Below are 140,894 nucleotides of genomic sequence, written 5' to 3'. Positions count from 1 at the left end.
TCGGGCCTACTCGAATATTAAAAGATTTTTTTTTACTTGGCGCTAAATTTTTCAGGCAGTTTCGAGCTGGCCCGTCAAACTTAGTCTAAATTATCGACTCTAGCTAAAGCTTAGTTGTCATAGTTGAGGAGTCAACAACAACCCATACCCCACGCGCTGTTTCCAAGCACTCCATCTCACTTGATTATGCCAATACACTTTTAAAGAACCTTATAGCACCTACGTCACTCTCACAAGTCTGTTTTGTCAAGTTGGATGGGATTAATTTCAACATCTGGCATACCCATGTGCTTTCTATTATCAAGGGACACAAACTTGAGGGTTTCATCAATGGAACTAAGCCATGCCCTTCACAGTTTACCATTGTTGATAATGAAACCAAGTTGAACCCTAATTTTGATAATTGGGTACCAGCAAATCGGTTGGTTTTTGGCTGGCTTCTTAACACTATGACACGAGAGGTTTCTTCTCAGATGATTCATGTTTTAATAGTAGTTGGTTTATGGGTTGCAACACGTGAAATAGTTGGAGCTCAAAACAAATCTCATGTTCTACTGTTAAGACGTGGAACTACAACACACCAGAAAGGGTGGTCACAGCATGGAGGATTATCTAGCTAAGATGAAACAGATTTTTGAGAGTCTAGCTATTGTAGGAGTCCAATCCCTCATTAAGATTTGTTGTTACAAGTTCTTGCTAGTTTAGATGCAGAATACAACTTGATTGTGGTTCATCCAATTGTAGCTAAGGAAGATATGTCCTAGATAGAGTTTCAATCCTCTCTGCTCACCTTTGAGAGTCAGTTGGAGCAACTGAACCAAGTCAGCTAACTTAGTCTTAACTCTCATATGGCTCACTACTTTAAAGCTGAGTTTTCTCTTAGAGGTTTTGGTCATGGAAACCATAGTGGTCAAAACCAGAGAGGACGTGGCTGATCTACTTACCCTCCTTGTCAGCTTTGTGATAAGCTAGGGCATTCTATGAAGAATTGCTTTCATAGGTTTGATAAAAAAAATTCAAAGCTCCTACTACAAAGAAAGGTGCATATTATGGAAACTCTAACTATAATGAGGCATTTTATGCTACTTCAGACACAGTGAATGATGAATTATGGTTTTTGGACAGTGGAACTACTTGTCATGTAACTAATGATCCTAACTGTCTAGACAATCCTGTGAATAATTATGGCAAGGTTAATTTGTTTATTGCTAATGGTTAGAAACTTAATGTTGAATAAGTGGGCTCATCTAGAATACAAAATGTGCCTAAAAAATTTGTTATTCTCAATAACATTCTCTATACACTAGGGCTAAGAAAAATATGTTCAATATTTTAAAAATTTTAGATGATAATAATGCGTCGATACTAATGAACTCTCATGGTGCTATTGTTAAGGATCAAAGGGTAGGAACCACACTACTTTAAGGGGAGAGAAATAGAGGTGGTCTCTACAAGGTGACAGCTAAGAAGGTAGTAAAGGAAGATGAACAAGATTCAAAGTTAGTATTTGCTATTAACGAACAAGAAGTCATTTCTAACAAGACTAGTGATAATATTAATGCTAGTGATACTAAGAGACTTTGGCATTATTGGCTTGGCCATCCTAGTCTTAGAATTTTAAGCAAAGTTATTAGAGATTGTAATCTGAAAGTTAATGCAAAAGATGAACTTATGTTTTGTGAACCTTGCAAGTTTGCAAGTCTTATTCTCTTCCTTTCAAAGCATCTAAGCCATTTGTTTCTTGTCCTTTAAAACTAATACACACAAATTTATAGGGTCCATCTCCTCTACCATCCTTGAATGGTTTCATAAGTTATGTGTTATTCCTAGATGATTTTAGTAGATATTATTGGATCTTTCCTTTAAAAACTAAAGATGAAGCTCTTTCCATGTTTTATTCAATTCAAATAGTTTGTGGAAAAACAATTTGAAAAGAAAATGAAAAATATCCAAAGTGATTAGGGTGGTGAATACAGAAGTTTTTCTAAAGTGCTAAGTGATTTAGGCATATTGTTTAGACCACATACTTCACAACAGAATGGTAAGGCAAAAAGAATACATGTAGTTGAAGTTAGTCTTACCTTGCTAGCTCAAGCTAAAATGTCCCTTCACTATTAGTGGGAGGCATTTCATACAACTACATAATTGATTAACAGATTACTTATTCCTATGTTGTGTGGTGTTTCTCCATTTTTAAGGTTGTTTCAAAAACATCCTAATATTGAAGGACTCAAAGTATTTGGTTTAACTTTTTATCCTTGTCTTAGGGCTTATAATCAACATAAACTTCAATTCAGAACAACAAAGTGTGTTTTTCTTGGTTACAACAATGCAAACAAAGGATATAAATGCTTAAGTTCTACTAATCACATTTATATATCTAGACATGTTGAGTTTCATCAAAGAGTTTTCCTTTTGCATCAGGTTTTATCAACAAGAAGAAATTACTTGAAGAGGAAATTCGTCCAGCAATATTTTTCAAGCCATTTTTATCCTTATTTTCTAGCCAATATCCTTTTACTATTACTGCTAATTATAACTCTTATCCAAGTATTGTCTTTGGTAATTTAAGTCCAGAAACAATGCCATCTTCTTCACCAAAATTATTGTTAGTGCGTTATCAATCAAATGTTGATTTTCATGAAAAAGCTATAGCTGAAGAAGAAGAAGCATTAATTGAGTCAGATAATTCACAGAATCTAATTAATGATTCTATTTCTACGCTAAAACCAATTAGCTCTTCAAAAGACACTCTCAATTTAAATTCACAAGTCAAGTCACCAACAAACAAACACCCAATGTTCATAAGGAGTAGAGCAAGTATTTATAAACCTAAGCTTCCATTTATTAGACTCATTGAATCTAAACCTATTATGAGAGAGCCTCAAAGTGTTCAAGAGGCCTTGAATTATAGTATGTGGAGAAAAGCTATGATGGATGAATTTAATGCCTTGATTAAAAATCAAACATGAGTTTTAGTTCCTTACACTGGCAATGAGGCACCTGTTGATTGTAAGTGGGTGTACAAATCTAAGTTAATCATGATGGTTCTTTTCTTAAGGCTAAGGTTAGGTTGGTAGCCAAGGAGTTTCAACAAAACTTAGGCATTGATTATGAAGAGACATTTAGTCCTATTCTTAAGCCAGCCACATTATGTTTTATACTCATTCTTGCTGTTTGTTTTAAATGGCATATTAGACAGATTGACATTAATAATTCCTTTTTAAATGGGCATCTGCAAGAAAAAATATTTATGAGACAACCACAAGGCTTTATGGACAATCACATTTGTCTCTTGAAAAAGGAAATCTATAGCTTGAAACAAGCTTCTAGAGCTTGGTTTAACAAACTTAAATCCACATTGACTGGCTAGAATTTTAAGCACTCCTAATGTGATAACTCTCTGTTTTTCTTGGCTGGGAACTAATATGATGTTTGTATTAGTCTACATTGATGATATCATAATTACATGAAGTAATTCTTAGATTCTAGCTCACTCCATCAAGCAACTAAATATCTTGTTTCCTCTAAAGGATCTTGGTGCTCTTTATCATTTTTTAGGAATTCAAGCCTACAGAGATGCTTTTGGACTTTATCTTAAGCAAGAAAGTTATATTTTTTACTTGCTTAAAAGATTTGGTATGGATCGATGTTATCTAGTACTAACTTTAATGGTTATAAATAAAAATCTTTCGATACACAATGGTACCCCACTCAAGAATCCCACCATATTCAAAAGAGCTATTAGAGCATTACAATATTTGGTTAACACAAGACCATATATCATGTTTGCTATTTATCAAATGAGTTAATTTCTATAATTACCAACAAATCTACATTGGCAAGCTATTAAAAAAGTATTTCGTTGCCTGAAAGGTACCTTTAATTAGGCACTTCATATTAGTCTGAGCAGTCATTTTTCCCTTCAAGGGATTTCAGACGCCAATTGGGCTTGCTATGTTGACGATCGCCATTCAATCAGTAGATATTGCATCTTCTTGGAAGATTCTTTAATAGCTTGGTCTGGTAAGAAGTAAAAGGTGGTGGCTCGTTCAAGTATCGAGTTTGAATATAAATCTCTTGTAGATTTGGCCACTGAGATTGCATGGCTACAATCGCTCATCTCTAAATTAGGATTGCAACTTCATCGATTCTTATAGCTTGGTGCGACAATTTAAGTGCCTTTACCTGGGCTTCTAATTTAGTTTTTCACTCACATATGAAGCACTTTGAGCATGACCTTCACTTTGTGCATGAATGAGTGCTGTCTGGTTAAATGATAGTCTAGTATATTCCATCTTCTGATCAGGTTGCGAATACTAAAGCCCTATCACACACAAAGTTTTTGGGCCTACAAAGCAAACTCGGGCTAGTTGAACACTCTGCCCCTCATTTGAGGGAGGACATCAGAACATCTTAGTCCATTAGGCCCAATAATAAAAAGCCCACTATGAAGAGTCATTTAAAGTTACAGAGCCCTAAGCCCAAATAGCTTTATTGTTTTCATCTGTTTATTATTTTTTATTTTATTAATTCTTTTGTACAACTGTTACACATTGGAGAGATTAGGGTTTTCTATTTTCTCTATAGAAGGAATAATATTTCTAGGGCTTTGTGCGCCTCTTTTATGATATTACCTTTTTTGTTTAAACTTATCTGATCATGACCCACTAAGTCCTAATATTTTTGAAAGAAGTGTGCGTGATATCCTTTTGGTCCATGTGTACTATATTTAGACAAACTAAAAACAGCATGCTTAACCTCTTTAAGAGATGGCTCAATAGATAAGCATGCATGCAGAGATTGAGAGATTTGAGGTAATTGTAAGAGAGCCATCTTATCCAACAATTCCTGAGCGGAATGAGAACCTGGAGTGCAGAAAAGATTGGCATAATAGGACCAAATAAGATTTTGTAAATCTATAGGTGAGTTAATCCATGAGCCATCCTCTAATAGTATGAAAATATTTTATATTTCTCTCACCTGCAACTTTCCATTTAAGTTTAGCTCTTTGTTCCCAAAAACTATTCTGGAAGTCATATAAAAATTCAAGTTCATGCCTACATGATGCAACACAACTGTGAAGTGATAAATTGAATCTATTATCATGAGAGAGCTTCAATGACAAAGAACTAAGTTGCTTCTCCAAAAATTGGATCTAAGCCTAAAAATTTCCAATAAAGTTGAAATTCCACTGGTACAGAGATTGTAGTGTTGAGCAGAGCTTTTGAGATAATCGATAAGGTAGAGAGCCCTGAAATGAGCGACTCCAACATTGAGTAATGATTGTTCTACATTCCTCAAAAAGAAACCAAAAATTCTTAAATCTTTCGAATCGGTGCTTTTTCATGTCAGGAGATTTAGTGAATAAGGCAATGGGACTATGATCAGATGCTGCAATACCATATTTCACTACAAAGGCTTTAGGGAATGAAGAGAGCTAGTTAGAGTTGCAAAAAGCCTTATCTAGCTTTTCCATAACCAAAGAAGCCCCATCTCTATCATTAGTCCGAGTAAAAGGTGGTCCATGTTGAGCTAAATCAAGAAGATTGGCATTATTTAGGCATTGAAGAAAGGCCTCATTACCAGTACAGCATGAATTCAAACTCAGTTTTTCCTCCAATGAGCTAATTTGATTAAAATCGCCCAGAAGAATCCATGGAGAGGAAATGGAGCAAGCAGTATTAGTTATCCATGACCATAAAATATGTCTATCTGATTGTAATGGAGGACCATAAATAAAACTCAAGTAACAAAAACATGCTTTGTCATTCAACCAAACTGAGATAGGTTACAAAAAAAGTCAAGTCAACAAGTTCAACATTCCACAGAGATTTCCATGCAACTAAATTTCCCCCCACCCCTATTAACGGCATTAGTTGCCCACAAAAGATTCAAAACCTAAGGAAAGTAAAGATTGACTAGAAACTGAAACAAGAAGCTTAGTTTCAGCAACATAAAATCAGGATCCACCAAACGCACAAGTTGCTTGTCAGAGACTTGTATGATCCCACATAAGTTAATAATTTTCTTACTCTAAATCACATAAATGTTTTTATTTAATTATTATTATTATTATTATTATTATTATTATTATTATTGTTACTACTACAATTTCATTTCATTTCTTATAAAAATGAACATGAAAAAGTATTTCTATTCGTGTATTTCCTTTGTTTTTAAATATTAAAGAAAAATAATGAATTCATACTGTTTAAAAAAGTGGATTAAATATAATAGTTACTCCCTTCATTTAAAAATATAAGGTATTTTTTGAAAAGTTAGATGTTTAAAAATATAAGGCATTTTTAGTCTTTCAATATATAATTATTGCCTTTTTTTTAAAAATGCTCCTATTGATAGTGACTTTATATTTATTATAGGGTATTTAATATGAGTAAATATGAAAAGATAGGGTTAGTTTGAAAGTAGGTAACTATTTTATTGAGGTGAGATTTAGTTAAAAATGCTTTATATTTTTGAATGGAGAGAATATATCTAAAATTAAAAAAATTTGAACTAAATTATTCCTTTCATTAATGAAATAAATTTTTCTTGTGAATATAAACTTTAATTTTATAAGTAATAATTTAGAAAAAAATGTAATTAATATTTCTGAAATTTTGCTTATGAGAAAATAAGGAGAGAGAATCACTTTTTGTAGTTTAGGGCCCCTTTATTTAAGCTTGTTTTATGAAAAACACTTGTTTATTTAAAAATAATCTATTTTTTGGTTTGTATAATATTTGTTTAAATTTTTAAAAATAATAAAAATTAAAAAACAAAATTTTGGTTATTTCACTTTAAGTAACTTTTAAAAATAATCTAATATAGTATATAAGAGAAAGTATTTTAAAGATAGTAGAATACACGAGGACGTCACAAAATTTTAGAATATTAAAATAATAAATTATTTTTATAAAACAAAAATTAAGAAAAAATATCATAAAATTTAAAAATAACTAACTAATAATTATTTTATTATTATTGTAACCCAACATATAATAATATTTTTAAGAAATATAAAATAATATTTTCATTTTATGAAATCTTTACAAAATAAATATCTTTTTGTAAAATCTCTAAACTATTTATAAAATACTTATGTTTTAATATTAAACAAATGGGTCCTTAGCTTATTTTATGAAAAAATTACTTATTTATTTTAAAAATATATTTTGTGAGTTTTTATGACATTTTTTTAAATTTTTGAAAATAATTGAAATTCCAAAAAGCTAAATTTTTGGCTATTTTGAGAAATTACTTTGAGTAGCTTGTAAAAATAATTTAATATAGTTGATGAGAAAATGTTTTAAAGACACGAGGTGTGTGAAAATATCATAAAATTTAATAAATTATTTTTATAAAATAAAAATTAAGATATCATAAAATTTAAAAAATAACTAACTAGTAATTATTTTTTATTATTATAACCAAACATAAAATAATATCTACCTTCTATACAATTTATACAAAATAATTGTTTTTATAAAATCTCTAAACTATTTAAAAATTATTACGAATAAAATATAAAGACTATAAATGAGAAGAAGGAAGAGAAGATGAAGAAAGAATATAAGCAATAGAAATGAAGATAACTTCTCTTGTATTATTTTTCATTATTTACAATACAAATAGCATGTCTTATTTATAAGTATAATCTTAAATTAAGGGTTACATAGATGATAATGAAAGATAAAGGATAATCAATACTCATCAAATAGTGGGAGTTTTATGAGAGAAAATGAAAGGGTAAGGAAGATGAACATCTACATGACTTTTAGTGTTCATAACACTCCCCCTTCGATGTCCATTATATGAGAATGTATTTCATTAAAAACTTTGACTAGGAAAAACCTTGTAGATAAAAACCTAACAGAAAAAAAAGAATACATCATTCATTTTTATATTATCCAATGCTGCCTCCTTAAAAACCTAACCAGAAAGATCCAATGGCATAAAACCTTAATTAAGGAAAAAAGAGTATGGCACGCATTTAGTCTTTCTTATAGCAACATCATTTTCAAATTATTATACTTTGAGATAGTATGCTAATTACTCAAATGTGACTATTGTCAATATTTTTCTAAGAAAATCTTACTTTTGACTGAACCATGCTAGATGCATTGTTATTGTATGTATAACTTTTTGAAAATATAGTTCTATAACATATTTTCATCATATAACATTTTTCTCAGTATTAAATGCTAAATCAACAAGGTGAATATAAAGTTGATATCAAAATTTTATTATCTTTTCATCAAAACCTATCATTTTTCCAAAACATATTTGCTAAGATACACACATAAACTTGAACTATTTAAATTCATACAAGCTTAATAGCATAAACATGTATTTATGTTCAATATTTTTCTTGAGAATTTTTCATGCTTCTGACATTTTAACTCTTTCAAAGATTATCATGTAAATTTCATTATGTATTGAGTAATATGCATAGGCTATAATAGATGCACATCATATTTTAATTTTATATACTGCCAAACTAATAATATATGTAAAAATTCAGCACAAAAATAAGGTACTTGATCATCATTAGACCTTTGTGAAAATCTTTATTTTTACATAAGTGTTCATTTATTTCTTAATAACTTTACACTTCATGTGTTTGGATTGCATGCTCATGATTTTCACATATAGAAAATGAATATAATTCTACTTACATTGCTTTTTTTCTTTTGTCTTTTTTTTTTTGTTTGGCCAATCATTGTTTGTCTACTTTACATGACAAATTTGTATACAAGATTAGCAATTAATTATGTGATGTTATCATCAAAATTATTGTTCACAACTTTATCTTTTCAATTCCATTATTCTTCCAATTGTAACATAACTTATGGAGATCTCTCTTTATTACTTTCAAGTACCTAAACCTCTTTTAGACCTTTTAGAATTAGTTATGTCTTAATCATCTTCTAGATTGTATACTTGCTCAATATGATTATCTTAATTATATGCTCCTCTTTTAACAAGATTTTGTACTAGGAACCAATTAATCTCTCATCCTTTAGGCATATCTCATTTTTATCTACTCTAATTGAAGCATTTTTAGCTGGAACATGAAATTTAATAATTTTCATACAAGTCAGTGATTGTATTTGGTAGATTCTTTTATGATATTTTAGGAATGTAACATTTGATGAACTCTTGATTTATATTTTTACATTTAAAGATTTAAATAAAATAATGTGATAATGCATTTCGTATATTTTTTTTCTAGTTACTCATTTTCTCCCCCTTATGTTAGGAAAATTGTCAAATGATAACAATTAGCTAATCATGCAATATAAGTCTTCTAAATTCATTTGTTTCCTTTATAAACATTTCTTTATTTCATTTAGAAACAAACATGAAGGAGGAGGTTCTTATCCAACATTATCCCAAATTTTCATGATAGCCATCTATATCCAGTGTGGTGGAACAATGATAATAAGCATTGCACAATCAAAGATTATAAGATGGCATATACTTGGCTTCTGATCAAAAACCAATTTTCAAAAAAAGAAATTTATAATACCTCATTAGTTTAATGTGTATTGTACTATAGTTTGTAAAATCAAATATTCTAAATTAACAATGAAAATTTTGTTCTCATAAACATTGATCTAGCTATTTGTAGAGGGGACTTTAACGAATGATTTTGCTAGATCACTTTTTAAATAGGCTTTTTCAAAGTTTGAAATATAAATTACTAGCATTCCTAACTAAAATTGTCTTTATCATGTAGTTTGGAAATTGTATGCTTTTATATAATGATTTATGTATATAACCTTGCAAATTTCAAGTTGCAAAAACATAATATAGATTTGCACTATTCACATGCTATCTAATGGCCTATATATTTGAATTTTTTATAATTTCAAAAATGAATAGATCCATTATCAATCATAACTAGTGAACACCTTATATTTTCTTTGAGAATAAGCAGCATATAATGTCCTCAATTTCAAATCTTAAAATTTCAAGTATTTAAGAGGATAAATTGGTAAATTTAAGTGAATTTTAAACTAACTATGCTTTTGAAAGCCTAATAATAATTTTTAAATCATTGGATAGTCTTATAAAAAGGCTAAGTTGAAGTTTAAGTGGGTCGGTCCACATAAGGGTCTAAAAATCACATTGAACCAGTTTGTGCCATGTACCGCAGTAGACATGCAAAAATTTGCACTTACCAAACTTGCAAAACTGGACTAAAAAATAGAAGAGAGAAAGAGAAAAACACAAGGGGGTGATGGTGAGTAACTTGTGGGTGTTAGGGCTGGATTTTGGGAGCAACTTGGGAGCATTTAGAGCAAGATTCATAATTGGATAAACTTTCCACATCTCTCCCTCTCCCTTTATGTGAATTTCTAAGGGTTTGGGGTAATGTAAGACTTGAATTTGGCTTTTCTTGAGTTGTGACCGAACCCATTACCTTAGTTAAGATCTTAAAAAGTTAAATCAAGCTTCTAATCCTAGATTTATGGATTGTGAAGTGATTTAAAGTTTTTAGGTAAGATTTGGACAAACCCTAAATAAAAATTGAAAGAAAAGAGCAATGTGGGTAAAGATTTGAGGCTATTAGTGTATTTGGGTGTTAAATGAGATTAATGGAGCGTATGGAGACTTGATGTTGTAAAATTAAAGTTTTAGATATAATGGGTCTCAAAATAGTGTTAAAAAGGGGGTTAATTAGAGTGAGAATTGATGAATTAATGTTTAATCTTGTAGATTAAAAATTGGTCGGGCATTTTTACGCTAGTGGATACATTTGGAGTTAAGTCTTAACCACAATAACCCTTTTAATGATGAAAGAGTTAAGGTAATTGGATTGTCTAAATTCTCTATTTGTGTGTTTGGATGGTTGTGTGGTTATATTTAAAGCTAATACTTTTATTTTGTATTAGTATAGTATTAATATGAAATGATTATGATTTAGAAAATGGAAATTGTGTTTAAACATTGTGGATTTGAAAAACTACACCCTATATTCAAGTATAATTAATTGCAAAATTTTATAGTTAAGTGAAAATGATCATTTTAGAGGACATTACATCTTATAATTATGTGTGAAAATTATTGAGTATATATTTAGCATGATCATTGCAAGAGGGTGGAAGTTTGCCCTAGTGTAGTATTGGGGACATTGTTTAAAAATTTATATGGTACACTGGCACCGTGGAGACCTTAGTGCACAGTTTTATATTTGTTTGAAAGTCCTAATACTATGTGAGATAGATTAGGCATTGCTATCCCATGTATTCATGAATAGGGAGAATTTATGGTTTATAGTGGATGAAGACGCTTTTGGCCAAGGCTACCTCTTATGATTGGCGAGTTTGAGCCAATCCAGTCACATGGATTTAATCAGTTCACAGATTCAGTCAGAAAAACTAAGGAGAGTATAAGAAGGAATGTTGGTTATGCATATCATTGTATAGTCAAATGGTTAAGTAAAAATATCATTATCTTAACTATGGCAATCCACCTTTTCCAATTCCAATATATATAATTAATCATTATTGACTAATACATATATTGATATATATTGATTTTTACAAAACATATATGGTTATTACCTTGCTCATAAACAAGCTAAATTTGCCGATCTTTTATATTGGTTAATATTATATAAGTTTCATCAAATACTAGTTGTCAGGATTACAATAAAAATAATTTTCAAATCCATCAAATCTTCTCATGGTATAAAATATTTAAACCATTAGCCTTTAGGATTATATTATTTATAGCCATCAAATAGCTAAATTGCCAATAAACCCTATAATTAAGGGTGTTCATAGGTTTGGTTTGGTTTGGTTTTGGGCAAAAACCAAACCGAACCGAACCATTCGGTTTACTGATAATTGAGACCTGATCGGTTTTTATGAAGTTCGGTTTGGTTCGGTTTTATTTTCGGTTTGATTCGGTTTGGTTAAGGTCTTGATCAAGTTTTAATGCACTTATTTAATTTTTTTCCTTTTCTCCATCTTCATAATGGTGCTATGTACTAAAATTAAATTTAATTCTTTTTGACTCCTTTTTTTTTCATAAATAGAGGTATAAAAATGTAATAAAATTTCAATGTGATAACAATAATTAATCATAAAAATTGATATAAGTTTTTAAGATTAAAATTATTTAATATTATGTATTTTATTAAAATCCTTTGAAAATGTTTATCTATGTGTCTATATTTTAATAAATAATGAAAAATTTATTATACAAAATTCAAAATAAAATATTTCCTGTAGATAAATTGAATGCTGAGACTTTTAGGTTGTAAATAATTAAATGATGATCATAGCATGATTATTATAATTACTTAATATTATACATTTTCATTCAAGTATTTTAAAAATATTTATTTATTACTATAAAAAATTCAAAACAAAATTCTTCTTGTAGATAAATGGTTATATATTTTACAAATAAATAAATAAAATTTTTTTAATCAAGTTTGGTTCGGTTTCTAGTACTCAAAACCGAACTTAAACCGAACCAATCGGTTTTTATATCATAAAAACCGAAGCAGACCTGATTGTTGTTCGGTTTTGATCAGTTTTTGTCGGTTTGGATTGGTTTGGATCGGTTCTTTCGGTCTGGATCGGTTTTGAACACCCTTACCTATAATGATCTTCAAAATCAGAATCTATATGACTTCTGGCCATTCAATCCCAAGATGAATATACTATGGTTTTATCAATCATCTATTAACACATATTCAATACTTTTTCATTGGAGTAATAAATAATTATCAAATTAATAATCACAATCATATGATAAATAAGAACTTTTAATAATTAGTGAGGAACTCTTGAAGTCTATGCCTCATGCAAATTAATTAGAGACTTGTGCTGATAATGTGTTATGAATAAAATATATAAACTACAAATGAGAAAAAAGAAGAGAAGATGAAGAAAGAATATAAGAAATAGAAATGAGATAAATTCTCTTGTATTCTCTTTCATTCTTTGTAATACAAATAACATATCCTATTTATAAACATCATCTTACATCAATGATTATACAAATGATAATGAAAAATAAAAAGTAATCTATGCTCATCAAATGGTGGGAGGTTCACAGGAGATGAAAGGGTGAAGGTGATGGACATCTATATGATTTTTAATATTCATAATAAAAATCACTTATTTTTTAATTTTAAAAACAAACAAGCCATTGACAATGATTACTATGTTTAAAAAAAAAGAAAATAAAAAGGTTAAAAAAAGTATGTTTCCAACATCTCAGCCCAGTTTTGACCCAAAAAAATGCCCGAGCCCAAAAGAAAATAGTGAAATGAGTATATTCGTCATTTAACAAACTAGGGTTTCATTCTTTCTGCATAACGTATAGAGGCTCTCTCTTCCGGCTTCCTACTCTCTAAGAAGAAAGTTCCACGGTGGTCCTATTCGGAGCCATGTCTACCACCACAACCGCTGCCGCTCCTCCGCGCCAGCTCTCCCAGAAAGAGGCTGACATACAGATGATGTTGGCCGCCGAGGTCCACCTCGGAACCAAAAATTGCAACTTCCAAATGGAGCGATATGTGTTCAAGCGCCGCAATGATGGTTTGTGTTGAATTTTCAGATGTCTGAATACATCAGTTGATGAAATGGAGCATTTTAATTACCAATATTTTTTTTACTGAGTTTTCATTACTGACAATCAAAGTGTACCTCTTTGAGGCTGCGTTGATAAAATTGCCCTGTTTCTATGAATCACCGATAATTTAAAACGGGACTCGAAATACGTTCTGTTGTGCATTGACTCTTCTGACACACTTACGTTGCATTTGAAGTTTACATATTTGATGTCTCAGTGTAGGTGTAAATATCGGAGCTTTGGTAGGGTTGAAATATTTTCACGTTGCAGTACGCCGAAAATGTTTAGCTTGGTCACTTCATTGTATTCTTTTTGAGGATTACATATATATTCTCATTGATGCAGAAATAAACAATCATTGTAGGGATAATATTTCAGCCGAGAATCTTTACGTAGGCCATAAGCCTCTATAAATTTAGTGCAAGGCTAAGGATCTTTACTTCTAGATAACCAGATCATATATCCGTTGTTGTTAACATTCATTTAATCACAAGAATTCTTTTATAGGTACTTATGGGTAGATACTTATATTTGTCTGGAAATATGAAGGAAATGTACTGGGCATGACCTGGGGACTGCTCATAACGTACTTGTGTGATAGTGTACTTGAATTTTGATGTGTCATACCTTTGAAGTTTTTAATTTATTTAGTCTTAAAAAATAAATTCATTTTTAAATGTGGAATTTTGACTGTTACTGGTTGATTTTGGTTATTCTGGTAATCAGCTATCTACATCATCAATCTTGGAAAGACATGGGACAAGCTTATGCTTGCTGCCAGGGTTATTGTTGCCATTGAGAACCCTCAAGATATTATTGTTCAATCTGCTAGGCCTTATGGCCAAAGAGCTGTTCTCAAGTTTGCTCAATACACTGGTGCCCATGCACTTGCTGGGAGACACACTCCAGGAACCTTCACTAATCAGCTCCAGACCTCGTATAGTGAGCCTCGCCTTCTAATTCTAACCGATCCAAGGACTGACCATCAGGTCATTATTTCTTTATGAGTATTTATAAGATGTCGTATTTGGATGAATAAGTTTAACTTCTGATTGTAGTCAAGCTTTTTATTGTCATTTGCTTCTCATACTCACATTTATGTGCAGCCCATCAAGGAAGCTGCTCTTGGAAATATACCAACTATTGCTTTTTGTGACACTGATTCACCTATGCGATATGTTGATATTGGGATTCCTGCCAACAACAAGGGGAAACATAGCATTGGTTGTCTGTTTTGGCTTTTAGCAAGGATGGTACTGCAGATGCGTGGTACTATCCGTCCAGGGCACAAGTGGGATGTGATGGTAAAGTATTTGCTGCTTTTATTATGGATTATTTAGAAAGGAAGGTCGTTTAACATTTATAGTTAATGACATCTGTTGCGAGAGGCCTGTATCATAAATGCATCCCTGGTTTTTCGGTAGAAGTATAGGTCATTGTCATGGTGCTTGTTTTGCTCAACTATCTCAAAATTTGCCTTTTCATTTGAAGAAAGTAGCTTTATTTGCTGGTTTCCTTCAAATTCTCGCATGTCTCTGATCTTCTGTCATGCAGGTGGATTTATTCTTCTATAGAGAACCTGAAGAGACCAAGCAACTAGAGGAAGAGGAGGCACCTCCTGTCCAAGATTATGCTGCTGCAGATTTCGGTGCTGGTATTGGTGCCATTGCTGATGGCCAGTGGCCTGTTGCAGCTGAACAATCATGGACTGACACAGTTCCACAACCTATTCCAGCAGCTCCTGCTGCCAGCTGGACCCCAGAAGCTGGTAAGTTTTTGTACTTGATTAAATTTGGTTGACTGGTTCCTTAGTCATGCTAGGTTAAATCTTATGTGTGTTTCCTATGATTATTTGAGATTAAATCCGGCTTTGATACCTTTCCCTATGGTTGGCGTTGAAAATTGTTTACTTCAGTTTCCTTCTTTACTCCCCCCCTTCCCCAAATTATAAAACAATTTGAGACAAGATTACATATTCCAATAAAACACAATAGGGACACTTTACAAACTTACTTTTTCAGAGCAAAACTATATCCTACACACTTAATCATTACTCCCTTCAGTCCTATTTGTAGGACACCTTCTAAAAGTAATTTTTGGTCTAAAATATAGGACGTCTTGTAATAATTAAACCACTTTTTTCAATTTTACCTTTTTTGATTTACATGAATGTATTTAATGTAGTGATATCATGATTTAAAGCCAAGGGTACAAATGAACATTTCATTTTTTTTTATGATATTAAATTTCAAAATTAACTTTTCTTATGATATGTGAAACGGTTAAAAGTGTCCTATAATAGGGACTAGAGAGAGTGCGCTGCAAATTATTTCAATTCTCTACTAAAAAGGTAATATTGGAAAAGTATTATTAATAAAACTTCATTTTTATCAAATTGTCTTATGTTTTGAGATAGTGAAATTCCTTCAACGTTGTCTTATAATTTGGGACGGAGGGAAAACTATGCAACAAATCCCATGTGGTGAACAAAAAAAGAGAATATCTGTTATTTATAAATTAAATTATGAAGCAAATGTGCCTGTTTCTATTATTCAAGGTTTTTGTATTTGGCGTTTGCTGAACTAAGTTATTATTGCAGGGGATTGGGGTGAAGCTGCTCCTGCTCCACCAGTTCCTGTTCCTGCAGGGGATTGGGGTGAAGCTGTTCCTGCTCCACAAGTTCCTCTTCCTGGAACTGAACACGTTACTGCTACTGGTTGGGAGTAAACTTCATACAAGAGTTTTGATTGCCCTTTTTTTTCCTTTTTTTGTTTCCTTGTGTGGAAGGAAACATTTTATGCTGCGCCACTTGTTTGAGTCCGGATGATACATGTGACGTTGTCTATTTACGAAATATATTTTTCTAGGCTAATATAAATGTTGGATGATGTCTTCAGTGCTCGTAAAATGACATGCTGAGTATTTTTATTTATGATTTTCACGAAAATAATATTGGAGGGAAATTGGTTTCGCCTTTCCTGATCATGCACACTAAAATCAACCTTTCAAGTCATGTTTTTGCCCCTGTTCTCAACTTTGCACCGGGTCCATGAAACATCAAAAAAGAGCATACGTAAGTTAACAAAAAAATTAAGTATACTTTAATTTAATTATATTTTAAATAGCATTTTGTTTTCGAAGGGATCACTCGTGCTCATCTACATATTCTGTGGCCGAAAAACAAAATCTATATATTTGTTCTTTCCCTACGGGAAAAGGTGACCATTCTCTTGGTAAAGAGTGATATCCTCACTCAATAAACTCACATTCCTCTCTATGGAATCCATCATCTCTTTTTAGGAGGGTGTGTGGTGCTATTGAGCTAAAAATTCTTGACGATAAATATTCCAGAAACGTTATGGTACTGGAGAAGTACAACAGACTATTTAGCACAGGATTTGTGATTTGAAGGATTTTGATGTCAACAAGACCCTGAAAAACAATCAGGAAAAGAAGAAAAACGTGAGAAGTAGAGAAGACTTCTCATTTGATTCTTGTCAATACTGCTTAGCATTCAAGTAGAAAAGAGTATATCCACAAGTAACAACCCGTGAACATGGCACACAGTGACACAGACAAACAAGACAATAGAATCATTCCTTTGGTTTAACATGCTGATTAGTATATGACTATTAGCTGGCTTAAACTGCTATCCAGAGGGGGGGGGGCTTTGGATTCAGGGGCAGAGCCATATTTTACTGAGGTGGCTGGAATTAAAAGTAATATGGTATAATGTTGGCTAAATGTTAATACCCATATAATGCTAAGAAAAAATTGAAAAATTAAGGGGGTCAAATCCCTTGCCAGTCTCTTCTCTTTCCGCCGTTGATTGGACTCTCCAATACAGAACTTGCATTCTTTTAGATCACCTTCCATGGAATGTGATAGCTTCAGCTCAGAGCTTCTTCAATGCTGCTTTTAAGTGTGGTTGAAGACCTACTGTATTGGTAGCCATCTGAACTTCATAACAAAGATTCCCATCAACCAGCTGGAACAGTCGTCTTATCTCCCTAACCTGTACAGAATGACTAATGAATACGTTATAATTTGCATCGCATTTTGCACTACTATAACCAGACAGGGTTGATAGCAAGCTAATGGTTGATCTAACCTAAGAGGACTTGTATATGTGTGTGTGTGTGTGTCAATCTATGAATGGATGTATACTGCATAGTATCTCTCAGGTAAAGTTCAACACAGCAAAGGAAAAAACATGGAAGAAGCTTCCGTGCAGTTTTTAGATGTTTATAATCAAGTTCTTTCAAAGTATCATGACATTTGGAGAAATATTTTTCACGGAGTCAATAATGAAATGTTGAATCTTTTTAAAAAAAAAAAAAAACAGAAAAGAATTGTTAGAATTTTTTTTCTTTACAAATATTCATTATGCTAAACCACTTCACTAACTGGTTCATCTTCAAAATAAAACCTAAACTGTAAACCCTGGCACCGTTTTTCTCCCTAGGGGAAAAAAAACTCTCAACCTAAGTGTATGATTTGCAAACTGTACATAAATGAACAGAACCACTTGCATTGTCGTATTGTTGAAAGACCAATTTCATTACCTTAGAAGCATTCCCCACCGTTTCACTCTGAAGTTCTATCACCTTCTCCTTTGCACTATATGTCCCTTTCTGGATGACATGATATGCTAGGGGCCATCAGAAGAAGTAAAAAGAGATAAAAAAGAACTGAATGAAAAAGAAAAAGAAACTAAGATCTTATTTCTGAACCTAGTGGTAACAATAGTTAAGGTTTTATGTGCAAATGCAACAATAGTGATAGAAAACTAGCCAGCAGTGCACAAAAGCAATTTATCAAAATGACTACTGCAAATGATCACAAACAACCAGGAGCATGCTGGAGCTGAGTAATGGAATTTCCTAAGTGTAGGAATATGTGCCTATTATACCTAGGTTTTTTATAGTTGGACAAGGTAGGAATTAATTCAAACATTGAGACTACTTTTGATAAATTGAAAGAGATTCCCCCCCCCCCCAAAAAAATACATGGAAAGAGATTTAGGCAAAGAAAAAAAAAAAGTAAGAAAGTAATTTTACTTTGTTTGATAATTGCTTAAATTAACTTTCTGAAGAAGAAAACTTCCCATGTTTATGAGATAGAGCCTTTTTGATTCTCATTCTCTTTTTATTTTGTACCAAACAAACTCTTCTATACTGGAAATGTTTGTCAAATGTTTCCCCCATCTCTTAATATAGGTCCCAATTTTCATCTTTCTTTTGTCTCAAACACAAGTCCTAATGCAGATTTTTAGGTGTAATCAATGCATGTTTTTTAAAAATACCCCTCACAAAAAAATCAAAATTACCTATCCCACCTTTGATATTTAAAAATGTACTATTTCTCGTGGTATTTAATTGAGGATAAGAATGAAAATCAAAAACATATTTTTACATATCACATATTTTTTAATATTTTATCAATTTGTGTGTTTTTAAAATTAGGACTTATGTTAAGGGACGGAAGAAGTATTTAACTCGACAATTCTTCAAGTGTATAGTAACTTCTTAAGGCGTATTTACTAATTCAGGTTGTGCATAGACATTATAGAAACAGCAGAGGGATATTTTCATCAAGCTATTCTTGTGCTGGTTCGGCTAACACAGACCCACCAATCAATATTTGCCAAATATGACTCGAAGCATTCAAGTTCAAACTTATTAAAGTTACTAATTAATTTTATTGCTGTTTCACTCGTTTGTGAATGCATTATTCGCGGATTACGTGGCAGCCTAATCCTACAAAATAAATCCATTCTCACCCACCAGTTAACTAGCATCTAAAACAAAGACAAGTACGAAATAAAGCAGGCCATTTGTCGAACAGTTTATCTGCGACTGACAAATTTACAAAACTAAGTATAGATGTTAAAGCATTCTCACTAATAATAAGACACAGTACCTGAACTTCAACAAGACCAGTGCTCTGAGCAATTACAACTTCAAGGGTACCATCGGGCTTTGGACGCCAATATCCACTCTCGGCGTGCATGGGCTCGCCAGAATTGAGTTTCCAAGTCTTCTGATTATACCCAATGACGGGCTTGTCTCATGTCGTACACAACAAAGAAAAACACAAGTCAATTCTTCAATTAAAAAACAAAATTCTAGTCTTCATCCCTGAGCTCTCACAGATTCACAACCCAACCCATGAAAAAAAATACATATGAGCAGTTAAATCAGATACCTTGTTCCCAGAATGGGAAAACTGAAGCTCTTCGCCATAAGAGAATGAATTTATGGTGGGGAAGCCGCCTTCTCCCTGGCCTCTCCATGATCCCAGAAGGAAGGAAACTGGTTCCACTGCTGGATGCGACAGCGGCGGTTCCGGCGAGCCCTTGTTTCCGTCCATTTGCTCTCTGACTCTTGTTCTATCTTCCTGAGTTTACGAAGCTGGGAAATCTAATTTTCGTCGGCAAAAGGCGCTATGGGCTCATTGCAGGGATAATTAAAATTAGTGTCGTGGAAATTTATGGGTTCAATATTTTTTTGAACTAAAATTTAATTTTATTTTTATACTTATTTTTTAAAAATATTAGATATTTTATATTTTTAAATGAGATAATTTTTTTACAGTATTTTTTTGAAGTTCAAGAATGCCATTCTATTAAGAAGTTGTTAAGCGTTTTATTTTTTTTATTTTTTGCTAACATTAATGTGTGTGAAGCTTATGCATAATAAACAATTTTGACTATATTTTTTATATTAATTTGCTCTTAAAAGCATCGAACATTTTAAAATTTTTTTTTTGAAGCATTAAGAACCTTAAAATCTTATTAAAATAAAAATTTATAAATATCATCAAAATATTAAATATTTTTATATTAAATAATTTAAATATTATTATTTATAAATATTCATTCAAAATTTATAAATTATTTTTTAAATATTAAAAATTTAAACTAATATTTTATAAATATATAGATAATTTTTTATTTTTTATATATCAATGTTCAATCTTCTTAAGATAGTGTATAAATTATTACACCTTTTGTGCGTGTCAAAACTTATTTATATTTTTAATATTAGTTAAGTTTTTAAAATTTTTAAATCATTTTTCTACAATTATTTTGATCAATTAACGATCTTCCTCTAACATATTGCAACATTCAAATTTAATATTTTTTGTACATTATAGTGTTAGAAATAAAATCATAAATATAATAAATCAGGATCAATAATATATGAATAAAAATATTAATTTAAAAAATATCGCTCATTAATGTACTATAAAAAGAGTTACTTGACAAAATAAAAATAATAAGAAAAATTCCATTCTTAATTCAGAAGTTTATTCCCTTCATTTTTAATGTAAAATTACAAAATGTAAAAAATATTAAAATATTAAATTAGGTGATATAATATTTTGAATAAAGTACTTAATATTTTAATAATATTTATTTTATTTTAATAAAATTTTAAGGTGTTTATCGCTCTTAAAAATATTTTAAGGTGTTTAATACTTTTAAAAAAGAATTCAAGAGCAAATTAGTATCACATAATATGATCAAAGTCTTACATTTCACTGTATGTGGACCCGCATGTGCCATGTCAGTAAAAACCAAAAAATTTAATTGTTGATTAATAGAAGGGTTTTTTGTTCCTCAAAAAAATAATTTAAGAATAAAATTACTTCACTTAAAAATATGGGTCCTCAAGGTTATGAAAATATAAGTACAGGAATAAAATTGAATTTCAACTCCCAGTTTTTTTGTAATAAGAAAATAAATTTTTTTAATATAGTTATATGATATGTGAATAATATTTGGCCAAATGTTTTTTTTTTTTGCCAATATATTTGGCCAAATTCAAACATTATTAACCTTTAACGTTTAATTAATTTAACTCTACCAAAAACGTTTTACACTTGGTTTTTTATATCAAGGTATTTTAATTTTTTTACAAGACTAAACTTAAAAAAAATAATATTTTTATGAAATATATCAAACTATATCCAAATTATGACTTATAAATAACATTGATAATCTTAGTTTTCTCCTTCATTTTTATTTCGTAGGATGGCTAGTCGTATTGCATTAATATTCTAATAATTTGATCAAAAAATACTCTAATAATTTTTTAAAAATTTCTTTTTGATTTGGAAGCTTTATCAATTTGATTACTTGTTTTTCTCGAAATTTTACTTTGGACTTTTCTTTTATTCGATGCTAATTTTATCACCAGCTCTTTTTTAATAAAATATTATTATGTATATATATATAGAAGGGACTAAATCCAAAGTTATTGTGCACTCATGTATACTACTTTCAATTTTTACCATAAAACACTTTTAATTATTTTATATATTTAAAAAAAATTAATTTTTTTATATCATAAAAAATTTATATATACTTTTATCATTATACTTAATTATAAATAACGACATAACTATATTAGATATTTTTATATTAATAAATAATTTAAAAAACTAATATAATTATTATAAAATTTCTTATATTTTAAATTAAAAATTTTTTAAAAAATATTTTATATATAAAATCGGAAGTAATAAGAGTTATTTTGCGCTCTCTCTCTCTCTCTCTTTTGTTATAAGAAAAACTACTAGTCGCTTGTTTTTGTTTCCGTCTATTTTACTTTATTTTAATTATTTTATTTTATTGACTATAATATAGGGGCGTTCTCAATTGATTTCTTCCCCTTCCCAAAGTCCCACTGGTTCAATTCCGAAGAGGCCTCCGGAGTCCAGAAACTAGACGACCGCGACCAGCCACGGCCACGGCCAGGACCACGACGAGATCAGTGCACCTAACTCCGGCACAGCTACCGCACTTTTCCATTCAGGTTTGTCGTTCACTCTCTTCTCCTCCCCACCCAACCTGGGAATCGAATTACTTGGTTCCTTACTTTAGATTTCTTCGCCATTTTCATGTATTAGTTTGAAATCTCGATTCACTAATATCAGATATTTGGATTGAGAAACAATAGGTCATTGTGAAACCTGCAGAATTCATTTGTTGTGGATGAATTGAATCTACAGTTCGGTTAGGTTTCATGGTTGTGGGGCTCTATGAGCTTGCTTCTTATAATTTCCAAAAATGTGTTCTTTTTTTTTTTTTGGGTGTGGGACTTTATTGGCTACTAATCTGAAATTATAAAAGGGAAAAGTTCTCACTTTTTACTTCATGCATAAATCTCTGCAGCTGACACACCATTTTCCCCTGGTACGTGGATAAGGGCGAACAAGGAGAATGAACAAAGGTGGACCAGCGGGTGGAGGAGTATTGGGGAGTGGAATTGGAGGTGTTGCTGGAAGCGGGCCCACGGCCGCAGCGGCGGCAGCTGCTGCTCAGAAGCAAAAGACTTTGTTACAAAAAGTAGAAGGCGACATTGCCAATATTGTGGATAATTTCAGCCACCTTGTTAATGTTGCTAGGGTATGTTTGATTACATTCGTTTATCCTACAACTCACCCTTGAATTGTATTCTTGTGATAAGTGACGGTCTGGGTATGAGAAATATTTCTCTGATTGGCATTTTTTTTCTACATGCTGGGAATTTAGGCGTGGAAGTGGAATATATAATCCCTGACATCAAAATTTAAAATACTTGAGATTAGAAAACTTTCTACCAATCTTGGAGTCACCATGAACGCCACCTTTGTTACTCTTGTGCTTAAAAGGATAGATCTATAAAGATGAAGGATTGTATCCCCATTAATTTGCTTGGTTATCAGTGTGTATCAGCTCATCTCATCGCCAAGGTTCTCTCTAATAGATTGAATGAAGGTTTATCTTATACCATTTGTGAGAGCTGAAATGCATTTATGTCCATGAAAGATAGCTGGATTTTGGGGGGCATCACTTGTTGTGAATGAGGTGGCCGCTGATATGAGAAGGAGAATTTGGGGGTTGATATTCAAGCAGTATTTTGAAAAATTTATGATTGTGAATATTTTTCTTTCTCAAGGTTCTCTGTTGAAAAGGCTTTGGATTCAATGATACAGTTTGATAATGTACAGTCTTGTTCCTTTTGGTTTACCAATCTTCACCTCCTAAAAATAGTTTTTCTAACTATTGGGAGTGTGACTCTATTCTTGTGTGATTGACTAATTGATCATTTGCCAATGACATGAGTTGCAGTCTTGGCTTCTTCCTTTTTTTCCCCCCTTTTGCCCCAACTTGCTAGTAACCTGTGCGCTAATAAAATGCATCTGTGTGATCGTACTCATTTCAAGTGATATTTCATTCCTGCAGGTAAATGAGCCGCCAGTTAGAAATTCACAGGAAGCTTTCATGATGGAAATGCGTGCTGCTAGAATGGTAGGATTGAAGTTCTGACTATTCTATTCTTCTATGCAAACATCGAATGCTTTTTCTTCCAAGTAATTGCGTCATAATTCTAAGGATTATTGGGGGGAAAATCCATCTACCAGTTTCTTCCTTACTTTTGTACTAGAAGTGCCAAGGAATTTATGCGCCTTGAAACTACGTGCATATATCTCACATATTACAATCTAGTGCAGTCTTGTTGCATGTTGTAAAATTATAATCAAACTATGGATATTATTCCATTGTGCATGTTATGTCTTATTTATAACCAGTGCTTTATGAAAAAGAAAGTCATAACGGTAGCCCTTTGATCATATGCTATGAGTTTGTTTGGCCTTGTGACAGCATCAGTGCCATAGCTTTACCTAAGTTGTAAGGTCCTGATTTTTGTCTTGCGTTGGTCAACAACACAGGTCCAAGCAGCTGATTCACTACTTAAATTAGTGTCAGAGTTGAAGCAGACAGCAATTTTTTCAGGATTTGCTTCTCTTAATGACCATGTTGAGCAAAGAGTGGTTGAATTTAACCAGTTAACAGAGAAAACAGACAGAATATTATCTAGGATTGGAGAAGAAGCTGCTGCTAGCCTTAAAGAGCTTGAGTCTCATTATTCTTCTTCTACACAGAAGAATATTGACGGCCTAGAACCATGACTGATACTCTCTCTGTTCATCCACCTTGCACCTCTAACTCGCAGAAGAATATTTTCAAGCGCCTAAATAGATGAGTTTTTCTGTTTTCAGAGGAAGTTTTCTTCGTTTAAATTACTGGAATTTAGGACTAGGTATAATCAACCGGTATATCATTTATTATGTGTACAATGTACGGTCGATTGTGGCACATGGAATGAGGAACAAAATTTAGCTTTGTACCCCATGTGTACTCAAGAAACATAATAACTTTGTAGTCAATTCAAGCGGCTTTGTATCCCATAACGTTTTTTAATAAATTGTTTAGGTGTATCAAATTTCAATGTTTTCTGGAAACTCCGGTATCCCAGGTCTTTACATTTAATGCTGAGAAAACATTGAACTATGTTCATAATTGATACGGGTGTTGATCAAGAGTTGTTTCTCAATTTTAACTCCATGTTACATTGATTGTCTGCAATGCAGCCAGAGACAAAAGACGATGAGGTAAGGAAAAGTAATTTTTTTTTTTTTTTATAAACCAACGAAATCCCACTCTGTGACTCTTTCTTCAAATATATAATTGCATGAATGTTGAAAAGGAAAATAATGAAAATAAAGACACTAAAAGAGAGTAAGTATTTGTAAGCATAGATCTGGGTCCATTCTTAATAATGGGAGTAAAACAGAGGTGCATAGCAGACTCATCAAAATTTAAATGTATCGCCATAACTTAAATCCGAGATAAGTGCAATGACATCTTTATGGATTTCTCATCATGAAAAAAATCCATTAATCATACCCACATATCAATCTATACGGCCCATGAATGATCTAAATGAAAATGAATCCCTCAGTGGTCTCTAAAGATTTCTTTCAAATGATGCTTCTCGTATTCTTATATGTTGTCTTCAGGGAAAAGATTCAATATCCAAGAAAGATCATAACTTAATATCACACATTTCATAGATCAATACCAAGATAGAAGGAGACTGAAATGGAAAAAAAAAAAAAAAAAAACAAAAAAACAAAACAAAACAAAACAAAAAAAAAAAAACAAACAAGCAAACAAACAAAACAAAAAAGAAAAAAGAAAAAGAAGGATTTGGCTACGTGGAAGTTGGAGCATTGTTGGTGGTTACAATGGCAATTAAGCCATTGTTTCAGAGACTAAGACGCCTATCCATTCGTCTTCCCAGGTATGACCATTTCTTCTCTCTCTGTTTTCCTCTCCTGTTAAACCCCGTGCTCTGATTCCAAAACAAAAATTGACTGGACAAAAAAAAAAATTCGATATTTCTGTAATAAATTATGGATTTTTCCTAATTGTGGTTCTGTTTCTATCTCCTTCTCTTTTGCTTCCAAAAGTCTTTCTTATGTTGCAATCAAGAAACCAACTCATCTTCCATATCCTCATCTGTCATTTCCTGCCAAACCATTAACAACCACCTTCACATTTCACATTTTAGCTTTGGCTTCAATCAATTTACGTCTCTTTCTTTGACTTCCATTTCTTTCTCCAATTCAAAAGAAGAAGAAGAAGAAGAAGAAGTAGAAGCTCTTGTGGCTCTGTTTCAGGATTATTGCTGTCATTTTGAGTTCAGGTTTGTCCTGATTTCTCTAAATTCTGTTAACAACATTTTTTTTCGGCCTGCTGTTAACAACTTTTGGTTTATGTCCAATTGTCTTTATGTCATTAATAAAATATTTTAAATGATTTGGCTTCTCATTATCAGATATATACTTCATAAGCATGCTTGGTCATTGACCAGAGGAAGCCTGTTTGTTTGCGTCTGATTTTATTACATGCTCGCCATGAATTGAATTGTAGCTCTTCCCGTCCTTGACATTTAGATTTGTGCTGTACATGATCAACGCTAAGCCCATTTAAACACTACTAAAGAAATATGTATAAAACATAAAATTATAATAAAATAAAAATTATATCTATTATAGTCCTGTTTTTATTTTCTTTCAATTAATAAAACTTACTTAATTCTTTCGAAACTTTTGTGATGAATTTTCAATTTAAACAATCAAAGAAAATTGTGTTCTAAATTATTGTTTCCTTCTTTCTAAAACTTTATTTTTTGTTTAAGGTTATTGCTCATAAATAAGATTTTGGTCAAATAATTTTTTCACAGAATAAGTGAATTTTCTTATGGAGCCACATGAATTTTCTTCTTAATTTATGAAGGCAATTGCCTCCATTACCTTACACGAAGGTCCGTCCTAGGACCCAACCCCTTTCTTTCTCTTTATATTTCAACAAGAGTGAATTATTTCAAAGAATTTGGATTGAATATCTGGTTTTAAGTTTGTGGAACGGCTTACATCTATTTGATATGATTTCTAGTCAAGATTTTTTCAACATTTTTATGCACTTGTGTTTGTTGGCAGAAAATTTCTCGAGGGCTGATTTATTTGAGGTAAGGGCTCCCATGTCTCTTTATCTCAAAACACCAACACCTTCTCAAGAACAAAAAATGTCACTAATGGATGCTTGCTTGCTTGATTTGGACCAAATAACTGTTTAATCAATAACCTTCATAGCCTATTTTTGGCTATAGACTGAAAGAAAATAGTGAGTTAGTAGAAAGAGAGTCAATTCTAACATACTTCACTCTTTTGTGTCATACTTTTTCATAAATATATGGTACATGTTATTACATAGAATCACAATCTATATATGGCTTCCCTGTGATACCTAACACATGTTTCACTAAGAAGATTATTTTACAAGATATTGAAAGAGACTGGACAATTATTTTAAACTAACAAGCTAGGGATTTTGATATGGGGTTCTGTTTTGAGATTTTCCCTGTATTCTCTAGAACTAGTTGTAAACTCTCCTCTTTCTGATAAAATTTCTACCTTGCATTAAGATGAAAGACGATTTTCCATTGGGTGGTATTGATACAGCATGTGGTTCCCCAAGGCATCTCAAAAAGCCAAACCAAGCTGCCAAAAAGCCAACTGAATCCCAGAAAACAGAACTACACAGCAAGAAGATGACGTCTGCAAATCCTGATCCTCAAGCTACCTCATCTACAGTAACCACGGGAATCACAAGGGGTTTACCTTCACCTTCAAGAACCAACAATCATGGCTATAGCAGTGGCAATAGCTCACGTAGTGACAGTTTAGAAAGCACAAGTGGTGCACCCATTAAGCCACATACTGGTGGTGATGTAAGGTGGGATGCCATTAACATGGTTTCCAGAGGAGCCCCTCTTGATCTTAGCCATTTTCGGCTTCTCAAGCGAATTGGGTATGGGGATATTGGGAGTGTGTATCTTGTAGAACTCAGAAAAACTAAGACTTATTTTGCCATGAAAGTGATGAACAAGGCAGCTCTTATAAGTAGGAATAAACTTCTAAGAGCACAGACAGAGAGGGAGATTCTTCAACTTCTTGATCACCCTTTCTTACCCACTCTGTATTCTTACTTTGAAACTGATAAGTTCTATTGTTTGGTCATGGAGTTCTGCAGTGGAGGTAACCTTCACTCTCTTAGACAGAAGCAGCCAAACCAGCATTTCACAGAAGAAGCAGCACGGTTAGTGATTGATTTGACTTTTTTATTTCTATAATATCATCTTTTCATGATTTCTTAATCAATATATATTAAACAGATTTTTCAAATAAATCTAATCAGGAAAAGATTAACATAACAAATCAATCAAGGAACAAAAGACATGTAACTATATCCTTTCATAACTTATTCGCTATTTCTATCAATTGGGTTTGCTTGAAAAATTTTACTTGTGAAGGGCATCTCTAGTTTGATAATATAGGCTGATAGCCAGTCCACAGTTAGGACTGATACGCTGTAAAAGAAAATGGGAAAAAAAATAATAGAACCGATTATTCCTGTTGCCCATAAAAAAACGTCATAGCATGGTGAAATCTGTTCAGTTGACTTTGATATTTTTGCTCATATTCATCCTCTTATCAGGCAGTAAATTCAAAGCATTAATTGGGGTTCCACGGCATTTAACTTTCAGAAGACTTCTGCAAGGGACTAGTTTCTTGCATTTCCTCAACTCTTCCATCTTTCTGCATACTCTTGTGAACATTTTGAACAGCAAAAGCAACCATTTCTTTTTAAAATACTTCTATTTGTACTCTCTTGTCCTCTTCCTTTATTTTCCTAGTTTGTGTTGAGAAAATAAGAGAATAAGAATACATCACTCGTAAGTTTCATACGTTGCTATTCTGTGTATCGAGATTACAACAAGTTGATTTCACGTTTGCATAACTAAAACGAAGTTAGCAATCCCTATTAATCTCCATAAAAGCAAAGTTCAACAATTTGATTCTGCTCTCTGTATTAGACTGTAAAAGCAATATAAGAACTCTATTTCATGTCAGGTTCTATGCTTCAGAGATATTGTTAGCTCTTGAATACCTGCATATGCTAGGCATAGTGTATAGAGACTTAAAGCCAGAGAATGTCTTGGTCAGAGATGAGGGCCATATAATGCTCTCAGATTTTGATCTATCCCTTCGCTGCTCGGTCAATCCTATGCTCATCAAGTCTTCATCTGCCCATGTAAGCAGCAGCAGCAGTGGCAACAGTGGTTCTAGTTCTGGGGTTGTTTTGGATGACCAGCAAGCAGTGCAGAGTTGTATGCAGCCATCAACTTTCTTCCCACGCATTTTACCATCAAAGAAAAACCGAAAATCAAAGTCTGATTTCGGCCTCATAAATGGAGGTACCGCCCTCCCTGAATTCATGGCAGAGCCTTCAGATGTGAGGTCAATGTCCTTTGTAGGGACACATGAATATCTTGCACCTGAAATCATCCGGGGAGAAGGTCATGGCAGTGCAGTAGATTGGTGGACTTTTGGGATCTTCTTGTATGAGCTTCTACACGGGACAACACCCTTCAAAGGTGCTGGAAATAGGGCCACGCTTTTCAATGTTGTAGGACAGCCCTTAAGGTTCCCAGAAACTTCCCAGGTGAGTTCTGCAGCAAAAGACCTTATCAAAGGATTGCTAGTGAAGGAACCTCCAAAGCGCATTGCATATATAAGGGGTGCAACAGAAGTAAAACAGCACCCATTTTTTGAGGGAGTAAACTGGGCTCTAGTAAGAAGTGCCCTGCCTCCTCATATACCAGATCCTGTAGATTTTACCAAGTATGCTGGCAACGAATCAGCAGAAGCAGCGGACAAGGTGATAGGTATTGCAAAAGACAAACATGGCCCAAATGGCTCTGCTAATTCTTATATGGATTTTGAGTATTTCTAACAGAAAGTCCTAACTGCACTATACAAAACTGTCATCCCCTTTTCTCCCTAAAGAAAATAACGGAGGAGAACTTGAGCAATGATAACATGCATACAGATATGTAAATTTCATCCAAAGTTATCGTTTATACTTTTGGGTTTCTTTTAGTTTTAGGTCTTCAATATGTTTTGAAAATGAAGGATTGAATTTTTGGATGAGTATCATCACCAGAGAGATTGTAACATATGACATGAGTTCTTGTGACAGAGACCGAAATGATATGGGAAGCTTAATCTTACTATGAATGGTATGAAACAATGAAGTGTTCTTTCTTTGGAGTATTTAAATGGGTTAATTCTCCCATCTCAACACCTTGTTTTTAGGGTAGTCGGTGTCCGCAATCTTAAAACTGTTGATTTCTCCAGATGAGCTAAATCAGAATGCAAATAGACGAACCGTAATATCTCCCATTTTCCCATGGACCAAAATTGAAATACATATTAAAGGTTTAAGCTTCATTTCCGATTGCTAGGGATGACCTGTAGTCCTTGTCCCATCAAATAGGTACTCAAGAACACTAACTAGACTTGAAAACGAAAACGAAAACTGCCTGTGCGCCAAAATAGTCCATGGAGAAAAAACTTTACATCATCCACACACAAGTTTTCTCTTTCTCCAAGTTCTAGCATATTTTATACTGACGTGGGAAAAGTGATATATAGCAACTCCATTTTTTGTACCTTCGATAACTCTCCAAGTTAGATAAATAATTCTAAGGGTGGAATAATGATAGGTTCCCGATTTTGGGTTGCACATACTGTTAATTTGATTAATGAAGATCTCTTTTTCCATTTAGAAAAACAGTTTTACAAATTGAAACTTGTAGGTATTAACTTTTTTAAGACAAAAAGTGACCAGGATAGAAATCACAAAACAGCCAACTTTGTATTATATGACTAGAAAGTATTACACAAGACCCCATCACTGAGTCAATTTATTTCCCAGATAGATTAAGTAGTCTATCAGTGATCTTCACATCCCCGAATTACCAAGATATGAGGGGTAAACCAATAGCTAATATGCCACATATAACTAAAAAGGGGGCTTTTCCCACATAAGCTGTACCGATCTGAGATGGAGATTGTTGGGAATCTCAGCCAACATTTAGCCTGAACTTCAGAGTTTTGCTTTCATAGATAACCTGCTTCTCAGCTCCTCAGCCACGGCATCAATGAACTCTTCAGTATTCAAATACTGGGACCTAGAAACCCTACAAAAAAAGAGGAAGTATATGTAATCCGTAACAATGATAAAGAAGAAGCCAGTATTTTACCAAAAAATTATCCACTAGCAGCAGTTACTTTGGTCCATGAGCAAGAAGCGCAAGATCCTTTGTCATGTTTCCCAATTCAACTGTTCCAATGCAAGCTGCTTCAAGTTTCTCAGTAAAGTCCAACAATCTTGCGTTTCCATCCAACTTTGCCCTGAGAAAATAAATTTTCTTTAGATTTTTCATCCATTTCAGGAAAGAATTTGGATTCAACATTTTTTTGGGGAGGGAATGGGGAAGCAGCTAGGAAAACAAAATTTGATCAGTTTTTAATCGTTACCTGTGTGCAAGGCCCCGTGACCAAGCAAAAATGGATGCTATACTATTTGTACTAGTTTCAACTCCCTTTTGATGAACCCTGTAATGACGGGTAACAGTGCCATGGGCTGCTTCTGCTTCAATGGTTTTTCCATCTGGGCATACCTGTAGCCAGATGTAGCTACTCAGCTCTCAAGCTTCTATTTTAGAGACATAACAGAAGGAAGAATGACAAGAAACAAAGAAAGGAAATATCTGAAAAGAAGGAATACTGTAAAGGGTAGAAAATAGATACCAGTACTGATGTCATCAAGCCCAAAGAACCAAATCCTGTTCAGGGAAACAATTGACCAAACCAAATTATGAATCAAATTACTTGGTCGGGAATTTGTGAAAGCATTTTCCAATCCATGAATTAATTAAAAGCCACAAAACTTTCAAGGACCCAAACAAAGCAAAGTTCTCAACTGCGTGTGGATATACACCTTGGGCTAAGAAATCACTCTGCACATCCCCATCATAATTCTTGCAGGCCCATACATAACCTCCATCACTTTTAAGAGCATAAGCAACCATATCATCAATGAGACGGTGTTCATACCTAAAAAGCCAACGATATGTATTAGAAATGAACTTATGAAAAAGTTTTTCATGAGCATGACTAGGAAATTATCTGACCATATCCCTGCAGCTTTGAACTTGGAACTCCATTGACTGTCATAAACTTCCTGGAAAATGTCCTTGAATCTTCACAAAAGCATAGAGAGAACAAAAGTTAATGGAAGGAATATGTGATTCCGCTTTATCCACACCTCTCTTCCTTAGATTTAGGCATGAACTAAAGTTATAACACTTCCTGTAACCAAACAAAGAAATATAATCGGGAGGGAAGTGCTTAAAATAAGTTGATCATCTAAAATTACAATAGTAACCCATTTACTCTTCATGAGGAATAAAACACAAAGAAAGAAGATGGACCACAAACATACCAGCATACCTGCCATCATATTTCTTGAGGATTGTATTTTTGGTACTAAGATAAAGTGGCCACTTTTTCTGGTAAGCAATATTCATTGAAGCCTCAGCAAAAGCTCGAATGGACTGTTTCAAGACCAAATATATCATAGTTATAGCCAATGAAGCCCCATATCATTTCACAGACAAAAATAAAAAGAAGCACCAACCATATGCGAACCTCATCAGTGTTATACATGGACATAGCTATGCCTCCAGCACCAGTAAATTCATAGACCTCTAACTCTTTTTTTTCACCATTTCCGTTGGGTACTGTGAAAGTGCAGATAAACTTCATAAGATGCTCGTCTAGTGTGGTACTGATTAAGCAATTCAACAATTGTATCAAAATTGAACTAACAGAATCTTGAGAAACTGTTAAATAGAATCAGAGTTTACCGAACAACAACTTTAGCTTTCCCTTCCCTTTTATTACTGTATCAGTTGCTCGGTACTGATCCCCAAATGCATGCCTTCCAATGCAGATGGGCTTTGTCCAACCTAAAAGACTATGGATTTTACTCCCCAGATCCCATCATAAAGTACAATTCACATAGTAGGTTTTAGTCTTTTATGAACCTGAAACAAGACGAGGGATGTTTCTGCAGATAATTGGCTCTCTAAAAACTGTACCTGTAGAGCCAAATGTTCCCCAGAGACTCAGCCAATATTCCAGAATAAATAGCAGAATTACAAGAACCATTAGAAAGATTAGTTACCATTTAAAATGTTCCGAATTGTGCCATTAGGACTTTTCCACATTTGCTTTAAGTTAAATTCCTTGACTCGAGCTTCATCTAAAAAAATAAATCCTTTGTATCAAAAATTTATTTATGCAAGAAGCTGCTAATTTAAAAGAAATGATACAGAAACACATGCACCTTTCCATATAAAGTCAATTACAAATACCTGGAGTTATAGTCGCACATTTGACTGCCACATTATACCTGCAAAAAATAAAATGAGCATCACAAGGTGAAATTAGGAAGCTTCAGCAGGCAAGATGGCTTATTTTAAACGAACAGAAATTAAGATTGCTCCACTTCTTTCCAAAGAATTTGAAAGATGACATCACAAGGTTGGTATCCTAACCAAATACATCCACTAACCATAGACTACATAGAGGTAGCATCATAGATACAATTTAGTGCATGCTTTCTTTCCATATAATCTCACATGTTTCTTCTTCAAACAATTCAATCTTCTAAAATATATATTATTTGATTTTAAAATATCCTCAACCATTACCAGCTTTAGATTTAAGCAAAGAATCTTCATTTCTTTACTTTCTTCATCTTCTAACTGCATATCTTAACGACCTCTCAAGTCTCTACCACTAGAATCATTTCTCTGAATACAATGTTTCCTAGAAACTTGCCTTCTAACAGGAAACTACTATGATAAGGAAAGGTATAAGCAGCCAACATATCACAACAGTAATGGCATGAGGAAATCAGTAAATGTTGAATACCAAGCAGAAAGAGTAACATTGACCACGATAGTCAAATGTCATATACTTGAGTGAAAATACGCAGAAATATCCAAGAATGAGAGAACATACTTGAGAGTAGCTTCAGCACTTTCAATGGTAACTCTATCATTAGTAGCATCACGATGAGGAAGGCCAAGGTCAAAATACTTAATATCCAATTCCAGATAAGGGAAAATAAGCTGCAAAAAGAACAAGGAAGAGGGAGAAATGCATCTAATATTCAAGAGAAAAGAAAAGAGCCTAGCTATTTCATGAAGACGATTCAAGACATAAGTACCTTGTACTTTATCATTTTCCAAATTACCCGTGTCATTTCATCTCCTACATGTGTAAGCAAGGATGTTTAATCACAGAAAGAAAGCGGAAAGATGATGTTTTCTTAGGACCTATTCAACTAGAATGACATAACAATAAGAAGCTCAAAGTTCATAATGACTGTCCGCTGACTAGTCAGGCGGCAAGCAGACATGGACACAGCAATTTGCTCTAAAAACTATCAGCCTAGTGAACAACTATGAAGCACTGGTGCTTTAAAAACATAGCTTGATCATATCTGAGATGTGTTCTATACTTGTAGTGCATCACACTTCAAATTTCAACAAAATGTCACTTTTTTTAAATATGTTGCAGCGCCCATGTTGCGCTATCTCTCAAAAAAGGGGGAGGAAATGGGACCGCCAGAATCTTTTAAAAGACCGGTTATCTACACCTATAACAAGACAATCAGTCTCCTGAATCTGAAACTCTCATTAAGCCGCATCGTTTAAACTATTTTCAGGTAAACTAAAAACCTTACAACGTTTTGTTATCTTTGCTGCTCAAAATCCCAAATTTCTAGCTTCGTATTGATCAGAACTTCCCAAAAGTAGTTGTTTTTCAAAGAAGAAAACTAGAATTTCAAAGGATCCAAACCCACTAGAACTCAATTCCCAATAATGAATTGAAAGACACACATATTTTCCCAAATCTAGTTTATCACTAAGCGTACGCAGCACTGCACAATCATCATCAGTGAAGTCATGTAGACAATCAGAGAAGTGTGAGAGTGAAAGATGCTTTCTTTTACCGTCCATTTCAACGATGGGGTTGTCCACCCTTATTTTCTGAAACGCCATTCGGATTGCTGCAATTTTCTTGAGGGGAGAAGCAAATCAGAGTTGAAAACAGAAAGGAAAAAGCGATGGGAATTGAAGAAATAATCCCACGTTTTAGTAGTGCCTTCTTGCCGTCTTGCCAAGCAGATTGAAGCACGCAACAAAGTTAATATTGGTTATATTCATTTTATGTGTAATCCGTCAATATTCATTCTTACCCCGATTAATTGTCAATTTGTCAGTTAATTTAGAATTTTGGGTGTTATAATGAGATAAATTTAAAAAATATTGGTAAAACAAATAAAAAAATAAAGTTAGTTAACAAACATTAGCAAGAGGCAAATTTAAAAGGTTAGATTTATAAAATAAATAAATAAAATTTGTATAATTAATATCAATACAGAATATAACTCTATAGCTACTTACTTTTAAGTGTATGTATTATAAAATACAACTACATAAAAGAAATAATTTGTGATTAAATTAAATTTCTCCCATATGTAATAAAATCAAGCTTTTACTTTATAAGTATTGTCCTTATGAATGTCTTTCAATAAGAATTCTTTAAACATTTTCTTCTCAAACTGAGACTAAGAATGAAGGCAAAAAAAATTAGAGAAATTGACACATTGTAACTCTTATAAATTTCAAAATAAACTGTGTTTGATTAAAATTAATGGAAATGTATTGGATGGTCCATTTTGTATAGTAAAAGCTACCTAATTGTAGCGCTCTCCACAAGTGCACAAGCCGTATCAAGTAATATAAAGTGAGTAAAGTATCGTTCCCACGAAGATTTATGTTAAAAATACAGTCAAGCAAAAGACTAAGTAAATTCAATTAAGCTGAGCAAAACATAATGAGATGAGGTTGGTTTAGCAAATTAAATTAAAATTAGAAAATAAAGAAAAGCAAATGATTCTCAAACTTCAAGCCCAAATTGATACCTAAGATTATTTATCGGCCTACATAATTCATAACACTAAAATTACCTCCTTTCATAAATGTTTTTAATAAAAATAAGTGCTAACCTAGAGTTATAAAAATACTTAAACAAACTTTCTCAAATCATAAACAAATGTTTAGTTAAATTAATTGTCCAATTTCTTATTACAATTAATAAAACCCAATTTTAAGCTTTAACCCTAATATAGCTATGCAAAGTTAGCACTTATATTTCTATCTTAATAGCAAAATCATCCATTCGTTATGCAAACTTCAACTTCTTACACTATTTTACCTAAATTCTATACCCAAACTAGCCTCTCTCAAGCATCATTCAAGTGAACAAATCAACTAAATGACGGTCAATTACTTAGAAGTATTAAGAAAAGAGTAAAATAAATCTTATATATATCATTAATCATAGAAAGAAAGGATAAAATTAGTGTTAATCCATACAATGATTTCAAATAATCCTAGAACAAAGTGTTTACTGTTCATAATCATCCATAAGGTGCAAATACATAAAATATTTTGGACCTATTTTAGAATATAAAAGAGAAAAGGAGAAGAAACAGAAAAACTAAGAGAATAGAGCTTCAAATGTTTTCAAATCTTCATTCCCTTGCTCTAAGATCCTCCAACTTCAAAACCCTAGCATACCAAGTTTCCAATGGAGGATCAAAGTTTGAAGAATGCCTTTACAAGGCTCAGAAATTTGTATATGTAATCCTAACTTCAAGTCTGATGTCAAAACGCGTAGCTTCAGTAAACATTTTTTGGCTGCAGCTTAAATGTTTCTGTGAGTGTTTTGGCTACAGCTTATGATTTCATAACTACAGTCGAAGTGCTTTTGTCTTGTTTTGATTTTGGCTTTCGGCTAAGATTGAAGGTTTGTTAGCTGAGGCATAATTCTTCACTCTTTGTCTTGTCTTTTTCTTAGTGTAATAACTTCATAACTCCTTCTTTGCTTATCAAATGGTGCTTCAACAATTTAAAAAGATAAGTAATTTTTGCAAGGTCCAAGTTCAATCTTAACCAAGATAAAAATTATGCACAATTTAGATCAAGATTTTGTCATTTAATCCCAAGTATGAGAAATGTTCATTTTCCTATTATATTTACCAAAATTATGCACAATTTCATCTAAAAGCATATGAAATTGTAGGAAAATACATTCTAATGGCATAAATTTTCATTAGTTATCACCAGTTCTCCTTAAAAAATAGTTTAAAACTAAATTTGCACCTTTACACATGTTGAGGTAGAGTGCCACGTGTCATTTATGCCCCCATATTATAGCTGGGAATATGAGTGAGCCTGGTCCTATGGGCTTGGCCCTTAAGCTCGGTTATCTATTTTTAGCCCCCTTTTTAAGGCTTGGCCCTTATGTAAAGAGTTCAAGCCCAGGCCCAAAAGCCCTGTTCAAAAAAATAAAAAAAAATAAAAATAAAATTAAATATTATAAATTAATTAAAATATTTTAAAATTTAAAAAATTAAAATCCACACAATATTTTAAAAATTAAACAACATATTTAAAAATCTAAATAACACACATTCATCAATCCAAATTCAAATCCTCCTCATTCTCATCATCTACAAATAAAACATTAGATCCCTCAGATGTAAGTGTACTTGTTGAAGATGAAGGTAAAAATTCAATATCAATTACCTTTATAACTTTTTCTTCATCATCTACAATAAATATTAATCAAATTGTATCATTATCAATTAAATATATGTATGTGTGTGTGTGTGTGTAAAATAATCAAGCTTATCAGGGCTTGGAGGGCCGCCTAGGCTCAAGTCTTTTTTCACAGGGTTTATTAGGGCCAGACCCTCAAGCATGATTCCTTTAAAAAAAATAATTTTCAAAGCCTGTACTCTTATTTAAACAAAGCCTATAAGCCCAGCCCTCCAGGCTCGGCCCTTATTCCCGACTCTACCTCATATAATGTTCGTTGAGTGAAGTCAACGTTGGGCTACTATATGCTCCTTTTTTTTAAAGTTGAGAATTTATTTCACATTACCTAATAGTATAGGCTACTTAATACTCTTGAAAAAATAGTTGGGAGCCAAATTTATACTTTTACCTTTTAGAATATTAAATAAATCCTTTGGTTTTTACGTGACATTTTGATATAGTATGAAAAGTCTAAAACATCCTTCATAACTTAGGTGAAAATTTTCTAATTTTACAATTTTGTCGTGGTGAATTTATAACTTATTTTTTCAATGTTAATGCCGAACACAATTTGCAAGATTGACTCTTAATTTTGCAATTTAAAATAAATGAATTTGCAATTTTAGTTACCAAATTTTAAGAGGGAATATAGACGTTAATGTTTAAAGCTAAAAAGTAATAGAGTTATTATTCTAACAGTTCTAGAAATTTGTAAATTTGACTTTCAATTTAACAACTTAAAAATGATAAATTTGCAACTTATTTTCAAAATCACATATTTGACTCTGAAGTATTTAAGTCAATTCATTTATAATCAAATTTGTCAAAAAAAAAAGGCATGGGACTTTGTTGATATTTTTATATTTTGGAATTGATTGAGATTTAAATTTAATTAATTGATTCCTTTAAGTCTTAGATGTCATTTTCCCTTCTCTTTTAATTAAAAATTAATGAATGTTCATGAAAAATATTATGGGCTGACATGAATAATACATTTTTATTATTATCAACCTTGAAAAAAAATACAACAAATGGATTGGCTATTTATAGCCTAATGAATACACCTGTTAAATAAGAAACAAAAGAAACTAGAAAAACCAACAAACTACAACCTAAAACATATAACAAGCGTAGTATCCTATAGTCCAATATTCTCTTCACTCTCCCTCAGGTTAGTATCAAAAATGTTTAAGGTACCTAACTTAGTTAACATAAATTCATGACTCTTTTTCCCTAAGGCTTTAGTTAGATCTTTAGAAGACACAATTGTTTCAAGGTAATCAAGCATTCTTGTAATTTTTCACAAACGAAATGGCAGTCAATCTTAATATGCTTTATTCTTTCATGGAAGACAGGGTTTGATGCTATTTGTATAGTAGCTTTGCTAGCACACATAACTATAACAAGAATTACATCATCAACCCTTAAGTCCTTTAACAAACCTTTAACGCAAACTGTCTCAGCAACCACACTTCCTAATACTCTATACTCAGTTTTAGAAGATGATTTTGACACTGTCCCTAGTTTCTTTGATTTCCAGGAAATTAGAGCACCTCTTAATTTTATCAAGTAGCCTAGGACAGATCTTATTTTCTCTAGGCAAGCTGCCTAATCTAAATCACAAAAGCTGACAAGTTTTGTGTTGTGATTGGCTAGGAAAAACAATCCTCTTCTAGGATCCTTTTTAATGTTTTTAACCACATTCATGGTAGCTCTCATATGAGACCTTTTTGGAATACTCATGAATTGACTGAGAACCTGTACTAAATATGAAATGTGAGGATATGTAATGAAAAGGTAAATTAATTTTCCAATTAACCTTTTGTACCTAGTAAGGTTTTTTAACAAGTTATCATTCTCCCCCTCTTTTTCTTGACTATATAATCTCAAACTAAGGGTCATAGGGATATTTTTAGGTCCAGAAGTTCCTAAACCAGTGTTTGCTATTAAATTCAATGCATATTTTCTTTGATTTAGCACTAATCCCTTATTAGACGTAGCTATCTCAAGTCTAAGAAAATATTTCAAAACCCTTATGTCTTTCATTTTGAAATTACTTTGAAAATGACAATAAACAAGGTTGTTGGAAATTTTTAATGGCTATTAATGTTAGTTTAATAATTTATTAATGATAATGTGAGTTGTTGGGACTTAATAAACCTATTGGGTATGATGGGTAATGAGTTTATTATATTGATGAAATGAGAATGTGGAGTTAAATGTTAGGAAAATTACTCAAAGAGTGATATTAATGAATGTACTTGTGATTGGTTTAGATTGTCTAATTTTGGCACCATTCAAGCTAATTTGGAAGCTTGTATTTTGAGGGGTAAACCTTTGACCTCTCAAATGTTTAAGGAAAAATTATTTTACTTTGTATAGTTGTATATTAATTATTTATTTTATGAACTAAATCATTTAAAAAAATTTATTTAGGTGCTTGAGGACCCATTGACACAAATATTGCAATGTGATGTATTATGATGTGAATTTTGTATAGAAGTATAGAGAAATAATATGCAATTTTGTACAATTGTGATTAATGTTGATGTTTGAGAACATGCTTTTATGGAAATGATGAATGGTATTCAATATGTGTTATATAGCAGATAAAATATGGTTATGGATGAAATATGATATATTATTATTTTGATTACATAATATGTGTAATATGTGCATAGCATGATCATTGGCGAGAGTTCGCCTAGTAAGAGGAGTAGATTGGTAAATCCATGTGGTAATGGCGGCTTACCGTTGGAATCGGAAGCTTGCCTTGGCACTGACTGTTGGAATCAAGAGGTAGCTATTATCACATGGTTAATTTGGGACTATCTCACTTGTTCCACAAGAGACTCAAACCTATTTAGTCTTCACCGATTCATGAGAAGACTAGATTAGGGTTACAATACCCCATGATTGTTAGTATTAGGTGAAATCACGATATACAAGTAAGTGAGTTAACCCTGGCCTGATAACTCATCACAAGTAGAAGGTTGAGTTAGTTCGAGTTACGGACATAGCCACCGATTTCATGTTGGAAGTAATGTAAGGGTATAAGGTTAGTATTGATCATGCATTTAGTTTCAGCTACATGTTTGTTATTATTATGGTACGTCATATTTTAGGGGTACATAGTTGTAATTTTTTATGAACCCAAGATATGAATAGCTATGATATGTTCAGTAGTTACAAGTTCGCTCACATAGTTGTTATCATTGTGGCTGAGGCCATACGTGTTATGCATATGATATTTGAATTTATTGCCTTTTACATCCATTTTTAATTGATATACAAGTGTATAGGTTATGTTGACCTTAGTTATTGAATGGTTATATTTACCCCTTATCCTTTAATATTTTTCAGAGCCTAGCTTTTCGGATTAGGATTAGGGAAAATGACTTGAGACTAGGATCATGTGAAAGTCCTAACAATGTGCCCCTAGATTTATTTTGATGTGTATTTAAGTTGTTAACTTGTCAACTAGGACTCATACCATTATTTTGAGCTACTTGCATTGTAGTTGAGATTATCTTGTGTATTTCATGCCTTAAGCTAGTGGTAATGTGGTTATAAAGCTTGTATAGGGTTGAAAAACTAGTGCAAGTAGAGTAAAGTGTATTTTGGTTGCCTATAGTAAAATATGAATGAATCTATGCAAGTTACCTCCCCCTGTATTTTTGTGAATTGAAGGGTTGAGGGTTGATTTATGATATATGTATATTGAAATGGTTGTGGTGTGTTGCATAAGTCCTATATGGCCCATTGAACATGGTCTGAGGTTAGTGTAGGCTTTTAATATACGCGATAGAGTTTTGGATGCTCTAGTGGTGAGTTTTTATGAATAAAAAATGAAATAGATTTTGGGTGTTCAACTTTTGATAGAAAAATATTTTGATTGTGAAACTTGTGCCATTAGCTAGAGCTAGGAGAAAGCTCTCCATAGATACCTAAATCATCTTAATCAAACATCGAACGAAAAAATAGGATGTATTGAAAGTTTATCCTGGGTGCTATCAAATAACAGTAAAAATTTTGCTAGCAAATTCGTGCAATATGCCACAGCACATGGCACGTTAAGCCACAATGCATGGCACAGAAGCCACACATTGCAGCGCAAGAGCAATTAGCCACGATGCATGTGCTATTTGTAACATCCTGATTTTTATATAATAAAGAAATTGTGGAATTTAGGTTTTGAGGAAAAAAATGATAATAATAGGAATTTATATTATTTGAGGTTATTTAGAAATGATATTATGGTTAGGTATTTAATTATAAATTTAAAAATTTAAATTTAAAATCACATAAGTAATATTTAGTTAAGATATAATACATAAATAATTTTTTATTGTGTGTTAAAAAAAAAGAAAAGGTAGAAGGAACAAAAAAAAAGGGGGTGGAAGGTTGTTTTTTCTAAGTCCCACATTGGTTAGATGAGGGAAGAGAAGAGGTGCCTTCATGTATAAAAAGGAGGGGTGTGTGTGCATTAGGAAGCATGAGAGGTTAAGATGCAATTTAGAGGAAATTGCAACTTTTGGCCCAAAGGTTTGAATAATTAAATTCGAACCTATAATTTTTTTAATATAATTTTGGGACCACAATCCCATTTTTATATTATTTTTCTCTCTTCCTCGCACGTTGCTCGGCGTTTTTTCTCGCAAGGGGGGATTATTTTTTTTTTCTTCAGGTATGTTCTAACTTTCCTGTTTAGATTAGCATTTAAAAATTTATTTAATTACAAAATTAATTTTATAGTTATTTTCTAAATAATATTAGCTTTCTAGTGATATGATTATTTTATAGGATAGAGTAAATATTCTGATTAGGATTTTTTTTTCTATAGGATAGTTAATCTGATGATATGTTAGATTAAAAATATAGGTTAAAACTCTTAGGGATATAATAAATTATAAAATACTTTCTTGAGGTTGAAACTCATGTTTAAGAATTTTGAGTTAAAATCTAGATCTATATGGTCGAATTTATGTGGAATCTGAGATGTAGGGATGAACCTCTGATTATTAAATATTTATTTAAGTATGAATAGGTATTTTTGAGGTTATAGAAAGGTGATTTAAGGCTTCAGGATAATTCTAAAATTTTTAATTTATTTTTGGGCGAATTTTTAGAATATAAAGGATGAAATTGTGATACTAGAAGTAATTTGAGGCTTAAAAATAGTTTATTAGGGTACGAGAATTTTAAAAAAGAATTTGAGAAGTTAAATGAGGCATAAATCTTAAATTAGTGTTAATATGGATTATAGATCTAAGACTTTCTAACTCTTTAAATTAGAGTTATGTATTTTAATGTAAAATTAATACATAGTATTATGAAATAACTATGTAGATTGTGTTGACAAAGATAGTGGTGAAAGAGGAGTTGTGAAGGGGAACTTGTTATTCAAGACATAAGGTAACCATTATTAATGTGTTGTGATGGGTGTGTTTGTGAATAGTTATGTGTTGTTTTATTGTTTGGAAAAATTATGAATTATTGAAATAAATACTGTATATACTTGTTTGAAATTATTGCCAAGTGGGTTAAAAATTTATTTTTGTTTATCATGATGAGATATTATTATTCGGATATATTCTTGTTTGGATATTTGAATGATGCATGACTTGTCAGGGTATTTTAATGTATGGTGTTAATGGGAATTTCTGTTCGGTTAATTATTACCACGTGGTAAGCCCTCATTGGACCCAATAAGTGGCGTGTCACTTGGCCCAACTCACCTTTGGCCGGGTGATTTGGCATCCGAGCATGGCGAAAGGAGGATATAAGGTGCAGTCATGCAAATTAAATACTTGTTTCGGTTTGTTTAAAAATATTGTTCGGTTAAATGTTTTGTGTGCCCACTTAGCAATAGTATGATTAGTTACAACCGCATGCATTATCACATATTAATTTTTGGTTACTGGGACTTTTAAGTCTCATTCCCTGTGGTTAATATTTTTACAGGATCGAGTCCAGCTGAGAAAGCACCAGAGGTATAACTATGGTGTATGAGACACCATCTTTTATGTTGCCTCTTATTTTGGATTATACAATGTATCTTGTGCCAACTTAGGACATATCTTCTTTGTGAAGCATGTAAACTCTAATCTTTTTTATTAAAAGTATTTATATGACCAAGAGGATTATGTCTGTCCCTCTTGATTTATGATCTGATTTGAATATCATGCCATGAGGATTATGTCTGTCCCTCATGGTTTTAATTGTCTTTTTGGATATTTTAAGACTTGTGTTATGTCTTGGATGTATCATGGTAAGAAAATTTTCTACCATGATAATGGTTTTAATAATTTGCGAAAAATCAGTTAAGGATCATGTCTGTCCCTCATGGTTCTAATTGCTTTTGAGATATTTTAAGACCTGTGGTATATGTCTTGGATGTATCATGGTAGAAATTTTTCTACCATGATAAGGGTATGATAAGGGTTCAATGAAAAAAAAATAATTTGTTGAATTAATAATTTACGAAAAATCGGTCTGTAAGTTTTTGAGGGTGTTACACTATTTTTTGCATTGTTTACTATTTGGAATTATATGTAAATGTTTTGATTCTTTCTTCAATTCCAAGCTTTCGCACACATTTTAAAACTATGATTTGAATATATTGAAAGTGTATGGAGTATTTTAAGTATTAAAGTCTTGGGATCCCATTTGTAATTTGTAATTGTAAAATTTGTTTATCCCATTGTATAATTTGACAAATTTGTCATTCTTACTTTGAAATAATCTCTTAATTACTTGAGATTTAGGTTACTCGGGTAATAGTAAGGGAGATTTTACAATATATGTTCCTTAGCATCAATGTGATACGGTGTTAGAGTACCTACACCATGATCGTGTAGGATAGGGGAAATCATAGTCTGGAAGTAGGATAGGTGATTCTACTATGTAAGGTGTGCTCAGGCCAACATTTGTAGGCGTTTGGTCAAATAGAGCCTTTAGTTTTAGTTGGATGATATGGAGGCTTAGATGGTGGAATGATCATGCTAGAGTGTGAAAATGATTTATGAGTATGGAAATGCATTTGTTTAGATATGTGAAATGTATTTTTGCATATATAAGTTTACTTATTTATAGTTGTGCATATTAATTGATAGTTGTGAGTTATTCTGTCACTGAGATGTTTATCTTATCCCATGGTTATATTTTACAGATAAAGACTCTGATAGGGGTAAAGAGAAGAAAGGCTTTATTGAGTCTCAAAGAGCTTAAGTTTTTATGGCTCTTCTCCTTTTTGATAATTTGTAATGAATATTTTATGCAAGTGATAAAAATTGTGTCTTAGGGCCAATCATTATACTATAAACATTATTATTTAATAAATTTCTCTCTGTTATCATATCAATTGCATGTTCATTATGATAACTGTATCTTTAGACAAACTATAGTGATTGTCTTAAATGTTTCTGGTCGGTCATCTATAAGGGATTATAATTAAAATAAGACTAATATGACTTTGACTAATTATAGAAATATAAATCAAAATCATAAACACTTGAAAGAGCACAAGGTGCTAGACTGACCCGCTATTAGAAAGTTGTATAGTATAAGTTATAAACTTATTTCATATGTAACCATATCACTAAACCTTTTGACCTAGATCATCATGGATTCCTACATGATAGCCACTGAACTTTGACCTAATCAAAAGTCACTTTTAACCGAGTGATCATAAAAGCTAGATTGAGTTTAGTGTTATTCATGTAGAGAAATATGAGTGGTCAAGATGAAATTTGTCCCTTACATTAATTGAGAGACATTACTGGGCCCCTCGATGAGTAAGAATGAGAAAATATATGGTTATACTATAATGAAAAGGGTTTTTTCATTGTTATATTCAGTCCATTCCGAGATTGAGAAAGTAATGGTCAGGTAAAGGAGAATAACAATTTCATATCTCACACCTGACTAAAATATCACGTGACAAAAGGGATGTGATACAGTTATATGATAGGTTACATCAGATCATTAATCCCTACATGGATTGGATAGTCACAATATCTTACTAAAGGCCAATTGTAATTTATGGGCTATTAGCATGATTGGCCTATTACCAACTTCATATGGGCCTACAAGGCCACACATAAGAACAGCCCAATGTGAGCTAAAATGTCCAAGTTTATTGAATCTGAAATGTGTCTAGATTCAATGAATCTAATTCTTTATTTAAGGTGAACAACGTATATATATAAATATGTATCGAATATTTATCTGATAAATGTTTGTATACATATGTATGTGAAATATAAAATTCAAAATGTAATATATATATATATATATATATATATTACATATTATATTACATTGTGTTAGTTTTAAGTTTAGTTTTATATGATAGATTAAATTTAATAACTAACATGATATGAGAGAATATCATATCAGTTTTATAATTTGAATTTATAAGATAAATTCAAATAAGATATAATATCATAAGTTTAATTTATCTCATAAATTAATTTTTATCTTCGCGAGCTCAAAATATGATTTTCAAACTAATTATGATTATCTTTAAAAATTCATAAGGGAAAACAAAAACGTTAATCTATATAAGATAAATAAAAAGGGGCATGCTTTATAAGGTTTTAGAGAAAATCTCTTGTAACATCTAGGTTTCTAATCCCAGTTAATTAAGTTTAATCAGGGTGATTAGTGAATTGGTGAGGCGTGTGGCCAGAGGGCTCTAATTAGTATATTGGCTTTGATTTTAGCCCAAGATGTAGGTCTGAGTTGAAGTCAGGTCATCCAGGCAAGAAGAAAAAGTGAAGAAAAACCTTATGTGTTACATGTTGCGGTGTGTGAATGATCTGCCACGGCACACAAAGGCAATCAAGTGTGAATTAGGCCTCTCTATGCTATGAGCTATGACAGAAGGCTACGTGCATTACGACGCATGGCAAAAAATTTGACTTAATCTATCCATGTCTGCATGCAAAATTAGAAGAGGAGGAAAGGAGAAAATAAAGAACATAGAATTTCTCTAGTAGGACACACATATTGGGACCGATGAGGATAGTTAGAAGCTTTCTAACGCCTAAGGTAAGTATAATGAGCTTCCTTCATTCCTTCTATTTCTATTTTTTAGAAGAGTTAAGTTAGGGTTTGAGCATTAATGGTGATTTTTAATCTATATGAGTTATGGATCCAAACTCATTGGTTAAATGGATATAATAGGAGTTGTTTAGAGTATTTAAACCCTACATTGATGATTTTATGTATGGTTGGTTGGAAGTAACCATTAATATTTAAAATTAGAAATAAATGAGGTGGTTGGGAGTGTTTGATGTCATTAATGGTGGTTTATAGACTCATTAATGAAAATATGGTTAATAAAACATAGTAAACCCATTGGGTATGATTGGGTGTGATTATATAGGATTGAAAGAATAGGAAATATGGAGTTTAATATTGGTAAAATTCTCAAGAATGAGATAATGATGACAGCTTGTGTAATGATTGTAGTGTGATCTAATTAACACCATTTAAGCTTGGGAAAAGCTTTGAAAGTGGTTATTATGAGAGGTAACCTTTGACCTCTCAAAGGTTTGAGGTATCCGAGAAAAACCTAGTTTGTATAGTTAAATATTAATTAATTATTTGTGTAACATGATTGATATTTTGAACTATTGATGCAATTTGACAATGTGTTAAACTTGTGAAATGGTTTTGAAAATGGAAACCTCTTATATGCCACCTATTTGTGATTGATAATTTTATTTTTGGCATGTTGTGGTGAAATTGATAAATATGTGATATTTTGAAAATGCACTATATGTGGTATATTGGTTGTGGAGTTTATTAAGAGTGAGAAATCACTGTGAATTTGTGATGGGATTGTGAATTAGGTCATATTTGCATAGTATATGTGACATGTGCATAGCATGATCATTGGCAAGAGTTCGCCTAAAGAAAGGACTAGTTAGTAAATCCCCCTGGCATTGGTAGCAATCGTTAGAATCAAGAGCTTTCCTTAGCACCAACCATTGGAATCGAGAGGTAGCCCTTATCTCATGTTTGACTTGAGATTGTCCTACTTATTTTATGAGGAACTCAAACCTAACTAGTCTCCACCGGTTCATGAGGAGGCTAGATTAGGGATACTACACCCTATAGTTGTTAGTATTTGGGGAAAGTTGTGTTACATGAGTGACTAAGTTAACCTTAGCTCGATAACTCCACATAAGTAGAAGGCTGGTTTAGTCCTTGAAGGACATAACCATATAATAGCCATTGGTTTCATGTTAGAAATAACAAAATGGTATAAGGCTAGCATTTGATTATGCATATAAATCCTGCTACATGGTTGCTATTATTGTGGTCCAGCATGTATTTGGGGCATATGGTTGGTATTATTGTGACCCCATATTGTACATTATCATTAAATATGGATGTATGTGCTTTAGGCTTTGTCACATGGTTGTTAATATTATGAACCACAGCTACGTTTACCATATGTGTTATATTTGTGTGTTTATTGCCCATTTGCATATGTTTTAATTGATATGTAATTGTATATATTAGGTAAAATTTAATTACTAAGTGGTTTTACTCACCCCTTCATTCTTAATATTTTAGGGCCTAGCTCAGCTAATCAAGAGTGGGGGAAATATGTTGAGGTGTAAGATTATAGAGTAATCCATTTTAGTATGCCTCATTTTGTCATTTATGTACATTAATATTGATTAAATTGTCAACTAGGATTCACATGAATATTTTAAATTACTTGCATTATTATAGTGTACAACTTATTTATTTTGTGCCCTAGGTTAGTGAGTTTTGATTGTAAATCCTTATATAAGGCCAAAATACTTGTGCAAGTAAGAAATGTAGATTTTGACTAGTTTGGAAGGAAAATGGTTGTTTTGTGCAAGAAATTCCTTCCCCTTGTGTTTTATGAAATTTGGGGTTGAGTGGTAAAAATTTGATATGTACGCATTTGTAAGAGTGTGGTGTACTACACGAGTCCTTTAGGGTTCATTAAGTGTGGTTAAGTGGTCAGTGTAGGCTTTTGGCACTTGTGCATGAGTTTAGACATCATTGTTGTGAGTTTTTGTGAAAAAGTGGTGAAAATGGGTTGGGGTGTCCAATTTTTTATAAAAAATGATTTCAATGTAAAACTTGTGCCATTAGCTAGAGCTAGGAGAAAGCTTTGTGTAGACACCGAAACCACTTTAATCAGACATCAGACGGAGATATGAGATGTGTTGGAAATTCACTTCCAGTGCTGTCATATGATAGCATCAATTTGCCATCATATTTTGTGCAATGCGTCGTGACGCATGGCATAAAGGCGAGTGAGTTATGACACGTTGACCCTTAGCCATGGCACACATGCCAAATTCTACATATTTCATAATTTTGAACTTTTAATCAAATGTTTTGGGTCCCATTTAAATTCCAGGCTTCCACAAAAGTTATAAAGCTCTGATTTAAACTTAATGAAAGTGTATGAAAGATTTATATGTTAAAAATTTTAGGATCCCATTGTAAATGTTTTATAAGTTGTTTCTTCTATTAGAATTTTAAAAATCTTGTTTCTCCCAATTATGAATATATGAAAACTTTGTAATCCCTAGAGGCTTAGTCCCTTGATTACCTTAATCTTTGTGTTAATGGTGTTTATTTAGTAAAGAGATTACAAACTTAGAATTAGTTTCTCTAGTTTGAGAACTGGTATGTGGATTTGTGAATCAGGAGTTAAGTTTGTTTGTGAATTGTGCATTTGCATATAGAAAGTTAGCAATTAACATTATACTCATATTATTTTCTCCTATTAAGTTAGTGCTAACACTTTTCCTTTTGTGGGATAACTTCCATCCTTAGGAGGAGAGAATGGTGCAAACAAGGAACACGACTAATAACATTTCGACAAATATATCAAGACATGAGCAGGAACTCTTAGTAAAGAATATAGCCTCAAGTGAGCAAGTTGAGTTAGGCCAAGGATCAAAACAAACTAAAGAGAAACTGAGACTATTACGGGCAATGAGAACATATTACTCAAACTGAGGAGTATGATGAGAAGAATTGAACAGAGAATTGATAAACATGATGAGATCCTAAAGAAGGGATCAGAAGAGACTAGTAAGACTGTGGATAAGATTGGAGGTAGTTAAAGCGAAGTGAGAAATGGCAGAAAGGCACATAGTCATCCCAGTGAAGATTACCACGAAGAGAGTGGACCGAGGAGGCCAAAATCAGTAAGGGCTAGAAGGAAAGAGTAAGAAAACTCTATTAATTTGGCATTGAAGTTGAATCCTCCATTATTTGAGGGTTCAATGGAGAATAGAGCTACTGAAAAGTGGATAGATCTATTAGAGACAATCTTTTTGTCATGATGTGCACATCTGAACAGAGAGTATTACTTGCTACATTTCTGCTTAAGGATATGGCTAAGCAGTGGTGGGAAATTGTTAGATCGGGTGATGGCTCTTCATTGAAAATGTTAGGCCGTGGTACATGTGCCAAAATTTGCATATTTCACTGTTTAAACCTTTTATCATATGTTTTGGGTCCCATTTGAATTTCAAACTTCTGTAAAAGTTATAAAGCTCTATTTAAGCTTAATGAAAGAGCATGGGAGATTTATATGTTAAAAATCTTGAGATCCTATTGTAAATGTTTTGTAAATTATTTCTTCCACAGAAATTTTGAAAAAATTATTTCTCCTATTTGTAAATGCATGAAAACTTGGTAATCCATATAGGCTTAGTCCCTTGATTACCTTAGTTTTAGAGTTAATGATGTTTATTTAGTGAGGAGATTACTTCACTTGATGGAAAAAAATTTTTGAGAGCTAAGAAAACACCCTAGATAAAGAAGGAGCATTTGACTGAGGCTAGAAGATCAAATCTTCTAAGGGTTCTGGACATGCAGACACAAGATATTGGGAGCGCTAGCATGTTGTTTGTGTTGGAGATTTGTTCTTGTTGATACTAGTAGAGGGAGCTGATCTTGTTGTCAACTCTTAAGATCCAAGCATTTGAAGAAAGGATTGAAGTTTGACATCTAAAGGGTAATTTTCTATCCACCTTGACTTAAACAAATTTATTTGGTCTACATCAGAATAGAAATTTTAAAATTTTAATCTTCCATTATGCCTCTCTATCCAACAACAAGTTATGCCAACTTAGGATCATATGTATGTTTTAAAGTCACTTGTATTGATGTATGTGAATTATGGGTATCTTAACTTAGGATATTTTGAATTGTAATAAAATTATTGTAAGAGGTCAAGATATTAGTACAAGTAGCATTAATATGATGTTTAAAGTAATTGTGTATGGGGTAGGCTAAGAGATTGTGATTTGTGATTAATTGTTACCCTTTAAATTACTGTGAAAAATGGGGTTTTGATGGTCATATTGTGTTTGGAATGTGTGTAATGTTGTATGATTGGTCAATCAAGTTGTTTGAGATTCATTTGAGTTAGATCAAGTAATTGTAAGGTTATTGGCACTAGGTTGGTAAGTTTGGATACCCTTGTGTGTGTTTTTAAATGGAAAATGGATCATTTTGTATTCGAGTATTTAAGTTTTAAATGATTAAGGGTATAGTTGTGGAACTGATGCTAATAGCTAAGTAGTTGAGAATAGAGTTAGGAAACGAGCAGGCCTGGCCCTCAAGGGCTTAGGCCTTCAAGTTTGATTTTTTTAAAATACCTCATTTTTTAAAGCTTAGCCCTTATATAAAGGGCTCAGGGCCAAGCCTGTAAGCCCTTATTATAATTTTTTTATTTTTTATAATTTTTAAAATTTAAAAAGAAATAATAGAAATTCTAATTTTAAAGTATAAACATATATTTTAAAGTTTAAATTCAATTTAAAAATTAAAAATATTTTATTTTTAGGAAAAAAAATGAGACTAAAAGGGTCGCCTGAGCCCAAGCTCATGCCCTTTTTTAGGGCTTATCAAGACCGAGCTTGAAAGCTCAATTTTTTAAAAATATAATTTTTTTCAAGCCTGAACCCTTATAAAAATAGGCTTAAACGAGTGACCCTTTAGGTCCAGCCCTTATTCCTGACTCTAGTTGAGAGTAATACGTGTAGATACTTGAATCGCTCAAATCGAATGTCGAATGGCAAAATGACTTAATTTTAAAATTGGCCGGAGATGCTATCATGATAGAAGCAATGTGTCGCGGTGCATTGCATAGTGAGGGACTTTCCCTCTATGCTATCCACCGTAGTGGATGACATGTGTGCCATGGCAGAAGGTGAATTTTAGAAAAAGTTCAAATTGCCTTCTCTCGACTTTTTTAGGTATTGATTTCTATATCCTTGCTTCCATTACCTCATTTTAATTGTTTTAAATTATAATTTGAGCTCAAACGTCTTTTTAAAAAGGGTTTATAGGGTCTCAATATTTTAAACTAAATTTTTAAAACCCCTGTATTGTGATAACCTCTAATAATGAATTAATTAATCCTAGTTATCATCTTGGTTATTATAATAGTATTTCATGCTTGTATGCTATGTTCTGGTAATATTAAGGTAGACATTACAATTTGTAATTTTAATATTTCACTGTCATGTAGATTGTTTCAATCCATATTGAAATTTTAAAAGTTTACAAACCTTAAACTCCCCTTTTCTACCAAAACCTTGAGGAATATGCATGTAGACTTCCTCATCTAGATCAACCTATAAAAAGGCATTGTCCATATTCATTTGAAAAATAGACCAATTATTTTTTATTGCTAGAGCTAACATAGATCTAATAGTTAACAATTACCAATTTTACAACTGGGGAAAAAGTGTCAAAGTAATCTATTCCCTTAATTGGACTATATCCCTTTGCTAATAATCATGCTTTCAATTTGTTTAGTGACCTATTAGCATTATATTTTGTTTTATAAACCCACTTGCATCCTATTGGCTTCTTCCTAGGAGGTAATTCAACAACTTCCCAAGTATTATCTATTTATAATGCCTCAATTTCTTCTTCCACAGCTTTTACCCACCTGCTATAAGTGCTAACTTCCTTAAAAGTTTATGGCTTTATAATTTTATCAGTGTAAGAAATAAATTGTTTGTACTCAGACAAATATTATGTAATATACATTATGTTGAATGGAATACAAAATCTTCCTCCAGCCTTCTACATTATTTATCTTGACAAATCCTGCACAATCATAATCTCTTAACCATTCAAGGGTTTTTTAGTTCTTATGTGGTTGAGAGGTTCTATTTTCCAAGGTGCTTTTAGTATTGTTAATATTATCATATGTAGGTGCAATAAGTTAGTCATTATCATATAAAGTTTCATAGGGTATTTGATAATCAATATCATATAAATCAAAATAGTACCTATATTTAATAGAACTATCAAGAAAGGGAATATACGTTTGTTTTGCTTGGAAATGTGCTGAACATTTATTATTATTCTCAAGAGGAAATTCATGTTTTAAGGGTATGACATATTTCAATATGTTATAGGAAGCATGCCCTAATTTATTGTATAAAAGCATGTACTGTGATATGTTTATAGCATCATTGCTAGGAGGTAAAGGAGAAATAGAAACATCAGTATGTGCAATTCTACTTTGGAGGTGTTCCTCTTGCATAATGTATAACCCATACTCCATTTTACCAATCATCCTCATCTTGCCACTTGAAATTTCCTACATTACACATATGTGATAGAAAAATGCTATGATGTAATTTTGTGCCTTAGTAAGTTGTGAAACAAAAATAAGATTATAGCAATTCTTAGGGGCATATAGAAGATCATGCAAAATTATCACCAAGAATTTTAATAGTGCTTATATAGGTAACAAGCATTTTTAAGCCATTTGGTATCCTTATTTTCAAAGGATTGCCTTTATATTTAGTATAGCTGGCAAAGTAAGACAAGCTATTGACCATGTGGTCAGTTGCTTCAGAGTTTAATAACCAAACAATCCTATTACTAATATGATTTATTTGATGTGTAAAATATGAAATAGATGTGAGGATTAAATTTTGCAAACTTGATGACTCAGTTGAGTCATTTATCGTTGTTGCTTTAAGGCACTGGGTGAACATCCTTTCTCAACCTTTGGAGAATTTTGTCATAGTAACTTTAGGATAGTAGATGGTATTCATATGAATTATTTGCTTGTTGAATTTATGGGATGTGCTGAGTGGTATCGTTGTAACTATTGAATCATGTGTTTTGATGATTACAAAACTAAGAGCAAAGGTATTTGTTATATGTGTATATATGAAGAATTATGGATGAAGATAAAACCTCAAGAGCATGAAGAATTAAGAGAAGATAAAGAAGTTTAGGATAAGTAATTTAAATTCTCTTAGATTCAATGTGAAAACTTAGAGATCTTAATCACTTTTTTAATAACTTAATGAATACATCATGTCTCTTTTTATGCATTAAGACTCATATAAGTATGTTAAAGTATGCAAATAATGTCCTTCTTGTATGTGGTTTTTCATAGAAGATGTTTGCATGCTGAAAGATAGAATCATGCATGATTCTGTAGGTTACTCATGATTTTTTGCATGTTAGGCACACTGACAACTAAATCACGTGAGTGTGAAGAAGTGTTTCATGCGTGTTTAAGCACTTATGTTGTATGTTGCCCTAAGCTTTGTCTCTGCATGCAATCACATGTGAAAGGCTTTATTGTCTATACAAGTTTTAGTATTTGTGCTTCATTATATTGTGACAAAGTGCAAAACCACGCGTGAGACTGATGGTAGCCACGTGTGATTTATCACTTGTTGAACAATCACACTTTGTTTTATTGAGTCTTAAATCTTCTTAAGCCAAGCTAAAATTATTCACATATATGATCATTGATTCACAAATCTATATCTTGATCATTCAAAATCTTGCTTGAATTATGCATTATTCCACACATGAATATGCATTAGATAAGTTTATACATTAATGCTTGCAATTTCACGTGTGATATCATTTTGGTTCCACGCGAGTTTTGATCACATAGAATGGCTTTGGCACTCTACTAACCATTTCATGCGTGAGACAGTAGAGGTTCTACGTGTGATTTGTCACACAAAATTAATGATAGTTTCTTATGTGCAAAACCACATGTGAGAGCAAATGGTGCACTCGCAAGTTTTAGCACTCTGATATGTTAGTATATTCACAAGTGTTAAATCACGCAAGAGAGTAATATGATACCACATGAGTTTTGGCACATAGAATTAGATGATCATTAAGTGTAAAACTATGTGTGAGAAGACAAGGTGTTCACACGTAATTCATCACATTCCATTTCCTAAAACTTCTTTAGTACAAAATCACACATGATTATACCAATCACTCATAAAAAATGCACTAACAGATTAAATCACTGTTCCAATGATTTGTCAATTTTCAAAAACTATATAAGTGATTCATCTTAAACCAAAACAAGAACTAATGATCCTTGAGCGAACAAATTATCATTTATGCATTTAAAGAGCTTTCAAATTGTGCTTTTACTTATTGCATTCATTCATTATTCTTGAAAATAATTGTGAAAATCTCTCAAAAGTTTATAAGCTTTCATTTATATTCTCATCCACTCTTTAAGAGAGGTTTTTTTGTAATAAGCTTACCTTATTTTCTCAAAAATCTTGAAAATGAATTTTTCAAGTGTTTGTAACAACTTTCTAGATTATTGTAAGGTTGTTAAGTGAATCAAGACAAGATTAATCTTGGGAGTTATACTGTGGTGGCAAGCACCTATTAAATCTTGTGATTTTAGTTAAAAATATCAAGTGTAATCTTGAAAACTAGACGTAGGCCAAGTTTGTGGCTGAACCAGTATAAATCTCGAGTATGTTATCTTCTTTCTTCACTTTTTAGCTCTTCATTCTTTTCAAGTTTTCAAAAGTTTAAGTGTCACTCAATTCACTCCCCCTCTTGGGTGCCAGCCTATTCTAATAATAACATCCAAAAAAAATTTAGCTTAAGGATAATTGGGTAATTAAGGATAAATTAAACAATCGAGAGTTAACCTGGATTAAAAAGTAATTTATGAATGGCAAATGGGAATATCAGATCCTAATTCGGGCTTAAAATTGGATCCTAGATGGTATTGGGCCACATTTGGACTTAGTTAGATGGATAGTGTTTAAAATCTAGAATTTTGGCTTTTAGCCTCAGCCAAAAATCAATTTTTAAGCCCCCAATTCATATTTTAGTTTAAAAAATTAGAGTTTTGAGTAGGAGTCCAAAGGTGAATGAAGAGGGCTCTATTAGGGTTTATTATAGGTATTCAATTGAATCTATTTGAAGTTTCTAATCATTGAGTAAGTACTTATAATCGCTTCTCTTCCTCTCTTGAGCATTTTCATCATGGTTTTTAGGTAGTTATTTATGAATTCGAAAATGAGTTTTGAGTTTGCCTAAAATTTTAACTTCAGTAAGATTAATGAGTGTTTATTTAAGTGTCTAACCTTTAGGTTATGATGCTATGGTTGTTTTATGATTTTAAAATGGAGTTTGAAGTAAACCTTAGAGCTAATTAGTTAAGTTAAGGAGGTTGTGAGTTATTAATAGTGTTAATTAGACTAATAAGAGTCTAAATGAACTAATGAAACCTAAAAATGAATTTGCTTATAAGTAGATGACCAAAATAGGATTTTTGGATTTAGACTTTGATTAGAGTTAATTAAGTATAATTAGTTATTAATGACTATTGGTGTATTTGATGGTGCTATTGAGCTTATTAGAGGCTCCATCTAATATTCACAGGTATTCTTAGTTGGTAGATGAATAGTTAAGGTAATTGAAAATTTTGATTATTATATATCATTGTGTATACAACTGTAAGGCATGCTAAGTTATCATTGGCTTGAGATGGGTAATATGGACATGTTAGTTAATATGTTGACTTTAAGTTAATGTTATACGATAAACATGCCTAATAGTGATAAAGATGCTTTATGGCTATGTAATAACTTACAAGTTTTATTTATGAATGTGTTGAGATATGCATAAGTATATGTTTGCATAAATTGATTGAACTTGTATGATCATGAAGGGTGGGAGTTCACCTTAGAATAGTAGAAGATTAGAATGGTAAATCCACATGATATGGCCTTCACTGAGTTTACGTATAGTGGTTGGCATATTTCATTGCTATATGTGCTTAGTATTGCCAACAGCCTATAGGTGTGGCATGTTGGGTACAACACTTAGTATCACTAATTCTGGATTGGACAGTGTGAGTCGACACTTATAACACCTTGAAATTCAAGTAAGGAAAACTCCTAGTCTGCTAGTGAGTACAAAAGCCTTTAGTCGGGTGACCCCTCATAATTAGAGAGTAGGGTTAATTCAGTTAAATGAACTAAACCTGTATGAGTTGTTAGCCCATAAGTTTAGTCAAAAGATATAACATGGTTATATTAATCATGTGGCATAATATCATGTGTTATAATGTGATTAATGTGTGATTGACTTATGTGATATAAATTTTCCATTCATTTTATATATGCCACACTTTAATATGCTTTAATTAATTAAGTTTCTTGGTTACTAGAATTGTTTAATCTCATTCTCATTTGTTAATATCATTACAAGAGACGATAAGGCTAAAGGAAAGGGGGAGGCATGGACGCCAAAGAATTAGAGCTTATCTTGTAAAATCTCTAGCTAATTTATATGTAATTGATATTATTTTTCCAACACTAGGGGTTTTTTTTATATTGACTTATATTTGTTTGAAATTCACTTGCAATGGTAGCCTTAAACTTTAATTTTAAGCATTTTTTGATTGTCTTGGCTATAATAGGATCCCAACCCCTAATCTGACTATGGTAGTGTGCCAAGATAGCTTGATCGAGTATATTTTGATAAGTTAAATGACTTTTACATGTTTTAGGTGATTATTTAGCTTGAATGCAAAGAATTGCATTTTCACCGCCCATTATGTGTCTTATAAAGGTTGAGTGGTCAATTATTATATCAAAATTTATTTGATACTTGTAACTATTTGGACAAGTCTATTAAGACTTATTGAGTGTAGTTCAAGCTCTTGTGTAGGTTAATGGCTTATAGTTTGAGATTTGGACACTTAATTGTTGGTTTAGAGGTAAAAATGTGAAATTATGATTTCAAGTGTCCAAATTCTTCTTATGATATTTGATTGACATGAAGTGAAAACCATTACCTAGATTATAGAATTTTTGATGTGTGGATACTTGAATCACCTCAATCAGAGGTTCGAGTCAAAAGTTATGCATGTCGGAAATTCATGGTTGGGAGTTGTCATAATAGTTGCTGTTATGAAATTTTGGTCATGGCTTATAAATCATTGGCTGCAATTGAAAGAGTGGCCGAGACCATTTGGCCATAGCCAAAACTTCATTAGAAGTATTAGCTGTGACTTAATATGCTCAGGCCATAGCTAAATGCCTTTGTTAAACAAAAAATGATCCTTTTTACCTCATTTTGACTTGTTGTCAACTCTAATTAATTTTTATACTTTTCAAATACTTTTAACTCTAATATGTAATGGTTAAACGACCTTTTAAACATGATCTTGAGATTAAATGATTCATGGAATCCCATCTCTATAGAGTTTTCCTTACTTAGCCTTTTGAGTTTTTATATAGCCAAGGTTAATCCTTTTCTTTCCATGATATATTTTATTATTAATTAAATTAGTTGAAATTATCATGAAAGCTTTACCTTAAGGTTAATTATGTGCTAATTATGTGTTTAACTATTGTATTACAGTTGTTCTATTCAGTGGACTTTTTACCCATTTGGTTGATGCGTCTAAATTGAGGGGTTTTATTTTGATTACCTTGAAATGAAGAGGAAATCCTGTAAGGTGATAGCATTGGTCCCTTCTGTGACTTTTTTATGATAGTAGGCACATTCTTTTTTAGAATTTCCATATCCTTTGCCGCCATAATTCCCTCTTGCTTGGCCTTTAGCCATCACATTCATGTTGTCAAAAAAGGTTGGAGGTTGTGTGTAAGATAGGTAGTATTGCGCTTCCTCTTTATAAAAAATAGAGTGCACTTGATTCACTGATGGGACTATTAGGAGGATCTGACTTCAAACATTGTGATAAGACTCATTTAACCCCATTAGGAAATGAAAGAACTTCTATTGGTGGATATTTTAGATAATTGATAGAAGACTCACATTTGCAACTTGGGAGTGGAACTAAAGTATCATACTTTCCCTAAAGTTCCTTAAGCTTCATGTAATAATTAGAGACTGAGAGAGAACCTTGGTTAAAGGTGCTGATGGAACGATATAGATGAAAAATTTATGCTATATTGGTGATGTTAAATCAATCTTTTAAATTTACCCATATTATGTGCACAATTTCACAAAATGAGATGGATACTATAATGTCCTTGGAGACAAAGTTGTGAAGCCAAGATAGAGTGATTGCATTGCATCTATCCTATTAGGGTTTAAGAGAGGATGGCTAAGTAAAGCAATCGTGAGATCCATTAACTATAGTGTACTTATTCTTGGCTATCAGCTCCACTCTTGTAATATCCCCAAATTTAATACCTAATTAATTAAGCCTAATTAGAATAAGTGAGTTATTTGAGGTATATGGCCAAAGAGTTCTAACGGGAGTGTTTGGTTGTAATTTTAGCCCTAAACATGGGTCTAAAATAAAGTTAGGTCACCTAGACATGAAAAAGGAAGGAAAAATATGAAGGCCACGCGTCACAGCTTGTGGATGAGCTACCGTGGTATATTTGTGCTAATAAGCCTATGAGGACTTCTCTGTGTCACAAATCATGGCACATGGTCACTTTTCTTCAGAAATAAGAACATAAAAACATCTCCTTCCATTTTCTTGATGTTGGAAGTTAGTGTTTGGTTGAGAATGATGATTTTTGATTCGTATATACTATGGATCCAAACCCATTGGCTTAAATAGAGTTAACTGGAGTTGATTAAGCTAGTGGAACCTACCATTCATGACCATATGCACTTTTGGTTATTCGAGAGCATTAATGGACGAAAATCCACCATTAATAAGGTGGTTAGGGCAATATGGCTCTATAAATGGCCATTAATGAGCTAAATGAAGTTAATGTGAGCTAAATGAAGCTAATAAAATTTATGGGTACTTTTATATGAGAAGAGAATGAATCTTAGGAGTGAAGAAGTATTTGAGTTAATAGTGAAAAACTATCCAAAATGGATATTGATAAATTATATTATGATTAACTGTATGTGACTATATTGGCGTCATTTAAGCTTCATGGAAGCTTTGGAAGTAAATATTTGATGGATGAAACCTTTGACCTCTCAAAGGTTCAAGGTAATCGAAGAAATTTTACTTTGTGTTTTTGTGTGTTAATTAATTATTAATTGATATTTGAGAATTTAAATGTGTGTAATTGAGTAATTTGCAAGTATGGCACAAATTGCTTGAAAAATCCACTATCATAATTTTTGCAAAAGATCTATGACATGTTATATATAAAATTATTTGAAAACATTGTTAGTAGATTTCTTGTGATATGATTTCATAGAGTTCAATGATTATGTGCTAAATAGAATTCCATGATTGTATGATAGAGAAGTTCAATGATATGGGTGTTATGGATGATGTAATTTGATAATAAAGTTAAATGATTTTGTGACATGTGAAGTTCCTTGATTATGTGTGAATGGAGTTCCATGAAAAATTGCAAATATGTCAAATAAGAGTATAATGAAATGATTGAGCATGTTGAATAGTAAAAACTTGCATGTTGTGAATTATTGCATAAATATGCATTGCTTGATCATAAAAGGTGGGAGTGAGCCTAAGAAGAGGAGTAGAGACTTTAATCTATATGGAAAGGCTTCCATCAGAGCTCGATGGTTAGCCTGAATTCATTTTGTACTTCATCCTACTTGCTCAATAAGAGATTGTCCCATTGATTTAATGAGAGACTCGAATCTAACTAGCTATCCACTTATTCAACAAAGAAGCTAGTCTAGAGAGAATTGTAAAATCCCTTACTACTAAATACAATTAGCTAAATAAACTCATGGTAATCAAATGATTAATCCTTTTAGGAGATTACCAAGTTTTTATTTGAAAATTAAGGGATCCTAATTTTTCATAATTAAAATAAGTTTAAACCATTCATAGCCTCTTATATCAGAGTAAAAATAAGTTACGGAAGTATAGGATACTTTAAAGGAGTGAAAGAAATTGAAAACAGTTGAAAAATAATTTATTTGCTACAAAATAGGGCAATGCTTAATAGCTTATGCTTATGCATGTTGCACTGCAGCATGTTTTTCTTTATACCACGCGCTGCGGCTTAAAAGCCCATGTACCGTGGCATGTTACGCGTTTTTTCCAGTAGATTCTGTTGTCATTTGATAGCAAAGTCAAACAACTTCTAACGTGCCACAAATCTCTATCCAATGTTCGAATGACATAATCTAGGTGTTTATGAAAAGCTCTATTCATGAACTAGCTAATGACATGGGTTTGACTTCCAAAACAAGTCATACCAGGAAGTTAGACACCCAAACCCATTTGACCATTTTTCACAATAAAAAGGTGTCTAAAACCCCAAAATAAGTGCCAAAGGCTTTTCCTAATACCCAAACCATATCCATTGGCCTTAAGATTATCAGTACAACACATCATGCATACTCAATTAACAATATAACACAAAATCACTCCTCAACCCTTTTTTTACTAAAAATAAAAGGGGGAGGTACTTTGCCTTGCATTGCATCAAAACCAATCACAACATGTTTAAAGCATAATTTTTACATTTGCATAAGTATTTTAACCCTACCAACATATATCTTATCATACACAAATACTTAGGGCTCAAAATATAGTTCAGATATTTGCAATAATAAAATAGTGGAAGTGCAACCATATACAACCTAGAATTGGCAATAATATTCTATTATACAAAAATAAACATAATCTAGAGGTGTATAATAGGAATGAACTAATTTCTAGCCTTTTGAGTCTTCTTCCTCTCTGTACCAGAGTTAGAGCCTGCAAAGTATTAAATAAAAGGGGTGAGTTTAGCTACTCAATAACCAAGGTAAGACCTACACTATGTAGTTATATATTAATTAAAATCAAATACATGCATATGAAACCAAGTTCTTAAAACATGTTGGCACACATATCTTAACTTATTATTACTTATTTAATTTATTTTCATTTCTTCGCAGGGTATATTGTCACAAGACACTTATATATGTGACCGTGACCCAATATATCAACAAGACTTGCCACAACTAAAACACGTGACACGTCATATAATTCCATCAGCAATGATCAACCAACCTTATACATCTTTTATTTTCTCTGACTGAAATCGTGGGCTATAACATTGAATAGGGTTTCGTTCATATGACTGAACTACCCAAACTCACTAATCATAAGGTGTAACTCAGCTAAAGATCACTTGACTCAATCTCAAACCATGGTTACCCCTACTCTCGAATCTCTATGGTCTCCTATTCCCTAAGCTATTCTCCTCAATAAACTGGTGGAAAAAGCTAAGTTTCAGTCCCTTGACAAACTATAGGACAAGACTATACCTCGTGCACTAGAAGGCAAGCTAAATACCATATGAATTTTTCTTTACTCTCAATCCCTAGATGAACTCCTGTCCACTGATCATTTCATATATGATGCTCGCTCATTTTCACATTTTCATTTATTGAATGTCACAATCACACATTGGGCTCACAATCATATACTACCCAAGTAAGCATCAAATTTTATTTCCGCTCATATCACATAAATACATTATTTTTAACCTCTTATACTCATATTTCTCATGTTCATCACCAACTACTCATTCAAAACACAATATGAAGTAACTTTCATTTTGAACATCATATTTGCCATTGTAAAACTCATTTTACAATCACTTTTTCATGCTTAATGCACATCAAGTAATCATGTAAACACAATATTTCGTTGCATGTTACACTCATTATAAGTCATAATTCGCAAACTAAACACAATTTACATCATGTAACAATTAACATATAACTATCAAAAGTAGGGTTTTCCCAATTATCTTAAATCTTTGAAAGATTAAAAATTTTTCCCTCAATTTTAAGCTTCCATGTCCCATTTTCAAACCTCAATGGTGCTCAAGAGCTCAATCTAAAATCAACCAAGTTGGATTTCATTAACAATGCCTATCATACACAACTCTCCACTTACTTTCCATTTTGAGCTCATCCAATGCCCACATTGCTTACATTTGGGCCTACATATTAGGTTTATTCATTCTCTTTAGTCCCTCATAATATTAATGAGCCATTAAACTCTCATTAATGGCCTTACAACTCTCCTAACAACTTTCATAAATACCATTTTTGGATATTTATGAAGCCTAACCACCAAAAATATCAAAACTCATTATTTCTAAGTTTAGATAGTCTAATCTATTCCTGTTAACTCCATTTAAGTCAATAGATTCAGACCTATAACTTATATGAATCAAAAATTATTTTTCATTATCCAACCTTAACCATAAACTAATAAATGTGGAAGAAGATGGGAGATTAGTTAGTCTGATATTTACCTATAGTGTTTGTAGCTTTTAAAATACTCTCAATGTCACCTAAAAATAAACCCTAGTAGAGCTCAAGTTGCTGGTTCTCAGTTTCTCCTTCTTTCTTTCTAATTTCTACCTCACTTCGCGACTGATAAGTTGCAAAAATTGGCTGAATGCCATAGCGGATGCTGCATGCGCCACATGCATGGCATAAAGAGGCTCCTTTCTCATACTAGTTATTTATGTGAGCCACGGCGGATGCGATTCACGCTATGATATATGGCACAGCAGTACTCAATATTTATTTCCCTTTCCTTCCAATGTCCGATTGGCCTGACTTGAACCGAACCCATAATTAGGGCTGAAACACAATCAAACACGCTCATTAAACTTGTTTGGCCACACATCACTACAATTTACTTGATTATTATGATTAAGCTTAGTTAATTAGGGGATTAAAATTCAAGATGTTATAAGAATGACACCCCTCAGTATGAGAAATGGGGAAACTGTGATTCACAAGTGAGGTGGGGTAACCCTTCACAAGTGTTTTGGCTAGAGTAGTCATAGTGTATAGATGATTCTAATGTATGATAGCCCACGATTTCATGTAAGAAGAATAAGGAGGATATAAGAGAGGCGTGATCATGCATATATATCAAAAAGGGGCACATGATTGACTACATTATGACCCTAGTAATGAAAGTCATGAGTTTATAATTATATCCATGTGAAAATAGATCTTGTGATTGGATCTTGTTTCCACACAAAAGATAGTATTACTATATCATTAACTCATGATTATGTGCTTTTACAAATGAGCATTTTGATTTGTGTGCTTGAGCATGTTACATGTTTAGAGAATGTTTTTCCATGCCACTTGCTTTTAAATTAATTAACATGCATTAATATGAGTTAGTTGGACCTAAGTTGCTAAGTGGTTGTACTCACCTCATTATCTTCAATATTACAAGAAAAAAAACTCAAGAGGATCGAATAGAGAAAAACAACCGGAGGCATGGGATTAAGATCCTAGTAATAGGCCTCTTTCACCTTTTAAGTATGTATGTGTATATGTTGAATGATATTGCTAACTAGGAGTAATTTATTTGTGACTTACTTGCACTATGTGTTTTGTAAAATTATAAAGTATATTTTGGGCCCTAAAATGTATGTATGTGAATTGTGAAATCTATAGTAAGGCCAAAATACTAATGCAAGTAAAAAATGTATAAGAAATGTGATTCTTATGGCTTAATTGATGATTTATGAGATTTAGAGCTCCCTTTTCTATTTTTGAGATTAAGAGGTTGAGTATTGAAAATATGATTTATAAGTATGATGAATGTTGTGATGCATTGCTCAGGTTCATTTTAGACTATTGTATGTGGTTTGGGTGTGTTTATGGCTTTTGGTATGTGAGTTGGACACTTAATTTTGCATAAATTGGTGAAAAAGTAAAAATTTTGAAATGAGTATCTAACTCTTGTATAAGAAATAATTTGAACCATTAATTAAAGCTTGAAAAAAACTTTCTATAGACACCTAGATTGCATCAATTGGACATCGGACAGAGAATTAGGGCACATCAAAATTTTCTCCAATTGCTATCAAATTGACAGTAGAATTCTGTTGTCGTCAGACGTGCAATACACCTTGGCGCATTGTTCAACAAGCCGCAACGTATGGTACAATGGCTCATAAGCCATGTACGAGTTTAATAAGCCGTGGCACACGCCTCTGATTCTGTAAAATTTCATTGTTTTCTAGTTTTAAGCAAATATAATGATTCTTTTAATAATCCCATGCTTCCATATAGCTAATAAACTCTGACTTTTCATTTGTAAAACCTTTTGAGGTTTTTTAAAACATTGAAAACTTAAGATCTAATTTATATAATCCAATTGTGGATTTTGACAACTTGTCATTTACTTGATGTAATCTCTTTAGCAATGGAGATTTAGGGTTAATTAGGGAATAGTAAGAGAGATTTTACAACTCTCATCACGTAAATCCAAATCACGTAATTTCCACTTCCAGCGAGAGGTTGTGTGATGAGCGACATGATTTGGGTATCAGATGGATGAACAAAGAGAGGATGCGAGGCATCGAGCGTTAATGCTGATGTGTTCTGGTCATACGACACAATTGATTTGGTTTGCCTACATTGCTTTCATCATCACCAACCATTTCTCATGGAAGATTGATTGGAGTAATTAGTAAAGATGAGTGTTAAGATTCTTGGTGATGTGGAAGGTTTTCTTGTGGCAAGATGAAATGGAGAAGAGAGAAAGAAAGTCGATGGAAACTAGGGCTTAAGGTTTCTTGGGTGGATGTGCTAAATGCATCATTTAGATGAAAATTGAAAAAGAGAGGAAGAGAGAGACCTACTCTTGATACCATGAAAAATATTATGGGCTAATCTGAATAATACATCTTTATTATTATCAACCAAAAAAAAAATACAATAGATGGATTGGCTATTTATAGTGCATTATAAAGAGAAGAGAACAATATTCAAATTTTGTAACCCCTTCCCAGAAATATCAATCAGCACCAAATATCATCCATATATTCTTCAATTGCTGGATGTATTTAACATAAAGATTTAAATCAAAGATCCAAACAATATGATGACTAGTGAAGTGTGGGAATGAAATGAAAAGGATTACTACTGGTAATTAGGATAGGTCAGACTTATTTAAGCCGGACTCAATTTAGGTTGGATTTAAATATACTACTCTTTTAAAAAAGCTTGTATAATCAAGACTGACCATAACTTTTTTCAAGCGGGCTCGAGCTAGCCCATCAGACATGGTTTAAATCACCTTCTTTACATACATTTAAAGTTAATAATTCTGACAATCAGGCTTATTCGAGTCAGGCTCAATTTGAGCTGGTCTTATTCGGATAAGGCTTAGAATATCATACCTTTTTTTTAAAAAGCCCACATGATCAAGCCCGACCCTAACTTTTTTCAAGTGGTTCGGGTTAGCCTATCAAGTTTGACCCAAATTATTAGCGCTATTTCTACATTAATAACTAACTCACAATAAAACATATGTTGTTGAATTGTCCAAACAAAAAAATTGTACTGTTTCGTCTGCTTTTATTTTTCTAGTTTGTGTTATGAAGATATGAGAATAACCACTTGCAACTTTCAGACATTATAGATTACGACTAGTTGATTTCACGTTACCATATCTAACTGATAAAACAAAGTTAACCATCTTATTAATCTTCATAAAAGCAAAGTTTCTATTCAACTTAAATGATTTCTAGCAACAATTTGATTCTGCTCTCTGATATTAGACTATAAAAGCAAACTAAGAACTCTATGTTTGTATTCTCGTGTCAAGTGATTGCCTCAGCCTTCAGCAATATTGTCAGCTCTTGAATACCTCCAAATGCTGGGCACAGTATACGGAGACTTGAAGTCTTGGTCAGTGACGAAGGCCAATTATTATTATTATTTGGATTATTCTCCTAAGTAAAGACGATAATTAAGCATCACATAAAAAGATTAATATTAGATCATGATTTTTCCCAAAAAAAAAAAAAGTTCCAGCATTGAAACATAAAAGAATAAATACTGAATTTAAAAATTTAAGTTATGATGAAATATTTAGTATTAAACATTAATATTCTTGTGAAATCCTTTATTGGTATTTTTCCCATTTTTGGGCCGCATTTTCCATGGATATTATTATCAGAGAGAATGACAATAAGGACCTTCTAAGAACATTAATTCCAATTATAAACCATGAAATTTTGAAATCTCAGTTAAGGATCATGGTCCTTAATTGTGATAAAAAATGTAGTTTGTGAGGTGGAATTCATTATTACTACTTGAGACATTCATTAACCCAATTTAAGAAAATTTATAACGTATATTGTTAAAATATGAAACCCACTTGGAAATCAATTATTTAACAAAAAGCGCCACTTGAGAACTCACTAAATCGACTTAAAAAAATTTCTAACATATATTTTGAAAACATGAAACTCCACTTGAGAATTGATTGTTTAATAAAAAATAGTGAATTCTCAAGTCACGTTAGTGAATCTCACCTTACAAACTATATTTTTTTTTATCACAATTAAGGACCATGATTCTTAATTGGGATTTCAAAATTTCACGATCCGTAATTAAGATTAATATTCTTAGAAGGTCCTTAATTATTATTCTCCCTTATTATTATTATTCAGCTATTTAATGTTGAGCGTAGAGGGGATAAAAGAGAAAATTGTTTGTTTAAATCTTAAATATTTCTCCTATGTTGTTTCTTGATAAAGGCGCACTTTTATTCTTGAAATATTTTATGAATAGCACTCAACACCATAATATTTTTATTAAAATAATTTTTCCTTTAATGTTATCAAAATATAGTATTTTTATCCTTTTCGTTAAATTTTTTAACGGTCAATATGAGATCAATGTTAGAAATTTGACGAAAATGGCAAAAATGCTTCATTTTGATAACATTAAGGATAAAATTGCTTTAATAAAAACATTAGGGTGTTGGGTGCTCCTCGAAAAATTTCAAAAATAAAAATACACATTTATAGTTATTTCATTTAGTTTGATTTATAAGTCATTTTTAATATTTTTATTAAAACAAAAAAATTTTAAATTTTATTAACTCTATGTAAAAATTTAATAAATTTTAACTTTCTTCTTGTTAAATCTATAAATAAGGCTAAAGGAATATATTTTTGCCACATTTTCCTTTAATGTTTTTATTTAGTTTTCTGATTATTAGCATCCAGTGTCACTATTTATTCTTTCCTTCATTTCAAATTATAAGATAATTTGAGATAAGATTATACATGTTAATAAAACATAATAATGACATTTTATAAACTTACTTAGTTACTTTTTTAAATAAAAAATATAAACTTTTAAAAATACCCTTACATATTTAATCATCACGCTACAATATCATTTTAATTTTTTCTCTATTTAAAAAGTTAATATTAAAAAGTATTATTAATAAACCTTATTTTTTTTTAAATTGTCTCATAGTTTGGGATAAAAAAAAATTTTAAACTTTATCCTATAATTCGAGATCGAGGGTGTACCTTCTAATCTAATATACTAACTAGTCAATAATAGATGGATAATATATATTTCCTCCAAATTACAACATTGTTCATTTTTTGAAAGTTTACTTAGTCTAAAATGTATGATATTTGATAATTTTTTATACATTTTTTCAATTACTCAGGTAATTAATTAGGTGTTTTAAATAAATCAATTATTATATTTAGGAAAAATCACCATAAAATCCCCACAACCTTTTAAAATATTCAAATGTCCCATCAAATTTAAAAATATCTGCTGAATCTTAAAAATTAAGGAGTACTAAAAATTAAGGAGTAAATAAAATTGAAATAATAATGATCAAAATATTCATATTATGAGATGGGATATAGATAACTTGGCAATAACCTTTTACTATGAGGCAAGTGTATTGACAAGTGAGGCATCTATTAATGACAAGTATAAATTTATTAATTAAACAATAAATACCTCACTTGTTAATAGTTTTAGCCTTGTAAAAAATGATTGTTATCAAGTTATCAACCAAACATCTTATAATATGAGTTTTTTGATTATTATCATTTCAATTGCATTTATTCCTAAGTTATAAGAGACTGGATAATTATTTAAAAATTTCATTAAAATTTCAATATTTAAATAATTATGGGGCATTTTATGATAATTTTCTCTTATCTTTATTCCACCTTAGATATGAAAAGTTGTGAAATTTTTTATAAAATCAAAAGTTTAATAAATTAATTAATATTTCATTTAGAGGAAACATTTACTATATTTTTAGAGCCACTAATTTCGACAGGTCGGATTTATTCAAATTAGGTTCAATTTTGATCGACTTATTTAGATCAGACTTAAAATATCCTATCTTTTAAAAAAAATTATATAGTCAAGTCTGATCTTAATTTTTTTTAGCTGAATTAAGACTAGCTTATTGGGTCTAACAAAAATTACCAACTCTATATATATAAAGTTGAAAATTCTAATTATTGGATTCAATTAAATCAAGTTTAATTTAGGCTGAATTTATTTAAATTAAATTTAAAATATTCTACTTTTAAAAAAGTGCATATAATTAATTTTAATTTTAATTTTTTTTAAGCGAGTTTAAATTAATTCATTAAACTTGATTTAAATTATTAATTCTGTATTTGATTTGGAAGAGCACTCTTCAAGTAAAAACATAGATATAATACATAATATAACCAAAAAAATAACAACAAATATCACAAGCTTACTCAACTCCCCAGCCTCTAGTTACTGGTCGTCGTCTTCAGCTTGCCTGTTGCCGGAAACGTTTGAGCAAGCCTCGCTCCTTCACTCTCTCTCTCTCTCTCTCTCTCTCTCTCTCTCTCACATCACGCTTGGCCTTCCTCACTTCTTCCTTCCTTCATCAATGGCGGAGAAGCTCGCTGTGCCTCTTCTTCTTCCAAACCCACCACCCTCCAGACCCCTCTTTCCCAGTCATCCTCAGTTTCATCCCACGTCACCCACGCCTCCTCCAACACCGCCAATGACCCCTCTTTTCCAAGACCTCCTTTTGAACCATGATTCCACTTCTTCGCAACACCAGCACAATAATGCTCAATACCCAGACGAGCCAACCAGGACACGAAGGCGAAGCCGCATCGGCAAGTCCTTAGACCCCAACCGCGGCAAGCCTTGGTTGAATCATCGGCTTTCAGCTCAAGGTGCGCAGGTACTCCAAACCTTAACCGACCCATCATTTGATTTCAAGCAATTGGATGAAACGTTAAGTCAATCTTTAGGTTCTAGTGGGGACTCACTGTCTTCAGATATTTTGGGCATAATTAAGGGTTTAGGGTTTAACAATAAACTTGACTTGGCATTGAGTGTGTTTGAATGGGTTCGAAAAAGGGAAGATTATGTCACGCTCTTGACTGGTTCTGCAATTGCTGTTATTGTTAGCCTTCTTGGTAAAGCGGGTCGGGTTTCATCTGCTGCTGCTTTGCTTCACAGTCTGCAAGTAAATGGGGTTGAAATAGATGTTTATGCTTATACTTCTTTAATAACAGCTTATTCTAATAATGGGAGGTACAGGGAGGCTGTGATGGTATTCAACAAGATGGAAGAAGGGGGGTGTACACCTACTTTAATTACCTATAATGTGATTTTGAATGTTTATGGTAAAATGGGCATGCCTTGGAGTAAAGTTATAGCGCTTGTTGAGGGTATGAAAATAAACAGGGTTGCGCCGGATTTGTACACTTACAATACACTTATAAGCTGTTGTCGCCGGAATTCTTTGTACAAAGAAGCTGTTGAAGTTTTTGAGGAGATGAAGTTACATGGATTTACACCTGACAAGGTTACATACAATGCGTTATTGGATGTTTATGGTAAGTCCTGGCGGCCAAAGGAAGCCATGGAGGTTCTGAAAGAGATGGAGAGTAATGGATTTCCCCCAACCATTGTAACTTACAATTCATTGATATCTGCTTGTGCTAAAGGTGGGTTGTTGCAGGAAGCAACACTGCTTAAAAACCAAATGATGGAGAAAGGAATCAAACCTGATGTTTTCACCTATACCACCCTTTTATCTGGATTTGAGAAGGCTGGAAAAGATGATTTTGCAATGGAAGTACTTAAAGAAATGACGGCAATGGGTTGTAAACCTAATATTTGTACATTTAATGCCCTTATTAAGATGTATGGTAACCGGGGAAAGTTTGAAGAAATGATGAAGGTTTTCGAAGAGATCAAGTTGTGCAAATGTACCCCTGATATTGTTACTTGGAACACACTTTTAGCTGTATTTGGGCAGAATGGAATGGATTCTGAGGTATCAGGGGTTTTTAAAGAAATGAAGAGAGCAGGATTTGTTCCAGAGAGGGACACCTTCAACACCTTGATCGGTGCATACAGCAGGTGTGGTTCCTTTGACCAAGCAATGGCCGTTTACAAGAGAATGTTGGAAGCTGGAGTGACTCCTGACCTTTCTACCTATAATGCTGTTTTGGCAGCGTTGGCACGAGGAGGGCTTTGGGAACAGTCGGAGAAAGTCCTTGCAGAAATGAAGGGTGGTCGGTGTAAACCTAATGAGTTATCATACTCTTCTTTGCTTCATGCATATGCCAATGGTAAGGAGATTGAGAAGATGAAAGCTCTTGCGGAGGAGATATATTGTGGTTCAGTTGAAACGCATACTGTGCTTTTGAAGACCCTTGTTCTAGTAAATAGCAAGAGTGACCTCCTGATGGAAACAGAGCGCGCTTTCTTGGAGTTACGGAGAAGAGAGGTTTCACCTGACATAACTACTCTTAATGCAATGCTATCAATATATGGGAGGAAGCAGTTGGTGGCCAAAACCAATGAAATTTTGAACTTCATGCGTGAGACTGGATTTACTCCAAGCTTGACCACTTATAACAGTTTGATGTATATGTATAGCCGTTCGGGGAATTTCCAAAAATCAGAAGAAATCTTGAGGGAAATTCTGGGGAAAGGAATCAAGCCTGATATAATTTCTTACAATACAGTTATTTATGCATACTGTAGAAACGGTAGGATGGGGGAGGCTTCACGGATATTATCTGAAATGAAAGATAATGGCCTTGTTCCTGATGTTGTCACGTACAACACTTTTGTTTCAACTTATGCTGCTAACTCAATGTTTGTGGAGGCTATTGATGTCGTTCGATACATGATCAAGCTGGGGTGTAGGCCAAACCAGAGTACTTACAACTCTATAGTTGATGGGTATCGTAAGCTGAATCGACAGGATGAAGCAGACGATTTTGTTAAGAATCTCACGGACCTTGATCCTCACATTTCGAAGGATGAAGAAGGCAGGTTGTTGGGGCGGATAGGAAGAAAATGGTTATAACTTGTTCCATGATTCTCATGGTGCTTCACGGGAATGCTTCTGTAGCTGCTAGTGATGACATCCTCTTCCATGTTGTGTAACATTCGGGTGCGAAGGTAATCCTGAACTTGGTCCGAAGGCCACAAATTATTGGTTTATGTTGTCCAGTAAGGACATAACATGTAGAGAGATTTTTTTTTCTTGAAAAAAGGGAAAATACAACAATACGTTCCTATAATTTGATTGTGTGTGTGTGTTTTTTTTTTTTTTTAGTATCTATAGTTTTTATTTCATTATTCCCAGTTCCTTTAGTTTGATCCATCCACAATGTTAGTCCCTATAGTTTTAAAAAAGCGCATAAGGATCATGAGTGAGCTGACATTGACAGTTTATTTTGCTTACACGAACTGAACTCTATTAACCTTTACGTTGATGTATACTTAATCTCACCATCTCCCACGTTCCAAATATAAAAGAGCTTTTTACTTATGTGTATTTTCAATTATACCTTGTATTTTTACTATGTCAGTAAAAGGGTTAAGAGAGCTACTGTGGAATTATTTCCGTCAATGCTAGCTCATGGTTTTTATATGTATTTTTAAAACTATAGGGACTAACATTACAAATTGATCAAGCTAAAGGAGCTAAGAACTATGATAAAAAACTTTAGAAACTATGAACTATAAACAAAAAGTAATCAAAGTAAAGGATCTACTGTTGTGTTTTCTCTCAAAAAAACTATTTTGAGCTGTAAAAAATCTCGACTTGTGTTTTAATCAAGTAACTTAATAGCAAACGTGGAAGCTGCCCGGCTGCTCCTAAGCTTCCTCCTTGAGCTTATTGGTACTTTATCTGCGGGCGTAGAAAGAATCAGTAATAACTCTGATGTTGGATGCAGATATGGTGTGGATGTACATGAAATTTCAAAGGAAATGGTGTAGATGGTGAGAGGATGTTTTGATGATAAATAATATTGTATAATTTATTTATTTAGTAGCAATGAAATCAAAATTACTTGTGCAGTGAAGCAATTTTGCTTCCTCTGATAAGAAGGCTTCTGGTAATATTTTCTAGTTAATGTATCTAAACAGAAAAATATGATTTTGTATAATCTTGATATCGCTGATCTTTTTAGACCTGTGCTTTGAAATCTGTTATCCATGGATAATGTTTCAAAGAAGTATGGCTTACCTCTTTGAATGTCCAGCTAATTAGTGCATTTTTGCAGAGTGCTTTGCTGGAATATGAATTCAAGTTTATACTTGGAAAATAAGAGATTGGACTTGTCAAGCGGTCAAATAATTTATGAAGTTTGTTTGTTTGTTATTTATATTAAATAATTTAGTTACCTATCATCCATGTTAATTTTTAATTTGAAAGTATCATGATAAAAGAAAGAAAACAAGCAGTGAAGCAAACTAGCAAAGCATAATTTTTTTCTTTTTGTAAACAAGTAACATGATAAATAAAAAGTAGCTCTTTTACCTTTTTTTTCCTGTGTAAAACTTGAATTGAAGATTTTGCATAAAACATTGAATTATTTCCATATGGCCTGTTTGTCTCTTAACCTAAGTTTTAAGGGCATATTCCTTTCCCAAAAAAAAAAAAAAGGAGCCCATTGTTTTTAGGAAAAAAGGTAAAAATCTATAAATGTTTTAACATTAGTAGTAGTAGTAATAATAATTTATCATGTTAAAAAACTACTCCCTCTCTTAATTTATAAGGCATAAAACCAGGTGTGCTACTAAGGTTTATTAAACACACTTGATAATTTTATTTTTCTGAAAACAAACTTATAAAAGTTTAAGAATGCCTTTTATTTAATATTCTGTTTGCCAAAAAAAAACAGAAAGAATATATGTGAGGGATAATATTAAAAAAGTATCATTAATAAAATTTTATTTTTGTTTAAGTGTTTAATGCATTGAGATGTTAATTTTTTTTTGATACCATGAAAAAATTTGGGATATTAAATTTTTTTAGAAGTGTCTTATAATTTAAAATGGAAAGAATATAAAGTATTTTATTTTAAGTTTTTCAATATACAATTAATAACATTTTTTTAAAAAAGAAGTGATAACTATTAAATTAAAGTAAATATAGAACATGCAATTTTAATATGAGAAAATAATAATAAAATTTTTTTAAAATATATAAATGATAATTTAGTCTTTCAAAATACAATGATTTTTTTGAAATCTTTAAGAATTTTTCTGTCATTAATAAATTTATATAAATTATTAAATTAACTTTGTTAAAAATAAATAATTTATAAATTTTATTTAAATATTTATAATTTTTTTTTATATTTGCAATAATATAATAGTAAATTATAATTTTGCATGTTGCACATATAATTTTTAATTCGCTGTTACATTGTTGCGAATATAAAAAAAAATTGTGAATATTTAAATAAAATTTATAAATTATTTATTTTTAATAAAAATAATTTAATAATTTATATAAATTTATTAATAATAAAAAAGTTTTTATAAATTTTAAAAAAATTATGATATTTTAAAAGATTAAATTATCTAAGAGGGATTTTGTTACTATTTTTCCTTTTAATATTAACTTGCTGAAGAAGATATCTTGGTTAAAGTTACCTGCAATAACCACAAGCATTGTAGTTTTGGCCGTCAACGTGAACCACGCTCTAAAATTGCTAGCATGTGGCGGCAGCAAAACGGCGCAACAGCCAACTAGTACGCGGAATTCAAAATTGCGACTTGGTAAGTTGCAACTTTCAAGATAGAGTGGACCGAACGAGTGAAAGAGAGGCCATGTTCTTGTTGCATTCCACCGTCTCTGCTCTTCCGTCTCTGATCTCTTTCGTCTCATCAGGCGGTCATCGAAATCCTATTCTTCACCATCAACTTCCGCAACATCGTCTCAGAAACGCCAACGCTTCTACCTTCAAGATCACCTGTCTTGCAGCTCTATCATTCGATGACATCTCTCAATTGGCCCATAACAAGGTGCCCCATATCGAGATTCAATCCTTAAATGCTTTACATATTATGGGTTTCTCTCAATTTTCACGTTTTATCAGTCCCACTCTTTTTGTTTTTTCAATCTTATTTTTGTTGCTGAAATGATTTTGTATCTGCTACGAAGGTTCTGATTGCAGCTGGTGCTTCTGCGGCGATTGGGCAGATTTCGAAGCCCTTTACTTCTGTGCTTCTATATGGGAAAGAGTTTGATATCAAGGCGGTCATTCAGGCCGGAGGATTTCCATCAACCCATTCGTCTGTATGACCTTGAACCCCTGTCCTCTGGATTAGAGATAATTATGTAATAAGTAGTTAAGAAACAAAATATAGGGGAGATTTTTTGATTGGAATGTTGAAATCTTAAAGAATAAGTCTCTGAAATGTTGCGTAACTAGTTTTATTTCTAAACAAATTAATGAATGGATGAACTAGTTCTTGTAATAAGAAACTTGGTAAATGTTTTCAATCTCTTTGAATTGCTTAACAAAATGACTTAGGTGAAAGTAGGGATGTTTGCTACTGTCTTTTTCTCCCTAGCCCTGCTCTTTGTTTTCTGCGTTCTCCTACGATTTTTTGATGAGCAGTATGGAAATGAGTGTAAAGGAAAATAAGATGAAAAAGTTTTATGAATGAAAAACAATTTTGTCCTTAAATGAAAACAGTAATAGAACTGTTATTGATGAGTACTAATAATAAGGCTGTGATATATATTGCATATCTTGCTTTTTGTATAAAGGAAAGGGAATCTCTTTCCCTCATGCCCCATTTGGATGTATTAAAGAGAAGATATTTCCTTTTTCTTGCACAAACATTGAAATATACAATATTTATTGTACTTTGGTTATTGTTACTCAACAATAATAATTCCTTTTGTTACTTTTTTTGTTTTTAAAAAAAATCTAGGAGCACGAGAAATATTTTTTCCCAAGCAAATGATGATTTTTCATTCCAGTCCTATTTTATTCCATTCCATGTACCAAACGAGCCCTAACTTGCCAAATGGAGTCGGAACTCTTAAAAGGCAGCTTAGCTCGGAATCAGGCTAAAGCTTTGGTTATGCTGGATTCTGGCCCATGGCTGACTGAAGGATCTTTTGTGTAACTCTCTTTGGAGAGGGAAGGCCGGCTCAAAGCTTTGAAAATTCACTTTTCTCAAGTGATCCTAGTCCTAAAAGACTAATACTGACTGAAAGGACTGAGGTTAAATGGGCATAACAAATCAATAATCTTATTATTAGTTTACCCAAACAGGTATATACTTGTCATATTTCTTGATAGAAAACTTCGATAGCAAAAACCTAGTAAAAATTGGACCTGAGTTTTGTTGTTATCCAATTGTTATCCACGTCACTTGAATGGTTTATTATAAATAACCCTGTTGGGGCTTTGGGTTTCAGAGTCAATCTCACAAAGTTATTTGCATTTTCCTGTGGATAGGCAACAGTGGCTTCTGCAACATTCCTTGGTCTTGAGAGGTAAGAAGATTGATTATGTTGTGCCAGCTAGGTGTTTGGTTCATTGAAAATTCCTCTGTTTAATGTATTCTCTTGAACTTCAAGAATCAAGCATAAAATTGTCTAGGGGAGTTTCTTTTATTGGGGTTTATTTGTAAGCATATAATTTTGAAATGCAGAGGCTTCTCCGATCCCATTTTTGGTTTATCAGTTGTGTATGCTGGCCTCATTATGTATGATGCTCAGGTATGGTATTCTTTTGTCAAATTCTTGTCAGATTCTTGTGTATTGACATTATTGACATAGGACTTGAGTATTTGAGTTTCCTTGTTTGATATATACCAATGAGCGATCAAACTATTTGATGTAAATTTCTGACTGAGATGGTGCAAATGATCACATTTCAATAGGATTTCCTTTTGTAACTTTATTCTCTTTACGCAGATGCTATATGTTTACGGACATTGCTGGGTAAACATTTACACCATGAATTCTCTCTATCTTTTGAGCTTCTGTGATGTGATAGATCATAGATTTGAGAGCTATACCCCTTATTTATGTACTTTGACCTTCGAGCTCAAAACTTGTTTTCTTTGGAGGGATTTCACCATATAATGGACTTAAAGTACAAGGAAAACTCCATGTTGAGCAGATAGGATTTGATAAAAAATAAAAAAAAAACAAAAATCTCTGTTCTTGAAAGATTAGAATTTGGGGCATTATTCCTTCAATATGCTGTGCCAGAAATGTTGTATTTGGATTCCAGCTTGATAAGAAAAAAAGTGAACTTTTGTTCAAGTTTTGAAGGATGTGATTTGATTGAAACTTTTAAATCTGGTTCAGATGAATCTTTCTTTCCAAGACAGTTTCTGTTGGCCGAACTGATACCATGGAAATTGAGGGGGTGTCATATAATATTAATCGGTTGATGCTGCTTTTGTGGGAAATGAAAAAAAATTGCACCATGTCTTGCTTTGGGGTTATTTTGTCGTTGATTATTTCAAGGGTCCTATTGGTTATGCCTAAAAATGATATGGTTTTTAAGGGTGAACCGTGCTTTCATTGGTAATAAAGGATCAGTCATTTTCCATCCATGTCTTTTTTTTCTTTTCTTTTCTTTTTTTTTTTTTCCATGTCCATTTTGTGGAAAAAGGTTGTTTGAAGGAAAGTAGTTTTCTTTGGCTGCTTTGAAGGGAACATGGTTCAATGTTTCATTTAAATCAGTCTTTTTGTTTAGGATGTATTTAACCTCATTATTCCCCTCACTGAAACAAAACACTGTTTTCAGGCCACTATTTAGGTCCTGCAGGAAGAATGCTTCTTTGCAGCTCATTGTTGTAATGGTTTGAAGCTGAATAATAGGCGTCTATGTCAAATTTTATTTGAAAAAAGTTTCTTTACATCTAGAACCTTTCTTGTTTAAACCCAAGTAATTCGTTTAGTGATAGGCTAGTAGAAGCGAGTATCTGACATGTGATTGATTAGATGTACTTTCTCTGTTTTGAACCTTAGCCGTGCCAATGGCTTAGTACCATAATGCAAGAAAATTTCCTGTGAAATACCCAGCCATGACATTGGTACTCTAGACTGGAGGGGTAAATCAATTGAAGTTCACGCAAGCTGGCTCAGACACCACTTAACCAAAACATAGAAACAAAAGAACAAAAATGCTAATGACTCCTTGTTTTATTTATAGGGTAGAGGGAGAATATTTGTTTTGGTCCTATTCATAAGGCACCTCTAATTTTTGTGTCCACCTTTATACTTTTGTCCCCATTGGAGGCAGAAAATTATTAAATGCTGGAGTATTTTATTTTTAAAGTATGTATATTTAATAAGGGGAGAGTTGAAAACTTGTTAAACTTTTTAGACAAAGTTAATTAAGTTTAAAGTTTTTATTGATTTTAGTGAAACATGTTGAGAGGAACTTATAAACAAAGTAGTGCCATATCCTGTATGTGTCATGCTTGCATTAGACAAGACGTTGCATTTAAAAAATTGAAGCAATGCATATTTTATCATGTGTTGGTGTCCTCATCATGCATTTCTCGTATCCATATAAATGTTTGTGGTTCTTGGAATGTTGAGTGCTGTTGTGATTTGCAGGGTGTAAGAAGAGAAGTGGGGAATCATGCCAAAGTATTGAACAAACTACTCCAGATGCTAGAAAATTCTGTAGATTCCAAAGATAGAGATGATAGGTTGATCAATTCCCAGCTAGGAACATCAACTTCTTTGAATGTAAAAAGCTTAGAGAAGTCCCTTCTTTCCCCAGAAGCCAATTCCTCAGAAACACAACTGAGAAATGCATCAGTGTTGGTCAAATCTGACAGTAAAAGAGAGAAAACCAGTGAGGAGCTATCATCATCAGGCTTTTCAACAGATGCAGAAGAACTCTCAAAGTTGGCAGCAAATGGTCTATTCCCATTAAAAGTATCGATAGGCCACACTGAGGTTGAAGTTATTGCTGGTGCACTATTGGGTTTCTTGGTTGGCCTTGCCGTGTATAATTTCTTGTGATGTCCATTTTCTTCTTCGCTTACTGTAGATTTGAAACATCACATTTCATGCTACAGAACTCATGTACAGAGTTGACATATATCAGCAAGAACGCAAAAAAAAAAAAAAAAAAAATTTAGGTCCCCAGAAGCCTCTCTATCTCACAAAATCTGCCAAAATGGGATTACTCAATAATACCATGTTTGGCATTTGTATAATAAAATTAATTACTAAATCTCCCGTCAAGCTCACCACCCTCTCTTAAGTCTGAACGGAGAAGTTAATCATGTCTAATTTATCAATATAATCTTCAAAAATATGTCTTGAAAACCTTTTGAGAAGAATGTCTGTTGTTTGCTCTAAAATATATGTCAAGCAAGTTATCCCTTTTGCGACTATATTTTCGGGGGAAAAAAAAAACATCTGTTTGATAAGGTATTTTTAGTCGGGAAAGTGTAATAGAAAACAAAAAAACTGAATTCTGTAAAAGAGAATAAAAAGCATAAACATGTTTAGGGTGTTTCTGAATTATTGTTTCAGGGAACAAGAAAGAGGAGAAAAATAAAACAAGGAATAAAAGCCAAGCTTGGCTGATCGCTCATTCAAGGTCATTTTTATAAGAGTTTGAACATGAATTTCTTTTTTAAAAAAAAAAACCTGAACTTTAAAACTTGATCTTAAAAAAGGGGTTCAAGTAAACTTTTTAAACTCATTTTTATTTTACTCCTAAAAGATAATCAATTTTTAAATTAAATTTATATTGTAGATTATATGTTTATATTTTAAAATTAAATTTTTTATAATTTATTTTTAATTTTTTAATATTATAATTTTGTGGTTTTTAAAAAAATATGAAATATCATAATTATAAATTTTAATTTTTAAAATTTAAAAAAATAAAAAAATACTAAATAATAAAAAATAAAACTATAAAAATTTAAAAAATAAGTGTCACTCAAATTTTTTAAAATCATAAAAATCAAAAATATTAAAAATTATAAAAATTAAAAGTAAAAGTTGATAAAATTGTAATGCTCAATGGTTATGTTTTTTTTTTTTAAAAAAAATGAACAATAATAAGAAAGGATTTACGGGGCCTGAGCGCTGCCTGGGAGCCGGGTTTCATCTAACTTTTGCCAACCTACTGCCTCAATTCCTCATCGTGCTTTAGACGGCTTTCATCCACTTCGTGCGTCCGAGTTCCGTCCGTCTGAGAGAGCCACTGCCTACTTCATTCTTCTTCGCCTGAGAGAACCCGGCTCGTCGACTTCGTGCTCGTGAGCCAGGTGCGTCCTTTATGCTTTCCTTCTTCGTTCTGTTCTGGTTCTTCGTTCTCTCTCTCTCTCTCTCTCCCCTTTTTAGATTGAGCGTTCTGCTTGCTCTGCCCTGTTATCTTTCTGCTGCTTTGACTCTGTTCTCTTGTTTTTTTCCTCTAAGTTTCTTCATGTGTTCTGCTCACGCTGTTCACTACCTGAAAGCCTTGCTACTTTCGTAATTTGTTTGCGTTTTTCTCAATCCCCAATTACCTGCATCATATATGGGCCTTCGTCAATTTGATCGTATTCATTGATTAGATGAGTGAATCTGCAGAAGTATTATGGTCAACGTATATCCATATACAGAAGTAGCCATTGTTTACCATGCGTTGTAGGTTTGTTTTCGAGCTATTTTTATGGTTCTATTTGACGATGCCTGCAAATTTAAGAAATGTTGGATTTTTATTCTGGTTAACTAACTAGAGTGAATTAATGGAGAGAGTTATCGCTCAGCCCGCCACTGTTCTTGCTTAGTGAATAGGTTTACTTGAAAAGACAGACTTCTAGTAGTCCTAGATGATTCGCCTGCAACTTAGTGAATAGATTTATCCTGGTTTAGCACTTAATCGAAGGAAAAATATTAAATCTTGTCTCGGTAGCTCTTCCTTTGTAGGGGTAAACATATATTTTTTGGAAGTAGGTACTTGGTAGCTTTTTTTTTTTTTTTTTTTGGGAAGCTTTGGTTGCTGTTTGATTGACATTTGAATTCTCATTATACACTTTTTTTTTTGGGTACGGTCCTAGAGGCTATAGAGATAAGTAACAGGACCATAATTTTTTTTTCTCAAACATGTGCTGAAAACAATTGTTTTATATTTTCTGTTTTTAAATATAATCTTTTAGAATATTCAAACAAGTTTTTTTTTTTTTTTTTGGTTCTCATAACATGTTCTGTGAACAGCAGTCCGCAGAACATATTCTAAGATATGATGTTTGACTTATCTACAATAAAATACTCTTTAATCTTGTGTATATCAATGCCTCGTTCAATTGCTAAATGGATTTAAGTATCACTTCACCAAATAAAAATCATTTTGACTGAAGAAGTTAGTTTTAGTTAAGGGAAAATTATGTATAAGTCCTGTACAAGAGACTTATCTTCAAATAAGTTCTACGAAATCTAGAAACTATAATCAAGTTCCTTGGACCTGAGTGTAATTTAAGAGAGATGTAGAAAGACAATATTACCTTTACTTGTTAGGTTACAATGACAAAGATACCCTTTAGGTTTTCTTGCTCCTTTGTATTCCTTCTCCTTCCACGTTTATCTGCATCCCTTCTCCACAGAGCAATGGTGCGAACCCTTAGGCCATTTCTTTCATCTGCATCCCTTCGCCAACGTGTTCATCTACTTGCTGCGTTGTCATCTTCATATGCTTCCCTTTACAGTGCCGTCACCTTCTCTCATTGTCTTTGCTTCATTGCCCTAGAGGTTTTTCTCAACTCTACTCACTTGCATTCTTACTCTGTAATGTGGAGCTTTACTTTCTGTGTTGTTTCTGAATACTGCTGAGAAAATTAAGCATGTAAAAGACATATTTAGGCATCTTCTGTAGCGTCTATCTTTCTTATTAATTTAAAACTTTAGTGTACTTCATTCAAGTATTTGAATGAGTCCATATAGATCTAATGCTTTTCTTTCTCCATGAATTATATTGAATTCCAATTTTTACCCACTCTAATTTGTCCCAATTATTCTGGCTATTTTCATTACTATTTTTTTTTTAATTGAAGACTGATTTTAGCAGTTCCTCATTCAGTTAACAAGAAGATAGCATATCATCTCCTCACATTTGTCTCATCAATTTGAGTAAGAAGATGGGATCTCTTGACGGGATGAACAATATTTGTATTGATTATGATTACAATTTGTGTTGCCCTCCGTGCAATATCTTTCTTGTAGCAATCAGTAGAAGAAGATAAGGAGCATAGCAAGAATGTTCCTAGTTTAAAATGTCTAATTTTTTGAATACGTTTAGTTTGGGGAGACTAGAGAGAGTCATTTTTAGAGTCAATTTTGTCTTGAGCAGAAGCTTTTAAGAGAAGAAAAGAAGTTGTTTCAAGAGTTCCTGCTAATGGTAGAATAGTAATCATCAAATGAGTTAATTTGGGAATGTCAATGCAAAATTGTATGTGTTCCTTGATTAATTTTTGGAATCACTTTTTCTCTACCTGTTCCTTTAGAGCGTTGCATAGGTACCTCACTGGTTGCTGGCTTACTGCTTTTCTGAAATTCTAGAGCTTCATGTGACTGTTGACATAGTATCTCCCTATGCTCTGTTGTTGAGATCATAGACTAAATCCCACACCATATCAACATGGAAATGAGCCATTGCAACATAGGTTGAAATGCAAATAAATACTTGTGTAAAATGATATATGAACTTGTATTGACAGTGAGATATAATGACCTTTTCAACCAGAGGCATTAACATGCCCTTCCACTCAAGTAGTTTTTTGTTTTCCTATCATTGAAGCCGCATTACTAAATGCAAGCCATAATCTATTGGAATGATAAAATGAATCTAACTAGGTAAACAGCGCCAACACTTGTAAATTTGAAATATTCACTCCTACTCAGTATTACTTGCAATTACACATATGATATAATTAGATTTTAATCTACAGTCACAACACAAATAGGGGGCCACTATTTAGAAATACAAACATGAGTTTTTAATTTTTATACCTGTCAAAAACAAGTAAAAGTTGTGTCACAATTTCTCAACAACATTAGCACTGTCTCCTTAAATATTTACAATCATCTCATCAACTATTTATAACTACCTCATCAATTGTTCAACTATGAACCACTAACTTTAACGTATCATTTTCACATGTCAAGTTCACATATTTACAATGGAAAATTCAATAATTCACAACTGAAAGTTAAAGACTTCATGTTTACATCCATCTTATCAACTATTTACAGCTATCTCTTTATATATTCAACAATAAACTTTCAAATTCAACCTCCCACATAAGCATCTTATTTTTACACATCAAAATCACATGTTTACACCCAAAAATTCAAGAATTTACAATCAGAAATTCAAATCTTAATGTTCATGAATTACATGGAACATTGGTAGACCTCAAATGCCATTCCAATATTGCACAAACTGTCAAATCATCACAACAGATAGTGCAATTTCTGATCTACCATTTATATTATTTTAGAAACTCAAACAAGGTAGATGAGAATAATCAGAATAGAATAACAATGAAATAAGATGAAATTCGAGGGGCTAAGTAATCTAGAAAAATGCAATAAGCTAAAATCTCCTTCATTCAAGCAAACCCCAACAAGAATATGGCATAAAATCGAAATCAGTGGATGAAAACCCAAATATTCCATAATACATACCTGAATAACATTTACTAGCTGTGAACACATACATGAGACGGGGGGAGAAGACAGGATGGGAAGGAAGATGAAAGACGAAAGATTGAAGATATGCCTAAACTAGCACAAACAGAAAACAATGATGAAGATGTCCCTAAATGAGGAAGACGAACAACTAGGAAGGCAAACAATGAAGAAGACATCCCTGAATGAGAAAGATGGAGATTGTTGCATCTAAGATGGGAAGGACATTGATGGCAAAGAGATCTTGACTTTGATTGCATGGTACTTCGCTTTGGTGGTTTCGAACGACAAGTGTGTTTAGGGCTTTGGCTTTTTTTTTTTTGGTGGTTCTACGTTGATTTCATTTTCTCAAGCAAGGATAGTGTGGTCTTTTTCCACATTTGACAAATTACAGTCAAGTCCAAGGGATTGGGTTGTAGTTTCTAAATTTCATGCCCTTATATGGGACCTATATGTAATTTTCCCCTTTTTTTTCTTACTAGATTTGGCGAATGAGTGAACTTTTAAATTTGGTAGGAAGTGGGATGTGGTGATTAAAGGTTTTCTAGTTGATTTTGGAGTCACTTGATAGAGTGGAAATTTGTTTTATGCTTGATTTTCAACTTTTCCTCGGCTACTACTAACTATTTGCTTTTTCATAATTTTGCAGCTTGAGAGAGGGGGTCTTCAATTGACTGTTCTAAAAAAAATTCCCATTAGCCCTAGCTTTTGGCGATCTCAGCTCCATTTGCACAGTGAGTCATTCTGAAGGGGAGAGGATTCTATGGCAGGCCAAGATAACGTCAAGCATCTTGAAGACTGCTCCGTTTCCAAGTTAATTTTTTTATCTCCCCTTTTTTATTTTGGTTTTTTAAAATGATTTATTTAATCACCTTGCTTCCATGGTTTTGAAATCTATAACGTGAGGTACTCATCTTAATTGATTAGCTAGTTGAAAATGATCAGTTCATTGTGAGGGTAAAGATACAAGTACTTGCCTTTGCACCAGGAACAAGGAAATAAGGGGCTTGCATATGTCATAAGGAGATTAGGTTCTGATTGTATCTTAAAATGGATAGATTATTCAATGAATATGTCAAACTGGTCTAGCCACAAGTTCTACTTATAATCTAGTTTTGTTTTGCCGATGGTATGTGCTGGCAGATGATTAGTTCCCTTAAAATCCCGAATCCGTTATTGTCAATGAGTAGCCAGCTTTCTTTGTTCTTTTGATGATTGTAAATGTCATCTGTAGTTGTGAAGTCATTATTGTTTTTGGTTTAGGTATCTTAGGCAGACAAGATTTATTTATGAGTAGTTTACTGCCTAAACATTACATGAGTTGCTTGATACTGCATAATGTAGATCCTCCTATGAAATTCAAAGGATAACTGCATAAGATTTGACATGTCTCATTCCTGAGCTCTCATTGTATGATAAATTCATTTCACTCAAAGGAGGCGCCCTTCATTTCATGAAATCCCTACATGAGTTGAAAGTTCAGTTTATGAAATGCCGGTCATATTTTAGTTTTAAGCATATATCACAATGCTTGTGGTCATGAGTAATCCTTTATTGCGAAATGGCATGTACTAAGCACTAGGATTAACCCTAACCTTGGATGGATTACTTTGGTGCTCATGTAAGGATTGAATAAAGAATCCTGATATTCTTCAATAGTAGTTTTATTATCCTATTAGCTTCTTAACTCTCATCTTCTTTGCATGCTCTGTTTTAAGATTATGTGGCTTTCTTATTAAGTCTTTACAAAAAGTGGTGAAGTGGCAATGAATTAGAGCGAGGTTGGTGCCTCTTTTGAATAATCATCACCACTCCGTGTGTGTGCTTGTGTATTCATAATTCATCTACGAGCACCTATTGTGAAGGTTGTAATTGGAAAAAGGAGATAGAAAGAGAACCTATAGCTATACCTACGATTTCTGCTCCTAAAGCCCTATGACGGGAGCATAACGAGTTTAGTATCAGAGAAGTAGATGTTATAATCAGTTCAGGTTGATATGCATATGTCCAAAATTCTTTTGCTGCTGGACTACTTTGAAATTTGAGAGTTTTCATTGCAGTGCATTAGGCACTTGGGTGTTCTCAGTAGCAGGAGCATTGCTGGCAATTCCAGTAGGGATAAAGCGCAAGTCTCTGGCACCGCTTGTATTCTTTGGAACGACAGGCACTATGCTGGACATCATCATGGGAATTAGTCAATGCGAAAGGGAACATGCAGAGCGCCAAATGAAGCTACTTGAAGCTCAAGCAGCTGCAAATGACACGCCAACTGAAACTGAATCATGATATTCAGGTGTTCTTAGTATTGTCAACTTATATTTGTAGATGGGTGTAACAAACAAGCGTGCATTTTTTGGTCACTCGTTGCTCATGCTGGTGAATAAGAAAGGAAGGATTTCTTTGTTAGTTGATTCATGTCCCCTTCCATTTCGAAGAGGCTGGGTATATGATCTTTTTTTGTCCAGTGGGTAAGGTCTTTTCAACGGGAAGCATTAAGGAGAGGCTGATGTCACGAATTTTGATATTTAATTCCACCCTAATTTTCATTCCCTCCACTTGCTTATATTGCAACAACATTAAGTGAAAGATACAACTCAACGTTCCCATTCGCGGCTTCAGTTTTTCACCCCACCCTCATCCCAATTTTTCTGGGAATAAAAATCTCAATAATCTCAAACATCAAGGGCCATTGATTTGTTATTCTATCATCTTTCTATATTTACCTTAGCCTTGTTTTTAAAAGGCGTCTATTTGTCATGTTAAGAAAGCAACTTTATTGTTGATTATCTTGCCACTCTGAATCGTCGGCCTGGTTTCAATAGAATAAACTCCGCCTCTGGATGTTGTGACTCTTCTTTTAGCTGATTGTAATAATCCACCCCAACATTAGACTGGGTGTGCCTCTTGTTAAAAAAAATAGTGTATTGTTCGTGCACAAGGCTAAAAATTTAATGTTCTAAATCCATACTCTATACCCATGGATCGTCCACCAAGTTATTATCCCCAGTTTTGTAAACTCTCTTGCTAAGGAAAATATTCTTTTTCTCGATATCACCAAGATCCCTTGTGCTCGCTTTTAGAAAACGTTAACCGATAAATGCATTGACTATAGTGTTACAAGATGATGTTAGTTGAGATACTTGTGAAAGCGAAAAATTGTCTGTGTCTTCCAGCACTTTCCAATTTTTAGGCAGATGCCCTGTTTGCTGAGCATGTCACGATAAATATTATTCAGAACATACAAATCAAGGCAGCATGAGATGAAGCATAACAGACCAAAGTAGCATTAGTAATGAATGAAGCAAAGGAGCCAACTTTTAAAGAAAGAGTATTCATCATGTGAAAAACAAAACCCAAAATATTGATTAAACAGGCCTTACAAAAAAATAATTAGAGTAAAAATTTAAGTGAACAAGAAAAAGGTCACACTTAAAAAAAAGCTGTGACTTTGACATCCTGGAATGTCAAAATGATGTCTACTAACAAAACAAGACAATAAAAAGATTTTCAAGCCTTTAGAATCTAAGTTGTGCCTGTCCTGTTGAGCACAAAGAGCACTTGACATGCCAAATAACGAAGTATAAACACGAGACCAAAACACGCCACTTAACCTTGCATTTATTCTTCTTTCAGAGTTTCGTCACCTACTATTATCATGACTGGATACTTTCCGTAAATGTCCAACTTCTTCCTCCCAACAGCACATAATGCATGATAAATGCAATTGATGGAAGTATTATGTCTAAGATTACACATGTATTACAAGTTCATAAAACCTCATATATTCTTAACTTTTTCAAGAATCACAGACAGACAGAATAAGATAGATTAAGTGCACTAGACTATACAATAGGCCCGAATAGAGAAGAATCAGATTCTCAACTATAGACTTACTGAAAAACAAGGGGACTAAAGAGAAGAGATACATCATATCATGACTCGAGTCACTCGATGGCAAAACTATCAGTGGAACGAAAGGAAATGCTGCTTGAAAATCATATTGATTTACAGAAAAACAAACAAGAACGTGTCATGAATTAAAATCCTTGCCAACCGACCCCCTCGCAAAAAATAAAGAACTAAAGAAAAGAAATATACATGTGTGCGTATGTGCGCGCGCGTGTGAGCGCAATCAAAGATGAACCTTTAAAAAATATTATAATTTGCAACAACTTATGAGCAATGACATTATTGATAGGAGTTTATGTTACACATGTTAGGTTTTTTTTGTTTTTTTGTTTTTTAAATATATGGCCACAGCAAGCTGTGAAAAAAAATTAAAATTTAGTCATATTTAGAATCAAAAAGTTTTTACAAGCATGGAGGAAAACATCAAAAATTATAGTATCAAAATTATCATAAAATATTTGGTGAGCTAAACAATTAATACATCTATTTATATTTTTATAAATATGATTAAACATGATGGCTCAATTCTTCATTATAAGAGTTCTGACTTTTAAACCTACATATGTTAGGTTTAAACTGCTGCACCCACTTTATGACCTTCCCAAGCTTGTCCTTACTGGTTATCCCAACGCAACAGCCTGTCACCAAATCTTTTAAATCTGCATTGTAAAACATTATGTTGCACTCTATTTGTTTTTTCAACATTAAGAATATTCTTAATAAAAAAAAATGAATTGCAAACTCAATCATTGTAATTCTATGATTCAACTAGGAAAATCATGTTATAAAACTTGAATCTATTAAGCATGAAATTAAATCATATACAAGCACTTACAGACTTGCAGCAAAACCTAATGACTATTGCACAAATGGATAAAAGGCAACAATGCATCAAGTAATTAACTTTCTAACTATTAGCCATTCATGTGGGTCATTCTGACATGACAAGAAGCCGATAACAGAACAAGAACTTACCTTTTGAGATTGTTCCATTTAACTAGGGCTCAAGCTGAAGATGGCTTTAGCTCTGGGATGGTACGGTCCCCTTATAGATCTCTCGGAGGCATCTTCTCACATCGGTGATTTTGTTCAGCTTCTCCTCTTCGTTCATCGCTCCGCTCCGTTTCAGGTTTATGATTTCTCTATATCATTTCTCCCCTAGTTGTTCACGATTGGGCTATGGCTTACGATTCATTCTCATTTTGCAGTGGAGGTCGTCGAAAGGAAGGTCCATAATCAGGACAGACATTCAAGTCGGGGATGATACGAGGCAGTATTTTGGAGTATCTGTTTGGCAGAAGAGCATGGGATCCATGATATCAGTGGGAGATGTTATACTGTTACAAAGTAAGATTTGTTATTCATTTGACCATTTATGTTTTGAATTCAGGGGCCCTATTGCGTTAATTTATCTTACAATCTTACTTGAAACCAAAGCAAGGTATTACTGATAGCTATAGATGCTTATCAAGAAAATATAACCTCATTGTCATGTTCACACTTTGCATTGTCGCTTAATTTTTTCCTTACTGTTGATTTTTAAAATCTCAAACATACCTTTGAATTCAGGGGTCAAGGTTGTCAAAGAAACCCTCTGACAATGTAAATCTAGAGAAAAATTACGTTCTAGTTATATGTTCATATAGTAGTCCGAAACTTGTAGCTTTCATTTGACTTTCTTTGCCTATTTATGCTGTTCTATCACGTCCTTTTTTTAGGTCATATTTGGCCTTCAACTGAAAATATGAATAATTATTTTATAAATACAGATAATTATTTATTGTTATTCATAATTTTACTTTTGGCATATGGTAGATGTGAAGATCGTAAAATTTGGAGATATTGTTGAGGCCAGAACTGTTCAATGGTCGTCGCTGCTTTGTTTGATCCACCCTTACGAGTTACTTATCTCAAAAGGTATGTTCTTATTCTCTTGTCGGCTTCTTATCAGCTCAGAATGACCTATATGAATAACTGGCAGTTAGAAAGTTAATTACTTAATGTATTGTTGCCTTTTATCCATTTGTGCATTAGTCATTAGGTTTTGCTGTGAGTCTGGACGTGCTTGCATATGATTTAATTCCATGCTTAATAGATTCAAGTTTTATAACTTGATTTTCCTAGTTGAGTCATAGAATACAATAATTGAGTTTGCAGTACATTTTTATTTATTTAAAATTTTATTGATGTAGAAAAAAACAAATGGAGTGCAATATAATGTTTTACAATGCAGATATAGAAGAGTTGGTGGCAGGCTGTCGCGTTGGGATAACTAGTAAGGACAAACTTAGGAAGGTCATAAAGTGGGTGCAGCAGTCTAAGCCTAACATATGTAACATAAGCTCCTGTCAAGTAATGTCATTGCTTATACGTTGTTGCAATTTATTATATTTTTTTAAAGGTTTTTTCTTTGATTGCATACTTATACATACATATATATATGTATATACATGTATATTTCTTTTCTTTAGTTCCTTCTTTTTTGGAGGGGATCGGTTGACAAGGATTTTGATTCATGACATGTTCTTGTTTGTTTTTCTGTAAATCAATGTGATTTCCAAGCAGCATTACCTTTCGTTCCATTGATAGTTTTGCCATGGTGTGACTTGAGTCATGATATGATATGATGTATCTCTTCTCTTTAGTCCCCTTGTTTTTCATTAAGTCTATAGTTGAGATTTTGATTATTCTATTCAGGCCTATTGTATAGTCTAGTGCACTTAATTTATCTGTCTTATTCTATCTGTGATTCTTAAAAAGTTAAAAATAGATGAGGTTTTATGTGCTTGTAATACATGTGTACTCTTAGACATAATACTTCCATCAATTGCATTTGTCATGCATTATGTGCCCTTGGGAGGAAGAAATAGGACATTTACAGAAAGCAGCTAGTCATGATAATGGTGTGGACATGAAGTTTATCAAAGGGTGGCGAAACTCTGAAAAAAGAATAAATGTAGGTTTAATTCTAGGTATGATTCTGGTCTCCTTTCATGTCATATTGTAGGTTTAAGTGGTGTGTTTTGGCCTCGTGTTCATATTTTGTTATTTAGCATGTCAAGTGTTCTTTGTGCTCAACAGGACAGGCAGAACTTAGATTTTAAAGGCTTGAAAATCTTTTTATTGTTTTGTTTTGTTAGTGAACATTAATTTGACATTGCAGGACGTCAAAGTCACCCAGCTTTTTTTTTTTTTTTAACCTTTTCCTGGTTACTTAACTGTTTTTACTCTGATTATTTATCGGAGATAATCAATATTTTAGGTTTTGATTTCCACATGATGAATAATCTTTCTTCAAAAGTTGACTCCGTTGCTTCATTCATTTTACTAATGCTATTTTGGTCAGTATGCTTCATCTCATGCTGCCTTGATGTGTATGTTCTGAATAATATTTATTGTGATATGTTCAGCGAACAGGGCATCTGCCTAAAAACTGGAAAGTGCTGGAAGAGCGAATGCCTACAGACTGTTTTTCACTTTCAGAAGTATCTCAGCTAACATCATCTTGTAACGCTGTAGTTAGTGCATTTATCGGTGAAATTTTTCTACAAGTGAACACAATGGATCTTAGTGATATCCAGAAAGGGAAAATTTTCCTTAGCATAAGAGTCCACAAAACTGGGGATAACTTGGTGGAAGATCTCATATGCACTGGTTGTCAGTTATGTGGTTCACCCATGGGTACAGAGTATGGATTTCAAGCATTAAATTTTTAGCCTTGTAGCAGAAGCTACCACCATGGTTATCACGATCCATTGCTGTTTTTTTTTTTTTTCCCTAGGTATGATCAAAATGTTATTCCACTAAGTTGTTCAAAAAGCTCAAGCCGTCTTCATGCAGTATGTTTGATATACAGGCCTTTCATGGTAAAAGTTCTTTCATATTTCTTCATCTAATTGTCACCACTACTAAGTTAGTATTTAGGATTATGTCATTCGCTGCATTGAATTATTGTCAGCTTTAATCGTTATAAAGAGGCTTCTTGTCATTGTTTCAAATGCCTATACTTAGTTTTATTTTCGACAAATCAAACAAGTAATCTACTAGCGAAACAAATTTGTTTCGTCGAGCAAGCTCTTAAAATTTTGGATATTTTAAACTACATTCTTATTTGCTTATATTTTATGTTTCATAGTCACGAAAACATAATGTTATATATCTGATTATAAGACTTTTTTTTTCCTTATTTTCCATATTAGTCATACCAACTTATCCATTAGGGACACTTTTTGGCAGCTATATTTGTGGGATGAATCAGATTACATGCCAGTCCTCGTCAAGAACAGAGCTGCAGAAATCTTGTTTGGGAACATCAAGGCTGAAAAGGTCAGTTCAAGTTATAGACAACAAATGCTTGATAAACAACCTAAAAGAGGTGAATACAAGGGTAAAGATCCTACTGTCAGATTGGAAAATAACCTGAATGGTTCTGTGAAAGGACTTTCCAGTTCTTGTCCATCAAATGCTGAGAAAGGCTTACGAGTGGAAGGAAGGCATCGCGATGTTGTAAACTTCAACTCTTATCATATCTGGTTAATTTTTCTAAAATTGCTGCTTCAACAAGGAAAGAACATGCCTCTGAAATTTGAGATTGCTGTCGATTCCAGTTTAGATACAGAACATGGGAAGTTCGAAATGATTTCTGCATCAATGCCTTGCAACAGAACTATGTAAATACCCTGTATCAACTTTTGCTTGCTCAATTTTGCAACTTCTTACAAATTTAGTTTAAAAGGTTTGTAAGGCAAAATTTTTTCATCAATTAAAATCTGCTTCTTCATATATGGCTCCACCGTCTTCAGAAGATAACAATTAATGTTTGAGGTGCATGAACAGTCAGATGTGCAGACGCTTTTTTATAATGAGAGGCACACCCAGTCTAAAGCTGGGGTGGATTATTACAATCAACTAAAAGAAGAATAACAATATGCAAAGGCGGAAGTTTATTCTATTGAAACTAGGCCAACGATTTAGAGCAAGCTTGGCAAGATGGTTAGTCACAATGTTGCATTCTTACCATGATGAATAGACGCGTTTTAAATATAAGGCTAAAATAAATAGGGAGAATCACATTCAGTTCTTTTTTAGGGGAATTAATCACAAATAAGAACTGATAATAAGTTTTATTTGAAAAAAAAAAATCATATTCTCATTTAATAATAATTTATTTCGTATTAATCCTTATTTGTAATGAATTTCTTTGAGAGGAGTTAGATGTGATTTTTCCAAGTAAATATAGGACGATGATTGAATTACAAATCAATGGCCCTTAATGTTTGAGATTATTGAGATTCTTATTCCCAAAAAATTATGGCGAGCGTATGGTGAAAAACTAAAGCCGTGAATGGGAATGTCAAATTATCTTTCACTTTAAAGTTGTTGCAACCTAAGCATGTAGAGGGAATGAAAATAAGGGTGAAATTAAATATCAAAATTCACAAGATCAGCCTCTCTTTAATGCTTCCCATTGAAATGACATTACCCGCAGGACATAAAAAGATCAAATACCCAGCCTCTAAGAAATGGAAGGGGACATCAATCAACTAACAAAGAAATCGTTTCTTTCTTATGTGCATGACAAACAAGCAACCAAAAAATGCATGCTTGCTTGTTACACCCGTCTACAAATATAAGTTGACAATACTAAGAATACAGGAATATTATGAATCAGTTCCAGTTGGTGCGTCATTTGCAGCAGCTTGAGCTTAAAGTAGCTTCATTTGACACTCTGCATGTTCCCTTTTGCATTGACTAATTCCAATGATGATGTCCAGCATAGTGCCTTTCGTTCCAAAAATTACAAGCGGCGCCAGAGACTTGCACTTTTTCCCAACCGAAATTGCCAGCAATGCTCCTGCTACTAAGAACACCCAAGTGCCTGATGCACTACGATGAAAACTCAAATTTCAGAATAGTCTAGCAACAAAAGAATTTTGAACAAATGCATGTCAAACTGAACTGATTACAGCATCTACTTTTTTGATACCAAACTCTTTATGCTCCTATCCTGGGGCTTTAGGAGTAGAAACCGTAGCTATAGCTATAGGTTCTCCTTCTATCTCTTTTTCTAATTTCAACCTTCGCAAGAGGTGTTCATAGATGAATTATGAATACACAAGCACAGTCACTGAGTGGTGACGATTATTCAAAAGAGGCACCAACCTCGCTCTAATTCACCGCTAGTTCACCACGTTTTGTAAAGACTAATGAAAAAAGCCACATAATCTTAAAATAGAGCATGCAAAGAAGGTGAGAGTTAAGAAGCTAATAGGATAAATCTACTATTGAAGAATATCAGGATTCTTTATTCAATTCTTATATGCGCACCAAAGTAATCCATCCAAGGTTAGGGTTAATAATCCTAGTGCTTAGCACATGCCATTTCGCAATAAAGGATTACTCTTGACCACAAGCATTGTGATTTATGCTTAAAACTAAAATATGACCGGCATTTCATAAGCTGAAATTTCAACTCATGTAGGGATTTCGTGAAATGAACGACGCCTTCTTTGAGTGAAATCAATTTATTATACAATGAGAGCTTAGGAATGAGACATGTCTAATTTTGTGCAGTTACATTTTGAATTTCATATGAGGATCTACATCATGCAATATCAAGCAACGCATGTAATGTCGAGGCAATAAACTAGTAATAGATACATCTGGTCTACCTAGGATACCGAAGCCAAAAAGGGTCATGACTTCACAAGAAGTAACAGATGACATTTTTAGTCGTCAAAGGAACAAAGAAAACTAGCTACTCGTTAACAATAATAAATTCGGGATTTTGAGGGAACTGATCATCTGCCAACACATACCATCTATACAAAACTAGATTATAAGTAGAACCTATGGCTAGATCAATTTGACATACTCATTGAATAATCTATCCATTTTAAGATACAATCAGAACCTAATCTCCATATAACATATGCGAGATCGTTATTTCCTTTGTTCCTGGTGTGAAGGCAAGTACTTGTATCTTTACCCTCGCAATGGATTGATCTTTTTCAACTAGTTAATTGATTAATATGAATACATCACACTATAGATTTCAGAATCTTGGAGCAGAGATGATTAAATAAATTATTTAAAAAAGACTTAAAAAAAAAATACCTTGGATATGGAGCAGTCTTCAAGATGCTTGACATTATCTTAGCTTGCTATAGAATCATCTCCCCTTCGAAATGACTCGTTGTGGGGATGGAGCTGAGATCACCGAAAGCTAGGACTAGCGGGAAGTATTGAGTCGTAGACAATTTCTTTTTTTTTTTTTTTATAATAGTCAATTGCAGATCCCTTATATCAAGCTACAAAATTACGAAAAAGAAAATAGTTGGTAGTGGCTGAGGAAAAGTTCAAAATCAAGCATAAAACAATTTTCCTCTCCATCAAGCAAGACTCAAAAATACATTAGAAAACCTCCATTCACCACATCCCACTTCCTACCAAGTCTAGCAAAAAATACAAGGGAAAATTTCGTGTTGGTCCTACATAAGAAATTTATTTACATGCAAGTACTACAAAATTTAAAATTATAGCCATGTCTCTGAGGATTTGATTGTAATTTTTCAAATGTGAGAAAAGATCATATTACCCTTGCTTGAGAAAATGAAATTGGCGCGAAACCACAAAAAAATTCCAAAGCCCTAAACACACTTGCTGTTCGAAAACGCCAAAGTGAAGTACCACGAGATGGAAGTTGAGATTTCTCTGCCATCATTGTCTTTCCCATCTTAGATTCAACAATCTCCATCTTTCTCATTCACGGACGTCTTCGTCGTCATTTGCCTTCCTCGTCGCTCGTCTTCCTCGTTTAGGGACATCCTTGTTATTTTTCTCTGTTTGTGCTGGTTTAGGTGTATCTTCCATCTTTCGTCTTCCATCTTCCTTCCCATCTTGTCTCTCCCCCTGTCTCATGTATGTGTTCGCAACTATTATGTGATTATTTTCAGCCACTTGTTAACATATTTTTTTTAAGTTAGATGTTAAAAAATATAAAATATTTTTAATTTTTTAAAATATAATTATTATTTTTTTTAAAAAGTGTTCCTATTGATAATAATTTTATATTTATTATAGAGTATTTAATATAGATAAATATGAAAAGATAAGATTAATTTGAATGTAGATAATTATTTTATTAAAATAAAATTTAATTAAAAATATTTTATATTTTTTAATAAAGAAAGTAAGCATTATGAAATATTTAGCTTTTTAATTTTTACCCACCGATTTTGATTTTATGCCATATTCTTGTTAGGGTTTGCTTGAATGAATGAGATTTTGGCTTTTTATTTCATTTTTCTAGATTGCTTAGCTCATCAAATTTCATCTTATTTCATTATTTTTCTATTCTCATTATGATCATCTACCTTGTTTGCGTTTCGAAAATAATACAAATAGTAATATATTAAAAATTGCACTATTTGTTGCGATGATTTGACAATTTCTGCTGTACTGGAATGGCATTTGAGGTCTACCAATGTTCTATGTAATTCACGATCATTGAGATTTGAATTTTGATTGTAAATTCTTGAATATTTCAATAGAAATATGTGATTTTCATGTGTAAAAATAAGATATTTATGTGGGAGGTTGAATTTAAAAGTGTATTATTAAATATATGAAGAGATAGTTGTAAATAATTGATGAGATGATGTGAATATGAAGTCTTTATGTAACTCCCTCCTATATCCACTTGATATAAGAGAAGGTTAATTTAATCACCATACTAATCACAACAATTGGTAATAAAAAACTTTGTTTAAAAAACTTGGATCTAGGATTCATTTTGCAAAATCATCGAATCACAACATGTCAAAAAATTTTACAGTAAAAGCAAGTCACATGCATTCATATAAACTATTGCATGCTTTAAAAATTGGAAAATCAAGTTGAAGTATAGACTATATGCTGCCACGTGCAATACTTACTCTGCAACATGTAGCACAGAGCCACACACCTAGTTCTCATCTGTGTCATGTGCCATGGCACGTCAGTCCGAATTTGCTGTTGTCATTTAACAGCATAAATGACAAAATTTTGGCATGCGTTATTTTCACATATGATGTCCAATCGGAGTGATTCAAGCACCCACACATAGCCTATCACATAAGCTAACTAATGAGATGGTTTAGACATGATCTAATAATCTGATCAAAATTTGAATGTCTAGTTTAAAAAGTCACTTTTCTAAAGAATTTCACGCACTCAAGCGCTTAAATTGATCCATTTATTACATTAGATCACACAAGGTCTTGAACCAAATCCAAAAAATCTATTACACCTTATTGACCACATTATATCACAAATGTGCACGTATATCAAATTTTGGCCATTCAATAGCCCATTTTCACATTTTACAAAATTTCACCACTTAACACAAACTAGCCCACTTGAGCATTTCTATCACAAATTTACATGTATCAACATTCATAACATAATCACAATTCAATTTTAGCCTTGAATTACTCATTTTATTATAATTTCACACATTGGTTAAGATTCACTAAAAACTCACAAAATTCATTACAATTTCTATACTTTCAACAAAACACAACTCAACCATGCATGCAATCTCCTATGGTAACTTATTTACATAAATATTCTCAAGTTTTGATTCATTACATAATACTCTGAGTTCATATAGTTTCAACAACTTTAAGTCAGTCCTAACTCTTTTTCCTTACCATGATCACTACTTTGTCCTATGAAAATGTAATCACGGGAGTGAGATAATGTCAATAATGAAATATCTCACTACTATTGACTATCACGCACAACTATATAAAAGTAAAGCATAATATATATTTCAATATAGCACACAGTACATATCACATATTTTATTTCAAATTACAACAATATGCGTCAACTCACTTCTTTTACCACTATAATCACCACTTTTTACTACTTTTTCATATGTACAATATATAGCATGATTACTACCTTCTAAATCTTTAAATTACTTCAACTTGAAACCATAAGTTTGCCTTGGACTAATATACACTCTCATTGACCCTGAGCCTACCTTCAGTGATAGAATTACCCGATCAAAGGTGTTCTAACTTACTTTTGGACTATGATTTTTCTCAATACATATAATGGGGTGTCGTTGACTCTAACACTATATCACACAAAACACTAATGAGTCTTAAATCTTTAACACCGCACCTCAATAGGTACTAAGGAGATCATCTCCAATACCGCATCTCAAAAGACATTAAGGAGAATATGCCATATGGTTTTATCACCATACTCCACATGGGTAAACTCCCACCCCAATGATCATGCTTTTGAACCATTCTCAAGTTTTCAATCACCACTTTACTCATTATATATATACACACATTTCCATATCAAATTACAAAATTTCATTACTTATTTAACCAAAATTTCTTTTATACAATAAACATTCAATGCTACAAAACATTCTCATTTCAAAATAATTTCATGCATTACATTGCATACTCACACACAGTTACAACAAATAGTCAAACAAAGGAAGTTATTCGGTTACCTCAATTTATGTCGCTAAAAAAGTTACCTGTGAATTTCAGCTACCACTATAGCTTATCATAAGCTTCCTTTCTCAACTCAAATGCGTGATATGCCAATCTAAATGCAATTGGCATAATTTAGTCAATTGATCTAATTTGACCAAAAGCACATAATTACTAATTATGGCTGCATTTAGCCATTTATTCTTTTCCATTTATTTGTTGTCGCACCTGGAAATGCGACACGGATAGTGCGCGAGCGGAGGTTTTGGCCTTCACAGTGGGAACATGATGGAATGGGGGTCACCACCAAAATTTTGAGGAAAATCTTGGGAAACCAATTAAAGGAGGATAATGATGGTCTGCAAAAATAAAAAATAGGTTCGAGAGTTGATTGAGTGTGGAGAAAGTGTTAGACACCCCACAATACTTGTTTGTCATAATGGTTACCTGAAATTTATTGTGCTATATTAATAAGGATTTAAAATTATTTTAATTATCCCTTTTATATTCATGTATTTGATATAAAAATGATAGAAGTAGGTGAACAATATTTATTTATTTACGAGGGAGAACTTGACTTGAAATCTGACTCTGAGGCCTACTTACCCTGTGATGGGAATCACAGCCCACATAATTCGGGCTAAAGACTAGTGTCAATGGTTTTCTTTATTTATAATTTCCATAAAAAGAGAAGTTTAAATGAAAATAACTTATCAATTGCAGATAAAATAATTTTCTAAGATGTGCTGTGTTTTAATTTACAAAGATAATTTGGTTTCACTTTCTTACTCCCATTTTATATTTTGAAAATATTTTTATTATTTTGCTTTCTCTTATTTTAAAGATTCACCTTGTCAACATAAAAAAGTAATTTAAAAAAAAGAAATTTCTAATATGCCTACAGAGATTTATTGTCACTCGTGGACATTCAAATGACCTTAATGCTTTTTTTAAAAAAATTCTATATTTTCTTTACGATATAAAATCTTAGATTATCTACACAATATTTTTATTTTAATATGTCTTTTTTATATATTAAAAAATTATTCAATGGCCACATGCAAACTATAATAAAAAAAAAGTATTTATTATATTATTATTTACAATATTATTAATAACCACAACATCTGCAAGAACTTATTATCCTTCACAATGAGGCGATTAAGCTGAATATCTTTGGATATTTTTTAAATCTCTCGCGATACCCTTCAAATGTTTTAATTGATTATATTTGTGAAATAATATGAACAAACTTATTCATTTAACCACACATTTAAAATCCCCATATGAAAATGATGTCATTTAAAATCAAAATTATCTTCAACATTTACTTAATTACTATCAAATGGAAATTAAATACAAAATAATGTATGACTTTGAGAAATAAAGAAATAGAAATCAAATTTAAATTGATTAATACTCTTTCATGCTAGAAGACAAACTTGAATCTAATTTATCACTTAGCTCAACAATAAATTTTTTCAAATGTTAGAATCGAAAGCATCATGGGAAAGTATTATAACTAAATCAACCTCATTTGTAAAAGCAAATAAATACATGTTAGAGCATATTTAAGGTATATAACATAATTTAGAGAAAGAAAACACAATGATACAAAGCTACTTTCTCTTCAAATATTTTCCTAAATATTCCCTATCCATACTTAAACTTTCAAAACTTCTAAATTTCCTTATTTAAAATATGAGGAGTTATCATCAAGGATCCCTTTCATGGCAAAAATCTACACACATATTTGCTGCAAGAGTTTAGAACGGGGATGTGATAAAACAAAAACAAGTATAGCGCACTAATGGCAGAGCAGAGAAGGGAGAAAAAAAATAGCAACTCAAACTTCTTACAGTGAAGGAAACAAATCTAGCATACCCAAAGAAAAACACGTAGAAGGAGTGAAAGATAAGAGAGCCAATAACCGAAAGGGGAGTTTGAATCTCAGCTCACAGTTAGCTCCCAATCACACTTCTAAACCGAAATGCTGCTCTTTCCTACATGCAAGATGCGGCCTTCGTTCTTTTTACACAGAGAAAAACTTCTCCTCCTTTTCCTCTCATCCCCCCTTCTTTCCTTGCACGAGTGCTCTCTTTTATGGCTGAAGCTCCCCCTTCCTCTTGCCGTGCACTTCTCCTTCTCCTTTTCTCTAAGTTTCTGTTTACGTGTGTTTACGTGAATCTGCTCTCTCTCTCTTTTTCTATGTTTTCCTCTGTCTTCTTTGCTCTCTGTATTTCTCTTTTGCTCGTGCGTCTCTGCTATGCAGCTGAAAGATTATCTTTCTCCCTCTGCTCTCTGTGTTTATCTTCTTTTCTACCTTCCTCATTTTCAATCGAAAAGTGTGGTGCTCTTTCTTTGCGTTTTTGCATGACTGCCTTTCTGCTCTGTTCTGTGTTTTGCATTACGTGTGGCTAAACCGTTCAGGTTTACTATCTGCTACTCTTGGTTTCTTTTTCTCTATGCCTTTCATGTAAGTGTGTGTCTCTTGTGCTAAGGAAAATGCCTTTTATAGCTGCTCTCCACGTCTCTCAATCGTATGTCTCGTGTGCAAGCTTTGGTCTCTATTTTTTTCTTTTTCTTCCTCGGTGCTGCATCTGGATGAAGGGCCAAGCTGTTAGTTAGACACTAGATTTTTCAGGGTTTAAACCTTTAGTTCATATCTGCTTTCCGCTACGTCTCTGATGTGTGTTTCTTGTGCATATTTCAGTCTCTATTTTTTCTTTCTGGTGCTGCGTCTAGATGAAGGACCTGTGCATGCTTTAGTCTCTGTTTTTTTCTTTTCTTTATCTTCTTTCCACTGCATCTCTGCTGTGTGTTTCGTGTACATGTTTCAGTCTCTATTTTTTTTCTTGCTGGTGCTGTGTCTGGACGAAGGACCTGTACATGCTTTAGTCTCTGTTTTTTTTCTTTTCTTTATCTATTTCCATTGCATCTTTGCTGTGTGTTTCATGTGCATATTTTAGTTACTACATTTTTCTTTCTGGTGTTGCGTCTAGACGAAGAACCTATGCATGCTTTGATCTCCATTTTTTTCCTTTTTTCTGATACTGCACCTGGACGAAGGACAGAGGTATTGGTTAAATGCTGGATTTTTCAGTGTTTAACCCTTGATTCCCATATTTATTTATATTTTTTTTAAAAAAAAAGAAACCTAGCTCTCTTTTCTTTTAGTTTTTAATTATTATTATTATTATTATTATTATTATTATTATATGTACATATAAGGAGACAATCAGATCTACAAGAGTTTAAAAATGCTTAATTTTTAAAAAGTTGATTCTCATAATTTTCTCATTGTTGAAATAATTTGAGAGAGGTTTTTAAACATTTAATTAAGATTATTTTTTTAAAAAAAACATAATCCCTAGAAGGATTAAATTTCATTTTTGTATTTTATATTTTTTGAAAATATAATCCAAAAAAGGATTAAATTTTATTTTTGTATTTTTATTTTTTAATTATTTTTTATTATTTTTATTAAATTAAAAAAATGTCCTGACAAAAATACAGTGTTCACATTCATTTTAGGTCAATTACTACTCGATTACTACTTACATCACCTCAACTGGTCTCGTTTCACTCAAGCATAATTTTCACATTAAAATCTCAATGAATTAGGCCAAATTGAGCCTACGATTTTAAAACTTTATCATTTAGCTATAAACCAGTCGCAAAGCTCTAATTTAACTCTCAAGGACCTTTTTACTACTATTAGGTAAGAATTAAACCCCTTAAATTTTATCAATTCAATTTTTTTATAACTCATATTAAAAAAAAATTTAGGTAGAATGGAAGATAAGAATTATATGCAGCCTACTCAATAAGTTACTAATCAGAAGCACTTTCACGACTTTAAAATATCTTGCCTTATTAGCCAAGCCCTTCTCCTCTTCTCCCTTTCACATTTTTTTAATTTCTCTCTCTAAACTTTACCTAAATTTCACGATTTAAGGGATCATTTTTTGGTTGATATGTATAGTGAGAAGAATTCTCACTATGTGCACATACTTCAACCCAAAATGTGATCCTACCACCCGTACCTATTCACACAATATCCCAATAAGTCAAACTATCAAATAATCATCCAAATCTCTAATCTCATACTAATTATCACTTTACTCCTGATTAACAATTAATCATAGGATTGAGAAATTTAAGAGTTATACTTTAACTTTCAATTGTGAATTATTGAATTTTCCATTGTAAATATGTGAAGTTGATATGTGAAAATGATACGTTAAATTTAGTGGTTCATGGTTGAACATTTGAAGAGGTAGTTATAAATAGTTGATGAGATAATTGTAAATATTTAAGGAGACAATGTTAATACTATTGAAAAATTGTGTGATACAACTTTTACTTGTTTTTGACAGGTATAAAAATTAAAAACTCATGTTTGTATTTCTAAATAGTGGCCCCTATGTGTTGTGATTGTAGATTAAAATCTAATTATGTACTATGTGTAATTGCAAGAATACTGAGTAGGAGTGAATATTTTAAATTTACAAGTGTTGGGGCTGTTTACCTATTTAGTTCATTTTATCATTCCAATATAATATGGCTTGCGTTAATAATGTGGCTTCAGTGATAGGAAAATAAAAAAGTACTTGAGTGGAAGGGCATATTAATAACTCCGATTGAATAGGCCATTATGTCTCACTGTCAATACAAGTTCATATATCATTTTACACATAAGTATTTATTTGCATTTCAACCTATGTTGCAATAGCTCATTTCCATGTCAATATAGTGTAGGATTCGGTTAATGATCTCAACAACAGAGCATAGGGAGATGTTATGTCTTTGTTAGGACAAGACAAACTGAAGATGAAGAGGCTAAGAAGGTTAATTGGCATTGTTTGCAGGCTTATGATATTGGTGTTTTGGTTATGACAATTCCTACTTTTATAGTTGTTCTAGATATAATCTGTAACTATTTGAGAGACTATCTTGAGAAATTTAGAGGTTGTAATTCAATGACATTATTGTACTGTGCATAAGATTATTGTTTTGGAGACTACTTTTATCTTCATTTACTACTTGATTCTATAAATCTAGCCACAATTTTCATTTCTTCTCTAATTCTATTACTTTTCCTTCAGATAACAATCTCTAGTTTGTCTAGTAGTTTAATGTGAGAATCTCCTGCTCAGCACAATACCGCTTGAAAGTCTAAGGACACTTTCTAATAAAAGCACCAATAATCCAAAACAAAATAAGCCAAAGTATCAACATAAGTGCATGATATAGCAAATAAAGAAATTTTCCAATTTAAGACAGGGCAAGAAACAGCCACATAAACCTCTAGAATTGTAGAAAAGCAGTAAGCCAGCAACTAGTGAGGTAACTATGCAATGCTATAAAGGAACAGGTAGAGAAAAAGTGATTCCAAAAATTCATTAAGGAATATAGATACGATTTTGCATTGTAATTCCTAAATTAACTCATTTGATAATTACCATTCTACCACTAGTGGGAACTTTTGAAACAACTTCTTTTCTTCTCTTAAAAGCTTCTGCTCAAGACAAAATTGACTTTAAAGAATGACTCCCCCTAGTCTTCCCAAACTAAATGCATTCAAAAAATTAGACATTTTAAACTAGGAACATTCTTGTTATGCTCCTTATCTTTTTCTACTGATTGTTGCAAGAAAGATATTGCATGGAGGGAAACACAAATGGCAATTATAATCAATACAGATATTGCTCATCCCATCACGAGATCTCATCTTCCTACTCAAATTAATGAGACCAACATAAGGAGATCATATGCTAGCTTCTTGTTAACTGAATGAGGAACTGCTAAAAGCAATCTTTAATAAAAAAAAAGTAACAAAAATAGCTAGAATAATTGGGACAAATTAGAGTAGGTAAAAATTGGAATTCAATATAATTCATGGGGAAAGAAAAGCATTAGATCTAGGTGCACACATTCAAATACTTGAATGAAGCACACCGATGTTGTAAATTAATTAGAAAGATAGAAACTATAGAAAATGCCTAAAAATGTCCTTTACATGCTTAATTTTCTTAGTATTAATGGTAAAGAAACAACTTAGAGAAAGTAATTAAAACTCAACATTAGAAAGTAAAAATGCAAGTGAGTAAAGTCAAGAAAAACCTCAAGGGCAATGAAGCAAAGACGATGAGGGAAGGTGATGGCATTGTAAAGGGAAGCATATAAAGATGACAACACAACAAGGAGATGAACAAGTTGGTAAAGGGATGCAGATGAAAGTAATGACTCAGGGGTTAACACAATTGCTCTATGGGGAAGGGATGTAAATAAACATAGAAGGATAAGGCACATGAAGGAGGAGTATAAAAAACCTAAGGGGCATCCTTGTCACTGTAACCTAGTAAGGGTAATATTATCTTTTGTATCTCTTTTAAATTATATTTTCTACATTTAAATGCACCTAATTAGTTGGCAACAAATCCTAAAACTAAAGGAGTATAGGGGACTCGGTGTTTTGAATTTGAAGGCCATAAATGATGTGTGTTTTTTAAAGTTAGCTTGGCAGTTTAAAATGGGCCTATGGACTGAAATTTTGAAATAGAGATATAATGGGGGTTTTAATGTTTGGGGATGATATTAAGGCTAAGAATACTGATTTTGCTATTTGGAAGGATATTGGCTTGATTTGGAGGCATCTAAAGGGTAACATCTAGATTGAAATTAAGAATAGTAATGATACTAGTCTCTAAAATGATGAATGGATTGGCTTGGGGAGTGTTTTAATTAATGAAGCCATGTGTGATATACTTGATAAGTGGAGGGATTGGAGGATTAGTAAGGTTGTTAATGAATTTGGTGAATGGAGAATGCAGTTGCTTGATGGAGTGCCACCTGATGAAATAAGATGTAAACTTAGTGGTGTTTTGCCACTTGATGTTGTGAGTAGTGAGGATAGGGTAAAGTAGATGGGTGGTGCTCTTGGTTAGTATACTGTCAAGAATTGTTACAAGATGATGGTGGAAGTTCAATGGGGGTTATAGGATAGCAAATGGAGTTTGATGTGAAAGTGGCCTGGACCAGAAAGGGTAAGAATGTTTTTATGGTTGTTGATGCATGAAAGATTGCACACAAACAACTTGAGGCATAGAAGGGGGAGTGTCAGATGTACGTGTTCTATGTGGAAATGTGGAAACAGCTTTGCATGTAGTAAGGGAATGTAGTGTAGGTAAAGAGGTTTGGAGGAAATTAGTGCCTTATGAAAAGAAAAGTTGCTTTTTCTTTTTGAATCTAGAATGGTAGCTATGCATGAACTTAAGGTAGGACTTGCAAGAGAAGAGTATAGTTCAATGGAGGATTTTGTTTGGCATTGTTTGTTGGTTTTTGTGGAAGAAGAGAAATAAGAAGATTTTTATTGATGGTGGATATCAAATGAATGATGAGACTCTATGCAGAAGGGCTATCAGTTTTAGCAGTGAGGTAGTAGAAGCTGATAAATGTAAACCTGTACATTAAAGGCCAAGAAAGTTGAAAGGCTCTTTTGGTTGGTTACCTCCTAATGAGGGTAGGTGCAAGTTGAACATTGATGATACTAGTAAGGGTAATCCTAGTTTGAGTAGCTGAGGAGGGATTGTTAGACACCATATAGGAAGGTGGATTTTTGGTTATACTAAAAATTTAGGGAAGAGCACGACCATTGAAGTTGAACTATAGGGTATGTTTGAAGGGTTGAAGCTTTGATTAGCTTTGGGTTTGAGAAGGATTGTGTTGGAGGTGGATTCAATTATTGTGATAAAACATATGCAGAGGAGGGGTTGTGATCATAGTAGCATGAGTAGCAGGTTGTTGAAGAGGATCTGGGATTTGTGTGATAAGGAGTGGCAAGTTTTGGTAACACATTCTCCTAGGAAGGGGAATGGTTGTGCTAATGCATTAGCTAATTTTAGCTTGAAGCTGGGAGTTGGACTGCAGGTTTGGCGCTGGGTTATTAATGAAGTGCATATGGCTTTTTTATCATATTGTCTAGGGGTTACTTTTGAAAGGGGATATTGTTATTTTTTTTAGGCCTTTTAGCCTCTTTTACTACCAAAGAAAAAAAATTTATGGGACTTATTTGCAGAAAAGTCTCTTATACGATACCTATACTTGATTTTCACTTAAGTTAATTAATGTTTTCTTTTTTTCTAAAATAGTTCTAATTAATTATAATAAATTCTAGCATAATTTTACTAAATCTTTCAATCTTCTTTTCCCACCATAATTAGCCAATGGTGTCTATTTTTTTTACTACCACTATCCATACAAAAAGTATTATTAAAAAATATATTAATTGCTTCATGAATTTTGTAAGATGACTTATTAATAGAAGTATAACTGTTTAAACAAAATCTGTAAAGGAGAACCAGAGAAGTAAACATTATTATTGTTGGGTTATTTACCCTTGATGGATCAAAGCTCAAGATATATGAGCCTAAATTAGAGTGGGGGCTTTATTAGAATATTAGAAAAGTCTGGGTCTTTGTGCATAATAAAATTGGGTCCATAAGTGTAATATTCCCATTGTCATTTTTAATTCTGAGTAGGAATAGTATGCGTAGTTCTCCACAAAATCACTGTGTGGATGGTTGGTTTTTAGGAAAGGCAAGAGAGAAACACTCTCACTTCCCTGCATTAATTATCATTAGCTCACTCCCATCTCTTCTCTCTGTACTTTTGTTGTGTAATAGGAACTAAGTCCGAGTTTGTGACTTCGCTTCTAGTAGAAACAATTCGTCCAGTACATCATTTCATATATGTTTCCCTCCTCCTAAACACACAACAATAAAATTCATTTTACGTATAATGTAATGATAAAAATATCAACTTAGCAAATAGGATGCTATATAATGGGAGTAAAGGAATAAGGTGGTCTATCCACATTGGCCTGTGTGACCTCAACCTCAATCTTATCTTCTCGTTGCTTCTTCTCCATTCAGGTGAGTTTCTGAGATTCTATGATTAGTCTATAATAGACAAATTGCTACGTGTTTTTTGTGAGTTTCCCTTGGCTCTACAATATACTTAGTTGAAAAAGGAAAGATCCTTCTATCATCATTCTAAAGAAAAAAAATTTTAACAGTAGATAAGTAGGATTTTATTTTGAGATTACTATGAGCTGACATGGGAGGAGGAGGAAAGAATTTGTTGCGGGCAAAATAGGAATAGGACGTGGTCTTGCAAGACAACCAAAGGATCATGAAGGTCGCTTCTCTTTGTGGTACTAATCTCATTGAGGTAAATGGATGCATGTGGTGAGAATTTTACAGCTCTATTTCAAGCTAAATTCCAAAAGAGCTTGTGGATAGAACAAGGGAATTTTGTTGTGGTTGATGATAGTGGAAAGGAAAAGGCTCTTGCTTTAGGTAGCAAGGTTGCATGTATTGCTACTATTGAGACCAATCTCTTAATTTTATGAGTCAAGTTCAATTCTATTTAATTTTAATTAAGCTTGAATCAAACTATATTACATGTTATCCAATCTAGTTTTTTTTTTTTTGAAAGAGGTTAGACTTTGAATTAAACTAAATTCATGTCCTATTTGTTTTTTGTGCATCCTCACTTACAAAAAAGTAGCTTACAAAGAAAAATTCAAATAAGCTTTTTTTAATATAAGAAACAGTTTAAATAAGTTGAGTTTCAAAAACTTATTAAAATTATCATATGCCTTCAAAAAAATTCAAATAAGTTTTTTCTTTAATATTTATTTTATATTTTTAGACTTGCCTTTTAAAAAATAAAATAAATTCAGTTAAAAGGATATTTTATCTTTACCATAAAAAAAATACTGCATTTATTTAAAAATGTGTCCGACTTTCCCAGGTTTAATAAAAACAACTGATTATTTCTACACTTCCCGAAAAATTAACTTCTTGAATGTTCTAGTGAATTGAACTGAGCATGTTTCTGATTAATTTTTCCTGCCAATCCATTTGATCCATAAATTTACTGTTTAATTTAAAATTTTCGAATATTCTTATATATCTAGCCCAATTTTTTTTTGAAATTTCTTACTATATTGACATTTACACTTTATACAACTATTATATTATAATTATAAATAAATGTCAATTGAAAAAGTTTGGGTGAGTAGCCTTGATTTATACTAGCCCTTGGCCTGTATACAACGGCATTATTCTAAGTGGTGTACAAAGCAAACAAGATGCAAAGTTGAATATGATATGATATGATGTTAATAATTTATAGTTATTTCCCATTCTTAAAGTTTTATTATATTTACATTATATAGAATTTTGTAATTCTCTTGTTAAACTATTGGTATGTATTCCCTCCGTTACTTACATTTTTTAAAAAATTAAATGTTTAAAAATGTAAAATATTTTTAATTTTTTAAAATGTAATTATTATTTTTTTAAGTACCCCTATTAAATGAATTACTTTATATTTATTGTAAGATGTTTAATAGGAGTAGGATTAATTTGAAAGTAGATAATTATATTATTAAGGGATAAGATTCGATTAAAAATGACTTATATTTTTAAATAAAGGAAGTATTAATTTATTTAAGATGGTTAACTTAAGAGTAAAATGAAATGAGTTCTCCATTTTTTTTTATAATTATAAAAATATCTTTTTGTTTTCAAAACCCATGCTTTATTTCAATTTTAAATATCACTAAATTTTTTTATTAAAAATCTTAATTATAATTATATTGAAAATTTTAAAATCATAAATTTCCCCTTATATTCTAATAGTTACCCTATTTCATTAATTAAGTTTTATGTGTGAGTGCGCGCATTTAAAATATTGCTTCAGTCGCTTTATGTATTTAAATTTTAGATAGTTATAAATAAAATAAGTATACTTAACAAAATAAATTAACATATGATAAAAAAATTTAGAAATACATGCATCAAAATTATTTTAACAACCTAAATGATGTTTAAATAATATTTATACTATAAAGAGATATTTTGATTCAAAATATCTAATTTAATAATCAATTAATGGTAAGGTAAATAAAATAAAAATAAAATAAAAAATGTAAGAAGATTTATTATATTTCCTTCGTTAAAAAATATAAGGCATTTTTAATCAGATCTTACCCTCTAATAAAATAGTTATTTATTTTCTGACTAATCCTATCTTTTTATATTTACCTTTATTAAATACTCTATAATAAATATAAAATTATTATCAATAGGGGTACTTTAAAAAAAGATAATGATTACATCTCGAAAGACTAAAAATGCCTTATATTTTTTGAATCTCCAACTCTTCAAAAAATTTCTTATATTTTTAAATGAAGGGAGTATAACTTTTTTATTTTAAGAGAGATTTATATAAATTTTAAGAAGAAAATGAAAATATTAGTCAAAGTGAAATAACTGAAATGTAAATATATTTTCTATTAATTAATTTTCTATCCTGTAATTAGTTTATTTTATACAAGCAGATACTTAGATAGGCATAATTAGAAGAATCATGTTATTGTTTTCCAGACAAAATATTTTCTGTTTTGGTTTAATGATAAGCTTTTTTTTTTTTCCCCAGTAAAAGAGTTTAATAATAAGTTTTTAAGAAGAAGAAAGCTCGAAAACGATACTTCCTCTTGCCACTGAGTAGGAGGCATAGTTGCAATCTCACTCCTCAGTATTGATTGGAAGATAAAGTAGATGTTTTTGTGAAAGAAAAATCCGTACTTTGATGGCAAATCAAATCTATCTCTATGCCTATAGCCCTACCTACGGAGGAGCTTCACCGCCTTCCGCCGCCGCTGCCACAAGCACTGCCAGTACCCTTTCCTCCAGCCGGTATCTTTCTGCCGATATGTATTATCCTCAACGAAAAGACGCCGTTATTCGATACTCCTCTTACGCCGCTTCCGATGCCGACATTGGCCCACCTGGTGTTTCTACCAGACTCTCCAGTGCCGCCGCCGGGCAAACATCTTCCACCGCTTCCCAGTTACTATCTCAAGCTTCTTGGCCTGCTGCTATTGCTGCAGCTGCCGCTGCTGCAAATGTTGGGTCGGCTTCACTGGATTCGATAGTTAACATGAAGCGCTCCTCTGATGGTTAGTTTAGTCTCTTGTTTTCATTCTTTGTAAGGGTTTCTTCTTTGCAGGATCTAGTGGATTTCTTTATAAGTGGGAAAGTCTATAAATAGACATTAAGTTTAGAGGTAAAATCATATATGAGAGCGGGAATGCTGTCTTCTGAATCTGATAGTTGAAGTTCGTGGATCAAAATTAGACTCTTTACTCTTTGTCTGGGGTTGTTGGACCAACTTTTCATTGTATCGATGAACTGGTAATAATGGGTTGGATGCCGCATCTTGCATCTTGTTTTGCTATCTAACCATACATTGCGCTTCCGACAATCCATAAGTAAGAACTGCATATACATCTGGTAATAAAGATGAAGTGTCTTTCTTCTACCCAACTTGCTTGGGCTTGTATAGTCTGTCATGAGTATATTCTCAGGAATAACATTTGAAAGGTGTTGTACGCGTTGCCTTAAACAATATTATTCATGAATGCTCAAAGTATATATTGAAGTTAATTCATATTTTCTTGTGTTTGATCATGTTTTAAATTGCCTAACATGCCAAGTGAAGCAAAGAATATCTATATTGAATTGATACTTGAATGCCAATAAAATTCTTGGAAACAAACCTTTGGCAGGAAGCATCATGAATGCGGTGTTTTAATCTCTACTTATGCATTTTAACGGCAATAACAAACTAGGAAGGGTAACAATGGTCTAACTGAATCTTGAACTCGTGAAGATAAATTCTGGAGGTTTGTTTTGTTTGTAGTTAGTCTTTGTCTCTTCAATGGAGTGTTTTATCACGCATCTATTGCATGAATGTTGCAATTATTTAAATCTAGAGGAAATTATGATTTTGATGTATTTGGTCTGCAATTATGGTTCTAGTTGGATGAAATTTACTGGAATTAAACTAGTTTTCAGCAAGGCCTTCAAATCAGTAGTTAGTGTAGCAAATGAATGAATAATGACTAAATAGTTTTACTCTAATTATTCTTTCATTGTAGATTTAAGGTTGCTAACAAAAGGATGTTGCATTAATGGTTTTACTTTATGATGGCTTCTATGGCCTAATGCTGATGAAGCCAATTTGATTTTTCTGATTTGAAAGAGTACATAGTTTTACCATCATATATATTTTACTGAATATGCACTGAGCCTTAATAATTGGCATTTTTTTTTTCATATAACTTTAGTACTCATATATTAGACTCTAATTCATTATCTGTACCATTTGCAAATTAAATAGAGTTTATCTCATTTTCGCTATGATATATATTCTACATATTTGCTAAGTGTGTTCTCTTAATTCAAAATTATTTTCTAAGTCAAACTTATCAAGTAACATATATTCGGTTTGGTTTTCTTGTACATACTTGCCTATTATGTACTATAGCGCTCTACCATCCAACCGTTTTGCAAACCCATAACACAATTGGGCAAAGTGAAGCATGGTATTCTACGAATTCATTAACAAAGCGCCCTAGATACGAGAGTACAAGCAATTTGCCTATATATCCACAGAGACCAGGAGAGAAGGATTGTGCACACTATATGCTCACAAGAACCTGTAAATTTGGAGATTGCTGCATATTTGACCATCCTATTTGGGTTCCTGAGGGTGGAATCCCAGATTGGAAAGAGGTGACCGTTTATTGCCATTATTTATGTGAATGAAATGTATATGTTATTTTATACCGTACATTTATTATCACATATTGAAAAGTGACTTGTATATTATACTCAGATATATGACTTGAATACATATATATGAATGAATTTATATAAAATTTATATACTAGTTTAACCAAGGCCAGAACTTACCATTTACATTTATCGTATATGGTTGTTTTCTATGTATGTAAAATATTTATTTGTATGATACTTATCTGTACATGATGAATTGAAATTTTGAACTTTGAAGAAAACATTTTTAATTGTTTTAAAATTTCCTTTTATTTGGTGTTTCTGTTGTACAAACCAACTTTGGGATGGCTTGATCTTGCTATAGAGAGAAACTCTTGTTACTTTTAGCACTACGGACTTGATGGTGAATATGAGGCCATGCCTGTGGTTGAGCTGGAGGCTTGAAATTATAGAAGTTATTTGTGCTTCTCTACATAATATGTGGATGGCAATGGTATTGAAATTGTCGATATGACATCCATTTGTACTAGTAAGAGGTTGAAGCTGCTTGGTAGAACCTGGTTCTAAACCTTACCCAGGGCTGGTGATGGACAAGTCTTATCACCAGCTGCATGGTAGTTCTTGCTTATTACTGTACAATGTCATAGATGGTGTAAGTAAAATAATTTGGGAGTAGCCCAATTTTCAGCTTATGGTCTATGCCTGCTGGCTAGGATGTAGATTGAGGTTAGTGTCCTGTGCTTGCTTTTTATTGTTCTAGTGAGCACATTGAAATATTGTTTCTGTGGACCAAAAACGGAGGTAGTGGTTCTAACAACTGTATGTTGAAGTCTCAACACAATGAAATGCTTCATTGAGTTGATTAATTAGTGTAGTCATATTTTGATGTGCAAAATACTCTTGCTGTGTGTCATTCTTTTCCAGATTTATCGCTGATTGTTTTGATAGGATTTTTGCAAATGTTCATTCTTCTGCAATTGGAAGAGATTATAACCCTTATGCATGATCAGAAATCTTTTCATCTCATGTTGGGATGACTGGAAAACATCCCTATAATTTTCCTCTCTCCTGGTAAAAAGTTTTCACCTGTATCATGTTCCCTTGATCTTAATGACCACTCATTCTCTTTTATGAGTGAAGCTGGTAGCTGAGATCAAGACATCTATATCTGTTTGGCAAGTGTGTCTGGTCACCTATAAAATAAATATTTCCTCTGAATATGGTTCTGCATTTTAAAGCAAAGTTTATGTACATTTTTTTTTAATGTTTTGTTTTTGTAGGAAAGTTATTTTTATAGCACCTCATGTTTTTTTGGAGCAATGTCAAAATCAAAGCTAAGAAACTAAATAAGTTGGTCTATTTGAACCGCAAAGTTGGTCATTTGCTTGACCATAAAGAATGTTTAATCTACCAAAAAAACAAAAAAGAAGAATGATTTTAGCTGTTAGTGGCCAATCAGTTTTTCTTCAAGTATCTCATGTTTCTTTAAGGATTGAGTGAGAGATTTCTATCGAGAAAAATGGGAGGAGTATTTGATATGAGTTTAGGATCTGCAGGGGCTGCTTGGTATGCTAAGCTAGTTTTTGTTGTGCTCATGGGTTGATCAAGTTTAAATATAATCATTAAAAAAGTTCAATTCCTCAAAATGAAGTTGCTGATTTATACAAATACATATCTTCAATTTATGTGTTTTTTAGGTTCCAAATGTTGTTACAAGTGAGGCTCTTCCTGAGAGACCAGGAGAACCAGATTGTCCAGTGAGTAGGATTTGCACTGATTTTCATTTTTCTCCCTTCAGATGCATTAGGAACATTTTCTAATTTATTGTGGGTTCCATTTGTTGCAGTACTTCCTCAAAACTAAGAGATGCAAGTTTGGTTCAAGGTGCAAGTTTAATCATCCAAAGCATTTGTTTGAAAATGCTGATGTTTCTGTCTTACCTGAGAGGCCTTCAGAGCCCCCATGCGCGGTTAGATATAATATCTTTTACCTTCACTTGAAGCTCTAATCATCTATAACTTACTGTATTCTGCATTTATGCAGTTCTACATGAAAACTGGAAAGTGCAAGTTTGGTGTTACCTGTAAATTTCATCACCCAAAAGACATACAGATTCAGCTGTCTGAAGAACAGAATGGTGCCATTGAGCAGACCCATTTGATTGTTAATCTTACTGGAGCTTCAGGGGATACACAATTGTCTAATCCTTTTAGTTCGTACACTGCTCCTGTATTGCATAATAGCAAAGGACTTCCTATGAGACTGGTAATTATCTGTTTTGGTATTTGTTCTCGATTGATGGAAAAAAAAAACTCCCTCCCTCTCAATTTATAAGACAAATCCAAACAAAATTACGTATACTAATAAAGCTCATTAAATACACTTTGCAACTTTATTTTTTCTAAATAAAAATTTAAATATCCAAAAATGCCCTTCATTTTATATTCCTTTAGCCCTATTTATAGGGCAGAGAGATAATATTAATTTTGGTGCTATTTATAGGGCACTTTACTATTTTCTATGTTTATCTTTACTTTTTTGTCGTTATTAAATGCTAGGAAAAAAATATTAAACATAATTCTTTTTGTTCTTTTTAAGGATAGAGGTAGAAACTTATTAAATTTTAAGATAAAGCTAATGAGGTTTAATGTTTTCCTTAGTTCCGGTGAGACATGCTGGAAGTAACATATAAATAAGACCAAAGGGAGAATAACCTTAAATGATTAGAGAGAGAGAGTAATAAGGAGGGAAGGGTAATATTGGAAAAGTAAATTTAATGAAATCTTATTTTTGTCAAATTGTCTTATATTTTGAGGCACTGAATCACCTCCAAAATTGTCTTATAATTTGGGATGGAGTTAGTAATTAAGAGATCCAAAAAGGAACAGTGATCTATACAAGTATCATATTTCCCCCCATTATGACTCTAATGTTCCTTGGTATTATACTGGTTGGGGCTGTTAAAAACTATTATTTATTTGTGACGCTAAGTGCTGGGAAACTCATTTTCCAAGTTGCTTCAATAAACTGGTCTTTGTTTGGTTTTGTGATTTAAAAGCTTTTGCTGAGGTGTCATATGTGCTCATTTTGTTAGCTGAGGTGGAAAAAACCTTGAAGCTATCTTCATTTTTTTTTTATGCTTATGTATAATACTTTATAACACAGGATATCCATCAGGTGCCGCTTGACTGAATTATATGAATTTACTACTTTATTAGCTTCATATTTTGAAAAGCCTATTTGCAAATTTCTTCTGACAGGGTGAAGTAGATTGTCCATTCTACATGAAAACTGGCAGGTAAATATTCATACTTTGGTTTTAGTAGGTTTATTTAATGGATGAAAGGTTGTTAATATTCTTCATTCATATGAATCAGTTGCAAATATGGTGCTACATGCCGCTACAATCATCCTGATAGGAATGGTAAGTGTATGATGTTGGGTGTTAATAATCTCATGTTTAATGAACTGCCATTTTATACGGATGTAACTTTGGTGCAGTAATTAATCCACCTGCTGCTGGGCTAGGCCATTCTGTTTTGACATCATCAGCTGCTAATTTTAACTTTGGAATTGTTAATCCAGTGGCATCAATTTATCAAGCTATTGACCCCAGATTGTCAAGTGCAACGGTAATTTGAAAGTTGTTATTTTTACATGATAGTATTGACTAATGCTCATGGCAAAGATCTGATCCATGTTCACTGCTTCTTCTTTTGGGGGAAGAGGGGGCTGAAATTGCTTCTTGCATGCAGAGAATATAGGGTCTAAAATAAATATTTTCCTAGTGATGTTGAATCAGAATATTGAAAGAAAAGCCTGGCTTGATGTAGGGAGCACGAGTAGGGGCTATACTATTGTGCTTTTGCGGTGGTGTGAAATATGGGTTGGAAATGGGTTCTATGCATATTAGTCAATAGTTGATCTTCATAAGTGCAGCTGTGTGCTTGATGAGTTGCTTGCTATTATAAAGCATGGATATGCTTGTGTGTGTGTGTGTGTATTTTTTTTAGATGTTTTAAGTCTCTCAACCTCAGCCTGGATAGGGGTTCTCAATGGGCGCACTAAAATGGTGTTGGGTATCCTCCCTCAAAAGCTATATATTGAAGAAGAAGAACCAATTCATTTTAGTAACCCATAGAGCTGGTCTTATCACGTATTGTGGGACTAAGCATCCTATAGACTTTATCTCCACCAATTAGTACCTTTGGAGAGTGGGTATTTTGGTTGTTATGCTCAACAACATTTTTCTTGGCTTTCTAGTCAAAACCCTTCACGGGTAGTCCTTCTTAAAGCTGCCAACTACTGCAATTGGCACCCAAACATGATGGAGATTCTTTATCTAAAAGTTGGCTATCTAGTTTGGTGAACCTACCCATTTTTGACATGCTCTATATACCCATTTTTGACACGCCATAGAGCAACCCTTGCTACTCAACATGAGACTAGGCATCCCATACTATGTTGGTGTCCATTAGATTGGCTTTGATGCATCTTGTACACTTTTGGATAAAATTTTTTAATTTCCATGGAAAAAAATACCAGAATATGCTACAAGAATCTGCCAACTTGGGGCTGTGCATCATGTTTCAAAAGAACATAAATGTAACTATTTTTTTTATAATGACTATTTTCTTTTTGATATCCTAGTAGTGTTGATTATTCTTTTTTTTTCTGTTTTCTGTTTCTCTCTCTCTCTCTCTCTCTCTCTCTCCTGACAATCTGAAAATAAAGATAGTGCAGAATTATCTCTTTGCTTGATGTATGTTGTTCATTCTTAATGAGTATCAAGTAAATAGCTGTGGTTTTTGTGTGGCTGTATTGTGCAACTTTTTGGATTGTTCTGGAATTTTCTTTTGAATGTTCAATCTTAATGAATTCAACTATAGGGAGAAATCCTTGTCTAAAGATATACAGACATTCAGATGAAATATGAACTGTTTTTGTGAGTAAAATCTACACTATCAGATGACACTATCATCTTCTATATATGGTAATTCTTTTTCCTCTTTGAAGGAGCAGTTGGCATTGGGGGTCCTTTAGATATCCTATCAGGGATCATCTTTGAGTCCTTATCTATTTAACTTGATCCTAAATGTTTTGACGGAATATATTCAAGGGAAAATTCCCAAGTGTATGCTCTTCAGGGATGATATAGTTCTTATAACAGAGACAAGAGAAGAGGTTAATTGTAAATTTGAGTTATGGAGGAGGACATTGGAGTTGAAAAGTTTTCGTCTAAGTAGGAGTAAGACTGAATATTTATATTGTAAATTTGGTAAGAGACTAGTCGACAGTAATTTGGAAGTGAAATTGGGAGATCAAATTATACCTCGAGTGGAAAAGTTTAGATATGTGGGAGTTATTATTCAAAATGATGGCGAAATCAATGGGGATATTTTACATAGGATTCAAGTTGAGTGGTTTAATTGGAGAAAAGCTAAAGGAGTTATTTGCGACTGTAAGACGCCTAATAAACTTAAAGGAAAGTTTTATCGTATTGTTATCAGAATGGCTATGTTATATAGTAGTGAATGTTGGGCTCTAACGGGACAGCAAGAGCATGAAGTTGAAGCAACAGAGATGAGAATGTTACAATGGATGTGTGAACATATACGTAAAGATAAAATTCAAAATAAGCACGTACGCAAAAAAGTGAAGGTAGCACCTATTGAGGAAAAAATGATAGAAAATCGTTTGAGATGATTTGGGTATGTACAAAGAAGGCTGCAGGAGGCACCAGTGAGAAGAGCGGAACATATTACTTTGAGCCCTATTAAGAGGGATAGAGGAAGGCCTAAGAGAATATTCTTGGAAGTTGTTAAATGCAATCTCTTAATTAATAATATTCCTAAAAGCTTAATAAATGATAGAGCACACTGGCGTCTTGTAATCTATGTAGCCGACCCCACCTAGTGAGATAAAGGTTGTTGTTGTTGTTGTTGTTGTAACATTTAGAACTAGGAGGGCAATATCTGGATTTTAAACCTAATCCTTACCCCCAATGATAGCATCAACCGCAAACAAAATTGTTGAAAAAAGATTGTGCTTGCTATTAATCTTGTGGAGAAGTATCTATATACTGTACTTGAACTCTTGTAATTTTCACGAGATATCATTGTATGTGTATTCATATTCAGTTCAACTGATCCATGTAACTTGCTTTCCAGTCTCAGGTGGGAATAGCATCAACTGTCTATCCCCAACGACCAGGACAGATTGAGTGTGATGTAAGTACTTAATTTATTCCAGTGGAGATTTTGATCTTACTTTCAATTGTCTGGGTTACTTGGTGTTAAATAACCTAATTTAGGGTATTAAATTTGCAGTTGCAGATGTTCTATTATATTCAGATAACTTAGATTGTTATGGTAGGCAAGTCTATAAAGTCTTTTTCTTTAACTGATAAGGATAACAGAAAATTGTTTTATAAGCAGGTAAATGATTGAGATAATCTAAGTGGTTGACTTTTGTTAAATATGTAAATTCAAAATTTTATCTTTCATTTTTTTATTTATATTTCTCCCATATATATGAAATTTAAAGAGAGAAGACACTCACTTTTCACTTCCTAATTCTCTCCTCTTTTTTGTTTTTCCTCTCCATATTTTGTTCCTGAACAATGGCTTAATGTCGATTGACATATCTATAATACAATCTACAATGTTTTAGTACTATATGAAGACTGGAGAGTGTAAATTTGGGGAAAGATGTAAGTTCCATCACCCAATTGATCGGTCAGCTCCATCACTGTCAAATTCAGCCTCACAGCAAGCTGTTAAACTCACTCTTGCAGGACTACCAAGGAGAGAGGTTAGTTTGGTGTTCCACACTGACATATGCATTTTTTGAAGCACTTGTGCTTTAAAAATGTAGCTGCTTTGTGTTTGATGTACATTAAGTTTAACCCAATTCTTTGAATTTCCCTCAAGCACTATAATTTTTGATTTGTCTGGATCATTTCATGCACCGCTCGTATTTCTCTATAGCATTTTTAGCTCTTAGAATAGCATTGTCTAAAAGAGTTCTCACAAAACTGCTAGTTATATCAAGATTGATGAGATAAATTCAAGTTCTGAAATTAAATTCTGCTGGAATTTGAACAAGTTCTCAACCCGCATCTATCATTTGCTGGAGCATTAGTAAGTAATCTTAGTAGGTTGCTGATCATTAAGTCGACTGAGCAGACATGTCCAATAAATATGGCCGGGAAGGTTGGTCAGGTGCATATTGCGACTGTTCTGGCAAACCTAGGACTTCTCTACTAAGTATTAACATCCACTTGTCTAATTTCACTTGCTTCTGACGACTATCCAAGGAACCGTGATATTTCTCGATCTTTTCCAGTTTGTGTGGCAGACACCACAATTCACCTCTGTTTTTGTGACTTTTTGGCTTGAAGCGAGCTGAGGAAGATAAAGAGAGCTGTTCACCTTTTATTTATTTTAAACTTCAAGGTTTTACATGTCTATCAGGACATAAATCTGCCGTTAAATGGTAGCTGAACCTATTGTTGGAGCCCAATGTGGTTTCCAAAAAACCAAGGAACTTAATTATTTTTTTTTTTTTAGGAAGAGTGATTAAAAATTTTTAAAATAAGCAAATATAACCTGATTGTTTGAATATCTTGACAGGGTGTTGTAATCTGTCCGTATTATTTGAAAACTGGCACCTGCAAGTTTGGTGCAACCTGCAAGTTTGACCACCCTCCTCCTGGAGAAGTTATGGGATTGGCAAAGTCACAAGGAGCAAGTGAAAGCGATGAAGGAGGAGAGGAAGCCGAAGCCAATGAAAAACAGGCTGATTCTGTTCTGGTAAAGGGCTGAGATCTTGTGGGAACAATGCCAAGTCAGTGATGGGTCCTCTTAGTTTCAGCCATGGCTTTTATTTTTATTCATATCGTGATGTCTAAATTGCTTGGTTTTAGCTAATCACTTGTTCTTCACTCTCTTTAACTCGTAGTTGACTTGCAAAATGCAATCTACTCGGATGGTGTACAATTGATGTTTTGTAACTACTTTTCTCAAGTGACAGTTCAGAGTAGAAGACTAGTATCAACGATTGTGGTTCGTGTCAGGCCAAAAAAAAAAAAAAACGATTGTGGTTCATGTCGTGGAAAGAATATTTTGATGTGATATGCTTTCTCCTGTTTTCATTTTGTCTTTCACTGCAGATGGTCCTAGTTTTGTGCTCATTTGACTCAATTTTTGTGGTGGTCTAAAGCATTGTGTTTAACACTTCTACCACTATTTAGTCAGAAGGATAAGGCACATTATTCATAAGTAATGAATAATGCGATGTTTTGTGGATTTTATATTTTATATTAAGAGGGGTAGATGATAAAAAATATATTTATTTGATGGAAGTTGTTGAACGAAATATTTTAGTTAGTAATTTTTAAAAGTTTGGTTAATGATAAAGTACAATTATATATAATTTATATATTTGATCTTATTTAGTTGGATAAAGTTTGTTGTTGATGATGTTCTAATTTGTTTATGACTATTAGATATAGATTTGGTGCATTTTATGTTTATGTGGAGAACGAGTAGGTTATGACTTGTTGGTCCACTTAATTCAAAATCAAAACAACACTACTGTGCGCGAAGTTTTATTTTAGACCAGACATGACGTCAATGTATGATATTAATTAACTTTTTAGATATTGAACACTACAAGGTTCTGTTAAATAATTTTTGTTACCATAAATCTTTAATCATAACTAATAAAACTAAATCACCTTCTCGTCACATTCTCCCAGTCGAACATAGGAGGCTGAAATTAAAACCCAAACCATGTTTTGTTTAGTGTGATTATTAAACAGCACAATTTCTGAAATTACAGTTGAAAATTTAAAACTGAACAGCGGAATTTCTTTCAAGTCATGTTTAAATCCAATATCATGGTTTCATGGTATTCTCATTGTGAAATCAACTCGCTCCCAACAACAAAACAATATTTTCTTTCCCTTACTAGCTATTGTAGATTTAGTCATTGAGAGATCAAATCTCTCACTTTGGTTAAATCTTCAAGCTCCAAGAATTGAAAGATCTAACAAGTTATGCCTCCACTCTATTAGAATGTAGGTTGAACCAACAAGCACGTAAATTAATTGACAAGGGATTATATTAGCTTAACAAGTGATTTTGATTTTGAGTCTCAATAAAGATTTGCCATTAGACTCAGTCTATAAATAATGGATAATTGTATTTAAAAAAGACGCAATGTATACTTGGGTCACAAAACTTTATTAACTAATAAATCATAATGGCAAATCTCTTCAGCAAGAAGAGCCTTATTATTCTATATTTTCTTAAGCCAAGGCCCTGCAAGTCATGTTTAATTTTCAAATCATCAGTTTGGAAGATTACTTTTCTCATTTCTCATACTTCCTCCATCCCTGTATATAAAATATTTTTAATCAAATTATAAAAATTAATAAAAATTAATTATCTAATTAAAAATATAATAACATTTTAATTTTACTCCTAATTATTGTAAATAAAAAATAAACATTTTTTTAAAAATAAATTAATAAGAGTATTTATTTTTTTTTAATTTAATAAAAATATAATGATTCACTAATTAAAAAATATGTTAATAATTTTTTATATTTAAAAAAAAACTTTATACACAAGGACTCTTTCTGATTGAAAAGATTCTTGTCTCTTGTTGCCACACCACAACCACAGAGACGCCAAGTAAATTATAAATTAAACAATTTAAATATAATATAATATAATTTCTTCCTTTCCGTGGCAATTTGTGGATCGCTCGCGGTTCTACCGTATGGATAATTCTGCAATAATCTATATGCGGTTCTCAATTTGCGTCTTCACTAGTCTTTGCAGAGCAAACTGAGCCTAAATAAACCATGAAACACTGAACACCACTATCAATTGAAATTTGGAAGTCATCTCACTCAGACTCTATGATATCCATAGCAGAGAAGGACGATGAGAAGAATATAGTAGACTAGATATACAGAAGAAGAAGAAGGAAAGAAAGAAATGGTTTTTAATATCATTTAGGACCCAAATAAGAAATCCCACAAAGGAAAACCAAAATGATTTTGCAGACTCAACAAGCACACCCTCTTTCATTTGCCATCGCTTGTAATCACAACTTTCCATTCTACAATCATCTTCATTTCCATGTTCGTTTTCGTTTTTCTCCGAATTTTCTGAAGTGCGCATATTGACAAGCAAGCCTAAAAGGAGGAGGAATTGGAACAACCCCATCAGCTGTTCTGCTTCTTCTTCTTCTACCCCTACAACTACGGCTAGTCCTTTGCCGCCGGACCCAGATAAGGTTTTCTTCACTTCGTGCTCTTTCTTCAGTAAATTACAGTTTTTCTCTTTAAAAATTATGGAGTTCTCAATTTTGTTACTTCCAATTGGATTTTATGCGTCCATTATGGGATGAAATGGTGATGCCTAGCTTCCAGAAATGTTGTAGAAAGTTCAAAAATTTATTGACCGGTTCTTTTGGCAATGAGGAGGCACCGTTTCATCGTTTTAAAACAATTACAAATCCATTCTATTGAGATAGGCGGGATAGTTAGTCTACAGGGAAGAGATAGACTTTCTCTTTGGATGACAAAATTGGGAATTTTCTGATCTTTCAAAGATGAAAAGTGTAATTTATTCATGTCTCTTTGTGATTTGTGCTTGAAATGATTGAGAATAGAGTTAAAAAGTGGAAGGAATGTGTTGAAGTGCAGCTACAGCAGCAGAATAAGGACCAGGATTTACAAACTCTTTTTAGAAGGTTTTGGAAAGTGGCTGCTCCTTATTGGTCTTCAGACGACAAAGTTCAAGCGAGATTACAACTTGCCGGTGTTTTTGCTCTCACTTTGGCTACTACTGGTATCAGTGTAGGCTTCAATTTCCTTGGGAGAGACTTCTATAATGCACTTGCCAGTAAGTTATCATATATATGAATGCTCAACCGTCCTCATATCCTTATCCTTTCATGAACCCTTTGAGAGTATGTAATTTATTGGCTGGTTAATCATTGAGTATTATTTGGCTCTTAAATTGTTAAACTTGTCGGTATATGATATAAAATCTACATAAAAATTGCACTTTTCCTAAGTTATTAACTGTTAGGCCCGTTTTAGACTCTGCAAAACTTGGGGCCCATAGTCTAGCTCAACTTTAATCTAAAACAGCTCGTGACTAAACAAGTTAATGGCTACATGAGTTTGTTATTTTCATGTTCTAACTTTTGCACTTATTTTTTGAGTAAACTAACTTTTGCACATAATAATTTTGAGGGACTAATGCTGAATGGTCATATAAAAATTGAATCAAATTTTGTTTACCCTTGATTATTTGATCAAGTTTGAAGTGGCAAAAAATAACTGAAATAGTTTAAGTTTATTATTGCAAGACAAGGACCAGGAGCAGTTCACGAGGCAACTACTTTACTACTTGGGTGGCTTTGCTACAGGAATCCCGGTGAGCACATAGCTGCACTTTCTTAGGTATAGCTCTGCTAGACTTTGCTTTAGTTCTTCCAATGATGATAAAAATTTTCTTCTCAAGGCGAATGGAGCTGGGAAAGAAACATAAGATGAGAGAGAACTTATATGAATTAGAAAACATTGATGTAACTGTGATAGTTACATTTTTTTTTTTTGGTGGAACATAATAGTTACATTCTGCCACATTCTGGCCTTCACCTGCTGTATGAGGACTTAAATATCATCATTACTTTTTTCCTACCTTTATGGAAGTGGGCTTAATCAACATTTATTTTTGGAATGAATAAATTATTAGCTTTCATACTAAAGAAATGAAGTTTCTATCCCCTGTTAAGAAAGAATAATGTAAAGGAACTACATGAGCAAAAGTTGCTTGCAGTTTTCCAAGTTACTTAGCAGGTTCTCTGTAATTAAAATGAAGTTTAGCGTGAGTATTATGCATACATTCTTCTTTGTGCTTTTTTTTCTAGTTTTTTGTGTTTCTTTTTTGTACAGATTTTTCTAACCTTGTTCATCATTGCGTCATAGTTTTTTGTACTGAGAGACTATGCAAGGGAAACCCTTTCTTTGAGATGGAGATCTTGGATGACAAGCTTTTACATGGAACGTTATCTTAAAAATAGGACATTCTATAAAATTCAGTCACAGTCAATCATTGATAATCCAGACCAGCGAATTGTTGATGATCTAAGTTCTTTTACTGGGACAGCCATCGCCTTCTCTCTGACGCTCTTTAATGCTGCAGTAGACTTAATCTCATTCAGTAACATCCTGTACGGCATCTATCCTCCTCTCTTTGTTGTTCTTCTTGCATACTCCATTGGTGGGACTACTATCAGTGTTTTCCTTGGAAAGGTAAGAATCTTTTTTATTTTATTTTTATTTTTTTTTCAATTGATAATTTGAATTTTTTGGGAAAAACTCTGCCTCCCCACTCTCTTCCCCAGCCCACTGAAACAATGAAAATGTGTAACTTTAAAATATTGCCATTTTTATTAATGGCAGATTGTTACATTGACAGGGATTGGTGAACTTAAATTTCTTCCAAGAGAAAAAAGAAGCAGATTTTCGTTATGGGCTAGTGCGAATTCGGGAAAATGCTGAATCAGTTGCTTTCTATGGTGGTGAAGAAAGTGAAATGAAACTTCTTCTGCAGCGCTTCAAAAGCGCCTTTGACAATCTAACTGTAAGATATTCTCCTCCTCGTCCTTTATCATTTTCTGTACAGGACATCATAGACATTTTATTGAGTAGAACTTGCTTTGCTTCTTAGGTTTTTATTACTTAATGCTTTGTTTCTCTTTTGTTCACTGCTTAAAATCACCAGAAGTCAAAAATGTAGTTTTTCAGCATATAGAGAGGCCAAGGGTATGCCATTTCTACTTATTCTATATTGTTAGTCAGCACAAAATCATCTGAAAAGCCAATATCTGCCACGCCATTGTGGCAGAAAGTGTGTCCACAAGAAAAGGCTAGAGCTTTAGTGTCATAACTTTAGATAAACACATGTACTCACGAACGTGACATGCATGTTTGCATGAACATGCACACAACTGCAGCATCAATAATATATACAGTATAACACAAATAATTTCCTGTAGCCCAAGGAAGAATAGAGCTTGGATGGAAAACAAGGAAGATATGGATCTGATATGTTCATAAATGGAAATTAGAGAGTTATTTCTATTTTACTAACTTCTCTCATGTGTTGTTAGTCTTTTTAGTGTTGTTAGGTCAGTTAACTTTGTCAGATGTCCAGGTGTCATGTCTTGATGTCAATTGTTTGCTTTCTGTTATTATTAGTTGTCTTGTGCACTTTTCCTTATTTTTTTTCTGTTACATAAGGGCAGTTATTAAGTATCTAAAGTTATGAAGTCAATATCCTATGAATTCTGGAGATTCTCTGGGGCTTTTTGAGTTTGTGAGATTAGATTCTGACTTATATTCTAATAAAGAAGTTGCCTACTGTTTCATTATCCCATAATAACTGAGAACTTATCATATGTAAATCATATAAATTTATTGACACGGACCCCAGTGTACCCTAGTTGAGCCTTTGATCCTCGTGATTTCATTTTCTGGTTGAACAATCAATCTCTTATGAGAATTATGTTAGGCTTAAATCGTAATCATTTGGAGTTAGATAATTTGAGCTGATTGGTATGCAAGCACCAGGTTGCATTTCATCCTATATCACTAAAACGCCTATATTTTGCTACTGTTGAGTTATATGGTTGCAGGCTTTCACTTTTCACACAATTGATAGAATGGTTTCTATTTTAACTCTCACTGAACACAGAGTGCAACCTTTCAGCAGTGTCGTTTTTACTTTTATCATTGAAAATTCAACATTTTCTTACTATAAGCTAGGCAATGCAGTTTAATTTTTTAACTATCAATACATTAATGAATAGAAATAAGTTAGATCTTCCTTGGATTGCAGGAATTGCTGATAGCTTCTAGAAATTTGGAGTTCTTCACCAATGGCTACCGCTATCTCATTCAAGTCCTTCCTGTTGCTGTTATTGCTCCCATGTATTTCTCAGGAAAAATTGAGTTTGGGGTCATTAATCAGTCAGTCTCTGCTTTTAATCATATCCTTAGCGACTTTTCCCTCATTGTGTACCAGTTTCAAGCTATAAGTGCATTTTCTGCTGTTATAAATCGGCTAGGTACTGCATTATTTCCATTTTTTTTTTCCTAGTACAATTTGCTGCATCTGGACAAAAGGAGAAATCCCACAAAAGTAAGGGGATAAAACAGCTCTAAATCCATTTTCCCCCGTTATCATGAATTTCAATCATGATGAATGAAGTCAAATTATTCATGAAGCTATTATAACTGTCCTTTATTTTGTATGTCTTCCAACCAGTGGTCCCTATTTTTCATATCATTTGAATGAAATATTTTTTTTTTAATGTTTTCCGTTTATTTTTTCCTAGTACAATTTGCTGTATTTGGACAAAAGGAGAAATCCCACAAACGTAAGGGGAAAATCAACTCCTCTAAATCCGTTTCCCCCCTTTATCATGAATTTCAATCATGATGAAATGAAGTTAAATTATTCATGAAACTATTGTAACTGTCCTTTATTTTGTATGTCTTCCAAACAGTGGTCCCCATTTTTCATATCATTTGAATGAAATATAAATTTTTTATATTTTCCATTTACTTTTTTTCCCAGTACAATTTGCTGCATTTGGACAAAAAGGAGAAATCCCACAAAAGTAAGGGGGAAAACAACTACTCGAAATCCATTTTCCCCCTTTGTCATGATTTTCAATCATGATGAAATGAAGTTAAATTATTCATGAAACTATTATAACTGTCCTTTTTTTTTGCATGTCTTCCAATCAGTGGTCCCCTATTTTTTATATCATTTGAATGAAATATACGGTGGAGACAGTAATAGATTTATTTTGAATGTTGCTGGGAGTCTTTGTCTTTTCATTGAAATGTGTGTGTATTGCTTTTTCTTTCTATCTTGTGCAAATGCGTAAAATATTCATCTATTCCGTCTGCTAAATTTCCCATTTAATCTGATTATATACTTGTAAGTTTATTTTCCCTCTCAAATTGTTTCAGTGGTGTGATTGATCAATCATGCTATATGCTGAACCTGGGAAATGAGATGCTTGATTGACTATATGAATCCATTTGAAAACACTTTCTTTCTCTTGTATATGCAGGTGAATTTGATGATATTCTGGAAACTAGCAGCAGCACCAAATCTCTCTCTGATACATTGGAAAAGATATGTATTTCATACAAAAATGTTGAGAGGTCATCTGTATTGGATTCCAATGGATCCACACCTCCAGAAAAATGTGAAACATTACTGGAGATAGAAAACTTGACTCTGAAAACACCCAGCAAAGCCATTCTTGTTAGAGATTTGTCATTGAAAATCAAGGGAAAGGATCATTTATTGGTAAGCAATTCGTTTAGAATCCAACACCCAGAAATAATAATTTGGCATTACTGTGTTGGTAAGGATGTTAAAATAAACTTGCAATTTAATCAACTTAACAGATAATGGGACCTAGTGGCAGTGGTAAAACTTCTTTGTTAAGAGCTCTCGCTGGTCTGTGGAACACTGGAACTGGAAAAATCACATACTATGTGAAAGATGGGGAAGATCTGCAGCAGCCCATTTCCTTAGATATAAATACTCCCACTGTAAATGATGACTGCGATGCATATGAAGTATATGGAAAATCCTTAGACAGAATTTCTGGAACATTTTTCCTTCCTCAAAGGCCATATATGGTCTTGGGTTCTCTTCGTCAACAGTTACTTTATCCAACATGGGCTGATGATGCTATTCCTGCTCCGGACAATACTAAAGCAAGAAGTATGCCATATCTAATCTCTTTTCTTGCACCATATCACTATGATATATTTTCTTCTACACTTACTGCTTAATTTTTTAATTTTTTTTCTTGTTCTAGTGCATATTGGTTTTCTGTGTTCTGTCTAATTTCCATTTGCTCGACTGCAATTATTGAGACAAATAATAGTTATTTCTTCTACAGTTTACTAGCATCATGATTTTAGTATGCGGGTCTGACATGGTGAATGCCAAATTAAATCCTCTATAGTCATGCAATTATGCATTTGGAGTGAGGCTAACATAGAAGAGTGTGGCCATTTGAGGTCTACTCCTTTTTACACTCATCTTTCCCAATGAACTATATGCCGCCACTTTTGTGACTGAAGAGAATTCAAGTTGAGTAACTGGAAATAATATCTAGAGACTACAGGTATAACAAGAGTACCATATACGTTCTTGTAGTTGTTTGTGGGAGGATTTGTAATGATTCCATGTCAAGGGGAAAATTCTGTTCTTAAGGAAATGTTTAGTTGAACAAATTTTTTAAATTGGAAACATGTAAATTTATTATTCATAGCTGAGTTCTTTTGGCGATAAAGCTGAAAGAGACTTGATAGACAAAAAAAATTTGTTGTTCAACCTTGGTCAAGTCAGCACAACCAATATAATTAATTTCAAAAGCAAACTAAACCTAACCAACATGTACATATAAATGTGCTGGGAATGGTAAAACCTGATAATTGACTCAAGGTTGCAACAAAAAATACACGATCTGTCTTTTTCTTTTGAGTATTGTGGTGCCAAAGTTTTAGTCATTTTTCAAAGTTCAATCTGACTTATGACTGGTATTATATGATTAGGAGATTACTGAGTATGTATTTTCACTTGTTCTACAGCTATATTGCCTTTCTTGATGAAATCACCGGACTCAGATAATAGGAATAAAAAGCCTGAAATGCCAACAACAGATGAGCTGATAAAGGTCTTAGAGGATGTCCGTCTAGGTTATTTATTGGCTCGGTTTAGCTTGGAGTCGATACAGGAATGGTCTAGTGTTCTCTCTCTAGGAGAGCAGCAACGCCTGGCTTTTGCCCGTCTTATGCTTTCAACACCGAAATTGGTTTTGTTGGATGAATCTACAAGTGCACTTGATGAAGCTAATGAGGTATATTCATCAATTCCAAGTCTTGCTGACACATTTCTTTTAGCCTCACACACACACACACACACACACACAATGAAGGTCGTACTCTTCAATTACGGGCTATAATTAGGATTTATTATGTTCACAAAACATAAGCATTCAACTACTGAAGAACTGTCTAGATAATTCCCTCTATTCTTGTGTGCATAGATTCTGGTACCATTAATAAAATGAGCAAAGCCATAATATCTAGTACTGGAATACTCGAGTCTCATTAGCATACATGGGATGCCTTTACATGATTTCAAAAGTCATGTATGCCTTTACATGATTTCAAAATCCTACTTTATTAAAAGCTTAAACTATTTAGTGAATTTCAGTGAATAGTTTATTAAAATATTTAACATAATTCCTTGGGATTTTTAACCTGAACAAAGCACAGACCTCCACATCTTTTTTGTTTTGGTTGGGAAAGACAAAAGAAATTAAGCCGCAATAAAAGATTTTGTTGTGAGGGTGAAAAAACATCCCGTTTGGTAAAGGAAAGGTTCCGTGTCCTTCCTCATTCTGTAATGTCATTTTTAGTCTGGTAAATATTTTTTTGGTTACATTACGAGGCTGTGTGGCCATTACCTATACCCCTTCCCATTACTACCATCTGAGCTGTTTCTAGGTGGCTATACTCTTGTAACTATTATTCATAGGTTTTATCCTATGTCTTTACTTTTCAAAGTAAGGACTCCATAACATTTTATTTCCTCGAAGTCACTTTTTCTTTCCATTCATTTTTATTCTATATATCAAATAGGCAGAGAAAGGTCAAATGGCATTTGATCTAGGTCCTGGTGAACTGCCCATCAAAATTGCCTGGTTCTTAAAATTGTGTAATCAGCTGGCTGTGATATTATTTGTGACCAGACCTTCTGTTGGGATCTAAAGACACTAGGCTTGCATTGCAATGAACGATGAATTAATCTTTATCTTAAGTTCATTTTGTTGTGTTATGGCTTGCAGGCTTATTTGTACCAGAAGATTAGTGCAGCAGGTGTAACGTATATCAGTATTGGCCATAGGCAAACCTTGTGCGAGTATCACGACAGGATTTTACGCATATCCCCAATTGATTCTAACAGTGACATGGTAAATTGGTCTGTTGAGTCCATTAGAGACAAGTCTTCGGATTTTCCAAAGCTAAAACTTTAGGTGGCTTCAAATCCTATATGCCTATGTTCATTATAATATTTTTTATGTTTATTTATATATCTTCCATGAGGTTATGAATCTGTAAACTTTCCTTTTCTGCAATAGCTGCTGTAATATTCAAGTTTCATATTCAGATTGATAGGGAGAATTGAGGAATTCAGAGTGCGTTAATGTCAGGATAGCATTAAGAAAATGGTGGCTAATGACAGCTAAAGATTTTAAAAATAAAATTTCACTTTAGTATCATAGAATTAATGCTTCATTAACTTGCCATTCTTACTCGTTATTTACAACTTGATTTTTTGGATGTTACAATACGCTTCTTAAAATTACCAGTAATGCTTCCTATCTTCCTGATTTCACAAATGTCTTGAGTTTGAGTCTGTTTGCTTCAGTTGAAAATACCTTTTATGACATTTAGAAGACTAGATTTAATTTTAAACACCAGTGGTAACCATAACAAACACCATTTGCGACTTTATTTTATGGTCAATGAGAAACTTTTTAACTTTTTAAGATCATCAAGTGTTTTGTTCTGCGTTCTTTTCTTGAAGTTCTGAAGAAAAACAACTGTTGTTTTGTATGAGTTTCTGAATTCTAATCGAAGAATTGAAACTCTCCCCTATCATTAAGCTTACTGCAATAATTTTTTTTTTTTCTGTTTGTCACAAATATTCATAGTTAAAACTTGTGTTCCTTTTATAGAAAAAAAATTATACATTGATACATGTTTATATCCATATATTGGCCAAACTAATTCCTTCTATAAACTATGGCAGTGGCTTTATTTTATAACCTAAAAGTGGTGAGTGCTGTAATAGTTATGAGAAATGACAGTGCAATTAGTATTTCTTATTTTTAGATATTTGCCTGTTGAACTAAAAATTAAATTATAAAACCGTATAGTCTATCAAAATAAACCATGTAGTTTCCAATTGTTGACTATACATGAAATCTGCATTTAATTTTGGAGTCTACCGTATGAGGAAAAAGGCGAAGATAGAAAGAGAGAAACAACCTAGAAGACAGAAAAGTACGAACTTATGATGTTTTTCAATGTCAGTAACACTGAGAGATTACAGGTAGCAGCTAAGAATATGCCTCATTGTGCACAGAAGAAACTGTCACTTGAGAATCTGAAAATAGAATAAGAATAATTGCGCAGTTGACATTGGAAATCCTTTTCGGCCTTTTCAAATGGTACCAACAGAATGTCGGTGCCAGAATCAAGTTTGCAGCAACATCAGTGGACGCTGTATTTGTAGATGTCCCAATTTTTTACCCCCCCCCCCCCCAAATGTTTCTTAGTTGAATGGAATTTGATTCGATTCTTCTGAAGATACATTATTTTTTAAATGAGAAAGAGAATAATGCAAGTAATGAAATCGTACGCCCAGATTGGGAAAAACTTGTACACTTAAGTTTATGTACCTAATGTATTTATTTTTAATTAAATCAAGACACATAATCATTTATGTTATTTATTCCATGAAAAATTCCTGATATTAATATTACTAACTCATTAAAATTCACTAGTTTTAATTTAATTAAATAAAAATGCATGAAATATATAAGGTTAAATATCTAAATCTTGCTTTTACCTCTTTCAATATGTTTTGGTTGACCTGTTTTATAAGCACTCTGCAAGTTTCTTTTAAAGAATCCAAACTCAAAAAACATAACATTTAAAATTATAAAATACAGTTTTGCTGAGATAAAAATGTAATGTTAAATTATTGTGTGCCTTAACATAAGTGTTTACAAGTTCGATTTGATTTGATTTTGAAAAAAAACCAAATCAAACCAAACCAATCGGTTTACTATAATTTGAAATCTATTCAATTTTTTTCTTTAGTCAATTTAATTTAGTTTTTGAACAATTTGATTTAATTTAATTTAAATTTAAATTAAGTTTGAACTTTTCTAATAAAATATTCTTCATAATCACAATTCACAATGTATTTTCAAATTCACTAATAATTTTTAACTTTTAATTGTCATTTGCAATGAAAAAATCGATTGAGCACAAAAAAATATTTTTTTAAACAATTAATTAATATATTTAACTATTAAAAATCAATGTATCCTCTTTAAAACATTTGATTAAAATCATTGTAGCTTATTTTTACTAATGATTTACAAATAATTAGACTTGGAAAAGGAAAAAAAACTTTGATAAATTTATAAAAATATATATAAAAATAATAAAATTTGCTAAACCAAACTAAACTAATTAGTTTTCCTATCAAAAAAAAAAAAAACCCAAACCAAACCTTAGGTTCAGATTGGCTTGATTCGATTCAGTGTGATTGATTTAAATTGGTTTTGAACACCCTTATGTCTACGTATGCACATATCATACTTTTGCATAAAAAATATAAACAAATTTGCTTAAGTTATCCAACAATACAAAAGAAAAGACCACAAGGCAAAGTGGCCTATGAAAACTAGTCATGAACAGCTAGCTCCTAAGAACTCAATATAACATTTCATTTTCCTTGTGAAAAAAATAGCATTAAACAGCAAAATTCAAATTCATTGTTCTCACAACATGTACCTAGGACTGCGTACATTCTCTCTCTAAGGCCAACAAAAACCACTCAGAAAAGAAGACACTTTCAGTTGAAGGAGAACTTTTTTCCTTCAGCCTGTCAATTTGGACTCAAAAGCTGTTAGACTCAAAAATCTGTTTCATCTTTTAGATAAGTCCCCTTAGAGTTAAAGCAACTACCCCCACTCAGTAACTGTACAGAGCAACCGAGGACAACCGAATTAACATCCTACAGGTAAGAAGCGGCAAACACCAGACAATTACCAACTCCCGTCATTGTATCTACCGTTGCCGTTGGTATACACGCTGCCGTTTAAGGCGCCGTTGGTAGGTTTGAACATGTTTCCGTTTTGAAGATTTGCTTTTGTCTTCGGTAAGTGTCCATTATATATCCCATTAGCTAACTTACTGACATGGCCATTTGGTGGCAGAACTGGCCTCATTTCACACGCTGCAGCTATTAATCCTGTGGAAATAATGAAGCATTTAGTAAATATTTCTGAGACACAGAAAGAAAATTATTAGTGAATATGATGTCTTTAAATCAGAAAAAGTCTATCTGAAAATGGAACAGATTGCTGTCAATAAGCAGTTCAATCTCTTTGCATGTCAGAAGTAAGTCCCTTTTATTTAAACTCATTAAGATCACCAAAAAGATATGCACTTGAAAAGACAAGCCTAAAAATGAAGCATTTAGTACATAAATTTTCACTCTTGTCCCCACGCAAGTGTCTATTATGTCAATAAGGCTATTGTTTCATAGAACAAGCTATTGAAAGAATCTATAGAATCCTTTTAAGTTGTTGCATCATCTTTTCATCTCAGTATAATTCAAGAGATATGATTCCAAGGGTAAGATGCATCACTAATAAACAAACAAAAGAATACTATGTGTAACCAAAGCATATATGGAGAAAGAAAGAAAAAAAAACCATCATTATTGCAATAGACTTCTAAAACAATTAGAAGGACAATATGGCAATTATATCATCCATAGTATGATAATCAGAAACGGTACAACAAACGTAACCTTGATTACAGGTGTATTCCATAATTGTATAAAATATATCAGCAGAAGAATGTGGATGGCAAGAGATATCTAGCGAGCATGAAGAAAGTACCTAGAAAGGGCGGAGAAGGTTTCCCTGGTCTAGACTTGAACTCAGGGTGAAACTGAACACCAACAAAGAAAGGATGGCTAGGCAGCTCAACTATCTGCGCTAGCGTAATTTACATGCATAATTAATATGGTTGTAGATGATTAGTTTTTGAGATTATTCCCACGACAGATTGTTAGCATCTCAAGTTAAAATATACCTCCATGCGCTTCCCTGTTTCATCTTTACCTACAAAAGATAGACCGGCACTCTCTAGCTGTGATATCATGTCTGGATTAACCTGCACAGTGTGACAACTACTTTAGCTGAACCATTTCTTCTTCGTATATGAAAGTATTTTCTACATACAAACTTATTTTACCTCGTATCGGTGACGATGCCGCTCATCAATGTAGCTTACATTACCATACCTGCAAAAAAATCCATCGTATATTATTAAACATAAATATCAATTTTGATGTAATTGATAAGAATTAGCAAACCATATTTAAATACGTCTTGTGATACATGCAATGAAGAATTACCTTTGCTTTTTAGGATAAAACATTAAATATTTCTCCAAGAAACTAATACCAAGTTTGAGGGTACATCTTTAAGTGTGGTAACCCCTTAGGAGATGCAATGTATGGTTATGTGAATTTAGATAAGCTTGAGCACAGTTCTTAGTTCTTACAACTTCACAGATTTGCAGTTGGCAACTTGGAAGTAAGTCCTCCTTGAACCAAGACGCATGGTTCCCCCCATATGAGTCTTTGAACCCTGTCAATAGGAAAAAAAACCAGCTCAACAAAGTTTTTAAAAAAATGCTAGTACTAGCTCGGGTGTGAGGGATAGTATACCTCTGGCATAAATATGACACAAGGGCTCTTGGTTTCAGGATCGAACTCTGTACTAGTAGCATCATGCACACCCAAAACAGATCGTGCAAATTCGATAACAGCAATTTGCATTCCCAAACAAATACCAAGAAATGGCACATTGTTTTCTCGAGCATACTTAGTAGCAAGAATTTTCCCTTCTACTCCTCTATCACCAAAACCTCCAGGAACTAGAATCCCATTAGCACCCTGCAACATAATAACATTCAGATCACACTGACAAAGATAATCTCACATTTAAATACATTTAAACAGATGTGCATTATTAACACTGAAAAGAAAACATGAAAATGTAGATAAACAATCAACTAGGAGTCCATAAAGTAGGATGATGACCTTCAAAAGATCCCAAGCAGCTTTATATGTATCCGGAGTCTGCAAGCAGAAACTTAATTATTAGAGGTCTGCTATGCAGAAAAACAAATGGCTAGTTACCATCAGTGGACAGAAAGGTTAGTAATCACCTCTTCATCACAAACATCTTCAAGATCACCAGCTGGAACCCAGTCCACAACAAGCTTACGATTATAGGCAACAGAAGCATGCAAAAGTGCCTGCACAGAAAAACCAAACACATTAGGTTACAATATGTGAGAGTTTATAGTGGGAATAAAGGCAGGTAATACTTCAGACCAGATAATGCATAATCAAACACGTCATCTTTGAGAATTGAAGCACCAAGAACGCAAGTCAGAGAGGACTGTAATTGGCACTACAACTGTCAGGCATGGCAGATAAGGATATAATAATATACCTTCAAAACAGAAAGATATGCATCTGAAAGGCCAGTATATTTTCCCACCATTGCAATTCTAACCTGTGAAGAATATCATAGCTGTAAGCTCAATAATTGGAAAGAGGGAGAAAATGTGTGCGTTCTGTATGTATACTGGAGATGTGAGACTAACAGGGTCGTGCAATTTGGCATAAACTTTAGTCTTAGTGGTCCATTCCAGCATGTTAGGCTCTGTAGCCACACTGCAAACAGTAGGGACGTTATTAGAATGACAAAACATTAAAGCTAACTGCTGCAGCATATATTACTTAGAATTGGCAGAGAATTGATCCTGAAGATGAGAAACTGAAGGGGATAATTTAAAAATCAAATAAAGAATAAGTTTAGAAAACAAACCCTAAAAGGTTTAAAGCTTTCAAGATTGCTTCATGCGCCCTCTGATCCTATATGATACAGAAGATGGATAAAAAATCAGGTCTGCATGAGTTAAATCATTCACTGAAAGAAAACGAACGGAAAACAGGTCAACTATCTAGGGAGACAACAATAAACAGTTTCACAAATGCCATCGAATTACTTACTTTCAATAGCAGAGGAATGTGCCAGATATTTGGAACGTCATGGAGAGTAACTATGTTTGATAACTGCAAACACGAGATTGATTAAGGAAGATAGATGAGGCTATGGTGAAAAAAACAAAAAGTCAATATTTGTCATTACCGGCACATGGCAGAATTGAGAAAGTTTTTCCTTGACATTGTCCTCAAGTGCCTGTTAAGGACAACAAAATATAGAATATTTAAACTTTTGTTACATCAGAACCAATAGCAAGATTTAAAAAAGTTAAAAAGATAATAAAAATCAAAGGGCACACCTTTGAACTACGGCAAGCTAGAATATTAGGGGTCAATCCTAATCCCCTAAGTTGACGGACACTGTGCTGAGTTGGCTTTGTTTTCTGCAGATTAAAGCTTGCAATAAGCAAAAGATATAAACTGATCAACTACACTACATGGGCGATGCATATGTTGATTATATATCAGTCTCTCTCTTTTTAGTGAAGCATAGATCAATCAACAAAAATGAATTCTTTTTTTCCTTGCTTTGTCAAGCAGATTAATTTTTTTAAAATTCCATTTATTTCTGACAAGCCTTTATATAATGTTGCCACAACCACACTTTATTATGCAATATACCTGTTCGCCAACAACATTGAGAACAGGCACCAGGCTGACATGAACCAAACAAAAGTTGCCAGGGCCTGTATGAACAATAGAATAAAAGAAACTTCTTAACATCCAATAGCTAATAACTAATAAACCTACAGGGTCAGAAGCATCAGAAACATTACCTACACGGTACGAAAATTGGCCAAGTGCCTCAATAAAAGGCATGGATTCAATATCACCTACATCATAGGGGGTTCAAAATATAATTAATACTTTCAAATAACCTAATAAACATATCATATCCACAAAATTTTCCAGATAAAAAGAACAACTGAACTTCTGCATTCACCTCACCCATGATATATTAAATAATAAAATATGAAAATTTCTACCGTAATTATAACAACAACAACAACAACAACAACAACAACAAGCCTTTATCCCACTAGGTGGGGTTCTACCGTAATTATAATGGTTGGAAAAATTAAATACTGCTTACTTAATCAATAGTTAGTTTTAAATTCCAATTTACCTATAGTTCCACCTAACTCAATGACACAGACATCAGCTGGTCCTTCTTTCCCATCAACTGGTGTCTTTGCTACACGCTCTATCCACTCTTGGATTGCATCTGTTATGTGAGGAACAACCTACAAATAAACAAAAGGTGAATGAAAACCAAGAATTTGTATAGTGTCTTGAAAAATAATAAAATCATTAAGATCTAAATCATTAAGATCGACCAAACCTGGACAGTCTTTCCAAGATAATCACCTCTTCTCTCCTTTTCGATAACATGCTATGGAAAAGGAAAAATAAAAAATCATAAGACACGACAGATATGGTTAATTGGAAAATCAACATACATTTCACAAAGAAGATAGACAGTTCAGTTACCTGGAAAATTTTTCCGGTTGTAATATTATTGTCACGGGTCAGTTTGATGTCCAGAAAACGCTCATAGTTTCCAAGATCAAGGTCAACCTTCCAAACAAAAAAGAAAAAAAAAAAATTAAGAAAAGAAAATAATGCAGATGCCTCTGCTCCAATTACCGTAATCAGTTACATCTCAGGAGTCAAATGATAAATATTTGGGTTAACTTTCGAGTAAAATGAAATTAAGTGAAAAATCACATGGTAGATGACAGCAGTACCATTTAAAACTTAAAAGCAATGGTTATAATCTCAAGCTTGAATTTTAATCGTGAAAAGGAAATAGTAATTTTGCTCAAATGGTTTTTGTTTACCTCACCACCATCATCTAAGACAAACACCTCCCCGTGCTCAAAAGGAGACATTGTTCCAGCATCAGTGTTTAGGTAGGGATCTGCAGGCAATAGATTAGCAAATCTAATAAAAACAACTAAATAAATTACCATCAAAGAATAGTTTCATAAGGAAGACTGTGTTTTAATTAAATATGCAAGTTTTTACACAAAACCTTAAAATTGGGATTTCCCTCTCGTTCAACAGCAAAACTAATTCTTTTAACTGAAACCAGACAATCTATTATGTCAGCCATTTTACTGAATGATAATTTTATAAATTAACTGAAGTGACATGGATATGGGGGGAGAATGCATTCTCCATGCTATTTCGATGATCCTCTCCAACAATGACCTCCTTGGTTTTCATTTTTAACCTTAGGAAACATCATTGAGTAACTAAAAAAAAAAAATTCACTTCAAAAAAGTAATAGAAGAAAAATAAAAATAGCACACAATTGTAAATAGTATGTAAGCGTGTGTATTATGTTTCTTCCTTCATTTTGTCTTCCAGAAATAAATCCCTATTGCTTTAGTCTTTTCCCTTCATAAATAATAAAATATTATCAATACATGCAGTGAGATTTCAATGGGAAGAACAAGAAGACCAATCTTAATTGAAATATAACGATATATGGACTGAAGATAAAGTAGCATCCCCCCATATTTTTTTCTATGGCTTTATACAGTTAAACCCCATCACAAGCACCTTTCACTAATCAAAAAAATAAGTTGAGGCATGATTTCAAAGAAAAAGAGAAAATACCAATCTTAATGGAAGTGACCCGAAGGCCACAGGCCTTAAGAAGGACTCCAATACTACTAGCAGTAACTCCTTTGCCGAGTCCACTAACAACACCACCTGTCACCAACACGTACTTCATTCTTCCTCCTTCCTTAAGTCTCCACAAAGTACCCCTCTTCTCTGGTCCTGGTCAAAATGCAGAGCCAGGAGGAATCCCGGATGTCAGGAATATGGAAAAACAGAGACAAAACAAGCTTAACTGACAGAAAGATAGAAATCTTAGCAGTACCAAGTGAAGTACTTATACTAGGTAACACACTAACCTTGGCTCTGAAAAAAACTAAGAATGATGACAACAACACTACAAAAAATGTCTAGTGATGATATCTGGCATGAAAAAGAAGTGAGGATGTGGATAAGAGGAGGAGGATAGACAGGTGGATGGAATGACTGACAACACATAGATATCATAACAAAAAAAGAAAATTACAAAAAACAAAAAAGAACGAGGAATTTTCGTGAGACTAAAAGGGAGGGAATAATGAGGAAACCTTGTTCACAATGACGGGGTTTACAAGGTTTTCCTGTCACTGCTTTTCTGCAATCTTGCTTTATCTCCTCTATGTGTTCATGTATAGACCCTGAGGTTTTTCCTCTCTTTATAGCCCCCAAACCAAAGAGAGAAATATGACTTTGTTGGGTTTAGAATGGCTCAATCGAGCAACGAATGGATAATATTGATGGGATTGGGCGATATATGTAAGAGAAAAAGCAGAAATTTTTTGATAAAGAAGATGCCTTTTGGCCTTGTGAACCCAAAATGCCGCACCCTTGCTCTGCGCCTCCTTCGTTCTTGGCTTCAGGCGGCGGCGAACAAGGCTTCCTTCAACTTCTATTTTTTTGGTTTTTCCCTTCACCCACCCTTCAACTTAAAAAGCAAGCAAAAACCCACGACAACAAATTGATCATAATTATTAATTTAATTAATTAACTAATTGTTAATTAATAATTAATTAATTATCGAATAAAAGAGTAACATTTCCATTAATTAATTCCTTTTGACTCTTTCAAGGGCTTTAGTATTTTTTGGGCCCCAAGATAATAAAGGAATTTATTCTTTTGCGACCCATTACGAAAATTTCGGTTAATTTAATTTAATTTTAAATGTAATAGTCGTGCCAGAAATTTTTTGCTATAATACATTAGTTACTATTAGTTATTGTTAAAGGATACTTAGCAGCAATCTTTGCATGCTAGGTTTTTTTTTTTTTTTTACTGGGATTTGAATCTTCATGTTCTATCCCTTATAAGTTATAACATGTAACTGTTAATACTCGAATCTAACCTATTAGATTGTCATATACTCTTTTCATTTAGTATTCAATGACAATATCTTTAAATATTACTTTTATCTCAATTTATAAAATATTATTAAATGAAATTATAATATCAATGAAGTTTATTATATATATTTTATTATTTTATTTTTTTAAAATAAAAATATAAATTTTTAAAAATATTTTTTATTTAATACTTCATTTGTCAAAAAAAAATAATAAAAAAATTAATATTGAAAAAGTATTATTAATAAAATTTTTAAAAAATATTATTATTATTTTTACTCAACTCAACAATGGGTAATATTAGACAACGGGAAAAAATGATATACTATTTGTTTTTAATTAAATCAAAATATATAAATTTTTTATATATTATTTATTCTATAACAAACTCTTATTATTAACATTGTTAATATATTAAAATTTATTTTTTTGATTTAATTGAATAAAAGTATATTAAATATAAAAGGGCGCTTGATTTAACCAATCAAAATAATAAGATTAAGTATATTTAATTCAATCAGTTGATCCAAAAATCCCCGGTTCGAATTCTAAAATACGCAACTGTGCCAAATAAATATGCTAAAGGCATGAAATAAAAATAAAAGCACATTATTTAGTGCTTATTTTGTATAAGGATAAATCCTTTTTGTAAGGCAAAAGAATAATGTAGCTGGATAGGGGAAAAAAATGAGATAGATGCATTTCCTATTTGTTTTTAAGAAAGCTTCTTTTTTTTTTCCAACATGCCAAACATGCACTAAATATAAAAGGTTAAGTTCTCCTCCTGAGACAAATTTAACATCTGAATCATATAGAAAAACAATTACGCTATATACAAGAATATTACATGAATATGTTATAAATTTATTTAAATTGAAATTATTCAAATTAAGCTCAAAATAATTCAGTGAGATAGTGAATAATAACTAATGATTAACAATTACATACCTGGGAAAAATCATGCGTGTGATAAATGTATTAAATAGTGCACCAGCCTTTTCAATTTCCTTTACGAGTTTTTGTATCAGATTCCCTCAGATCTGCCCAGCATGGGGAAGAATCTATCTGGGATTGCACTGATAAAGGCCTTTCAATCAACAAGGAGGCCAAAAAGAAAAACAGAGAGAAAATAAAAAGGAAGTGTTGTGCGCGTTTCACAACAGAGTCATTAATGCACACCAGACAAATGTGTGCTTTAATAAAGAGCAGAAAAGAAACTACCCATAGAAACGACAATGCTGTTGACGC

General features: G+C 32.7%; 12 protein-coding genes and 1 long non-coding RNA gene across 22 annotated transcripts; 9 read left to right on the top strand and 4 right to left on the bottom strand.

The window, feature by feature from the left end:
- Positions 1–13,330: 13,330 nt before the first annotated feature.
- Positions 13,331–16,534, top strand: LOC129313511 (40S ribosomal protein SA-like). Its single transcript, XM_054956696.1, has 5 exons — positions 13,331–13,568; positions 14,329–14,591; positions 14,709–14,906; positions 15,157–15,370; positions 16,202–16,534. The coding sequence occupies exons 1-5, from the start codon at positions 13,418–13,420 to the stop codon at positions 16,327–16,329; spliced, it is 954 nt and encodes a 317-aa protein (XP_054812671.1). The 5' UTR covers positions 13,331–13,417; the 3' UTR covers positions 16,330–16,534.
- Positions 16,535–17,088: 554 nt separating this feature from the next.
- Positions 17,089–20,053, bottom strand: LOC129313512 (peroxynitrite isomerase Rv2717c). Of its 2 annotated transcripts, none has more exons than XM_054956697.1 (4): positions 19,810–20,053; positions 19,525–19,665; positions 18,168–18,236; positions 17,089–17,617 (listed from the first exon to the last, which is right to left on the bottom strand). In XM_054956697.1, the coding sequence occupies exons 1-4, from the start codon at positions 19,972–19,974 to the stop codon at positions 17,498–17,500; spliced, it is 495 nt and encodes a 164-aa protein (XP_054812672.1). In that variant the 5' UTR covers positions 19,975–20,053; the 3' UTR covers positions 17,089–17,497. The 2 variants fall into 2 exon arrangements, with proteins under 2 accessions (XP_054812672.1, XP_054812673.1); XM_054956698.1 differs by having other exon boundaries at positions 17,514–17,630.
- Positions 20,054–22,259: 2,206 nt separating this feature from the next.
- LOC129313819 (mediator of RNA polymerase II transcription subunit 22a-like) lies at positions 22,260–24,897 on the top strand. Its single transcript, XM_054957229.1, has 4 exons — positions 22,260–22,424; positions 22,784–23,017; positions 23,837–23,902; positions 24,325–24,897. The coding sequence occupies exons 2-4, from the start codon at positions 22,832–22,834 to the stop codon at positions 24,562–24,564; spliced, it is 492 nt and encodes a 163-aa protein (XP_054813204.1). The 5' UTR covers positions 22,260–22,424; positions 22,784–22,831; the 3' UTR covers positions 24,565–24,897.
- An 807-nt stretch (positions 24,898–25,704) lies between these two features.
- Positions 25,705–30,105, top strand: LOC129312401 (serine/threonine-protein kinase AGC1-7-like). 2 transcript variants are annotated; one of them, XM_054954986.1, is made up of 4 exons: positions 25,705–25,739; positions 26,072–26,144; positions 27,426–28,099; positions 28,915–30,104. In XM_054954986.1, exons 3-4 carry the CDS (start codon positions 27,426–27,428, stop codon positions 29,795–29,797), a joined length of 1,557 nt encoding a protein of 518 aa, XP_054810961.1. In that variant the 5' UTR covers positions 25,705–25,739; positions 26,072–26,144; the 3' UTR covers positions 29,798–30,104. The 2 variants fall into 2 exon arrangements, with proteins under 2 accessions (XP_054810961.1, XP_054810962.1); XM_054954987.1 differs by lacking the exon at positions 25,705–25,739 and adding an exon at positions 26,941–26,969 and having other exon boundaries at positions 25,763–26,144; positions 28,915–30,105.
- On the bottom strand, positions 28,718–35,094 carry LOC129312402 (isocitrate dehydrogenase [NADP]-like). Of its 2 annotated transcripts, XR_008593543.1 has the most exons (16): positions 34,937–35,094; positions 34,148–34,191; positions 33,940–34,049; positions 33,288–33,325; positions 33,098–33,175; positions 32,958–33,011; positions 32,778–32,879; positions 32,560–32,651; positions 32,362–32,465; positions 32,043–32,111; positions 31,850–31,965; positions 31,660–31,694; positions 31,387–31,529; positions 31,138–31,260; positions 30,902–31,046; positions 28,718–29,513 (listed from the first exon to the last, which is right to left on the bottom strand). XR_008593543.1 is itself a non-coding variant. In XM_054954988.1 (15 exons), exons 1-15 carry the CDS (start codon positions 34,983–34,985, stop codon positions 30,953–30,955), a joined length of 1,251 nt encoding a protein of 416 aa, XP_054810963.1. In that variant the 5' UTR covers positions 34,986–35,094; the 3' UTR covers positions 30,701–30,952. The 2 variants fall into 2 exon arrangements, 1 of the variants encoding a protein (XP_054810963.1); XM_054954988.1 differs by lacking the exon at positions 28,718–29,513 and having other exon boundaries at positions 30,701–31,046.
- Positions 35,095–69,407: 34,313 nt separating this feature from the next.
- LOC129312827 (pentatricopeptide repeat-containing protein At5g02860-like) lies at positions 69,408–73,003 on the top strand. The gene is made up of 2 exons (XM_054955576.1): positions 69,408–72,092; positions 72,875–73,003. Exon 1 carries the CDS (start codon positions 69,547–69,549, stop codon positions 71,995–71,997), a length of 2,451 nt encoding a protein of 816 aa, XP_054811551.1. The 5' UTR covers positions 69,408–69,546; the 3' UTR covers positions 71,998–72,092; positions 72,875–73,003.
- A 1,665-nt stretch (positions 73,004–74,668) lies between these two features.
- On the top strand, positions 74,669–79,087 carry LOC129312956 (uncharacterized). Its single transcript, XM_054955757.1, has 5 exons — positions 74,669–74,954; positions 75,094–75,228; positions 76,406–76,443; positions 76,602–76,668; positions 78,529–79,087. Exons 1-5 carry the CDS (start codon positions 74,760–74,762, stop codon positions 78,940–78,942), a joined length of 849 nt encoding a protein of 282 aa, XP_054811732.1. The 5' UTR covers positions 74,669–74,759; the 3' UTR covers positions 78,943–79,087.
- Positions 79,088–80,035: 948 nt separating this feature from the next.
- Positions 80,036–86,013, top strand: LOC129313082 (uncharacterized). Of its 2 annotated transcripts, none has more exons than XM_054955931.1 (3): positions 80,036–80,207; positions 84,257–84,420; positions 85,668–86,013. In XM_054955931.1, the coding sequence occupies exons 2-3, from the start codon at positions 84,371–84,373 to the stop codon at positions 85,891–85,893; spliced, it is 276 nt and encodes a 91-aa protein (XP_054811906.1). In that variant the 5' UTR covers positions 80,036–80,207; positions 84,257–84,370; the 3' UTR covers positions 85,894–86,013. The 2 variants fall into 2 exon arrangements, with proteins under 2 accessions (XP_054811906.1, XP_054811907.1); XM_054955932.1 differs by lacking the exon at positions 80,036–80,207 and adding an exon at positions 83,155–83,868.
- A 2,418-nt stretch (positions 86,014–88,431) lies between these two features.
- Positions 88,432–92,296, top strand: LOC129313081 (uncharacterized). 2 transcript variants are annotated; one of them, XM_054955929.1, is made up of 7 exons: positions 88,432–88,645; positions 88,725–88,863; positions 89,332–89,433; positions 89,750–89,868; positions 90,927–91,204; positions 91,298–91,382; positions 91,753–92,296. In XM_054955929.1, the coding sequence occupies exons 1-7, from the start codon at positions 88,532–88,534 to the stop codon at positions 92,188–92,190; spliced, it is 1,275 nt and encodes a 424-aa protein (XP_054811904.1). In that variant the 5' UTR covers positions 88,432–88,531; the 3' UTR covers positions 92,191–92,296. The 2 variants fall into 2 exon arrangements, with proteins under 2 accessions (XP_054811904.1, XP_054811905.1); XM_054955930.1 differs by having other exon boundaries at positions 88,516–88,645; positions 88,730–88,863.
- Positions 92,297–92,911: 615 nt separating this feature from the next.
- Positions 92,912–95,422, bottom strand: LOC129314445 (uncharacterized). The gene is made up of 3 exons (XR_008594115.1): positions 95,114–95,422; positions 94,633–94,826; positions 92,912–93,402 (listed from the first exon to the last, which is right to left on the bottom strand). It is a non-coding gene; the product is annotated as an uncharacterized LOC129314445 (long non-coding RNA).
- Positions 95,423–109,586: 14,164 nt separating this feature from the next.
- Positions 109,587–119,828, top strand: LOC129313610 (zinc finger CCCH domain-containing protein 37). 2 transcript variants are annotated; one of them, XM_054956869.1, is made up of 12 exons: positions 109,587–110,052; positions 111,423–111,670; positions 113,371–113,430; positions 113,520–113,642; positions 113,717–113,938; positions 114,934–114,971; positions 115,051–115,097; positions 115,175–115,305; positions 117,844–117,903; positions 118,346–118,486; positions 119,308–119,521; positions 119,636–119,828. In XM_054956869.1, exons 1-11 carry the CDS (start codon positions 109,683–109,685, stop codon positions 119,497–119,499), a joined length of 1,632 nt encoding a protein of 543 aa, XP_054812844.1. In that variant the 5' UTR covers positions 109,587–109,682; the 3' UTR covers positions 119,500–119,521; positions 119,636–119,828. The 2 variants fall into 2 exon arrangements, with proteins under 2 accessions (XP_054812844.1, XP_054812843.1); XM_054956868.1 differs by having other exon boundaries at positions 119,308–119,828.
- Positions 119,829–121,795: 1,967 nt separating this feature from the next.
- LOC129314157 (ABC transporter D family member 2, chloroplastic) lies at positions 121,796–129,997 on the top strand (the record flags this gene model as incomplete). The annotated part of the gene is made up of 10 exons (XM_054957524.1): positions 121,796–121,984; positions 122,397–122,595; positions 123,068–123,135; positions 123,690–124,016; positions 124,183–124,347; positions 125,605–125,833; positions 126,851–127,092; positions 127,194–127,515; positions 128,391–128,659; positions 129,653–129,997. Coding segments are annotated over 10 exons (2,199 nt in total), but the record flags the coding sequence as incomplete, so codon positions are not given.
- Positions 129,998–132,310: 2,313 nt separating this feature from the next.
- Positions 132,311–139,208, bottom strand: LOC129313734 (uncharacterized). 4 transcript variants are annotated; one of them, XM_054957082.1, is made up of 23 exons: positions 138,855–139,208; positions 138,627–138,690; positions 138,325–138,489; positions 137,541–137,620; positions 137,191–137,277; positions 137,042–137,092; positions 136,826–136,943; positions 136,476–136,532; positions 136,321–136,385; positions 135,999–136,082; positions 135,845–135,895; positions 135,706–135,768; positions 135,521–135,567; positions 135,297–135,366; positions 135,143–135,205; positions 134,853–134,942; positions 134,725–134,763; positions 134,350–134,577; positions 134,184–134,269; positions 133,872–133,920; positions 133,710–133,790; positions 133,514–133,607; positions 132,311–132,858 (listed from the first exon to the last, which is right to left on the bottom strand). In XM_054957082.1, the coding sequence occupies exons 3-23, from the start codon at positions 138,440–138,442 to the stop codon at positions 132,653–132,655; spliced, it is 1,827 nt and encodes a 608-aa protein (XP_054813057.1). In that variant the 5' UTR covers positions 138,443–138,489; positions 138,627–138,690; positions 138,855–139,208; the 3' UTR covers positions 132,311–132,652. The 4 variants fall into 4 exon arrangements, with proteins under 4 accessions (XP_054813057.1, XP_054813056.1, XP_054813059.1 ...); XM_054957081.1 differs by lacking the exon at positions 138,627–138,690; XM_054957084.1 differs by lacking the exon at positions 138,627–138,690 and having other exon boundaries at positions 139,133–139,184.
- Positions 139,209–140,894: the final 1,686 nt, after the last annotated feature.

The sequence above is a fragment of the Prosopis cineraria genome, unplaced genomic scaffold, assembly GCF_029017545.1.
Source record: "Prosopis cineraria cultivar Desert tree isolate PC_DT_omini unplaced genomic scaffold, ASM2901754v1 PC6, whole genome shotgun sequence".
NCBI lineage: Eukaryota > Viridiplantae > Streptophyta > Magnoliopsida > Fabales > Fabaceae > Prosopis > Prosopis cineraria.
Note: the sequence above shows the minus strand (reverse complement) of the source record. Positions and strands in the feature narration are given on the sequence as shown.

What these genes read in the sequence shown, in the direction of transcription:
- LOC129313511 (XM_054956696.1), top strand. Translation starts at nt 13,418, where the DNA reads ATGTCTACCACCACAACCGCTGCCGCTCCTCCGCGCCAGCTCTCCCAG. An exon ending in ATCCAAGGACTGACCATCAG is followed by an intron (nt 14,592 to 14,708) that starts GTCATTATTTCT and finishes ATTTATGTGCAG; the next exon opens with CCCATCAAGGAAGCTGCTCT. An exon ending in CAGCTGGACCCCAGAAGCTG is followed by an intron (nt 15,371 to 16,201) that starts GTAAGTTTTTGT and finishes TTATTATTGCAG; the next exon opens with GGGATTGGGGTGAAGCTGCT.
- LOC129313512 (XM_054956697.1), bottom strand. Translation starts at nt 19,974, where the DNA reads ATGGACGGAAACAAGGGCTCGCCGGAACCGCCGCTGTCGCATCCAGCA. An exon ending in TTTCCCATTCTGGGAACAAG is followed by an intron (nt 19,666 to 19,809) that starts GTATCTGATTTA and finishes ACATGAGACAAG; the next exon opens with CCCGTCATTGGGTATAATCA. An exon ending in CTGGTCTTGTTGAAGTTCAG is followed by an intron (nt 18,237 to 19,524) that starts GTACTGTGTCTT and finishes CATGTCATCCAG; the next exon opens with AAAGGGACATATAGTGCAAA.
- LOC129313819 (XM_054957229.1), top strand. Translation starts at nt 22,832, where the DNA reads ATGAACAAAGGTGGACCAGCGGGTGGAGGAGTATTGGGGAGTGGAATT. An exon ending in ACCTTGTTAATGTTGCTAGG is followed by an intron (nt 23,018 to 23,836) that starts GTATGTTTGATT and finishes TCATTCCTGCAG; the next exon opens with GTAAATGAGCCGCCAGTTAG. An exon ending in AAATGCGTGCTGCTAGAATG is followed by an intron (nt 23,903 to 24,324) that starts GTAGGATTGAAG and finishes TCAACAACACAG; the next exon opens with GTCCAAGCAGCTGATTCACT.
- LOC129312401 (XM_054954987.1), top strand. Translation starts at nt 27,426, where the DNA reads ATGAAAGACGATTTTCCATTGGGTGGTATTGATACAGCATGTGGTTCC. An exon ending in TTCACAGAAGAAGCAGCACG is followed by an intron (nt 28,100 to 28,914) that starts GTTAGTGATTGA and finishes ATTTCATGTCAG; the next exon opens with GTTCTATGCTTCAGAGATAT.
- LOC129312402 (XM_054954988.1), bottom strand. Translation starts at nt 34,985, where the DNA reads ATGGCGTTTCAGAAAATAAGGGTGGACAACCCCATCGTTGAAATGGAC. An exon ending in AATTCGGAACATTTTAAATG is followed by an intron (nt 33,012 to 33,097) that starts GTAACTAATCTT and finishes TTGGCTCTACAG; the next exon opens with GTACAGTTTTTAGAGAGCCA. An exon ending in CTCAAGAAATATGATGGCAG is followed by an intron (nt 32,112 to 32,361) that starts GTATGCTGGTAT and finishes GCTTTTGTGAAG; the next exon opens with ATTCAAGGACATTTTCCAGG.
- LOC129312827 (XM_054955576.1), top strand. Translation starts at nt 69,547, where the DNA reads ATGGCGGAGAAGCTCGCTGTGCCTCTTCTTCTTCCAAACCCACCACCC.
- LOC129312956 (XM_054955757.1), top strand. Translation starts at nt 74,760, where the DNA reads ATGTTCTTGTTGCATTCCACCGTCTCTGCTCTTCCGTCTCTGATCTCT. An exon ending in CTCAATTGGCCCATAACAAG is followed by an intron (nt 74,955 to 75,093) that starts GTGCCCCATATC and finishes TCTGCTACGAAG; the next exon opens with GTTCTGATTGCAGCTGGTGC. An exon ending in TCATTATGTATGATGCTCAG is followed by an intron (nt 76,669 to 78,528) that starts GTATGGTATTCT and finishes TGTGATTTGCAG; the next exon opens with GGTGTAAGAAGAGAAGTGGG.
- LOC129313082 (XM_054955931.1), top strand. Translation starts at nt 84,371, where the DNA reads ATGGCAGGCCAAGATAACGTCAAGCATCTTGAAGACTGCTCCGTTTCC. An exon ending in GAAGACTGCTCCGTTTCCAA is followed by an intron (nt 84,421 to 85,667) that starts GTTAATTTTTTT and finishes TTTTCATTGCAG; the next exon opens with TGCATTAGGCACTTGGGTGT.
- LOC129313081 (XM_054955929.1), top strand. Translation starts at nt 88,532, where the DNA reads ATGGCTTTAGCTCTGGGATGGTACGGTCCCCTTATAGATCTCTCGGAG. An exon ending in CGAGTTACTTATCTCAAAAG is followed by an intron (nt 89,434 to 89,749) that starts GTATGTTCTTAT and finishes TTTACAATGCAG; the next exon opens with ATATAGAAGAGTTGGTGGCA. An exon ending in GGTTCACCCATGGGTACAGA is followed by an intron (nt 91,205 to 91,297) that starts GTATGGATTTCA and finishes TTTTTTCCCTAG; the next exon opens with GTATGATCAAAATGTTATTC.
- LOC129313610 (XM_054956869.1), top strand. Translation starts at nt 109,683, where the DNA reads ATGGCAAATCAAATCTATCTCTATGCCTATAGCCCTACCTACGGAGGA. An exon ending in CATGAAGCGCTCCTCTGATG is followed by an intron (nt 110,053 to 111,422) that starts GTTAGTTTAGTC and finishes TATGTACTATAG; the next exon opens with CGCTCTACCATCCAACCGTT. An exon ending in CAGGACAGATTGAGTGTGAT is followed by an intron (nt 117,904 to 118,345) that starts GTAAGTACTTAA and finishes ACAATGTTTTAG; the next exon opens with TACTATATGAAGACTGGAGA.
- LOC129313734 (XM_054957082.1), bottom strand. Translation starts at nt 138,442, where the DNA reads ATGAAGTACGTGTTGGTGACAGGTGGTGTTGTTAGTGGACTCGGCAAA. An exon ending in AAGATGTTTGTGATGAAGAG is followed by an intron (nt 134,764 to 134,852) that starts GTGATTACTAAC and finishes TTCTGCTTGCAG; the next exon opens with ACTCCGGATACATATAAAGC. An exon ending in GGCATCGTCACCGATACGAG is followed by an intron (nt 133,791 to 133,871) that starts GTAAAATAAGTT and finishes CACACTGTGCAG; the next exon opens with GTTAATCCAGACATGATATC.